This window comes from Trachurus trachurus (genome assembly GCF_905171665.1).
Source record: "Trachurus trachurus genome assembly, chromosome: 3".
In the NCBI taxonomy this organism is placed as follows: Eukaryota; Metazoa; Chordata; class Actinopteri; order Carangiformes; family Carangidae; genus Trachurus; species Trachurus trachurus.
Window position 1 is genome coordinate 36,438,820 of NC_139893.1, and position 144,179 is coordinate 36,582,998.

The window sequence follows — 144,179 nt, forward strand, 5'->3', positions numbered from 1 at the left end:
TTAATTAATTAATTAATTCACAACCCGACCGCGGTAAAAAAAAAAAGGAAACAGAAAGCCAGTGGCAACACTGGTTTTGAGACAGATCAGTCACTCTGCTGTGTGCTGTGACTGAGGTGGTAGTGGATGGAGTTTGTCATGAGGTCGGCGCCGGTGCGGTGGAATCTTTTCAAAGTAAAACCAAGTTTTATTCCCTGCATTTTATTCCTGAAAATATCGGCGACAATCGCCGAGTTTTGGCCGATTACCGATTAGTTTCAAACGGGCTATAATCGGCCGATTTAATTGGCTCGCCGATAAATCGGTCGGGCCCTACACTGTAAAAAACCCAATGAATGACATTTTGGGCTAACCAAAAATATATTGCTGAATCAATTTTTTGGTGTGGTATCAATTGACTGAACCTTTTAATCTATGTTGGACCGATCATTCTTTGGAAATTGTTGAAAGAACTAACATAATCAAATACTGTGAACACCCACAGTTAGCTGTTGGCTCAATTAAAAGACATAAATCCAGTCAAAGAAATGCTGGCTGTCAGGTGACATTTCATATGAGTGACTTGTTCAATCAATGACAAATGATTCATTGAGTGAATGAAGTAAAAACTTCCCCACAAGGCCAATGCAAATGTGCCATTCAAGGAGCACCATGTCCAGGACCAGACACGGTGAGTGAATTCACATCAAGTTACTAAATAATAAACTATACTTTGTTGGTAGTTATCCTAACTCATCATGGTTGACATGTTACTAGGTAACAACGTTACGTAAATAACGTTAAGGTGGACATAATACTTATGGCTTTGATAGTCTAGCTAGCTAGCTAGGGAAGCTAGCTAGCTAGACTATCAGACTGATTAACTAACATTAATGTTGACTAGAGGCTAGCCCCGGACGTTCCGTTTGTAACTTACATCCGCTAAACATGTATGCGCTCAGTCAGTCTGTCAGCTAGTTAATGTTGTAGCTAACGTTAGTATAGCCAGCTAGCGTTAACGTGCTAACGCTAGCTAGCATAACGTTGTTTCACTGCCCCACAGAGTCGGGCATAACGTTACGTGACTCCGCGGACATCCGCACGTACTCGAGGCGGTCCCAATGCGGCGCAAAGCTCAATTTTTACGACCGCGCTCCGTGTACTTGTTAACACATCTTCCAGGTAGAAAACCAGCATGTCACATTCATATAACGTGCTGGTTTTCTACCCGAAATCAACGTTAGTTGTAAACAACACGGCGATTCGTTGCATAGACTGCTCGGCGGCCGGCGGGAAATCTTCACGTCGAAGATTACAGTAATGTGATGTGACACTTGTGACTGTAAGCTCGACTATGAAACCTCAAACGTCCGCGGACAGTGCGCGCGGAGTCCACGCTGCTCACAGTACTCCCGAGTCTGTGACTCTGTGCAATGCAACACACACACCTACACCTACACACACACACACACACACACACACACACACACACGTGCAATGAATAGGAGAGATAACGTGCCTGCATTAGTTTCGCGGACGTGGGTGAAGCTACCCAACCTCCATCAGCTGGAGTGTTTTCCGCGGACGTAGGTGAAGACTCTGGTCGAGCAGGCAGGAGGAGGGAGAGGGGGGGAGAGACGGCAGCTTGAATGGGTGTAGGCAGAACTACTTAAAGCCCCACTAGATATATGGTGTATTCAAAACAAAAAAATAAAATAAAAAAGATTGTATGTTTTTCTGCAGAGTTTCCTCTCTGTTTGTGTTTTTGTTGTGGTTTGAGTGGCCACTCTGTTGGATACATGTGTTTGTTGTATGTGTTTTTCCTGTTTTATGATTTGTTCTTGGTTATTGAGTATTATGTGACATTATGTGTGTGTGTCCTCCTTGATATTGTTTATTGTATTCTATTTTTTGTATTATTGTATTGTATTGGATCCCCATTAGTCTACATAATGATGCAGACTATTCTTCCTGGGGTCCACATTAAATCAAACTCTTATTCCAACAATACAGTGTTTACACAAAAAATTACATAAAAATCCTTTATCCCAAATATATAAACAAGATTATAGAAATGCATATTAAGTAGTACAATGTAAATAAGTTAACATGATCAAGAGGAATAATATAGCTTTTTACATGATTATCACCCTGGTGTGTTTCTGTCCCTGCAGTGTCGGAGCCAAACCCACCTCGGCCTGAGGCCTTCCTCCAGACAGAGGGTAGGTCAACATGTGCACACACACACACACACACACACACACACACACACACACACACACACACACACACACAGTCTGCCAGCTATCATTTGTCATCCATCCTAATCAATTTCTTTCTATTTATTTTATTTTGCAGAATAAAGGCAAACGTCGATGCACTGCCGTCACTGCAAATTTGTCCATAGTAAGTAAGTAAGTAAGTAAAATTTTATTTATATAGCACTTCTCACAGAGAAGACTCACAAAGTGCTTCACAGATACATAAAAATACAAACATCATACCACTATTATACAAAATAAACAACAACAAGGCAGCAACATAATTGAAGAGACGTACAGCATTACAATACAATATCCCAATACAATACCCCCAGGCTTATTGAAATGCCTGCCTGAACAAATAAGTCTTTAACTGTTTTTTAAAAGTGTCAGCAGAAGAAGCTGCTCTTAACTCATAAGGGAGAGAGTTCCACCATTTTGGAGCAATTGACTGAAAAGCTCTATCACCTCTGGTTTTTAGTCTGCTGTGTGGAACCTGGAGTAGCAGGCTTCCAGCAGATCGCAGTGACCTCACAGGGTGATAAACAGAGAGGAGATCAGCTAGGTATGGGGGGGCTTGACTGTTGAGGGTTCTGTATGTAAGGGTGAGGATTTTGTATTGGATTCTGAAATTTACCGGGAGCCAGTGCAGGGTTGCTAAGACAGGAGTGATATGAGAAAATCTGTGGGTTCTGGACAGGAGTCGGGCGGCAGCGTTTTGAATTAATTGAAGGCGGTCTAGTGAGGCTTTATTGAGGCAGGTGAAGAGAGAGTTACAGTAATCTAAACGTGAGGAGATGAAAGCATGGATGATCATTTCCAGTTCTGAGTATGATACAATTGACCTGAGTTTTGAAATATTTCTAAGGTGGAAAAAGCAAGACCGGGTTATAGTTTTTATATGTTCATCAAAGATCATGGACTGGTCAAAAATAACACCAAGGTTTCTAGAGCTGGTGCGCACATTAGCAGAAAGGGCCCCTAAGCAAGTGACAGCTTTAGAGGCCAAGCCTTCGGGGCCAATAATCAAAGCCTCAGTTTTTGCATCGTTTAATTGCAAATAGCTACTGGCCATCCAGTCCTTGATCGCTGTCAAGCAGTCCTGCAGAGAATTTATTAATTCTGTCCTGTCAGGGTCAAAGGAAACATATAACTGAAGGTCATCTGCATACATATGGTATGAGATGCCATCAAATTGAGAAATGATCTCCCTAAGAGGAAGCATATATAAAGAAAATAAGATGGGCCCCAAAACTGAACCCTGGGGAACGCCGCAAGAAAAGGGGACCGACCCTGACTTATGCGGCCCAGCCACCACAGAGAACGCTCTGTCAGACAGATAGGACCTAAACCAATTTAGGGCAGTCCCTGATATTCCTACCCAATCTCTCAGCCTGTCCACGAGGATGCCATGATCCACCGTATCAAATGCTGCACTCAGATCTAGCAGAACCAGGATTGTGCATCTGTTGGAGTCAGAGGCCATCAAGATGTCATTTGAGACCCGGAGAAGAGCTGTTTCGGTGGAATGAAATTGACGATAACCGGACTGAAACTTGTCAAAAATGCTATGTTTGTTCAATGCAGTGACTAACTGATTGGCAACAACTTTTTCTAATACTTTTGAAATAAAAGGGAGCTTGGAAATGGGCCGGTAGTTACTGAGAACAGAGGGGTCGAGATTAGGTTTTTTAAGGAGAGGTTGAACGACTGCTTGTTTGAAGTGGGACGGGACAGAACCAGAAACCAGCGAGCAATTGATAATGGAGAGCAGAGATAGAGCAATAGTGCTAAAGACATTTTTCAACAGAGTTGTGGGCAAGATATCTAGTGGACCGGAAGTGGACTTCATTTTATGCACAACTTCTGTTAATTGGTGAATGGACACTGGAGAGAAATTATCAATGATGGGTTGCTGTTCAGGTGGATCAGGCAGGGAGGAGTTAGAGACAGGCTTTATATTGGCTTTTACACCGGTGACCTTGTTCACAAAAAACAATAAGAACTCACTACAGTCCTTGTCAGAGGACACAGGTAGAGCAGGCAGAGGTGCACCAGTAATATTATTTATGGTGTCAAAAATAACCCTTGGGTTTCTCTTATTTGAAGTGATAAGATTAGTAAAATAGGAGGCTCTAGCCTCCCTAACCACAGAATTGAGCTCCACTAAAATTTCTTTAAAATGAAGACGATGGACCTGAAGCTTAGTTGATTTCCACAAGCGCTCAGCTCTCCGGCATTTACGCCGGAGGCTGCGGATGTCCTCATTTAACCAAGGAGTGAGATTCGTGGCGGGAATGAGACGAGGCCTTAGAGGAGCAATCTCATCGAGAACGGCAGAGCAGAGTGAGTTAAAGGTTGAAACCTGAGAATCAACATCAATATCAATACTGACAATGGAAGGCTGTACCACACTCTCAAAAGCAGTTGAAAATTTCTCAGCAGAGAGGTTGTTTAGCATGCGGGACAGTTTCACACGCTTACTGGATGTACAATCAGAAATAACAGACAGGTTAAAAAGGATGCAGCTATGATCGGTGACTGGCAGCTCCTCAGAGCTGATGCACTCAATGTCCAGATCCAGAGTAAAAACTAGGTCGAGAGTGTTACCCATGACATGTGTCGGGCCGTAGACATGTTGAATGAAATTAAGAGATTCTGTAAGATTTATAAAGTTATTGACAAAGCTGTTGGTGGTGTCATTTATAGGTACATTAAAATCACCAAGCAATAAGATTCTACCAAATGTAGTGATGGACGCTAAAAACTCACTAAATTCAGACAGAAATTGACCGTTGACACCAGGAGGACGGTAAATTAAAATACAATAAAATGGGTTCAAGCGGCCGACTGTAACAATTAACAGTTCAAATGAGGTAGGCTTTGCACAGTTTACCCTCCGTAGACAGAAACTGTCTTTGTACAGCAGGGCTAGACCACCACCTCGGCCAGTGGTCCTTGGGGCACATATAAAAGCACAGTCAGGCGGGCATAACTCTTTCATGGATACATATTCCTCGCCTCTCTGCCAGGTCTCAGTGAAAAACATAAAATCCAGCTTTTTAGAGATGAAAAAATTATTCAGAATAAAAGATTTGTTGGTGATCGAGCGAGCATTCAGCAACGCCAACGTAAGTGGTTTAGGACCAGTATTGCAGATAGCTGGTGTGTGTAATAAAGGCTTCAGGTACCTACAAACGCGGATATTATGATTATGATATTTGTGAGCTCTGGTTTTAATTAGCACAGGTATGGGACTAGGCTCAGAGTCACACCCAGATTTGGCCAGGACATCAGAAATTTGCAGATCAGTGGGGATATCAGAAATTGAATCAATACATTGGTCAGTGGGAAACCAGTTGTCTGTGGGGAGTAGTGTTGGCTGCGGCCTGTAGGGGGAGTAGCTCTCGGAGCACCGGGAGACCGTGTCCTCTGAATACTCCGTAGAAGAAGAAGAGGCAGGTACGGCGGAGGGGGTGTCGGTTGTAAACAGTCATACATGTGCTTGGTAACTGGCGACAATATATTGAAAATTGGCCGCAAGCATGTGAGTGCCCAGTTTACTTGGATGGAGTCCATCGTGCCGGTAAAAGGAGTGGCGGTTCCAAAATAAGTTGAAATTGTCTATGAAATGAAAACCAAGACGGGTGCAGGCAGCCTGAAGCCAGGAATGGAGCTGGAGGAGCCGACTGAATCGCTCCGCGCTGCGTCCGAGTGTGGGAAGAGGGCCGCTGATAAAAACGGACTTTCCACAGTCTTTTAATGCAGCGAGCAGGCTGTTAAAGTCGCTCTTCAGCAACTCGGACTGACCCCGGGCCACATCGTTGGTTCCGACGTGCACAACAAGACGGTCGATGGAGTGTGGAAGAGTTTTTATCAAGTTCGGGAGTATTTCTGTGATTTTTGCGACCGTGGCTCCTGGGAAACAATGAGTGGTGGAATTAAAGAAGCGGATGTACTTTATTATGGAGTCACCCACTATGGCTGTAGTTGGGGGAAACAAGGGGCGAAGACGAGGCGAGCGCTGCTGCTCAGAGGGGAGTGACGTCACGGACTCAGCTGTGGCAGATGACCTGTCAGTCTTTTCCCAGCGAGGGAAACCACCGGAGCGTCTCGCCGCAATAGCAGCCTGCTTGACGATCTTACGCCGTGAGGTGGAGGTCGCAGACCTGCCTGGAGGTCTCGGAGCAGACCCACTATCCTTCTGGGCAGCAGGCAGCAGATCAAACATGGAACAGGCAGGATCAGACTGGGGCGGAGGAAACTCCTCGACGCTCAGGATATCATATTTGTTGTCTAATTTGATCTCGGATGGCGGCGAAAGTGTTGGACTAGACTTTTTATGACTTTTTCCGTGTACTATGGACCAGTGTTCTTGGCTGGGAGTGGAACTGCTTGCTCTAAACCTCGGTTTGGGGCTTAAGGTGAAAGTGACCTCAGCTGGCTTAGTTGCCCATTTTGGCCTGGCCCCCAGCGGCAACCACGGATCCTGATGGAGATGTGGAGTAGGAGCCGAAGGACCAAGCCTAGGTGCAGCAGTGATGGATGAGACATTCCGGAGCTCAGGGGGAGAGACCTGCTCAGCTGGAGCCAGGGCAGCTGGGCTGGAGTCAGCAGTGGTCGTGGGGCCGACAGGTGGTGCACTGAGCTCTGGATCCAGGGCAGCTGGGCTGGAGTCAGCGGTGGTCGTGGAGCCGACAGGTGGTGCACTGAGCTCTGGTACAGTGGAGTCCAAATCCACGGAGATTCCAGGAGGACCGGCGCCAATGGCGATCACGGAGTCGATGAGATCCTCTCCGTCCCTGATCCAGTACAGGTTGGAGATCCGCTTCTCCAGCTCCGCGATCTTCTGGGACTTGTTGAGGCAGCTGCTACAGTCATGTGGAGAGGTGAGTGGACCCATCGGGAACCGATGAGATAGTCTGGGAAAGAGGGAGAAAACAAACTCCGGCAGCAACGGTGTAGTGCGTGATGACGTGACGCTTGTGCGTGATGACGTAGAGTTTGTTTACACGGAAGCTAGTTGCTTGTAGCTTTTTAGCAGTTGGTCATAGGGCCAGTAAAAAAGAAACTTACACGCGGGGACTCCAGAGAGGAGTCCACTGCGTTGTGTAGTCACAGATGAGGTAGAGTTTGGACCTGCAGAAAGCGGCACTTACCGACACGGCTCTCAGAGAGAGCCGCTGGTCAAGCTGGGTTATGCAGTCACACCGGCGGCGTCTGGAAGACTCGCCGAGCAAACGTCAGGAAAACTCCTCTGTAGTTGCACTTTTCCATACAAAGCGTTCTCTGTGTTTCATCGGACGCGAATGGACGTCTCTTAATCCATTTAAAACAGCTCTTAGTTAGGGTACATTTAGGTCGAGACTTGCTGGAGCTGTGGATCTGTAGAGACAGGTCTACCTACAGTGCGAGGCAGGTGCGTCAGAGGGCCGAGAAGTCCTGCTAAGACATTATAGAGTCCATCATTGGCACAACGTAAGATTGTTGAACTGCATATATCTGGACTGTGTGTGCACTTTCACAACTAAAGGTGCGTTAAAGACGCACCTAACAAGGTCTCACTCACAGCCACAGAAAGAGGCTTTGCCTTTCAATTGTATTAGTTGTGAATTCCACAACATCTGTTCAGAGAAGGAATATTTCAGCCATCTCGCAGGGCATCTGAAGAAACACCAGACTGTTAAATGCCCATTTAAGAACTGTGCATTTGAGACAAATGTTCTGGCAACATTTAGATCACACAGAAGCCGTAATCATAAAAGACAGTCTTCTCAAGATTTGAAAGCTTCGGTTTTAGTTGCCAACGGTGTTGAGATCTCAGATGAACAGGAAAATCAGGAAGAACGTGAAGAACATGAAGAAGTTCACAGTGATAACGATGCCCCCAACAGCATTGATGATCCTGTAGATTTTGATTCATTGCAAGAGCACAAGGTTGCAGCATTGCTACTATGTATGCAAACAGTTCTCCATGTATCTCGAAGCTCCATTCAAGTCATTTTAGAAAATATTAATGATCTGCTTTCACTTTCAAGCTCTCATACAGCGAAAGGTGTTGAGGACATTTTGCAAAGAAACAATTGTGCTGTAAACGCAACTGTAATTGCAGAAGTATCTGACTTCATACAAACTTCAGATCCTTTTCTTGTTACAACTGGAAAAGGAGAACTTTCGACTGACTACAGAAGAAATGCTTACTTTAAAAAAAACTTTCCTGTAGTTGATCCTATAGAATACCTTTTCAGGAGACCAAGCAAAAACTCTTTTGTGTATGTTCCTATTTTGAAAGTTTTAAATACTTTATTGACTCAACCTGCTGTTTTGGAAAAGACTCTCGTAAATTTGCCAGAATCAGAAAGTGGATTGTACACTTCGTTTGCTGATGGAAGATACTACAAAGAAAACAAACTTTTTCAGGAACAAGAACTTAATTTGACACTTGGATTGTACATTGATGATTTTGAGACTGCCAACCCACTCGGTACATCTCGGAAAAAGAACAAGCTAACTGCTGTTTACTGGGTTTTACTCAATTGGCCAACACAGTTTCGCTCTACTTTGGATTCTATCCAGTTGGCCCTTTTGGGCAAAAGTGACGATGTCAAAGCATTTGGTTTTGATTTATTTTTTGGTCCCTTGCTCAGTGATCTAAAGGTTCTTGAGAGTGAAGGAGTTTTTGTTGAGCAACTAGGTGAAAACCTGAAAGGAACTGTTTTCATTGTTTCAGCAGATAATCTTGGCGCGCATGGTCTGGCAGGGTTTCAGGAGAGTTTTGTAGTTGACAAATTCTGTCGGACTTGCTTAGCCTCCAAGAGCGAGATTCAAACAACTGAGGTGCAGGAAGGACTCTTTCAGTTAAGGACACCAGACTTGCATGACTCATTCGTCCAGGAGCTCCAAGCTAACAATACGTTGACAAACGTTAATGGGGTTAAGAGAGTGTGCGTTTTAAAGGAACAGCTTTCTTTTTTCCACCCAGTGACTGGTTTCCCTCCGGACTTACTTCATGATTTTCTTGAAGGGATTGTCCCCTATGAACTTGCTCTCTGTTTTCACAAGCTTATTTCAGATAAGATTATCACATTTGATCATCGCAATGACACAATTGTGTCATTTCCATATGCCCACTCTGATAAAGTAAACCAACCTCAAAAAATCCCGAAAGCTTTTATTATTGAAAGAAAAAAAACAATTGGGGGTAACGGGCATGAGAATTGGGCATTATTGAGGCTCCTCCCGTTGATGATAGGTGCTGTAGTACCAGAAGAGGAAAAGGTTTGGCAGCTTTTACTGGAGTTAAAGGACATAGTTGAACTTGTCAGCTCAACCAAATTTTCAGAAGACTTATTGTACTATTTGGACTCCAAAATATCAGATCATAGAGAGTTGTTCAATGAAGTCTTTCCTGATGAAAAGCTTAAACCCAAGCACCACTTTATCGAACACTACGCTCACCTAATCCGTTGCTTTGGTCCTTTGGTAGACTTGTGGACTATGAGATTCGAATCTAAACACAGCTTTTTTAAAGGCGTTGTACGAGATAGCCACAACACCAAAAACCTCCTGAAAACATTGGCAAGCAGGCATCAACTAATGCAGGCTTATGTCATAGACTCCCCTAGTTTTTTTAAGCCAGAGCTTCAAGTCGGCAACCTCAAAACAGTCCGAACATCCCTCCTTCCACCAAACCAGAAGGAACCTATTGAGAGAAGATACGGACGTCGAAACACCTTGTCAATGGCAACAACAGTCTCTATCCATGGAACAAAATACACAAAGGGGATGATCGTTCCTATTGGATCCTGTTCTGGAATAACAGAGTTTAGCAAAATCAAAGACATTCTGATGTTGATGGAGAGGTTTCTTTCATCCTGGAAAAGATGGATTCATGGTATATCGAACACCTTCGTGCCTTTGAACTATTGGAACGCACCTATGCAGAAGTCAATGTGCACCTCCCTGAAGAACTGAATGATTATTACCCACTTGCAGCCTACAAAATTGGGGGAAAACTTTTTGTGTCTCTGAAGAGATTTATTCTCTGTTAGTGAGTATATTACGTGCATCATATACACACTAAGGGTGGGAATCATGGGATCTCACACTCACACAGGCACACACACATGGGATATCACACTCGCACATGCACGCATACACACATGGGATCACACAGGCACACGCACGCATACACACATGGGATCTCACACTCACACAGGTACACGCACGCATACACACATGGGATCACAGTAGTTGTTCAGCCTGATGTTGTTTGTTGGATGTTGGAATTTTCCTTTAAATAATTGAACTACATGTGCTTCTATTTTGTATTTTTTCTTCTAGAACTTCTTTCTTCGAGAACATGCTTCTTCGAGTGAAAGTCACACCAGGCCGCATTGAGAGACTGGAACTTCAAACTAAACCCTCATCACTGGAAGCACTAAAAGATATCATATGTAATGAGCTCCAGATATCTAGAGATTTTTCACTTCAATACGAAGACCCTTCCTTTGACAACCAACTGTGTAACCTCAGAAACATCGAACATCTCCCAGAGAAAAAAGCCACTCTCCAGGTGCTTTTTGACCCTGTGACAATTGAACTCCCAGTGCTGGATGATGGTTTTTCACAGCTTTTTGACTCGGCTTTTGACACAGCAAGTATGTCCTCGAGTAACACAGCAAGTATATCCTCAACTACCACAGCAAGCGTGTCATCGACTACCATAGCAGGTATGTCCTTGAGTACCGTTCAGCCGAATCAACGGTCAGGTCAGTGGCCAAGCACCATTACTATACCAACATTCTCCTACCAGCTCGAACTGAGTCTCCGAAAAGGTGCAGAAGAATATGCAAAAAGTAAAACACTTATGAAGGTTACTCGAGAAATGAAGATTGATATACTGGAAAAGATGGCAGAGTATGTTATCGCATTCAAGGCATACCCTAATGATGAGCAGTATGAGGAGCTTGCATCTTCCTTGGTCAAGAAGCATCCATGCATTGCTTCACCACCAGGCCCTGGAAGTGGAAAGCCATGGCACGGCTGGAAAGCAAGCCTGAAGGTGAAGATGGCAAATTATCGTCAGAAACTGAATGCTGCAGGCTGCTTGGAAGTCGAGATCAACAAAAGAAAAAAAGATGACCAAAAAGGAAGAACACTGAAGAAACCCAAGAAGGGTGAGATCAACTACCTTCCAGATCACCCAGGTGGATTTGATGATGATGCTCTGGAAAAGGAGAGAGCTTGGCTTGAAGAAGAACTACTTAAGAAGGATCCTAACATGACTGAGGTCAGCGCAAAAATGGACTTCACCTTCTCCCTTAGGAGAAAAGAAATTGTGTCTGGCCAGCCTCATGTATCAACGCTGTACGAGAGATGGCCAGCACTTTTCCTAGAAGAGCAGGTGAGCTTTTTTTTTTTATTACATAGTGCGAGTTAAATAGGGCGAGTCAATGATGAGAAATAATTCATATTTTCTCTCACACACACCACTATACTCATACACACACTACTATACTCTCTTAGACACACTATTATATTCATACACACATTACTATACTCTCATTCACACATTCACAAATGTGAATTATTTCCTAAATGGCCACTCATACTGTGTGTGTGTGTGTGTGTGTGTGTGTGTGTGTGTGTGTGTGTGTGTGTGTGTGTGTGTGTGTGTGTGTGTGTGTGTGTGTGTGTGTGTGTGTGATGTAGTTTGCACAAACGATTCATAACTAAATGTTATTTGTTCTTTTTATTTTTGTTATTTAATTTTGTAGGTGTATGCTGAATTCTTTCGCATCACCAAAGTGGAGCTTCATTCGACTTTCCACAGAGCGCTGGACAACAATGCGAAAATCCTGCTACAGTTATACCGCACCAAACAGCTGAATCAAGAGATGACAGTCCTGTTGGACCATCTTGACGACAAGGTATGTGAAATACACACACACACACATATACATACAGGTCCACACAGGTGATTACAGCTCCTCCATATCAGTGCTCAGTGAAAGATGATCATGTGTCTGTCTGATCAGCTCTGTCTTGACCTTAAAGCAGAAGTGAGTGATATATTTGTGTTAATATAAGTCTTAAATAGTTATATCTTCCGACAGCAATCACTTACATAGAGTGTTTGGACTGAAACACGGGTCTCTCAGTCCCTCTGCTCTGCTCTGAGCCGAAGAGAAAACATTTATCGTATCCTACAGTTTTTATCCAATGAGGAGAGAGAACGGCATGCAGGGCTGTGTGTGCAGCCAAGGAACGCCGTGAATGTGGTGACGTAGCGACGAGGACTGTTATGGTGCGTTCAAGGAAACTCGTATTTTTCCGACCGTGAAGTGGTACCAGTTCGATCTGGTACGAGTTCACCGGTCCGAAGTTACGAGTGGCCGTTATAGTGACTTTCACCGGTAAAACAGGTCAGAAAAACACGAGTGGGTTGCCTGGAACGCTACAAAGTCGTAAGTTGTGACTTGAAGCTGTAATTTACGATTTCAAAAGCCTGCCTGGAACGCAGCATTAGCGAAAACGACCGGATCACTCACTTCTGCTTTAAGGTCGTGGGTTTGATTCCCATGTTGACAGAGATGCAACTCCCGGGAGTAGTCCCCATGGATCAAAATTTCCCCAGAGGAAATTTTCTAGTTGTTCTATCTGTGTTCAATACAGAACACAGACATTGCCAGGCACCGCAGGTCTGTGGCAGTGCAAGGCCTGCAGTACTTCCTAAAAGAACCGACACCGATTGTGAAGACCTGTCAAGTAAATAAACATTTCAGGCATCAGGGGAAACATAATAGATATCTTGAAAGATTTAAACAAGTCCTGTATTTACTTCAATTTAGAGAGCGGATGTGGAGACTGCCACCGAAGGAATGCAGGTCGGCATACTGGAGGTGGTGCCAGTTCCTGGAGGCCCTGATTCCCCCGTGATGGCTGCAGTCGTGTTGGAGTGTGAGGTGGTCATTGACTACCTTGAAGACATCCCAACTGCTTTTGGTCTGCTTGTTGGCCTGCTTTACGTTCTCAACATTGAATACCCACCTGCTTGGAAGTATTCATTTGAAGTACTGCAAAAGATCTTCCTCTCTCTTGACTGTGAGAAATATTCTGCTCGAGTTAATGCACTGAGAGAGAAGCTGTCTCTGAAAATGGCATACTGATCCATGGATAGGATAGGCATAAATAATGATCCTGACTCACTTATATAGGTTAAGGCCTACATGTTCAGTCACAGTTAATTATATTACCTACATTCTTACAGTTCTTACCTTAGTGCAGTCAGTAATTTGCTGATAGCACCTTATGTTCTGTTCCATATTCTCTTTCAGGGGATTTGCACTTTGTTGCCTTTTGGTCTAGTATGTGTCTGAGTGTGCGCACGTGTGTGAACCCTATAGCAGTCAGTAATGAAATGAGTTCCAATACTGTATTAAGTGCCAATAATCAAATAACTATCAAATTTTAGTGAAATAAATGTTATTGGCAGCCACAAACTTTTATACTTAAAATTCTTGATGAATATATTGTTTTGTCCTATTGACAATACAGTTCTTGAGCTATTTTAGCACTTTGTTTTTATTGTTGATGAAGTTTTAAATTTGCAGCATTGTTGTTTAAGATGTTTTTTAAAAAACATTTGAATTTTTAATAAACTTTTGGTAAGAAAGCATTGTTGTTTTCATTCTGTTGATTCAGTATTTCTAGTTTTACATCCAATTAAGAATTTTATGTTGATTGCAAAATGAATAATTGTATAGAAACTAATTCCCTAGCTATTTTTCATTTGGATGCCCAATTAAGAATTTCAAATTGACTGCATGATAAGATAATGGATAAACTTTAATCGAGTGAATTCTTCTGATGGTTGGGATAATGGATAAACTTTAATTGAGTGAATTCTTTGATGGTTGGGATAATGGATAAACTTTAATTGAGTGAATTCTTTGATGGTTGGGATAATGGATAAACTTTAATTGAGTGAATTCTTTGATGGTTGGGATAATGGATAAACTTTAATTGAGTGAATTCTTCTGATGGTTGGGATAATGGATAAACTTTAATTGAGTGAATTCTATGATGGTTGGGATAATGGATAAACTTTGATTGAGTGAATTCTTCTGATGAAATAAATCAAATTGAGCCAACTAAGATTTTTTAATTGAGAGAATTACTTGAACAGACAAATTGAGTAAATTAACAATAGCTAGGGAATTAGTTACTGAAAGATTTTACATTGGAGCAGCTCTTTTTTTTTTACAGTGTATCTTTTTGTTACGAAGACAGTTGGTATCCATTTGCAACCGTTTTTAGGACATGCACTGCTACGCCGAGACCCCCTGTAACTCAGAGAAGCCACGGATAACTCTGAAACTTCTCCCAGCCCTTAGTCGACATGAGGGTGAGTAGATAATGAGTGCAATTTCAATTTTGGGTGAACTATCCCTTTAATTCTCTTGGTTGCAAATGGCCAACAAATAGCAGACAGTGACTTAAATCATTGGTCCTGCAATGTTTTAGCTTTATTATCTTCAAATCTCTCTGCAAAAACCTCCAGGAGCGGTGGGTTGTGCTTCTGTGTCGTTAACCATAGCAGCTTCAGAGAAGAGGTAGCCTATTTGTTAAGGAGTCAGTCAGACAGGGTTATTATTATTTTTTCATTTGCGACGGTTGGAGGAATGGTTTTGGAGGGGAAAAAAATCCTGTTCAGTGTTAAGAACACCACTTCAATTATATCAAACATGATATTGAGCCCATTCCTCTGGTGGTTTGAAGGAGACCCTGACAAACTGCACTTGAGTTTTGTTTCCTACCTGCTCACTGCTGACTCAATATGTCAACATCACTGACATGTCAACGCTGTGTTAGTACCAAAAACACAATTGGCAAATGAGTCACATTTACACAGAAAGGCTGACACAGTATGTGTCACAAATGCCAGCACTGCAACCACAGCATTAACAGAATACTATTTCAGTAAAACAAAAACAAAAATACTCTGCATGTATTTATTCTGTGTGAATGGTTCCTCGCCATCTCTATATATTTTACCTGTCTTCCTAACCCTAGGTGTCAGTGTGACAGAAACTGTCTATGTATGCAGACGCCCAGTCACAACCTGCCGTACTGCATGGCAAATTTCATAAGTGAGAGAGACCATCCAATAAGCACACCCACTTTGTATGGTGATTGGCCAAGTGAGGGGAGATGGGAGATTTGGAGATGCAAGATTTTAACTCATCTCTGCAGCGAACATTTTTCATTCTTCACAAAGGAACAATTTTCACAGAACCACTTCTGTCACCTGTGGTGTGGACAAGCAAAGCAGCACTATATGACTGCGTAACTATGCCCCCAGCCTCATCTGTACCATTCAACATATTTGCCACTGCAACTCAAATGTGACTTTGGCTGTTCAGAGGAGGTACACAATGGCTAAACTGCTTGCACACAGGGCAGACATTGATGGGACATGTTTTATTAATGCTGCAACACACATGTGGAATCCATTCCAATTGACAATGTTAAAGTGAGGACTGAGGCATAATGATCTTTAGCAGTACCTACAGTATGTTAGCTTACATCAGCCCTGTTGTTTAAAGGAGTCATCACTCGGAAATTTCATTTTTCCTTGTTAAAACATATTGGTGTTGGACCTCAGTGGAAACTTGCCTGAAAATCTGGAGTTTAAAAGTGTAGTGGCTGAGTTTTTTCGTTTGGGCTCTTTGTTTAAACCAGAGTAGCTCATGAGGCTGCACACCGCAAAATTACGAGATTTTGACTCTGCTCCTGTATTGACGTCACCACAGGAGCCTGCTTTCATAAACCCACCTCTCCTCCGCCACCCAAACTTTTGCGGTGCCGCCATTACTTGTTGTTTTATTTCCCACTTTTTAAAAAAATGTTTCTAATGAGTTTTAAGATTTGATTCAAAGCAATTAAAGGGGGACTGGATAAAAACCATGGTGATGACTCCTTTAAATCATATTGTATCTACAGATGGACGGTGGAGAAGTTTCATGCTTCAGAGTTCTTCTTTTCTTCTTTTTTTTCCCTACAAAAACACAGTGAAGAGTCCTTTGCAATGAAAGAATTCACTCTGCAGCATCAAATAAAAAACTCATATTTCGCCGCTCTACAGCACACTGTATGCCTGCAGCATTACGTCCCTGTCTCCTTTCATGTTTCTTCTTTTCTTTACCAACCTCACTTCATGTCATTCGCTGTTACTTATTGGCTCTTGCTTTCACCCTTACCATCCGCAATTTACCTGATTGGGTTCACCTTAGGGCTATTGAACAAAACCAAGATAGCTGAATTCACCCGGGACTTAGTTGCACGAAAGCGGACGCACCAGGGAGGCACATATGTTACCATGGAGATTCAGTCCTGACCAGGCTAACAGCCAACTTATACTGATGCTGTATTGGTTCAATCAGCTGTCAGTCTGATCAAAGATCAATGTGTTTTACAGTGTGCTTCTTCTTTTTTTTAAAGACGCTGTTCAGATCACATAAGTTGGATGAATGGGCCAGCCTACTTATATTATATTATTAATCAATTGTTGATGATGTTGCAAAGGTGGTTTCAATAAAATCTGTGAAAAAATATTAAGTGGTGGTAGGGTGCTCCATCACCGATTATAAAGACGTGTCACAGTAAAGTCACAGTTATATTTGACCTTTGTTCAGTCATGTTTACTCTATATGCATATCAATTAGCTAACTGTGATAATTATTAATAGACTTATTTCTTTTACATTATTTTTCTCTGCTTCACAACAACTATTTATTTGGGAACAATGATCAGTGACTCACTGATTTGTAATTATCACTGTTAGAAAGTAGCCTATGTTTTTTTATCTTACACATTAAGTTGATTGGCCCTTCACTATTCTCTATGACAGCGGCTGTATTTCCGAAACTAAACGATCACCCCCTCGTGAGCTTCCGGCAGGAGCAGCTGCTCCCTCACTGAAAAGTCTGCTGCAGCGTGTGTCTTTACCGCGTCTTCATCAATAATTAGTGGGCAATGCCATAGTCTGTTTCAGAAAGCTGTGGACACGCTCTTATCTGAATCACTTACACCTGGTTTGACAAATCTGCCCTCACTCATCCTGGATCAGCAAATGTGCAACGGCCTGAGCCAGGATTCACAGATGAGGCTTTGTCAAGCCTGGCTTTTTCAGTTATCCTGGATATCTTGGTTGAACTTGTGTGCAATAGAGAATGTGAAGTTACGTCACGCCGTGGGATGTTGGGCGCCATCTTTGGAGGATCGCGGATGTAAACACTTGCTAGTCCCCCTAAAAAAAGTTCCCCAAAGTCGCTTAAAAGTAATCATTGTGGGACAGTACTGCTGCGTAAAAAAATGCCACAGTAGTATATGCACTAATACCAAAAACGAGATAGTTCACGATGTCTGGATAAATCAGTGGAGGGAGTAAATCTGGGTCTTAATAAGTTGTAGTTTTTCTGTGTACCTTTGTTTCTCGTTAAATTTGAGTTTATCACGATACGTTCCTCCTTCGTTTCCCTTCCCCTTCTCCATTTCTTTTTTTAATTTTATTTTTGTCCGTCTTCCTCATCTCTTTTTCTTTCTCTTTTACTTCTTGCTCGTTTTCCTCCGTTTTCCCCACTCTGTTTACGTTTGCGTTCCTCCAAAGATGGCGCCGACGTCCCACAACGCCAAAGCGGCGTGACGTCAGCTTCACATTCTCTATAGACCCCTGGTCAGTCCAAAGTTATTTAAAGACTAGACACCCACTCATTAATTTTCTGTCACCTCAGGGTGCTATTTTCTATTCAGTATGTGTTTGTGTTCTTGTTCCGATTTTGTCCTCCTTCATGTTTTAAAATGATTTGATTTAAAAATAAACCTTTGGAAAGATAATTAAAGTTTCACACCTCTCTTTGCCATGTGTTGCAAAGAGTTCACCTGTAACTAATGTCATGAGGGTTACTTAAAGCAGAAGTAAGCGGAATGTTTGTGTTAATATAAGTCTTAAGTAGTTCTATCTTCCGACAGCAATCACATTTATAGAGTGTTTGGTCTGAAACACGGGTCTGTCAGTCACTCTGCTCTGCTGTTAGACGAGGAGAAAACTTTCCTTGTATCCTACAACCTTTATCCAATGAGGAGAGAGAACGGCATAAAGGGGCAGTCCTCTCTGTGTGTGCAGCCAAGGGATGCGCATGCATGTGGTGACGTAGGGACGAGGGCGGGGACTGCTAACTCCATCTGCTGACAGGAAGTTAGCCAAAACGACCGGATCGCTTACTTCTGCTTTAAAGGGGGGAAAAAAAGAAAACATCTGCAAACTATCACTGGTGTTGGCATTTGAAGAGCAGATGGGCTATAAACTGGTCTAAAATGTATGCAAGGTAAATTGTAGTTAGCACATACAACAAAAGCAGCTACTAGCTATTTGTCGGGAGAGTTGTAAATAGAAGCTCATGAAATATGGATGACATGGATTGTAGATGAGGAACAAGAAATTCCAGGTGCCATTAATTTGTTCTGACCAAACTATCAATAGTAATCACAGCACTTACATAAACAACTCCCCTCAGGAGTGACGATCCTATAATTTGGGGGCCTGAGGCAAAAAAGTCCATCAACACACACACATCCACCCACACATAGTAGAGGTTTGGAGCAGTGGCAGTGCAGAGTGTCTCTATGCAACGTTTGAGAGGGTTTAGTTGTCAACAGTTTTCCTATTATCTTAAATAGCTACAGGGAGACTTACAAGAGATAGCAACAAGCAGTAAGGTCATGTACATTGGCTTAATTCAGGTGTGAAGTTTCTGTACAACTTGACTGAAAACTTTAGATGGTTGTATTATTTAATCTTCTTTCTTTCTTTCTACATTGAGGATGTTTACACCCAGTACATAACTGTTTCATCTTGCCAGACATCGGAGTCATTAAAGGGCCCATATTATGCAAAATCCACTTTCTACAGGTTTTGTAGTGGTCCTATGTGTTCCCGTGGCCTTTCTATGACGCCTGGAGGTGAAAAAAGTATGTTCACTCCCTTAATTGATTTCTACACTTTTTTGAGATCGTGTCTCCAAACGGGCGAATTGGAAGTGCTGGCAGACTTGACGTCAGGATGCGCTGAACTCAGGTGACTCCACCTCCCGGTACTTCCTTATACTCCCCCTGGGCCAGTCTGGAAAAACGTGAGCTCCGCCCGCTGACACTTTTCCGGAACAGCGACAGTCGCGACCCCCCCACCCCCCAATCCACACACACACGCGCTCTCTCTCTCTCCCCCCCCCCCGTCCGTCATTTGACATGAAGCGGTCGGCCTACGGGAGGAGCAGTCGGTACCGCGGCCGCCAGATGATCCTTTTGAATCATTGACTGAAAAACAGCCGCCTGTCATTAAAAATGAAATCGCGGATCAGAGAATATTGGCATGATACCGCTTCTCATCAGCGCAGCGGTCCTCATCACGGAATGAGAGACATCTGAACGAGGAAGTCTCCTCTCCCGGCGCAAAACCACCTCAATATTCTCCGGTAACTTCTCACCAGTCCATACAACAGTGCACAGTTTGTGCTGCGCTCCTCAGTTTCACTTGTTTTTTTATTTGACAGTTTCACACAGAACTTTCTGATGGTAGTAGGAGTCTCTCCATGTTTCTCCTTCTGCCACAGTAAAAAAAAGTCTCAAAATTATTATTATTATTTTTTTTTTTTTCGGAAATCAATGCCCGACCCCTGTCCCAATGTCAACACTGGCACATGTACCTGTAGTGAAAACCACACCCTCTCCCCGTGACAGCTGTGGAGTGGACGTGGTTTACACATCTTATTTGCATTTAAAGGTGCAGACACAGAAATGGCTCGTTCGCAGGAGAGCTCTGGAGAGACACTTTTAGATTACTGAGATGTAGAGCTGCAGATTGATTTGGGGACAATACACTAGGAATACTATATGGTTGGACAACTTAGAACCATGTGAAATAGTTGAAAAACAGCATAATATGGGACCTTTAATGGAAATCATCTTGTTTATCTGTTCAGTAACATGTCATGCCATATGATTCTCCATCTGCCTGCCCACCTGCCCCACATACTTACAATATACAGTACTGTAAGTATATTGTAACCATTGTCCTGTTTGTTTATCATGCCCAGTGTCATCACTGTTCACACCTTTTGGTTTTGTGAGTTTGAACTCTGGAAGCCTTTTATCTACTTGCTGCAAATTATCTGACAAATTAAATTAGTTTTTACTGACTGCTGAAAATTGCAGATTTAGCTTTTACCGAATGCAGTTTCAATAGATTACCTCATGAAAGAGCACACATCTTAAAGTACAATGAAACCTTGTGTAGCTTTGATTAAATGTCAAATATCTTCTAAATGTAAGACATGGGGGCTAAAACGTGATCATTTTAAGGCTGTCTGCTTTTATTTGTGGACTGGGAATACTTTCACAGTGGTAATACAGAATCTAAACCTGCTTTATAGTGCCAGTATATCCCATATTATATAGGATGGTTACCCCTCACATATTGATGCATCCATTGAGCTACACCAATCACATCCTAGCCTGAATACATATACTTTTCTGACTGCACAGCTTTTGTTAGCATGGGCAATCAAGATAATTGAGTGAGCCGTTGAATAGCTAATAAATCAAATCTGCCATCAATTTCCATATTTTCCTCCTTGAATTTTATGTTTAATTCCTGGCACACCCATAAATGCATATTACTGTAACATGCAGAAGACAACAATGAAAAAAGAAAGCCAATGTATTGTTATGTCTTGTGAAGGTTTTTTTTTTTACCCTGGTGCATTTTCATATATAAAAGACTTTAGATTAATACAACCATCCATTATATTCAAGGTTTTGTTGCATAATAAGTTCCATAAACATTCAATATATCTACAGTTGACAAACACAGAGATTGGAAGGAGGGGCATTTTTCACACTTGCAAATGAATTCAAAAGCGTAACATCATTCTTCTGCTGATCTCATTAACACCTTCATAGACATTTACTCCCCAGATTTCAATCTGAGCACACAAAGTACAGCCTCCATAGGGGTTCATTAAGTTTATGAAGCCATCTTGTGTGTGCGCTGTTTCTCTGATCAGTTACTGAGGGTTTGTATAAATGTTGTCACAGCCACATCTTGTCTCTGTACTTGTGCACATTTCTACTACAATCCATCTTGACGCCTCTGTCACACTGACACGGCTGGATGTGCCTCGTTTTGAATTTTAATTTATCCTTTACCCTCTCTTTTACTCACAAATCTATAACAACTCCCTGAAAGACTCTTGGAGATCTTGGCACAGTATCCAATAACAGCCAATTCCAGTATCAAAAGGTAATCAATACGAGCAAAATGAGATGCCTGAAAGAGCTTGACATTACACAAGAGATACCTGGTGAGGTTTAATAACAAACTAAACATTAAATCGAAATGGCATTTCTATCTGCAATCTTGATATCACGGTTTACTGTATGGATATGGTACTAGAGTCACCATAAATTGCCGTGTAAGGCTTATTGGTGTGTCCTTCAAAGCTACAATACCTTAACAAATTGTCAGATACTAAGTTGCCATCTCACCACTTTTCGATCATTGTTTTGAAGTCCCGAAGTTTGGATTTTGGGGGGGGAAATGTGCTTGTGAGTGTGGCATGGTTACGCTCAGCAGGCACTAGAAGGTGAGAGAGATGACACTGTGGGTGCAAATCAAAACCAATTACAGCTTTGGGGTATTGCTTTTTAGGGGTTTCACAGGTGGCAGCAGCGAGTGGGGAAAATATGGCAGTAAAAAAAAGAAAAAAAAACAGGCTGGGTGGAGGGAGCGAGTGATGGCAGGGAAGGGGAGTTAGCTCCTGGAGGCGCCTGTGAAAATCAGTGGCCCCTTGGGAGACCAGCTGAGCTCAATTACCAGGAGAATACAGTTGCAAAGGGAAGCCGAAAGGATACAGCATCGATCTGTCACACACTGACAGCGGGGAAGAGAGAGCGCAGGCGAGAGAGGGAGGGGTGGGTGGCAGACTAGAAACAGAGTGAGAAAGAGAGATGAAATTGGAAAAAAAGGAGAGAGCCAGAATAAACAGTGAGGTAAAAGAGGGTGGGTGTGGGAGAGGAAAAACAAATTCTGCTGTTTAAAGGAGGAATAGCTATACTACGCATATATATGTTGTGAATGTGCAGACAAAGACAGTTTATGGATTATATTCTTTGAATTTGTTTTTTATTATGCTGCAAAAAAAAAAGAAAACCTTGAATGGTGTCATATACAAAGGTGCCACATCGCAACAGAAGGTTTCTATTGTTTGTTTGTTTTTACATTCATTTCGCAATTTTGCATTTGAAGAGTTAATTTGCAAAAGCAGATAACTCAGTTTTTTTTTAAAAATCAAAATGTTTTAAATTATTATTTACACCAGGTGATATCAGTAAAACCAAAGTTGAGTGGCTTTGACCAAGGAGATGAAACACAAAAAAACAGACCTAGCTCAAAAAAAAATAAAGCTTTACTGAAAACAACATATGCAAAGAATAATTCAAAAGCATCAGCTAATTTTTTTCAAAAAGGCATTTATCTGCTTTTGCATATGAACTCTTGAAATCCCTACTTTCATTTTGTTCTCTTTGATTTTTTCTTTACCCTTTCGGCTAACTCAGTTGATTGACCACTGAATTTTGTAACTGACACTTTCTTTGAAATCAATTCACTACTAACTCTGATTATTTTAACTACGCTAAATGTTCCTGTTTATTGGAAATGATACACTATTTCAGTTGATGTCAACAAAATTGTCCTACAGCAACAACATACTTCAAAGCAGAAGGCTTGTTGTATTTCCCTTTGTGTATCTTCTGTAAATGATTTATTAATGCATTAACACAACTAATTTTAATATGTACAGCCTATTTTCCTATTTATCCTTATTGTGCCATCTGGATATGGAGCAAACCAATTCGCTCCTGACTCACAAATCTCCACTTCTCATTAAAAAAAGGTGTAAGACATAGAACCAGTTTATGTGTTTATGATTGCAAAATCTGAACTGAAATAAAAATCAAAATTGGCAAAGATAAATGTGATGCGAGACGTGTAAACAAAAATATAAAACAGGGATTTTGATGGATTATGTAAAAGAGAAGCAACATCTGAGGAAATCTGCAAAAATACAAGACAAGAGCAGTGCAGAAAGAGGATACCACAGGCAACAGATCTGAAAACACGGATGAAGGGAAGAGTGGGGAGAGAAAGAAACAATGGAATAAACATCAATTACATGCAAGCCTGTTAGTCATGACTTTGCACCACTTGAATTCAAGCAGCACTGAGCAGAAACAAGCAGAGCCACAGTAATAGAATGATTACGTAACACATACAGTGAGCTTGGATCACAGGAGTTGTGATGACTGCACTGCTCTGGTGTAAACAAAACAGATATGCTGTCTGTGCTTATCAGTGGCAGTAGCTTTGTGAGGCTTCATGGAATAAAGCATAGCTGAGGCTGGGTGTCATTAGTTTTGCAGGCATTAAAGTTCTGGACAAATTGAATTTTGACCTGACGATTGAAAAAAAAAAAAGTCAGGGGATGTGTTATTAAAATACACCCTGAGGAGCATGTGATTGTAGAGACTAAATTTGATAGCAGTCCATCCAACAAGAAGGGTCTGTCTGCAGATGGCCAGAGAGGGCCATAATCAGTTATGAAGTGGTCCCTTGAGAAGTGGGTTACTACATGTGATTTTAACATTTAAATTGAGCATTTTGGTGCTCTGAAAGAAAAATAAAGGGGAAAAAAACCCACACAGGCCTGTTAACACCACTGCTTATCAAGGGAGGAGTGTAACAGTGTTCATGCTGGCCATCACAAACAGAAAGTTAAAGAAATCACAGAGAAATGTTGAACAGCAAATCAACTTCAGAAAGGCAAAGTGATCTGTTTAAATTTTTTATCTTACTTTATACATGGCTGTTATCACGTTAGCCCGTAGTGCTCCAGAGATCTTGTGATCTCGGGTCTTCAAGCTTCTCTGCAGGGCTCCGGAGACGAAGCGCAGATGCAACACGGTGTTTGATTTGTCAGTCGGAGCAAAACCGCAAGGGAGGCGGCACGGAGTGGAGACGGAGCACTGGTGTCCATGGAAGTAACGTAGCACAAAAGTTGCCTGTATCCATGGGAAAGATGACGTATTCAGGGACGGACTGGTCATAGGGCAATCTGTGCTAATGCCACAACGGCCGCGTAATGATGCGGCTGCGTGAAGACTTGACCTAGGTGACGCAGACGTGCTGATGTGGCTGCATTAAAAAAAAAAGGCTGGTCAGGGTTGTTTACGGCCGGCTAACTCTACACACAGTGATAAATGGGGGAAAGGGCAGTGCATACCTTACCTGGTAGGGCAGCTTACCCTGTGATCAAGAGCTATGGTCCAGTCTGGGTTCAAAATTCAAATCCTGCTTTGGTGTTTGGAGATCAATGCATTTTCTTTTCTCATCATCATTATGATCACTGGTATGTATGTACTGTATATATAGTATATGAATAGTTCATTTGCAAAAGTAGATAACAGTGTTTGTGTCATGTGTGGCCTCTCTCTGTCAAAAATGGCAGGGCCTCTTTTTGGTGCCTATCCATCACTGATGATGTTACCTTGATTGTGACTGGCCTAATGAAGTGTAACGCGTTCCACCAAAGATGCATTATTGTGGAGAAAATATCAGTCCTGTTGTTTCTGAGTCCAATCTCTGGGAAATTGTGGCAATGCTTAGTTTACATGACTGAATGGTGCGCATCAGAGGAACTGGGAATATCATGCGGGTATAAACCATATACCCATTTATACCCTGCACTTGGCCACTGGGCTATAGGTAGGACTAGGCCTGGTGAACAAAAAAAGTTTTTTCCCCAGCTTTCCAGTCTCCCCAGGGCACTGGCTTAGCCACGGGTGTGCCAGGGTGTGCCAGTGCCACCCACAGAGGAAGCTGGCACACCCAAACATTTGATGCATTTTTTGTTTTTGTTAAAGTCTATAGCTACTAACATGTTATCGATCAGTCAATAAATTTGTAAAAATTGCCGTCAGGTGATGCGTTGCGACACCTGCACCGGCTCGCGGAGAAACTGGACTAATGGAATAATTAACGAGTTCAAGGCCAAACCACGCCGTCTTGCCCTTTCAATTGAGAGCTGCGCAGTGCGCACAGGTAAACAGCCATGTCGTTGTCCTCTTCTGCTTTGCGATATAAAACCATCAGGCCAGGCTGTTACATAATCATATGTGGTGAATGATGAGCCCAGTAGTTGTGTTCAGATGGTTAAATAGCTTTGTTGATCATGCGATCAAAGTCATTTAAGCGCCGTTACGCACGCCGCACCTCTCTCGTCCAGTGCGCTCCTCTCCTCCCTCTCCAGTACCTGGCTGCTCTGCTCTGGGACCGGGGCTGAGAGACGTCACCGCTGCCTTCACTCCGTCCGTGATCCATCTGGTCAGCGCGTTTAGACCCGAGTGGCCTGAGTGTCCCATCTGAGCTCTGTGCCATAGCGCGCAGCTCCAGCTCAATGAATGGCAGCAGGTCTCCCAGTTACCTGCTCAGCTGCTGCTCAACACTGATCAGAGCAGCTCTCCCTCGTTTGCTGAGGTTTTATTATAAACTAAAATCTTCTTTTGTTCTTTGCCGCATAGGCCTATATCTCCCCATCTTCTCTTCACTTCATATCTTCTCTTCTTGTTATACCAACCACATTTTAACTTTCTCATAGATAATCTCCCACGTTTCTTCTGCTGCAGTTCCACAATATGTTTATTTGTCCCTCTCTCTATTAATGCATCGGATCAAATTTTTATTCTGCGTTTTTATCCATCCAGCTCTCTGTCCACACTCTCCATGGCGGAAACGATTACGCGCAAAACCCTCATTTAAATACTGCGGTTTGCACGTGTTGTCATTTAGCGTGTTACTCTTAGTAGATCACCATTGTGCGTGCGCTAACCAGACAAGCAAAAGTGTGTTTTTTTATGACTTTGTTATTGATTTATTTGAGCACGTCATATGTGTGAATGTTTAGACCTGTTGACTATAAGAGCAGTTACTAAGCAGTTTGTTTTTACTCAGCGTTACATATAGATTAGAAGATAAGTATGATCATACAGGCTTGCCATGATGCGACTGTTAAACCCAAGTTATTATGTGCAGTCTATGTCTGATGCTTGTTAAAGGCCTATGGCTTATTGAGAGCGAATAACACATGGTTTGTTATTACTGATGAGAACGCACACAACATATAATGTTGGAATTCTTTTGAATATTTATGGAGGTGTAACGCTCAGTTTGTTGAAAATAAATTTGGCATACCCAGTCTTTGCAGGTGCACACCCAATGTCTTTTTTCTGGCTACGCCACTGCCCCAGGGTAATTGTCCATGTATCTCTTGAACTATAAATCCTGCCAGTCTCCGTCCGTGCTGCACCTACGAGTCAGTTTATCTACGGGCAGATCTTTGGTTGTGTTGATGTCAGCTATGTTGTAGGGATGATACTGCATCTCTCCCCCACTAGCATAATTGCTGCCTTCAGCTCTAGACTCAAACATCATTGTTTTCACTGTTCAAGTCCCAGAGTGCAGCTAATGTATGTTTCTAAAAACCTACTCAATGGGACAACACAGAAGCTAACAGTTAGCATGGCTGCCCTACATGTACATGTAGGACAGCATGACATTATATAAGTGTCCTTGTTAAAAAGAGTATAGTCATATCATTGCCTTCGCTTTTGTGTCAAAGCTTTTGAATTTTTCTTGTGGCTTTGCACCAGTGTCGACCCATCTGGACCACTGCACGTCAGGGAAATCATTTAGATATTTAATCTGCACCATCAAATTCTGTACCAAATTTCACAGCAATCTGTAGAATATTTGTTTAGGGATTTCCCTAAAATCTAACAGAAGTTCAGAAGACCATATTAGCATGGCTAAAACTCTCAGTAAGCCAATAAGTAACCACATTCATATTCAAAGCCAAGATTTAATAAACCAAATCACCAGGAAGCTTACAAAGAAAAGAAAAAAAGAGAAAGAAAATGAATCAGTATCTTATGCAGATTTTATGAAAATATTATGAAGGTTTCCGCTCAGGCTGTGATACATTAGCAGGACTCTTGCTGATGAATCAGGATGTCATATGAGTTTGCTGTAGACCCCTAAGGCGCAAAGAGAGGATGCTCGCCAAGGATGATTTACAGCTGCCTGATTCACTGTGTAGCCTATCTGCTCAGTGGCCTCAGTGGGAGGCACATGACTTGTGTCCTGCATTTACCTGAGTATTTTTTATTTATTTATTTTTTTTTTTTTTTAATTTCTCGTCTGGAAGGATCCTTGCTAATATAAATGGCATCCAGGACAGGAGCTTGTTAGTGTTCAGAGTAATAAGGAACTGAATGGATCTCTCAACTAATTCAGCTGTTGTTTTGTTCATGAGCATTAGGCCAGGCCATGGATATTGTACAATGTGCAAAATAAATTAATTTTGCTATTTTACCATGAATGGAGGTGTTGCAGCCGCAGGTGTTGGATGCAATTATTAGATTGGATCAGTAGGGTACGTGAGTAATCATTTGTGGAAAACCAGTTTTTCATAGGATGATGGCACCCTGTCTCAGCAGGCTAAAGCAGCACATATTCAAATGTTGGCTAGTGTGTTTGAGGAGGAGACAGTCACACTTGTTTGATGACTGATTCCCTGCAGCATGTTTTTCTGGCTCTAATGAGGTTGTCTTTTATGTGGGAAACTGTCACAACCGTTGCTATTTTTCAAGGATTTTAACGTAAAAATGCAGGCCCTTAGTCAAAATATCAGCACTGAGACACAATATTAAACAGGACCTGAAATTGCACACACGCTGTCTGGAAATTTAGAAATAAAACGCAGAGGAAATTGGAAGAAATGTTGTAACAAGAGGTGTTAGGCAGTTGTTGGGGCCAGAAAACCCAAACTTGATTTGTTGCTACTGCTGTTTATACAGTACTGGACTTTGGTGAAGTCATGCAGAAACATGTTTATGTTGCTCTTTCAGTTTTATGCTGGATAAAATACAGTCCTGCTTTTTAAGAGAAAATATTGTTGCCTTATTGACAGACTGCAATGCCTAGAATTTCTTGAATTACTTGAGAACATTATATCAGACAAGGGGCTCTAATTGCACAGCACGGCGCAGAAAGAGGGTGGAGAGAAGGGTGAGTTACCACAGCTTCTGTAAGGCAAATCTATAGGCTACTTGTTGTAGTGTCAGATTTAACTAGAAAATGATCCTGAATCTAAATGTGTCTCAGCAGCTCAGTGACAGAGGTCATGGTCATGTAATGGAAACTGTCAGAGAGTTGACTTTATCCACAATGGCATAAAAGCTACAATTCCTGTCTGTAGAGTAGCTGAGGTGTATTGACAGAAAAGGGTGAAAAATGGAAAAATCCATGGAATGAATCCAAACAGACCATAGATAACCCTACTTGTTAACAAAGCTGTGCTAACTAAATAGAATCAATGCAACCTCAAATACCCCAGTGCCATAGCTATTAATACATTTCAATAATAATAATTGCCTTTCAACATATTTTAATGTGTCTCCTTACCATGCATCAAATAAAACTCATGGAAAAAATCTAGAAGTGTATTTTCAAAAGCTTTAGATGGAGAAGAAGTGGGCTCAGCCTCTGATGGTGAACGGCACAGCCAGCCTCCCCTGCTCATTACAAACTTTATTAGTTCATCAACAGAGTTCTTTTCTGCATAGCCAAAGCTAATTCTGTCTCTCTTTACTTTTTATCAGGAAAAATAGAGCTGAAGCCCTTCAAAATTGCTTTTTTGATTTGAGAACAGAAGTACCATCCACACAGGACAAGCTGTTCCCAAGTGTGTAAATGTATTAGCCTGCTGTTATATGGGAGGTTTTCAGAGCTTTGTGCTCTTCATCAGAACCTCCTGAGCTGAGTCAGATTACCTGGCCTCTCAGGGAAGGGATTTGGGCACTCCAGTAACAGGGTATTTATTTGTTTTCAGTGTGATGATGAGCCCTCAGCTGGAAATATTGTCCAGGCCTTCATTCAGTGATATGCCTTCAGGGCAACTTTGAATATGAAGACCTCACTTTTTGTTGTTGGGTCTGTATTCACCTCCTCCTTCGGGTTGGCAGTTGCTTGTTGTTTTTGTTCGGCTGACTTTTCAGGGTTTGTCGGGTGATCCTGATTGGGGATGAAAACAGGCAGGTTTAATTTAGAATTTACTCCTTTCAGTTGGTTTCACCCTGACAAGTTTGAGAAGATCTGGAGAAATCCAGCATGCTTGTTATGCTTTAACCCCTCTGCTGAAGCTACTCGGGGCCTGCCTTAAGGACATCAATTATCATTTTGATTTTGTTATAAATATTTATTTTATTCATAGCTGAATGCCAAAAAAATAGTGTTTAAATTGTGTGCTGCTGACAGCAACAGCTGGGCACCAATTATATGGGCAAATGGGGCTTTTAACTTAATTGCTCATTAAGGGCTAATCTCCTATAGCATATTAAAACTGCATTGTAGTTGTAAACCCTTTTTTTGTACATGGATAGGATATCTGTCAGAGATTGATGCACAATAATACAGAACTACACACCACTCAATACCAAATCTTGATTCACAAATTACAGGGCATCCGGTCATTAACCTTTAAAGCTGGAGTGCAGGACTTCTACATATAATTGAACATCCATTACATTCAAGCCAAATAAGTTCAGACATTTCCGATTAAGGATATTCAGTGCCAGGTAAATCTCACTGTATTATGCACTTTATCACTAGTGTCTGTGGGGACAATCCTATGGTATAACACCAGTAGTGAATAGCGATGTACTCAGTGTCAACCAGCAATTTTTCGAGAGCTGCAGAGGGGAGCAACCGCAGCAGGCTACAATAACCAGGAGCTACAGATGGGAAAACAAGAAACATCCAAAGAAGTTTTGGATGCTGCAGATAAAAGAGAAACATTCAGAGGAAATATCATTCTATGGAAGAAACATTTACCTTGTCTTTGCCTGTACAATGAATTATTACCTTCGAATAGTGGAACTTTCTCTGTATTCAGCAGAGCTGTAGGTTTGAGCGTGGACAGTGTAAAACAGCTGAAAACCAGGGGGCTGTTGCACAAAACCAAGATAGCGGATTAAGCCGGGATTTTACGGTCATCCTGGCTCAATTTAGCCAGAACCAGGTTGCACAAAAGTGGAGGCACATATGTTACCATGGAGATTTATAGTCTTTTCAGCCAGCCTGCTCCCAACCAGGCTAATGGCCAGGCTTAACTTGTTGTATTGTTTCAGTCAGCTGTCAGTCTGATCAAATGTGTTAAATGTGTTTTACAGTTATTTCAGGTTTTAATTTTTATTCATTCAATGAAGAAGCTACTGTTATTACTCAAATTATAATGTCATCATTTATAAAATATCTATTTTGTGATAGTTTTGCTGACTTTTGTACAAAGACTGCTGTTCAAATCGCTGTCAGATGTTTGATGAATACTTTATCAGAAATTTCTGATAACCTTGCAAAGGTGGTTTCAATAAAATTAATGATAAACGCAAAATACACAAATTCCATTGATTTGGCGTATTTCTTTTACATTATTTAACTCTGCATACAACTGTACAACCATTTATTTGGAAACGATGTTAAGTGACTCACTGAATTGTAATTATTACCTTAGAAAGTGTATGTTTTTTAACAACTTACACATTTAGTTGATATGGCTCTTGAATCTCAGTTTTTTTCTCAGTGGCTCATTCCGAAATTAAACGATCACCTGCCACGTGTGTCTTTTCCGCTTCTTCAACAGTAAATCAGCCGTGGACGCACTTTTATCTTAATCACATACACCTGGTTTGACAAATCTGCCCTCAGTCATCCTGAGCCAGGATTCACCGATATCCTGGATATCTCAATTCCACTTCTATGCAATAGCCCCCAGATCATGGTCTCTGTCAGCCTACAAGAGTAATCTGAGGGTCAAAGCAGGTCCAAATATGGTAGTTGAATAGCATCTTTTAAACTGCTGTACGAAACTGTAATCAGCACAATTACATCCATTAATGGAACAACTTTACAGACTATAATATAACTCAATCCTTTGCTAATGATCGAGCCAGCGCTACATGGGAGGAGATGCAGTATTATCTGGAGCTGATCCAGGTTTAAACAGACTGTGTCATTAACAATCATAATACTTTTACCCAAGTCTGCCAAGTGTGATGCTGTGAGTGCACATGTTCACCGGAGCCTGTGCTCCCCCTGCCTAGAGTGTGCGTGTGCATTGTCATGTGCCCAGTGATTAGTCGCTGAGTGTGTTTGTGTGTGTCATGCTGCTGTGCGCCTGGCAGAGATCAGGTGATGCTTTGTGGGTGGAGGGCAAAACAGAAAATGTTAGGTGCACTCAAACGCCGAGTGTCACATTGAAAAATAAGTCCAAATTTGACTTGAGAATATAAACCTGATTGATCTAGTAACAGATCATTTTTATTTATTTACATTTTTTCTGGTGTTTTCTATGTGTATTTTCTATGCCCTTTATATCATTGTGAGTATGTTCTTGATCATCATCCACTGTATCATAAAGTAACTCATCTCAGGCATCAAACACTTGAAGAAAGTGAAAAATATAATGGAAAACAGCATACATCATGTTTTACAACACAAGAGATGGTGAAATTGAGTCTCCCATCGCATAGTATTTTACACTTAACAGCTCCACACTGCTAACGAGGGAATACAGCATTAAAGCAGATATCAGCTTCGCGGAAGTTTCGGCTAATGCTGCGTTCAAGGCAGGCTTTTGAAACCGTAAGTTACAGCTTCAAGTCACAACTACGACTTGGTAGCGTTCCAGGTAACCCGTAGCTCGTGTTTTTACCATCCTGTTGTCTGTGAAAGTTCCCTATAACGGCCACTCGTAACTTCCGACCCGTGAACTCGTACCAGATCGAACTGGTATGACTTCACAGGAAGGAAAAACACAAAGTACGAGTTTCTTTGAACGCACCATGAGTTAGCAGCCCCCGCCCTTGTCAGGCATCAATTGGTCCTCGTGCTACGTCACCACATTCACGCGCATCCCTTGGCTGCACACACAGCCCTTCATGCCGTTCTCTCTCCTCATTGGATAACACTTGTATCCCACAAGGAAAATTTTCTCCTCGGGTTACAGCAGAGCAGAGTGACGGAGAGACTCGTGTTTAGGCTGAAATACTTCATGTAAGTGATTGCTGACGGAAAATAGGACTATTTAGGACTTATATTAACAAAAACATTCCACTGATATCTGCTTTAACATCAGTGTGTTTTCAGTCATTTGGTTGGATACCATTAACCTCTGCACAGACATTCAGGATGAATCATATTTACCACTTTCCCCGCAGCACCACCATGAAGTTAAGAGTTTCAGTTTATTGCAAAGTGTCAGGGCAACTATCACAATAGAGATAATAGTAAATCTTAATGACTTTGATGTGCCCAATACTTTAATTCTGGATTCTATTATTTCACTTTTTTCAATATTTAGCTAATGGCATGAGTGGCACTAAATGTCATGGTCCACATACAATGTATCCTAATGTCTTTAAGTGCAATTATGACATCCATCCATCCAGCCATCCCAGCCTCATTAAAGTATAATACAGACTTTGTACTGCATCACTGACAGTAACGCTCCCTTTGCTTCCATCAGTATTACTACTAATAGTGACTATGGGTATTCTTAGCTATCAGTGGGGTCGACACATTAACTTGAAAGTGAGAGAAGATACTGTACTTTATATTTTCAGGTTTTTTGTCATTTAATTACTCCAAATGGACAATTTGAAAAGATGTAATGATTTATTTTCACATGTACAAATATTGTATAAAAAAAATGGAACTGGATTAATTTGATATTGATGCAGTTAACATCTCTTTTTCATAATTGTTGTTTCGCTTCCCTTATCTCCCTCCTACTCTGCCAACCAGTGCCACAGAGACACAGATGCACAAACTGCACTTTCACACAGCAACACAAATACGATCTGTATCAGCTACTGTTTAAGATTATGTTTTCAAAAGAGAAAAGTAGGTGCAATAAAATAACCATTTTCATCTCTGCATGTGATAGCACAAGCCCTCTAGCCTCCCTGCCTGTTTATCCCCCCCTATTCCACCCCACCCCATTTAGCTCCTTCTGGACCCATTTCACATGGCAGTAATTACAAAAACAGAATGCTTTTGGAGCCTCTAAGCTTCTGGACAGGGGCAGATAAGAGAAGGTTTCTGGACTGCATAATGGTCAGGATTAACCTCCCTTACACCCTGATTTTCCCTAAAAGCAAATTGACAGGAACAGTGGCTTCCATTAAACAGCACTTCACAAAAACCATTCACTATCTGCACAGTAAATCACACAGATTTGGGCTTTTTTGAAAACATAAATGACATTATGTCAGATTCCTGAATAAGATTAAAAGTCACTTGGAAAAAAAAGAAGCTGGCACAGTCAGTGGAGGTGATAATTAACAGTCATCATGTCAGACATGAAATATTTGTTAGTTGATTGATGGCAAAGTTATCGACACATCTTTTTAAAAAAATCAATAAGTTATACGTTTGTGAAATGAATTTTATTTTTTTCAAATATTTGCAAACTTCAAATCACTGAAATATACAAACTGTTATTTTTGAATAAATATCTGAAAATCATAGGGATATCAGTAGTAGGCTATAACAAACAATGAATAAAGTAAGCAGCATAGTAAAATATAAATACCAATGTCACAAAATAACCTGCAATATTTGAAAAAAAAAAAGTTGTTTCCAGACCTTACAGTCGCAGACTATATACATTGCATGTGAAATGCCCAAACCTTCGATATATCCTGTATAACTGTCAGTGGCAAAGAAGTCCACACATTTTGCTGGTAGCCTCTCCTGACTGTTTACCTCTGACAATAGTGGAGGAGATCAAAAATAAATAATAAATTAATAAAATAGGTAAATAAAAGAAACACATCTGACTCTGTGGAAACCACTGAAGAGGTAAAGATGAGAGTTAAATCAATGAGATTAATGTCCATTTACGCAGACAGGTTATTGCTGATGATACTGATGAGACATTTGTCCCTTTTCCCCAGGCTTTGTTTTCAAGTGAATTTCGCTGTGGAATTGGACGGTCTGTATTTTCAGGAGGGACTTTGTCTGTGACCTTGATCACTGACCCAGAGTCTGTTTCTAGAGACAAAGGACATGATTTACAGACAACCAACATGAGTGCACACACCCTGTCTCTTCCACACACACACACACACATAGACACACACACACACACACACACACACACACACACACACACACAGAGAGACTGCCCTCCCTGTCTGCTTAGCCATGTGGTCGATATTCACCGGTGCATGTCATTGTGTCTGGGGAAGGGAGACAAAGGTTAATGATGGGGTAAAGGGCAAAAACCTCCCTCCCCTGCAGCTTGTGCCCATTTCCACTGGAGAGGGGAACAGGCAGCACACCACTGAGGCCTAAATGGGTAATAATGGATGTACAGAGAGTGTTTGTGTGGATTCCCCCCAACTGTCTGTCCTAAACTCTTGGGTTATGTATTTTCATTAGGTAAACAGTGTCTGTGTTGTTTGACTTAATTGCCCTGAATTAAACTGGGACCACACAACACAATGTAATACATGTTTGTATTGTTCTTTTTAAACAGTGAGGCAGATGACTTGTTGATGAATATAATTTGCTTAAGTCAATCTTTGTGGTCCCACTAGTGTTAAGGGGTAAATCTGCTTTATTATGACTTGGATTTTGTTTCGGTTGTGTTCCCCATCAGACCATTCTTTGATAACTGTGTACTTACTAGATTAATTTCTGAAGCTACACACTGTTTGAAGTAGGTTAGTAGCTTACATTGTTGCTTATTTCACATAAAAACTCTTAATGCAATAAAGAAATGTGCCTATTATTTTGTGCTTGTCTGATATTTTCTGCTGGAAAACACAGATAATTAACTACCAGGTTCTGATTTTGAGGTTGCACTGCAGTCTTTAAAAAGTCCTTAGAGTATAACATGCTCTCCTTGTACAATTACTGCAATTAAGTTGTATTGCTGTGTAACTTATACTGCGTAACTTACACTTTGAAAGTTACACTTTTGCAGCTTTTGTCAATTTCACACAATTCCCGTGGTTACTGATGTGCAGAGAAGTTTTTGAGTTGCTAGTCTTTTTTTTTAACAGTAAGGAGCAGACAGGTAATAGATAGGTATAAAGAAACACCTTTCTGTGATATCTCTGTTCAACGATAATGACTCCGGGCTACAGTGAAAGCAGACTCCAGTTAGATGTGTTTAATCCTCTTTAACTGCATCCTGCTTCCCTCGCCAAAGAGAAACTAGCAGCAGTAAAACCATTTTTCTACTCCACAGCCCATCAACAAAAACTTACATTTGGCTCACGGCTTTGTGCAGTTTACTCATGGAGAGAAAATAACACATCGATGGCTGGTCACAAAAAGCAGGGTGGAATGGCCACCTAATGCCAGTATGTTTTTCAATCCAAGTAGTGGAAAGCCTGATAAATATTCGTAGCTTTGCCTCCATTTACTAACTAATTTTTCAAATTGGCTGGTGTTTGCCAGGCCATCCCTGCACTAGGAGTCCTGTGGTGAAAATAATGACAGCACCTTCTAAACTGTCATGTGGCCAACTGTGAGACAGATCTGTACACCAATAAACAGTTTTTTCTTCATTTGATTCACCTAGACTTTGGCTTTTGTGAAAGTCATACAGGTAATTCACTCCATGAAGGAGTTGCTGATCTCTGGTGTGTTATCAGGTGGTGTTGAATTGGGTTGATGCAAACACTGAGCCTGATTCATTGTTTTCGCAATGAGTCACCATACTGCTTCATCTAGAGTGGCTTAATTTCAGTGAAAAAATTGGTTAATTTATTTATTTAATTTCCGCACATTGCTAATAAAAGGGCTGTGGGAAGAGGAAAGTTCAATCTGCCATATGACAGTGATACCTGTCAGGGCTAGAGGATCTTGAGATCTTGAATCTTCACATGAGACAACTTCCTGGGATCCCTGTGGTTCCACCAAGGGGGCAGTTGTCGGTCTGAGAAGTGAGGCTCACTTCCGCGTTCAAAAAACTGCAATCCCCTCGGCTTCCTCTGGGGGCTGGTGTCAGAAAGCAGCATTCTCCATAGACCCCCATGTTAAAATAGCCGACTTTACATCCTCAATAAACATGATCAAAGCCTGGTGTCAGAACGTTTTTTGGTCTCAATCGATAGTTTCTACCCCCGCACACACTCTGAGGGGGGTGAATTTTTTTTTTAACTGTACCGTTTTACTGTGATTAGGTTAAAACTCTGGCCAATTAGGACACGGAAACGTTGAGTGACAGGTCCGGAGCGGTCTGGAGACAGGCTGCCTCGAGGCCAGTGGGCGGGTTCTCGGCCGGCCAATCCAACATGGCGTTGTTCAGGCCGCCATATTTGAGTCACAAAAACGACTCCCCAAAACCAATGGGTGACGTCACGGATGCTACGTCCATTCTTTTTACAGTCTATGGGTTCCACACAATGTGGGAAATTAATGGTTTTGTAGATCATTATATTACAGAGAGTGATGTTCTCTGATCATTAATGTTATATCATACAATACCTCGTGTATTAGCTAATGTGGTATGATTCATTTGCTTTGCCTTTTAAAAGTACAATATCCTCTTCTTCAGAGTAGTTGACACCTTTTATGAGTGGTTGCAGTATATTACAAAAGATTTCACTTACAGAAAAGCACTCAACATTAATTAACTTCAGATCCATATCAAACGATTTCAGTAATTAACAAAGTTACCGCTTCTGTGCCAAATGCACATCTCTATTTAAAATGCAGACATATCATTCCTCCTGCGGTGTGATCATTACAGGTAAGTAATAAACTCACCCACTGGGATATCAGTTGTTGCTGATGTTTCTGCAAAGCCCAGGGTACGTCCACTGACAACATTATCAGTAAGCCCTTTGAGTAACACTTTATTTGACACCATCTCTATAACGCATTATAACCATACTTATAATGAGTTATAATGCAGTTATAGCACTGTATAACTGTAGTTAAAAACACTCATAATTGATCATAATGCTTTCTAACAATAATCATAACACACTATAAAGCATTTTATCATGACTTATAAGGTCAGGTATTATAATACGTTATAATTGTTAGTAACTTGCTGACAACGCCCACATCGATAATGCATTATAAATATAGTTATAATGTGTTATAATTGGCTTAAAAGTGTATAACTATCATTATAAACACTCATAAATAAATAAAAAAAATCATAATGCTTTATAACAATAAGCATAATGGCTTATAAGGTCAAGTATTATAATAAAGTTATAATGTTATAAAGCATTATGATAATTTATGAATATTTACAATGATAGTTATATACGTTTATAAGCAAATTGTAACACATTATAACTATATTTATTATGCATTATCTATGTGGGAATTGTCATTGAGTTACTAACAAGTATTACGTATTGTAATACCTGACCTTATAAGTCATGATAAAATGCTTTATATTATGGTTATTAAAGCATTATGATCATTTATGAGTGTTTATAACTATAGTTATACAGTGTTATAACTGCATTATAACTCATAAGTATAGTTATAATGGGTTATAGAGATAGGCGTCAAATAAAGTGTTACCAGACTTTGAAGCTGTAGTGTGTGGAACAGGGATGAGGAAAAACTATATTTTATAATTTTGGAGAAAAATATGTGTCCAGTTTCTGTACTTCCGTAATATCTGTGGATCCATCTCAGTGTGGAAATGAAGGGCCTTAACGTTCAGATATTCTGTGTGCTGTGTCCATGTTCCCTAATGTCTGTCTGAAATCTGTTTCTCCTTCCTTCTTTTTTTGTGCTTGAAACATCAGCTATCCTGGAATATCGCTCTCACCCTCTTCTGGGTATTGCTGACTAGTTCCAAATGTTTTGGAGCTCCATCCTCCTCTGGGAGTCTTGGCCTCTTCGTTGTCACCCTGACTTTGTTTCCTCCTCCAACACATGCCACTGATGTGCCTGGTTTTGCATCTTTGTGGTGGAGAGAAGGTTGTGTGGCTGAAGTCCTATCTATTGTCTATATACAGTACTGTAATGTTGTCATCCCAATTATTCATACTATAAATATACCCTGTTCTATTCTGCACACACATCTATTTGAATGTCTATCTCTCTTGGAGGAGTCACCCCCCTCTGTGTCTCTTTAAAGGTTTATTGTGGAGTTTCAAGGGTCTAAGGACAGAGGGTGTACAGATTAGCAAGCCCCCTTGAGGCAAATTTGTGATATTGGTCTATGTAAACAAAATTTGACTTGACAAACCTTCATAGTATTTTTCATTAAGGCCGGGGCTTTTGTTGCTTCCTATTACATGGCGTGAGATTTGTCTGGACAGCGTGAGCATGTGAGACAGAGCCTGAAAGCATTAGAGTTGGCAGCCCTGGATTCAAAACAACATTTGATCACACAGCTGGTCTGTGAGCCACCAACTGAAACCTGCAAATTGCTCCAGTCATATCACTATAATAACAGCGTTTTGAAGTCGGAATAAGCCACAAGTTGCATTGAAGCAGTATAGAGAATATTTGTTCCAGTCCAGTCTTCAGTATCCAAACATACAGATGCACATGTATGCTTACAATTATAGGCAATTATATTTTCTCAGAATAATGGATGTGGATTTTCCAAGAATGCCTGGAGCCTGGCAAGACTGCTCCTGTCGTCTTGACAACTGTAAATTGCACTGGACCAGCGGCTAAGGCACATACTGTACTATAACATAACATAATATAAGATAATATTGGTCATAGCTTGGTTAAGTTGAGACACTAACACTGGCCTTTTTGGTCCGGTCTTGAACAGTCTTTATTGTCATGGTTTAGGCCTACAATATAAACAGCTAGATTCACATGGAAATCAAATGCAGCTCTCATGTGTCATACTTTGTCCTTGTGTTTTGTTGACCCATCCATCACAACTTCCTTGCACAGGCTTCATCACTTTTTAAAAATATGTTTGTTTTTTTTGCTTTTCAGGCCTTTCTTATAGATACAGATACTGAGTGAGAGAGAGGCAGGAAATCAGCAGAGAGAGGGGGATGACATGCAGCAAAGGGCCACAAGTCAGATTCAAACTTAGATGTTGCCTTCACTGAAATGTAACCATGGGTCATAATGCACTGCTGATGGCCTATGGACATGTCCTTTTATATGACAGTCTCAGAAAAGACTATAGGCAAATTAATTTTGACATAGAAACAGGGAGCTCGGCCACCCAGCCAGGGATTTGACTGCATCACTCAGTCAGCCAGTCAGTCTGCAAAAAGACATTCATATTCATAACAGTCCAGTCTAAATGGGACAAAAAATTATGTATGCAGAAGTATTTATCACACCAATACCTCAGACTGTGCACACTCATGAAAATACACACAGACGATGAGGAGACATACACGAGACAATCACTGGCTTCTCCACTGTTCATCTCTTCGGTATATCAATATTTCCACACTGATTTGTTTTTTTGAGTAAACAACTTTTAAACTCCCAGAGAATTATCTTGGCTTTGATCACAATCGCACATTTTCAGATTTCAGATTTACCTCTGGCAAAGGAGTTTATGCTTCTAACCATTTAATTAGTCTCCGTCTGTCAATATGATATCTCCAAAACTCTTGACTGTATTTCAGTGTGATTTGGCAGAAATACTGTAAATGCCTTGGAATAAGACATGGCTAATTAAAGTTTGGTTGTAATCTAGGATTTCTGTCATTAGATGAGAAATATATATGACTGAAACATGATTCCAACCCTGAACCTTTTCAGTAGAATAAATCGATTTAAATCAAAAGTAGGAGATGGAAATGTTGTCTTCAAGTGTAACAGTGTTTGTTCGGCATGGGCCTATGTTTCTGCTCCAGTGCTTTTTAGTTTGATTTGTCTCTCTATAGCCTTCCGCATGTACCTTTGGGTGTTTTTCCCAGCTTTAGCTCAGCAGTGCTGCTGGGATCAAACAGTATAAATGATTCAGAATTTCCTATAGCTCTCAACCCCAAACCATGCCTGTTATCCCCACAACACCCCTTGCACAAAAGACAGCAACATAAACACACACTAGCGCACTCTCAAGCTTGAACACAGCACCATACACACACATACACAGCGTCTCAAAATAACGGCATTCACAATTTAAGAAGGTATCAGAGGAGCTTGCAGGCTTGTGTCAAGAAATGAAACACCGGTATAAATTTATTTGGGTGTTGTTTTTCCCTCTGACTGAGCATCACTATCATTAATGCCACATGGAGACAAATCCATATAGCTTCACAAGGCTTCCATGCTTTGTCACCATTGGTCAGCTACTGTATGACTCAATGATCACTGTTTGGGCTGGGATTTTTGCAAACTGTTGATCCAATTCTTTGTTGCTGTGCTGAGGATGAATCGTGAGGCAAGACATTTCAAAAATGATCCCACAGTAAAAATCACAGGTTGGTCATTGTCAGGTCAATTGTGTTAGACAACATCACAGTTAATCATCACTATGGGTCCAATTGGATGGTTTAACTCTTACGTTAACCAAAGAGTACCATTTCTTTAGCTGTATTCCAATAAGAATTTTCAACATCTGTTTTCTAATGAACCTTTCTCTCTGATCCATGACGCATAAAGACGAAACCACGCTGTGCACATCCTCCCTTGTGAAATAAATCCATTGATTTTTGTCCTTTGTGTCATATACCCACACGGCGTTGACAGCAAATGGAATGGCCGGCTACGGAGATTATGACATTCTTCAGGGTGCTTTTATGTGTCAGCCTGCAATTTGTACCCTCAGTTATTTTCTGTTTTTAACCAGGGAAGGGTTGGAAATTTCATACCACCATTGCTATCATAGGCGCACACGAGCCTGCGTAAAGTCTGGGGTTTATTAAGCCTATTGTTCAATGTCACCCATTCTGACTGCTGTTCATTGCACATGAGAAGTTGTGTAAGAACAGTAACCAAGGGACCTTTTTGAAAAATAATTTGTCTGCTGTGTCCTTGTGATACTTAAGACTCTGTACGTGTGTTTGTGCGTGTATGTGTGTATGTGACACTGAGAAAAAGAATAAGGAAGCATTAGGGACGTTTGTTGACAGAACGATGTGCTGAGAGAAATTAAAAATCAATGCGTCGCGCTATCATCCGTGCTTTTCTTTCTCTTTCATCACGGGCAGCGGTGACCATTGACCTCCATAGACTGTTCATCACGGGGACGCCAGGGGAAGAAAAAGTCCCAAGAATCATTGCATCGACCTTGATTTCTTTCCCTTTTTTTCTTTCATTAAATGATTGATGAAACTGGCCATTAACTGAGAAATCATTAATCATCAGCCATTATCTGTACTGAAACCAAACCATAAAAAATATACGCAACAGTCTCATGCTCTCAAGTTTGAACCAGGCAGATTTAAACACCTGTTCTTGGTCATTTCAGGATGCCCGTTTCAAGGACAGTTTACACAAAGGGGATTATAACTCTCTTATGTAATACAGAATAGGATTTAGTTTTTGTCTGTTTCCCTTAGTGGAACAGTGGAAACTGGATGGTGATGCAGTCATGTGGGGGCAGAAGGGGCTGCACAACAAACTGACAAACATCAGATCTGATAGGCTAAGTCTTTATGAAATTGTTATCAGCTCACTCTTTCCAGAACTGAAACATCGCAAGTCTTCATTTGAACCCCTGTGTCTGGTCACTGGACAAATGCAAGTCCAGTGTCTCTAAAATGTGGTCACCGCACTGAACTGGAAGATGCAGCAGGACTATTGATCATCATATTTGAATAAGACCTCCAAGCTTTCAGCTGTTTCTCATCAAAACACTGGAACATTTTCCACCCTCACATCTCCCTCTCAATATGTGCCATTTGGAAGCCCAGCTATTCATTTATTTTTGCGCTGTCTGTCCTTGTGTAAACAGCCATCTCCATGCAATTTTGTTTTTATCTGCTGCCTTTGCTGCTTTCAATTGCTGTCACCATTCATGTGTGTTTTTACTGTAGATACTGTATCCGAAAAATGTGTGCATGCTTGTAATGTCAAATAGGTTAAAATTTGAAAGTAAACTCACAAACTGGGGCAATAACAGTCGTTACAGAGAAGGTAGCACCCCTGATACCTCCATGAAAACAACCATAAAGGATCTTTGTTTCATCCAGATTGTTTTGTGACTTCTAAATATGTCGGGAAGCAAAATATTGTACAACCTGCTTAAAGGAAGTATAAATGAATTTTTTGAATGAATTTTTTTATTTCCTTGTCATGCCACCACTGTGGCCCATCGCATATGGGATTACAAGACACATTTAATGACAAATACAAGAAAAAAAAGACTAGACGGTCCTTCCTGTTGGTGTTACCTACCACACAGGTGTGACATAAATAAACAATTTAAGATTACTTTCAGTATTCAACTATATATCGCGCTTTGTCACATTGCCCAAGCCTTATCAAGAAATAAAGAGAATGCAAATATATTACTGAAAAAGATGTTTTAGCTTCTCAGCATCGTCTAACCACACACATTAGTAAGTAAAATAACCTGCACTACACCATTAAAAGTACAATTAATAGGCTACACGATGACTGTAGAAAGTTGTCTTTACAGGACATTTGGAAAATCTTGTTAAACTTACTGAAATGTCTTAATATTGATATCAGTGCTTTTTGGCACAAATATCTACTGAAGTGATTAGATTCTGGGGGTCAAGGTCAGTGTGACGATACAAACCTTTCTTTTCATCACTTGAATACATTTCTCACAAGGCCACCAACTGCAGCATTTATTCTAATCTAATCAGTTTTTTTTTCCCATTATCATTATTTATTAGTGATTTTTGTTATTTATTTGATTCAATTTATTATTTTTAATGTATTTCTATTGCCCTGTGCTGTTACTTTGCTTAAAGAAATATAGTAGGAAAAAAAATAAGACAAATAAAAATGCCATTCGCAGCTTGAATAGTTTTCTCATAGTTTCTCATAAATGGAAGAAAAAGGTTTGGTAGTGTGTTTGTGGATGATAAAAAGCCTCCATGTTAATACCATGGCACCGGTGAATAATAATTCTAATCAGCCCACAGAAGATGTTCTTATTTTTCTCAGTTATTGAGGTTGTTGAATGTGTTGATGTGGGAGAGTATTTACATGCTGAAGGCAGGACATAAATGGCTGCTAATAGATGGAAAGCTTTCAAAAGTGGAAGATTTCAGGATCCCTTTGGTTTGAGTACATCTGAAAAGGATGCCTCCATTCTGTGAACGCTGCCTCTCACACTGTGACGCCGGATATGAGCTTTGGAAAATATGAAAAGCCTCTCAAAAATATATAAATAAAGCCTTCCCAAAACTGTTCTGACCCTGACCTTTTTTCAACCTTCCTTCACTGCTCCTTCAAGTGTAAAAAATAAATAAATGGTTGTCATTCTCCTGGGAGGGCAAGATCTGTCCTAAAAAAAGATAGCAATCAGATGCAGCAGTTCTGAGGGGGAGAAAAGGTGACAAGAAATACATTTTACAACTATGCCACATGTCTGCCAAGTTAGATATTTTCCTGATAATTGATTTTATCAGTCTGTCCCCCTGAATCCAAAGAGATGCCTTTGTCGCCTCACATTTTTCTGACTCAAACCTCATAAAAAATGTACCTCTGACAACTTCATGATATATCTCTTGAAGAAGTGATGAGCAGGCTTTACTCAGCAACATTCTAGTGTGGATGTGTGTGTGTGTGTGTGTGTGTGTGTGTGTGTGTGTGTGTGTGTGTGTGTGTGTGTGTGTGTGTGTGTGTGTGTGTGTGTGTGTGTGTGTGTGTGTGTGTGTGTGTGTGTGTGTGTGTGTGTGTGTGTGTGTGTGTGTAAGGATAACTTATTGCTTCACACCATACTGTATTGAAATACAGCCCACTTTTGGTCATCTGAGCCTTTGGAAAAGAAAGAGAGAAAAGAGCTTCCTTTAACACTGACAGAAGGTAACAGATGGAGGAAGTAACAGCAGCAAGTGCAGAAAGCTCCTGCAGGATTTGAGTAATAGATGAAAAGGTCTGATGAATGGAGCTTTAATGCTGCCTCTGTTGTGATCTTTTGTCACCACCCAGTGGAGCACTGTGATTTACATCCACAGTCACTGTCTGGACTTCACCAACAGTGTCATGCAAAAAGCCACTCAAGCATCTTTGTCTGTGTCCATATACAACTCATTAGCTGCTGTTTATCACTGTCCGGCTGTCTGCATTTGACTCTGCCCTTTAATCTATTTTCAAACAATGACTTTTTAACAGACACACACGCAAATCATTATATTCTGAAGTGGCTGGTACATCACACAGTCATCCGCATAGAGAAAGTATCCGGAAAACCCCATTAAAAATTAGGCCTGAGCTTGAATACAGCACCTGCAGCATTAATTGCAGTGGGACACACACTGAGCATTGTATATGGTCCACTTTATCTTAAATCATTTTGGTGCATGTGCTGGGAGGATATGAATAATGTACACACGTTTCTATTCCCTTTGGCTTCAAATATGAAAAAGCATTTTACATTTTTCATTTCTTTTTAAAAATTTTAAGATATTTATTTATGTATTTTATCCATTTATTGCAGTGGCACAGCAATGACAGCCATGACAGGCTGCACCTCAGTAAACCCTGCCTCACAACAGAATGTCACTTCATTGTGGTAGAGATTGCATGATGTCTACTAATGCATCTTAATGGAACTGGGTAAGTTTTAACTTTAGAAAACAATGAGAAACACAAATATATTTTAGGACACGTGCTTCACTCATCATCACATCAATTTTGCCACTGAATTAAATGTTTTAATACATAATTTGACTCTCGAGTTGCTCGTGTAGTGTACTGTACTGCAGTCATGCTGTATTTTACGTCTATTACTTTCCCAAAAGCAGCACTAATAGTGTAAATCAAACTGCATCCTCCGTGTGCAGCCCAACAATTACAACACTGGCTCAACATTCCCATCTAGTGGACATAATCTAACATGGTTAATATGCAGCATGTCTGCAGAAACCTGAAAAAACCTAAACCTATTTTTTCAGTAGATATTTATGTTCAGACTTACACCATCATGTCTCAGAAAAGCCACCGTACTTTAATAACAAATACACAATGTTCTGAATTGTAGAATCACATCAATGTAGCAAATACTCTCAGTGATGTATCAGACACGGCGGCAACCCAGTACAACTGTGCCATCAAGTTAACATCACAGTGCCTTTGATGTTCACTTTTTGTACTGTGTGTTCATTAAATTAAAGCCATATCACTGGGCTACTTCATACAGAGACAAGCTTTGAATATTCATTTTATATATCTAAATGGGAAGTACAAAGATCTAAATTATACAGTAAAGCTGATTTTCCACATCTTCACCAGAAACGGATGGGACTAGTGTTTTCACATCCCTATATGTTGTATTCTCACTTAATACCTATCTTTATTTATATTTTCTCTTTGTATTTTTTAATCATAACTAAGGTGTGGAAAATCATTAAAAAGCACTGGAGCCAACAAAGAAAATTTTCAATTGCAACTATTTTAGTGTTGAACTCACGGAGGTGAAATCATCCAAGTATCATGGGCAGATAAACATGTTAATTTGAGCTGCAGAGTTCAGCCAACGTAGTCAGAGACAGAGAAGGGTATAATCTTGTTAGGCTTTCTTGACTTTGTTGGGTTAAACATAATTTAGAAAAACCACCAACAAATCAGACTGAGACACAGAGCTAATTACTCTCAATGAGATAGGTCAAAGCTGTGCTTTTACTTAAATATTATGATGTTCTCTTTATATGCCCATCATGATTAAATAAATATCACATTTATTTTAGTCCAAAATAAAACTCTATAACATTTAAGGAGCTTGACTTTTAATCAGTTTTGAAGCACAGATGAGATCATCGGTTGATTAAAATTGACTTTGCTATCGCAGATGTATCGAATTTTAGAAAGTGTATTGAGCCCATTGAGGACACTGGGGAAATGTATTATCAAAATAAACCAAAAAAAAAAACTAGTTAAACTAAATTAAGGGAATGCTGTGTGAATATGTTATGCAATCTTACATCATACAATTGTAAGTGAAGAAAACATGTTGTCTTATTGTATTTTTTTAATTTATTTTTTTGGCAACTCCAACACATGAGCAGAAAAGCCCATGGTGCCTTTCACTTAATCCCCTTAACCTTCTCTAAACCTGGCCACGAGGGAAGGTGCTAATTTTAGATCCCAAGGCTGGCCTTGTATCTATTTAAGTCTACAGTCAACAGGTATGTAGTTCTGCTTCGTTGCTCCATTTCTAACATGTTATTAAATGTAAGAATCATATTTTCTCCGTCACCACAATGGAAGACAACTTTGAATTCCTTCCATTGAAACATCTACTTAATGCATGAACAGAAATGTAAAAGCCACTACGAAGTAAAGTTGACAAAAATATAATGAACTAATTAAAATACAGTTTTGAGAAATTGTTGCAGTTCATTGCATTCTTAGAGGATATACAAAGTTCTCCACTAATTTTGACCAAATATGTTTTGTGTGACATCAGAAGACATATGACACTGAATATATAGCATTATTAAAGTTACTAACAGTAAATATCATGCAATATCACAGTCTTCAAAGACAACATTCACAGACAAACTTTAAGCATTGAGGAGATTAACTTGCACATAAGGATCTAGGATTAAAGAGAAGACCCATGCTTATACTGCATAAACAGGAGAGATTCCTGACCTCAGCAGAACTATCAAAGCTTCTGTTAGGTCAAGTCTGCCAGGACAGTTACATGAGTGACCATGCACATTAACTCAATTGCCATTATCACTGTATCAGTACAGAAACCCACTTATGATCTACTGTATAGGCATGATTCTCTTTTGTGCAGGCTACATGTTCTTTTACCAAGGTTAAGAACAGAAACCCCATCAAAAGATGGTATAGTGTTTTTTTTCCTCACAGTAATGGAATAAAAGTTAGAACTAACCTTTTCCAAACCTTCACTGTATGCTGTTTATTAATGCATTTGTATTAGCAAGCACTTTATTAGGTGATTGAGGCTCCTTTTTGGGTTTAAATTTACTGTCTATTTTATGCCATGTGTGTGTATGTGTGTTGAGGAAAAAGTTATTGTAAGGTAGATAAGTATCCTGAATTATACTTGTACCCCCTTGCCACAGTGTCTGCTGTACTTTGGAAGCAACCTGAATATATTCTGTAGATACATTACATGGTACAGAAATCATTGATAGTGGTAGGGCTCCTCTTGATAATCTTAGAAATGTGTAATCACCTCACAGGGATTTCGGTGTGGCTCACACAGTTAATACAGTGCCCACTTACTACTAATGAGCATACATCAGCATTAAAGGAATTATTTCTTGCCTATATTCATCTAACAAAGTGTGATGGGATGCAAATACCCCACCACTCAGAGACACAGCTGCTCCATGCAAGAAAATGATGCAGTCTTATCTCCTTGTATGGAGATGCTGCACCGGACAATTTTCCAAATATGGATATTAGTAATAGTCAGATTCACATCATCATCCACGCCTCTTCGCATACATTTTTGAATTCCTACAGGACAATTAATTAAAATTATGCAGCAATAAATAGCTACTCTTGAAAACTTGTAGGTTAATTCAGACACACTCAGGGATCCTAACTCAGTCTTTACCTTCTCAAGGATTTGTCTCCATAGCCTATCTGCAGACTAGAGCCAATGCAATCTAATTAAAAGAGATATAACATTTGCAAAGTAGCATGTCTTGATCGTCTTAGTCTCTTAGCATCTTCTTTCTGTGCAGAAAAACAACACTGAGACTGATTAAGGACAGCAGCAGACATGGACAGCGGCCATTTGGCAGATAAATGTGTGGGCATGAGATCATGTATCTGTATAAGAGTTCTAAAAATGCACTACCCTGAGCTATTTAAAGGGATAGTTGGGGTTATTTAATGTAGGGGTTATGTAAGGCAGTGGTGCATAGTCAGTATGTTACCTGCAGAGAAATGTGCCACTGTGCACATAGGGACATCACAAAACAAGTAGATACTTTTAAAGACATCACTTAAACAAACAAATATTGGTTTCTTTCCTCACGTACATTAGCCTATGTCCATTCTTACATTCTGACACTAATGTGTATTGAGCAGCAGCACATGTTTTGAAACTAGTGGGAACCAAACATCACTACTTATCGAAAGTCAACACACCTTAACACAGTGTCAAGATGCATGAGTACACAAAAGTTTCTGTTCTGGAGGTTTGTTTGTTGCAGTTTGTAAACAAAACATGGGCCCCTCCTCTCGGCCTCAACTGTGCAGCCTCCTGCCCCTGACAGCAGCAGTCAGGACTGCAAAGAAATGGAAATACAGTCCGAGAGAAGTGCTGGAGCTGTGGGCCGATACCCGGCTGTCACCGACAACGGGAGCCTCGAGTGTTATGCTGTTACAAGAGGGCCGTTATGGTGAGCTGGGAAGCGAGTGCTAGCTGCCAGCGCTAGCGGAAGTTAGTGGCGAGCTAGCAGGTGTTAGCGGTGGCAGATGGCATCCGCCACTAGCACTCACTAGCATCCAGGGCAGCTAGCAGGGCTAGCAGCCCTCCTACCCGTTTTCCCACTAAAATTAGCGGGTCGACGCGGGTTTTTTAAACGCGGGTCGACCCGCTAACAATCGGCATTTGGCCTCTTTCCCATTGACCAAAATGAGCCGAGTCTGCCCCCCCAGCTGGGGGATCAGACAGAGCATAAACCAGTCGCCCCGCTCTCATCCGCGGTGCAAGAAACTAGTGTCATGCCACAGCCGCCCGCCGCAGAGTGTGAGTCCGCCAAGGCAGACGAGGCGTCTGGCTGACCTGGAGCACCAGGACCGCGGAGGACAGCCAGTCTGCCGCGGCCGTATGGCGGACGTCCGCGGCACAACACGTCAGTTAAACAGACTGTTGCTTCTGTTCTTTTTTTCAATCGTTTTTGGTCAGTGTTGTTTCTTTTGATCCCAGTCTCGAATGAGTGCAGAGCTTTGTTTTGGTACGTGATATGAGACGCCACCGGCGCGATGACGTGGCGTCACGTAACGTTTAGCGTCATCACGTAATTTAGCGGGTTGACGCGGGTCTGGCGTTCCCACTGCAAGCCGATCGGAGCTGAGCCATTTAAAGCCGATTTTAACCCGCGTCGCTTGCCGAGTCGTTTGACCCGCGTCGACGCGGGTTGACGCGGCTCGATGCGCCTTTCCCACTGCCACCAAAAGCCGATTGTTAGCGGGTTTAAACTGGTTTTTTGACCAGTGGGAAAGGGGTAATAGATATACTGACTAGATGCCGTGTTCCCAGGCAGCTCTATTGAGCATACGTCAACGCGGCCGCCATCTTGGTACGGGGAAGCCATGTCTACTTACTGTACTGCATTAGTCAACAGAGGCAGAAGTCTATTAATCGCCATAACTCAACTCAACTCAAGCTGTTTATAAATGTCAGACATATATTTATGATACAACAACATTTTTTTGGGAAAAAAAATTATAATTATTTTAGAAAAATAACTAAAATATAGGTGGGGGGAGGGGGGTCTGCAGACACAGTCACCACCACACAGGACTAAAAAGCCCATAGGTGATGATTAAGCCAGATATCATTTGTATATAAGTCTACCATTTTCTTTTGAGCAAAAACCTCCAAACTCTACCTTTAAACAAGGTGACAAAACCAGATCGAGTTTCAGTACCTCCAGCTTACCTGGTGTGTCCTGGGCGTGGCTGAGGTGGGTGTGGCAAAGGGTTGACAATACCTGAGCTCATCAGCAGAGACAGTTTCATTTGCTTCAGTTCAATTCAGTTTAGTTTATCGTCATTAAACACAAACAAAATGTGTTACTCAAATCCAACAACCTACAGTATATAAATATATAATTCAAATAACCTAAAAGAATACATAGAAATAGTTGAATTCACTTGTAGTGTTGCAGCGGCTTTATCAACCATGCCCCCCAGACATGTGGCTTGTCAGCGTCCATCACAAATTAAATCACAATTAAGTTTGCCCTTCATCAGTGAAAACAACACAAACAAACATTCAGTAATTCAGAGCACCATTTAACAGAAATAGACATTAAGCAAAGATTAATTAGTTGACATTTGGTTTTGGTGTTGTTCTGTTTCTGCAACATACACAGCTCTTAGCTCATGCACTTTTTTACTGATATACTGCTGATCTAACAGATTACACATGTTAATTCAACTTCTACTCCTAGCAGCTCGTTCTATGATATAAATCATTTGTATCTTCATTTGACACACAAATAAAATAATTGAAAAGAGCAAAGGGACCTTTAGTTTCAGTAATATTACTTGACGATCTTGTGCATTTCAATAAGCAGAGGTAATATACTATATCCCACACTTTAGAAGTGCACATACCTTTAATGTGCTATCGGAATAACACCTCCCACTCTTATTTGTTTGGCCTAGACCCACATTTAGCTGCAAATCTAATTAACATAGAGAGGAAACCCCACCAACGTATAATACCAGAGTAATCCTGAGGCCCCGCTAATCACTGTCTGACACTGCCCCACACGCAAACTGGCTTTGGGATTCCGCAGGATTATAAAAAAAACACCTGAGAGTTTGAGATGCCCATTTGAACTCTGGCCACTCCATCGTGGAGTCTATATACTCAAAGGCTACAGGACTATGGACTGCTGAATCACAAGCCGGCCATGGGACAGGCGCAGCAAACAGAGAACAGTGAGGAGATTGATGTCAAAGCTCTTCAGGACATGTACAAAAAGTTTGTCATGGAGTGCCCAAGTGGACTACTCTTCCTGCACGAGTTCAAGCGTTTCTTTGGCGTGGATCAGACGGGAGAAGCGTCAGAATATGCAGAAAACATGTTTCGAGCTTTTGACACAAACGGGGTGAGAGAGAAGAAGGTTTAACAGGCGGGCTTTACCTTTAAGCGTGAAAAATGTGATTCATTTGTTCTCAGTCGAGGTGTGTTTTCTTTTTCAGGACAACACCATTGATTTCCTTGAGTTTGTGGCAGCACTGAATCTTGTTTTCCGGGGAAACCTGGAGCATAAACTGCGCTGGTCATTCAAGGTGTATGACAAAGACAACAATGGCTATGTGGACAGAGCTGAACTACGGTCGATTATTGATGTAAGTCAACTTTTCAACATACGATGGGGGTTTTGGAGTCAGCAGAGGTTTTAGAAAGTAGAATCCTTTACACACTCACTCACTGTTTGATATTTAGGCTATTGCATCTTCATCTAAGACACAGTCTAATGTTCAGCTCTGCAGAACAGGTTGGTAATTTTGTCATGTACTGTACCTCTCCCTCTTGTTCTCGATATTCACTCTCACCCACAACATACCAAGAGGATTTAACTTTTTGCACTTCACAGTACGTATACGTACAGGTGCACAAACACCTTTGTATGTTTTCAATTTTGAATAAATGTATCATAATCTGGTATTGAAGAAGATGGAGATGAATATGGGAATATTATGATATTTCATTGTGAGGCACCATATTGGAACACTTTTCAACAGATGGAGATAATCTTATCTTGTTGGGTCGATGTAGCTACACTTTTACATAACCCATCTAATGGCTATATGGCCGTGGAGGTTATCAGTCATCCAGGTCATCTTAGTCGTTAAGAGCTGAAGAAGGCAACTGGACTTCTGTAGATTTGGACACCTCCAACACCTCCAAGGTGTTTGTACCCCATACCTGGGTTTCCCACACTGATCTTTAGAACTGAATAAGCATCCATCAAAAATAAAAATAGGTCCAGTTGCCTTTAACTTCAGCATTTAATCACTATCTAGTACACATCTGACAGCAAATATGCAAATATACAAATATGAACTCTGGATGAGTAGCCATCTCAGCTTTAAGTCTGAACTAAAATGTTTTGTTTCTTTGATCCTGTGCTGGAGTCCATATCCTCTGCATGAGGAATTATAATATATTAATACATGAATCTCTTTTTGCTGATTAGAGATTTTTTAACACAATGGAAATAATTGTGATCACAGTTCTTTGAAATTATACAGTATTGACATTTTAATCAAGCAAAACAATACAGACTAAATAATAAACATTTATAATTAGACAGTACAGTACGTGAACGCTAAAGTTGGTCATGTAAGTCCTAACCATTTATCTTATTACATCACTGCTCTAAATACATTTCAATATTGACCAGGCCCTGAGGTCATTACGCAACAACGTAGCAGTTTATGCTAAAATGTGCTTGTCTGTTGAACATGAAAAACATAATTTTCCTTTCTCTTTTCTGTCCAGAGCATCTATCGGATAAAGAAAGGTGCAAAGACAGACATGAGTGACTCACAGCTGACAGTAGATGAGGTTGTGGATCGACTATTACAGGCGGTCGACAGTGATGGAGATGGTAAGCATTTAGTCGCATCATGTCACACTCACTATGCAGATCATGATCTTTGATCTGATCTTTGATTCTTTTTTTATTCCACAGGTCATATTAATATGGAGGAGTTCATTAGAGGGGCACAGCAGGACCCCTGGGTGCTCAACATGCTCAAGTTGGACATGAACCCTGCTGGATGGGTGCTGGAGCAGAGGAGAAAAAGTGCACACTTCTGAAAAAGTCAAAGCACAGAGGCCTTTCCAATGTGGACAAATGGAGAATAATCCACACTAATTACTAATCTTTCCTTTGTAGACACATTATTCTATTTTTTTCACAGTTAAAACTATCAACTTCAATTTTTATAATGATAAAAAGTGCATATTCTAACACAGTCACAGTGACAACATGTAAATAGCGAATGTTTGCTTTCCTAATGTTGCGTATATGTGTTTGTTTGTTTTTTACTGTTTTTATCTTTTGCTTCAAGCATACAATGATATTATCCTGATATATTCATATCCTTATTATGAATGCATCAAAGCCTGCGTTGTAAAATTAAATTGTATGTCTTTACTAATATTAAAGGGAAGGATGCTTTCTTTTAATAAAAAAGAAAGTTTTTGTTGTGTCTGTTTCCCAACTTTACCATAATTTGCTCTGTCTTTTTCTATACTGAATCAGATAGCTGTTAATGCTGAGCTCTTCATCAGAACAGTTTCACATCGGGTTTCTATCCACAACCACAGCAGGATACGGACGCCACCTACTTACTGTCAGTGGTATGGCTGGCTTTTATCCCTCAGTCACACCCATAAACCCTCAGGATTTACTAAGTGAGCTTATCCGGTTTACCTGTACATGTTTACATAAGCATCACCATGTTTGTTATACAAAAGATTCTGTTTTAAGATTTACTGAATTCATATCAATGCAACCTGCAGCCCTGCCATCAAGTCACAGCTTGAATCAAAATGGTCATAGTCTACAGTATGATTCCTGGTATCATCTCTTTATATGAATCAGGTGCTAAAGCACTGTATGCCCATCTGAATCAGTTAAACACAGTTAAAGGGATAGTTCAACATTTTGGAAAATTTGCCTATTGCCATAATCCCTATAGTTTAGAGTAGGTTTGTTATCTTTAATTGTCAATGCAAGCTATTCTTAGAACAGCAGAGCCAAACCGCGAGCTGCTCAGAGCTACAGTACGCTATTGAGGTTCACGGGATTTCTTGGTTTCGCTCATCAAACTCATCAAATACACAATCCAACAACTCCAGAACGCTCTCTTGGACAAGTTGTGACCTGCACATTCACCACGTTATGAGATACTAATGGAACGTCACGAGATGGAGTTGTTTTCGAGGTAAATTCATGCAAAACCGCTGATGCACGTGCTCATCAGGGGCAGTTTTTCGGCAAGCAGTCTCTGCACTTGCCTCAAAAACAACTGTCTCATAATGTTCCGTTATTATCTCATAGCGCAGTGAATGTGCAGGTCACAACTTGTCCACCAGAGCGTTTTGGAGTTGTTGGATTGTGTATTTGATGAGTTTGACGAGAGAAACTAAGAAATCCTATTAGCCTCCGTAGTGTAGCTCTGAGCAGCTCATGGCTCGGCTCCGCTGTTCCAAAAATAGCTTGCACCAACAATTAATGGTAATGAACCTACTCCTAAAACTATAGGCATTATGGCAATGGGCCAATTTGCCAAAAATGTTGAACTATCCCTTTAAGGAACATTTGTTACGTACAAACATAATTACAAAGATAGAAAGGTGCAACAATTAATTCAATGGGCATTCCTCACAAAAGACATATCACAAAAGGAAATGTTCAAACAAAAGAGAAAGAAAGGGACAAAGAGGTACCAAACAACCTAAATACACCCTGACCCATATGATTTACTGTGGGGGGAAAATGACAATCAATGCATACATATACTGTAAAATCTACAAATGCAGAAATTGGATTCATGGTAGGTGTACAGGATATAATACAGAACGCCCACACACAGGAAAAGGAACTTGTGTGTTTGTTATCATCTGTCGTGTTTGTTTGTTTGTTTGTTTGTTTGTTATCATCTGTCGTGTTTGTTTGTTTGTTTGTTTGTTTGTCAACATGATCGTACAAAAAGCACTGGACCAATTTGTGGCACACTTGGCTACAGGATGGGACACTGGCCAGGGAAGAAGCTATTACATTTTGGTGCAGATCCAGATACTAATCTGACCTCAGTAGGTATGTGCTCCACTGAGTTCCACTCTAGTTGCAGGAAGTAATAGTGGAAAATGTAGCAGTGACCCTGGGTCAAGAAGGGTTCAAGATGGGATCAAGAATGAGGATTACTGCTTTAAACTCATCTTGCTGAAGCCTTGGACTAAAAATAAGACTGTTGGTAGGGGTCAAGGATCACATGAATCAGTTATTACACTCAGTCCCACAGCCCTGAGCCTCCAGCACAGCTCTTCAACAGCAGTCATGAAGTGGGCGCTGAACTATTCATCGCAGGCAGTCTTGTGGATATTACCCTTCAAAAGAGGCCGCATCTATTTCTCATCATAATAGGAGTTTCATCATTTTACTGCCGTGTTAGAATCTGGATACAGCATGGGTCAAAGTCAGCAAATACAGTTACAGGAGGAAGAACTGGAGTTAAACAGCATCCAGGACCTCTACAAGTCATTCATCATGGAGTGCCCCAGTGGATCTTTGTATCTGCACGAGTTCAAGAGGATGTTTGGAGTACAGAACGGTCCTACACCTGAGTCACAGTACATGGACAACATCTTTCGAGCATTTGACATGAATCAAGTGCGTAATACATTTTGCAGTAGATTGCCCTTTGGATGAAAGTTCAAGCAATATGTGTAGCGATAGTTTGATATTGATACTTGTGGGCTTTTTTTGTGTGTATTTTTATGTTTCCACAAAACACGTTTGGAATTAAATACTAACTTTTCCCTGTTTTCAGGACAACACAATGGATTTTATAGAATATGTGGCCGCGCTTCATCTTGTTCTGCGAGGAAAACTTGAGGATAAGCTGCGGTGGTCTTTCAAGGTCTTTGACAGTGATGACAATGGTCGCCTAGACAGAGATGAACTCCAGAAGATTGTGAAGGTACAGTAAGAAGGATGGTATTGCGAATTTCTTTATTAAAACAAGTGTTAGCATGTAGGTGCAACTTCAGATTTTAAGTGTTGTCAGAAGACAATTACTTTTCAGTGTAGACACTAGATCATAAACAAGGATTACATAACATTTAGCATGGTATCGAATGTTTGACTTTGATAATGAATGTCTGAACTATATTGGCACAGTAACCAAAGATACTTAAAATAGTTCAATCTGGACCAAAGATTAGTGAATCTTTGGTCCAGATTGAAGAACCATTAGTCCAACATCGCCATCATTAGATCAATGTTGCTAGCAGTCAAAACATCACAATTTCTTCTCAACATTATCAGGATGATAAACAGTCTGATTCCTGAATTGTTCTTTCAGATAATCTACAAAATAAAGGGAGGCTGTGTTTCCTGTGAAGCAGGAACAGAGAGACTTACTGTTCAGCAGGTGTGCGATCGCATCTTTCAAGAGGTTGACATAAACAGTGACGGTAAGTCGACTTCATACTTAAAACCAAAACATTCTCAAAAAAGCTAATAAATCAATTCAATCAAGCTTTAATTTAGTTTAGCCATTGATAATTCACCTGAAGCTATTTGCTGTTTGTTCTGCAGGTCAGATCACACTGGAGGAGTTCGTAGATGGGGCTCAGAGGAGTGTGTGGTTGCAGGACTTCCTTCGCCTCGATGTCAATCCCTCCGGCTGGGTCCAGAGATACTTGTGTGACAGGAAACTCATGAGCCACAATAATTCCTGACAGTGTGGGAAGGAAATGAGAACGAACTTGACTGAGAACTTCTGGGAAAAAAACAGAAGTACCACAGCCAGCAGCATGTCAGAAGTCTCCTCTTGCCTTCATTGTGGTATTCATTTGACTGTTACCTTTGTTTCACCTGAAACACTGTTACTGTACTGCACACATGGAGCATTTTGATACCTTGAGGACAACAAGCTTCAGATGATGCATTAAGAATACAAATGAATCTGTGGCCTCTTATTACTCGGACACCTCGCCCCCGCATACGGCGATGCAACACGAGTGAGAAAAAGTCATTACAATGTGTACTTTTCAATCAGCCTGTCCTGACATGCGATGTGGCCCAACCCTGAAAACATTGCTCGCTCTCGCATTGTCGTCTCTATCTGGACAACAATTTCGCGATGGTGTCCTGCCCTTAAACACTTCTTATTGGTTGAAAAGTACACGCTGCTTCCTGTTGACAAACTAGTTAGCAGAGAGAGGAGAATATGAGAGAAATAATATTTAAAAAAAACTCCAAGATGTGAAAAACGGCAACCAGGAAATGTTAGGAATCTAAAAATAGCGCCAGAAGTTTGTTTACGTCCCTCGATAATTCGATTGGTTTGGACTCTGAAACAAAATCATCACCTTCGCGTGAGATTTTGTCGCCATTTCGCTTGCTCGCTATATGTCAGGGTGCGGTGTGAAGCATTTGTTTATTTTATGAACCATTATTAAATATATGTACATTTAAATTATCTAGGCCTCTATGCAAGCAGTGTGATATATTTTGAACACTTATGTTTTCTTTGCCATGCAGCGATTTTATATCAGCTTCATATGACCACAAAACGTACATAACAACCTTAAATGGGGCTGTGTGACACAATGGATTGTTCTTTCGTTGTAACTGTGTGGTTTTCGGTCGATTTCAATTGACTATTGTGAGTCTTGTTGATATGAACCTGTGGCAGCCCAACACAGTGTTTGCTGTACATGAGCTTTTTGCATCTGGATTTTGTATTGGCAACATACAATGTATTTATTTTTCAGTTTCAGTAACTCACATGGGATTCTTGCAGCCTAGCATATTTAAACATTGGGTCATTTGGCTTTTCTTATGTAAGACTTCAACAATAATTGTCTTCTTGAGTCTTGCCTTCAGCACATAGAATAGATCATTGCCATTCTGTCTGTCAGGCTAAGGGTTGTTATTCCTAACAACAAAAATTTCGGAGAAATGGTCACAAAATTGTATGATAATTGTAATAAGTGTATTCATTGGTAAAAGCACAATAAAGAGTATCTTACCAAAAATCTATGAAGAAGTGGAGCGAGCCACACAAGTTAGTTCCCCAACATGGCAAGTTATTCAATACAGAGTTTGTTTAATTTAAATTGTTTGTTTAAATTTTGCTGATTTCAAATCTATATCAGCGAAATAGTTGGATACAGAAGGGAGAAAGGCATGATACTTAACCTCCCCTCTCCCTCCCCACTCTCTTCATGTGAAGCAGTGGCTTTGTAGGGTGCCACAAATGGGGAGAGGAGAACTTAAAGATAACTAGTGTAATGTTGTTTTGATGCATGCATATTAATGTTTAAAATATCAGGCATAATCATGGGGACACATTAATTTTTTGACCATGAATCTGCTGCGTGGACACAAAACTAATTATGGTAATCAATAACAGGGAGCAAAAATAGCCGTTTAGTGTTTCTCATTAAAAGGGAACTGGCAACCAGATGTGCTGAATTAACAAGAATCACAGTTTTTCCTCCTTTCCACTGACACTATGAAACCGAAGCTGTAGTCTGGAATCTGGCACATCTTATTTTTCACAAGATATATCCATAAACATCATATTATGAAGATGTCTGACTTCGAGTGTTCACCTTTAATCGCTGATGAAACCACACACGTTTTATATGTTACAGAGGATGGTGCTTGTATTTAATGAATCATAAAATGTGCTACGATAACAGCCATCAAGAATTCACAACATCCTGAAAAGTCACTCTTTTACTTTTACATTCAGTTCATTATCGGCTCAACAAAGTGTCATTCAGAGCTGGCATTGGTTTATTTACTGGTGAAGACAATATATATTGACAGTGACAGAAATTATGAATTATAAGTGAGAATTTAATTAGGGCTCTCACACTCTCAGCAGTGTTGATTGGCCTTAGCTGCAGAAAAAATGCATGGCATCCAAAACTTAAATAAAATAAAAAAAAAAGGTGAAAAGTTGGAAGAGGTGAAGATCAATGGCTTACAATATCAGTGTCAACATTACTCCCAGATGTTCTGCATTACTGAACATCATCAATGTGTTTCTTTGTAAAGTATCTATCGCCCTCTGCTGGTTCCTCTCTGACATAACTCTGTAATGTTCACTGTCCTTGTTTACGAACATAACACCAAACTGTCTCTCCAGTGTGAGTGTTGTGTGAGTGTGTGAGGACAGATGTAAGAGCTTTGATAGATTCATAAACCACGGTCAGGTCACTGCCACTGTAGATCTGCAAGAGAATCACACCTGCTCCATTCAGAGCAGCTACACACAGGCTACAGGCTGCTTCAGCTCCGCTGTCGAAGGGACAGATACATCATGCCATCACACTGTATAATAACAGCTGAAAAACTCTGGTCATAACTTACAGTCTCTACGCACCTTATTTTTCTACACACAGTTACACACATTGCACATTTTCTTTTCATTCTTTATATTCTTATACTATATGTTGTTATCGTCAATGTGTGTCTGTGTAATGCTGCTGCTGCACTGTAATTTCCCAGATTGGGATCAATAAAGTATATCTATCTATCTATCTATCTATCTATCTATCTATCTATCTATCTATCTATCTATCTATCTATCTATCTATCTATCTATCTATCTGATCAATTTACAGGGACAGATGTGTCTGATAAGTCCAGTCTGATAGTGACTGCTGATATCCATCCAGCAACTACACATCTCTGTTTTTTTTTCTTTCCCAGCCCGTGTTTTTCAGTTAGTTGCCAACCCTCTCCACTGTGCTTTGGGAGCTCCTGCTGCCTTCAAGGTCTCCTTGTAAACGCCAACTTCTAGAGAAGTAATAGTGAGTTTTCACAGGTCTGACATTTTATTAGGAGCAATTCAGTATTTCGTCTTAAACAGAAATTGAAATCATCATTTGTCACTATCAACAAGCAGTCAGTGCTAATATGCAAAATGCAACAGACCAGACCAGATAACTCAATCTGAAATAAAGCATCACTGGTAGGAAAAACAACAGAGGATCTTTTTTCTTTCTTTTTAGTTTGACTCATATTTGTCTTTGCCATTATTCTTGTCAGTTCTAACATTTCTAAAAGCTAGTTCAGAAACTGTTAAGATAAAGTGATGTTAAAAATACTGGCGCTCTGTTGAGGTTTTAAACAAATCCAACATTGAAGCTTTCACAGCATGCCCATGAGGTGGGAATATTTTCCCATAACCTAACTGAGAAAAGGAAAATCCCAATTGTCACTGACTAAGTTTCCTAAAATGAATTAGACAGTGACATACTGCATTTGATATCAAACAAAACTCTTGATTCAGCTGAAATAGATAGGGGATGGCTACGTGGCACATTCAGGGGCTTACAAAGATAGCCTGGCCATGTTTCCCGATCAGAAAGTGCATGGTAAAGTAAATAAAATCTTGATTTGCATAGTTAAATTCGCACAGCTCTTGGGAGATTCAGCCCATGGTACTGTTCAGTAGAATTTATTGTGAATGTTTAATTAATTGCATTAAGAGGTGTGGGGATCAATATGAAATGTTGCACTAGACTTCAAAGAATGTTTCTGTGTAATGCAGTTTTTTTAAAATAAATATGTTGGTAACATTTAATTCAGTTTGGTACCATTTAACCTCATGCTGTGCAGGATAGACTAACTCCTATAACTTATTAATTTTTAACTGTGTGGGATATTCCTTGGGTCTGAGTATTTTTATGATTATAAATATTAGAGATTCTGTGAAGATCTAAGCTCTTATACAAAACATATAATTATAGACAGTGCATAAAAGGTTATTTAACATCATAAAAATACTTAAGGCAAACACTTTTATCCAGAGCAACAAAAGACTTGATTCTGCTATAGCCTACTGTAAACGTCTCCAATAAAACAGTAGGTAATAGTGAGCCAAAGCAAACAATTAGAATTGGGTTAGATATAATATACCTTCTTATAGCTTCAAATCATGATAAGAACAAAAACAAACACAGTGTCTGCCACTATATACATTTATTTAGATTAAGGCTATGCAGGGCCGTTGTATAGGGGAGAAAGGTGATGATAATTCTAGGGGCCCAGCGCCCAGTAGGGCCCATAAAAAACCCCAGTAGTCTAATCTTTGTATGACTGATTTATTCTGCATAAGACCCTGACTAATACTCATAGTAATGCTGCATTAGCATCAAAACAAAGTAGGCTAAATAAAAAATTATAATACATACGTAGTCTAAGAAAAAAAAGTGGAAAAGTCAGGGGTTAAGGGCCCACATTAGTATTCTTTCAGGGGGCCAAGAATTCCTAGCAACGGCCCTGAGGCTATGTTATTCTTCAGTAGAAAACATTGTGTAAAAAACAAAAAACAAAAAAAAACATAACTATTAGGCTAGATCAATCAGTAAGCGACCCTGTACATGGGTAATAAATAAATAAAATGAAATAAAAAAGAAAATACATTTTCCAAGTTGTCCAACTAATTTCATACAGTCATTTCTGCACAGAACAATTTAGTTTCCATTTTTCCCACAGTCCTCAAAGGCAGCACACTATCGCAGCATCGGCGGACTTCTCAGGTGTCTCTGCCGGGCGGCTGCAGCGGAGCCAATGGAGGAATGACAACCTGGAGGCATGGCGGATAGAGAGAAGAGGAAAGCCAGCCCGCCTCCTGGCCGTAACATCCAGGTGAAGTCTCCGGCCAGCGTCAGGTAAGAAGACCTCCGGCGAAGGGAGCCAGGGGAGGGGGCGGGGGTCCGAGCTGTGCTGGGCTGGAGGCTGGTGTGAAGGAGCGGTGAGCCTCTCCGCTCCTCTGCAGCTGAAGGCGCTCATGTTGGCGGGTGGCGTGCAGCCGCTGCAGCTGCGTTTGGCTCCGCTCAGCGTTGCGGATACAAGTCGCGATGTGTTGTTGAGTGGCATGTTTGGTGTTTGGGTGTGTCTGCTGCCGGAGGACCGAGGCGAGCTGCATCTTCCAGAACCATGTTTGAATGTGTCGCATACTTTTTTTTTTTTTTTTTTGATAATCTGCTCTCTACCAAAAATGCACGTATAGCCTCCTGTGGAGCAGCTGTATGAGTTCTAGCTTCAAGTTGATGAGTTTTATTATGGTTGGCTGTTTTGTCTGTTCAGCACCATGATGGGAGAGTTTCCCTCCACCAAGAGCTGCTTATCCTTCACAAACAGCCTGTTCTGTTTTTATTGTTGTGATACTGTTGCAGTCAGCAACCTGCTGTGATCTCACTGTGGTTGTTATTGTACTTTACAGTAGATTAATCTCCATTCACTTATTATCTCTCCAGGACTCATTAGTGAGTTTACATCAGTGTTGGATCAACTCTTGAAGTTGAGCAGAAATCTTTCTTATAATATTCTTATATTTAAACCTGGAGATTGGTAAAATGGTAAACAAAAGAAACAAAGAGATACCCGAAGCTGTTGTTTTACAGTGGGCCTGTTATAAAATAGAAACTGCATATGATAAATACATGTGGTGTATAATTTAGTGGTTGCACATATTGTGGCCTCAAAATTAATTTATTCTCAGTTTAGGATAATTTATTCAGTAATATCAACTATTGAACCCATCTCTCTTTCTTGGGCCATTCAGACAGGAAAAAGAATCACTTAGGGACCTTGAGATGAGAATATTATTGTGTAGAATTAATCAGTAATCAGCCACGTAATAACATAATTGAATTTCGTAGCATAGATAATGTAGAGTTTGTCAGATCGGTCAGATAATTCAGCAGTTCAAATCAAATTATCATGCTTTTATCTACACACACACTTATCCTTGTCTTACAACATTAGTAGGGACCAATCATTTAGATAATGCATTTCTATTCCCCTCAACCAACGACCACTGAATCCCTAACTACAACATAAACCTAATTCTAAACTGAACCTTGAAGCCAAGTCTTAACCCTCGAACAGCCATTCAAACCTGTGCCAGCATTTTGGTCACTACCAAGCTGTCAGACCCCACAAGCACAGCAGATCCTGGCTCACAGACCTCAGGAATATAGGCCACACACACACATACACAAACACAAACACATACACATACACATACACATACACTGAGAGACCCTTATAATGGTGCCTGAGGATGGCTGCAGTGGCATTACTGAGGGGATGGAGCCCTGTGATCAATGTTCCCAAGTGAGACAGTAACACACACACACACACACACACCCTCAGGCTCACTCTTTTCCTTTATCACTGGCTGAGCTGCAAACAGGCGGATCCACAACCATCTTTCTTCTGATTTTCATTACAGTGGCATCAGAGTCGCTGCGCCAGTGTTTGATTTAACTGACAGAAAAATATATAAATAAACTTTGAAAAACATGCCCCACAAGCACAAAACTGAAACCGCCTGTGTGTGTGTGTGTGTGTTAGTGTTTGTGTGTTTGTGTTGGAGGGGGGTTGGGGAATAGTTGAAATAGCAAGATGAAGTAAAGATGCATATTTGATCCAAATGTAAAGTGTTGTATCATCACCGAAACTTAAGACACAAAACAAAAAGCTGTAGAACTATTTACATTTAATCATCAATCATTAATGTTAATGTCAAATCTTTGCCCAAAACCTTTATCGATTTATATCAATTAACAAACAAAACACTGCAGTTAGTGCCTTCAAAATAAGAGTTTAGGCAGAAAGATGACATGGCAGAAAAAAGGACAATGTTGCAGAATCAAAAACATCTGAGATTTTTTTTATTTTTTTTTATCAGGGCATAGAGGGACACTTCAGAAAATAATAATTTATAATAACTCAGTCATGAGACTGCAGACTTTGTATTGATATTTCAGTTCAGAGTGGTAGTGGGCTAGCGAAAGGAAGCCAGATAATCCATAACCTCGGGTTTGGCGGAATCCCAGAGCAGCCATATGTCGTCATGTTTTTCTCTGTCACCCTCTCTGCCTGTGGTCAAATCCTCCGTCTCTCTCCAACCTGCTGCTGCTACAGCACAGACAGCTGATCTGCCGCCGCCTGCGAAGCCCTTTGTGTGGAGATATTCACTGAGTAAGAGCAGCTCGCCGTCATATCTAGATCCAGTCCTCCGTCTCTGCAGCATTTTAAATGTGACCTAATTTTGTGCCGTCTAAAATTTTCATGACTGAGAGTTGTCAAATTCTTTTTTTCATTTTACGCTCAGCATGTTTCAGCGTAGTGTGGATAGAGTGGATGAGAGCTTTTTTTATTTACACATTTTATATTTTATGCAACAAAACAAAACAAAACCGAAGTTAATATTTCAGTGACATAGTTTTGTCTGCATAAGAAACAATGTTGAAAACTGTAATATAGTAGCTTCATATTGCAGTGCCAGCAAACATTCAGTGCACAGCTCTAAAAAGAAGAGACTGACAGATTTCTTATCAGCTCATGACAAATATAAAATAAACAGAAATACTCACAATACACAATTATACAATTTATAATTTTGAATTCAAGATGTCGGCAGTTGTTCAGAATTAGGGGTCAGACTATTATTATGATTCAGGACTGACCTGCTGCATGCTTCTTTGTACAAATGGTAGTTTATTTGCTTGTAAGCTCACGGGAGCTGAGCTGGACACATGGAAGCTGATTGTATATTTCATGCAACATATTTACAGTAGGTGAACTGTACCTTTAAATGCTCCCACATTGCATTGATCGTTTGTGGCACAAGAGGGCGTAACAGCAGATTCTTTCAGATTAGCATTGCGTTTATGTCTGTGGCTGTGTGTGTACTGATGTTTAGATACTATGTTTAGCCATTCTGAAGTGCATTCTGGGAGAAAATGGGACCTTATGAATGAGCTCATGATGGTATTGGCAAGATCAAACCAGGGGTTAATCCCTCTCGTACCCATGCACATTTATCTTTTAAATGAGAAGTATATCTGATGCCCTAAATTAATACAAATAAACAAATGAATAACTCAATAAGGTGATGTTATTGTTGTGACCTGATTGCTCCATAGCTCACCATCTGACTGCATAGCGGGTCCAGGTAATAGAGCGGTGGCTGCTTTGTTGTGACTTCACAAAGAAGTCCTGACAGATTGTAGGCTCAGATCCCAAACACAGGTAGGTTGTATGCATTTCTCTGTGGACTGAGGCTTTGATACTCGCACAGTATTAATATAGAATTTAGACTCGCTTTATCAGCCAAAAAATGCATGGAATTATACTTTTATACAAAATGGGACCTTTAACCAAAACCACAAACTTTTCCTAACCAATTTGATTGGCTCTACAGTCAGTCCTGAGCTCTGTTTACCATGATTTATGATTATGTTTGGAAAATAAATGGAAGGAAATAAAGCAGGCGCAATAAGCACATGTTTTAAAATGTACAGATTACTGAATAATCAGCACTAAAGCACAGAGAACCCTCTTTTTTCTCTTTTATCTTAGCACTGCAGCTTCCAAACTGCCGTGACTCTGCTGCTGACAAGATCTGCTCAGGCAGATGGATTCACAGGGTGTGGGATGTGTAAGGGATGTGAAAGAGAGAGGGGGTGGGGGCTGGGGGGTTAAGGAGATTTTGAAGTGTCAGTTTCTCTGATCTACTGCATCCATTGACTTTGATGTTTTTTTTTGAAAGAAAAAAAATGATTTCAGGGTTTTTCAACAGGATTAGTGTGTAGTTTCTCAGCCGACTCTCATCCTCACAGAGAGAGAGAGGAGGAAGAGAAAGGAAGAGAATTGAGCTGATTTGAATATCACCCACAGAAGAAGCTGACAGCAGAGAGGACAGTAATTGCTCTGGTTGCCCCCACCCCCCCATGCTGATAATATACCACTGTCACTCAACTGTGCTGACAAGGCACGTTCCACCTGATGGCACCTCCCTCTGCCGACACAACGAGCTCTCCCTTACTCTGAGAGGCTGTGTAAAACACAATAATATCGGCAGAAATGGATCATGGCTGAATTATAATGATTAGAAATTCCAATTTTTCCATACATGGCTTTGCACTGGCTTAACCCAACACACAAGTGAGCATTGATGTGCAGATGGGGGGGGGGTTATCGCTTTCTTCTCAGACAGTAGAAAGCACAGCAAGTGGGGAACCAAGGATGATGAGTATTTTTAATAGAAAAGATTTGTTATATTAAGGATGCTGTAAAATGAAATTTGAATTATTCTCACATTTAATGACAGGAAAAAAAATTATACTTATTTTATGCCTATATATATATAAAAAAAAACTTAAGACAGCAGACAAGAAGGGAAAAAAATACAAAAGAGATAGACAGGTGTCAACAATAAATAAAATATTCACATATTTACATAAAGACTTAGACACTAATGGTTCCACAGTCTCGAAGTGAACCTGACCACGCTCATGGCAGAGTTCACTAGTGTTGCAATTATGTCAATAGCTGAGTCAGATATGTCCAGTCATTGTTGGACATATTGTATTTGAGGAAATAGCATCTAAGCTTTATAACCTTCAACGCAGGTCAAAGAGCAATACAGCTAAAAGCCGGTAAGCCTGACAGTAGGAATAATGCTAGGCTTTTAATATGAGACATCTGTGCAGGATGTGTTGTGTTCACAGTTGGTAAATGCCAATCGCAGAAACAGTAGAAGTAGATAGTAGATGGTATAGGAAACAGCTGGAATGAATCAATGAGTGTGACCATATGTTTCTGTTCAGAGCAGCGATGTGATGACCACTGACTGGACATGGACATGTTGCTATGCAGTCAGTGAGGTGGAAATGTACATTATGCTAACTTCATCAAGACGAGTGTGCTTTTCAGCAGGAGTTGGACACAAAGATATAAACATGGTTCTTCACTTGTTTATTTGATTTGAATGTTGAAGGTATTTCAATAATCAACAGACATGATTTACAGAGAAACAAATATCTTTCAAATAATGGTTCCACAACTTTTAGAATGAAGTTTAAGGTCCCATGAGATGAAGCATATTGCCCTGATGCTCGTGGCCGATAAGGGTTAATTTGTGGCTTCTGATGAGCTGTACAGTACACACTACAACACAAAGACCACTGAAACTGAATGAAACATGAATATTTCATATTTCTCCTAAGGTGTAAAACAATTCTGTACTTGTGTTCTATTTTATTTTTCTTCTTACCTGTTCCTTGATTTATAGTATTTTCATTCTTCTACATTGTGATGTCACGTGTGTGCAGCCTCTCTCATGGGCCTGTGTGTGTGTGTGTGTGTGTGTGTGTGTGTGTGTGTGTGTGTGTGTGTGTGTGTGTGTGTGTGTGTGTGTGTGTGTGTGTGTGTGTGTGTGTGTGTGTGTGTGTGTGTGTGTGTGTGTGTGTGTGTGTGTGTGTGTGTGTGTGTGTGTGGGCTCCATAGGTTCTGGCCAGTTGCCAAGGCCATGCTGTGCTGTATGTCCATATGGCTGCATGCTGCTGGTTCAGAGAGCAGAAAAACAAGGACTTGGTATCTCTGACCTTCATACATAAACAGCTGAAGTTTGGTACAACTTCTATTATTACCTGTCCACCTGCGTTAAATTGAAACGGATGCTTCTGTAAAGCTGAAGAAGAAATGTTCCTTCTCTCATTTGTAAGTACTGGTCAGTAGGGGTCAGAAGAATTTAGCAAGATGATGGCATGTAATAAATCAGCATGGTATGAAGATGATCTAGCTTACCCAGAAGCAGTTAATGGTACATGCACACATTTTTTTTATTGCGCCTAATGAATGAAAGTCCAGTATCCTTTTCTTGTTTTTTTGTTGTTGTTGTTGTTGTTTTTAGTACTGGTTTGATCTTCTCCACCTGCTGAGGACGTATCTGCCCCCTTAAGCTGCTACAGTAAATGATTCACTCTGTACCAGCTAGTTACCAACTTAGTGTGTCTTCCATATGGTGGAGGTTGGAGGGCAGCACATAGTGGGATTATCAGAGCTTGTTTGCTCAAAACTGCTGCTGCTGCTGCTTCTGGAAACAAGGTTAATGAGAGTGCAGTTTCAGGCTTGAAAATCCAAAGATATACTGAAAAGATGCTGAAACGCTCCATTGTGCCGTTCTGATGAGTTTACATTTACATTTACTCATTTGCTAGATTCTTTTTCCACAGTGGCTTCCAAGTGAGGAGCAAAGCTTCAGTGTTGAAGGAGATCTTGGTGTAGATACTACAGGACATTATACAGAAGTGTGACTAATTATTATTTTGTACCATAAATACTAATGCTAAATCATTTACTTTATGTAGGGCAAATTATGTACACACAGTTGACATGAGCATTTAGCCTTTTACCTCTTTTGTCAGAGTAAATGGAGATCGTTGAATGCAGTGTCTTAGAAGGAGCCTTTGCCTTTATGATTGAGTTCATGCAATGGATTAATTCCCAGAGGTTGCTCTAAAGACAAGTATATAGGGTTATTATTGCAGTGGTCAGTTAGGTGATATGTGCCATTCAGGAGTTTCATACGATCGGAGACTCGCAAGGAGGTCGAGTTGACTCCAATGACTATTTCTACAACACATACTGTAGTCTTTCAACCTTTCTTTTTTTATGCATACAAATCTTAATTAGTGCAGCTTTAATACTCTGTTTAAATCCCAGTGGCTGTGTTCATGTCGTTAGCGTATCATCTCCCCCAGCTACATTAGCAGAGGTGAACTGCTGCTAACTGTGAACTTGCATCATGTTTATCTATGAAATCATGAAACCTTTTGGGGGTTTAAATTAGCACTATGCTCTTATACACATGTGTTACTGCCTACTACACAGTGCACTTCAGCCAATGAGGTAAAGGAGGATGTTTTTAAAGTCAGCGTGGTTAATGGATGGAACAATTCACTGCACACGTGTTGGAGTGTGCACCATTCAACACACATGTTGATTTTGGGAGGAAAGCTTAACCATCTTTCTGATCATGCAAAGACAAACACAGGAAGTACCCCTCTCATTTATTACAATATGAACATCAGCTTTTACACCTGTTTAGGCCAGAGTTATAACATAATAATCAGGATAATTTGTTGTCTTATAAACAAACTTTCTTGTCATTGGGTTTTGTTTTATTCACTGCCATGCTTCTTGTCTTGCTAGACCTTCAGAAACGTAACACTCTCTTAACTTATAGAGAATGGAGCAAAGATTGCAAAAATATGTTGCAGTTAACTGGAATTTTCCTTTAAGAGGATGAATGGAGGGAGAATATGAGAAGGGAAAATGAAGATCAATGGGCCTCATGAATAATTGAGCACACTGATGTTTTGCAGAGAGAGAGAAAGGAGTGTCCTCTTGTTCTGATGTTTCTCCTGCTTGGGGCTTGCCGTGGCGTTGGATGTTCTGCTAACACCAGCAGTTCCCTTCAGTAGGCGTATAGTAAATCTGATGCACATAGGACAGAGTAAACATCAGACGGAGGGAGAAAGAGAGAGAGAAAGGAGTAGATTATATAACACTATACTCCTCTCTCTGGCAGCTTCAGCTCCTCTGCTTTAAATAATTCCCCCCCTCTATCTCTCTTCCCTCCGGATGAGCGGTAACAGCAGCAGCAGCAGCAGCAACAGCAGCTCTGAATCGGACGCCTCTCTCATCGACCCCGACGAGCTGCACCCCTCCTCCCTCCTTCGGCTCTCTTCCTGCTTGCTCCTCCTCCCTCTCTCCCTCCCTCCCTCCCTCCATCCTTCACTTTCTAACCCCCTTGCTCCTTCTCTTCCTCCTCCTCCTCCTCCTCCTCCTCCTCCTCTTCCTATCCTCTCCTCTCGGCTGTGGATGCCCTCCTCACTTACAGTATGGACTCGGGAGGGGAAGGAGAAGAGGGTTGGATGGAGGACCAGTGGGAGAAATGGTAGGGCATCTCTCTCATTTTCCTCTTCTTTTACTGGCATGCAGCAACACGGCTGTGTGTGACCTTGTGGGAGTGTAACAGCTAACATGCCGTTTTCCTTCGCTATATGTCGTCTGCTCGCGTCTCCAAGCTCAGGACAGGCATGTCCTTGAAGAGGAGTGAATGCATATGGCTGTGTGTATGTTTGTGTCTTATAGAGGAGAAGTAGAGCGTGCAGCAGAGGTTGCAGGTTTATGTTGACAAAAAATAGGACCACTTTATGTCGGTTTGTGTATGTTTATACGCACTGTATGGATTTTGGAGTTTGTTTTCATACAGTGGATGATAGAGGGAGTTTTTTTTCTCTCTCTCTCACTCTCTTTTAAAAAATCTGGCTGTGAATCGGATGGGACGGTCCTCATCTTGATCCTTGTCCTGCTCCTGTCCTTGCAGGAGGGCAAAGCTGATGAATGACAGACAGCGTGTAGCCTTGTAATCTCTCAGCAGGAGCATAAACGTGTGAATTATTATAGGGAGAGATGGGGCAAAATCACCCAGGAGAGGGTATACCGGCATCCGCTGGGACGACTAAAGGCTGGGCTTGACATGCATGGAGATTGAGGGGATTGAGTCATAACAGCACAACATAGATGCTAGTCCTATGGTACATGGTTGTCCTGCTCCTGCTGATGCATTAGCAAACATTGCCATTGATAGATAATATATATGTTTGGATGGAGGTCAGATTCAGTTTCGCATTTTTGTATTTTTTGTCCTCGTTGTTTTTTTTACTAGAGGTGATTCTTGCTCTATAATTAGCAGCGTCTTTGCATTTTCTCCACAGTTTCCATAACTGGATTAATTGTTGTTTATCATCACCACGCCATAAATCTTTACCACAGTAAACTACAAAAAATATGCCTTGAATCTGCAGGGTGACCACTTCCCAGGATAAACTATTTTCCTGTTAAAACAATCTGTGACATGTAGATATGTAATCTTTGACCTCAGCTTCTATTTGTGAGCAAAACACGCAGTTGGTATTTGCAAATGAAGCTGTACTCACATACAGTGCTGTGGGTATCAGGGTCATAGCTGGTTCCAGATAAAGACTAATGAGCTGGCCGGGCCCATCATGGCCTGAGCGCGAGGTCATGCTGTCCTTCATTAACACAAGCAGAGTGGCAGACTGAAGAGGCACAAACACTCCAGTGCGCTGCCCTGTCACCCTCCCACTGTCGGAATAACGTAGCTGTTTATCCCAAATCCTTAGTGGAACAAACTGAAACATCGATCCTGCAGTGCTGTCGCCCTTTGATATCTTTTTTTTTTTTTTTTTTTTTTTTACTGTGGACACAATGTCACGTAATGTTTTTGAAACCAGGACTTTTTTTTTGGTTATCATTTTCTTGAATCTAGACTGGATCTGGATTTTGGAAGAAGATTCTACCCCCATTTTATACAGGAAGTAGGGGCTAACGTCATTAGCTGATCACAGAGCCCTATAAAAAAAAAAAAGCACATTAACTGGCATTAATACTGGAACAGTGGTAGAAGGATCATACATCCTGAGAATGGGATCAAAATCTGTGAATAGAACATGAAATATTAAAACAGCCCCTGGAGGGATGAACTAGTGGCTTTAGGCACATTAGACGTAAAATTAACTAACGAGACTCTGACATCCCGTGGAAATGAACTGATATTTCACCGGATGTTGGTGGTGTTCCCAGTTGACTTAGATTTCCAGCTGGTGTCTCTCACAGAGCCACAGTATTTCTTAATGTGCATCTGCAGAGCCTTCAGTCAGATTGAGCTGTGATTTTTTGCGTAATTTACACACATGCATAGAGTGTAAACCTTTGCCAAAACCTTTAGAGAGCTATAAGCTGCAGTATCAGAGGTATTCGTGTTTTTAACAGAGAGAAAACAGGACACCTTGAAGCCACTGTGTATTTCCTGTGCAACAGCAGCTGACGACAGTAACACGGAGCATCTGTCCTGTCATCATATGTGGCTTGTTTGATGTTTTATCCGCTGAGGCAAGAAGAACCTGTTCATGGTTCTGTTTTGCTGATACATGTTTAAGATTTTGTTAAAGTCAGCGCTGACAACGCCCAGATGTGATCAGGTCAACTACAAGTGAGATTGTATGGTTATTTGTAACCTTGGTTCTGACTGAAGAGACTATCTCTCCACTCCGTTACATATTCCATATGTTGGGGTCATATCCCGTGCATATGGAATATGTAACAGAGTGGAGAGATAGTCTTGAGATGATAGAGATCAGCCGATCCACGACCGATATCGATTGCATTTTGACATGCGTTGTATAGGCAGCGTGCGTTATATTCATCTCACACACTCTGTAAAAGTACCAACGTGATGTTTTGTTTTGACGGCCCGCCTGTCTGGCTTGGACGCACATAGCAAGGTGGGAGGTGGAACTACACTGCACAGCACACACACTGCCTCTCTCAGCCACAGACACCAGAGCATTAACCACAGGTCATCAGTCTGAAGGTGATTTGTGACTATAGAAGCACAAATCCCAATCTACCAATTACATATTTAATTGAAACTCACCTGATCAGTTTGGCCATCCCTAATTTTTTTCCAGCCTTCTAATCTGACCTATAGGAGTGTCTCCTGAAATGGCACCCATGGCATTTGTTGAGTAGAAACAGCAACAACTGCTGGTATGGGAATGGAACATCACTCTCTTGTCATGTTACTATGTTTTTTTTTTTGTTGTTGTTTTTTTTTGACCCATCCATCCACCATAACCTCCTCCTGACATGGACTTAGTTGCTCTTTATACTACGTCATTGCACTTTTTCCTTGGCATCCACATCCAGCCAACCATTTGCCTGTTTACTCTATTTAGCAGAGCAAAATAATAGTATATAGTAATAGCATAAAATATAGTATCAATGCATTTTGTTGCAGACAGATTTCACAATTCTTGCCATCTTTTCCACTATCCATAACTTCCAGAGTCCAACCCTGAACATCAGAGTATTGATATGGCCCTAAACAATTCCCTTCAGGTTCCAGGACGGTCCTCAGGGTGCTGTGGAGACACAGTGTCACAGTGATGATGTTGGTGTCAGCCTGTTGTTACTACAGTCAGTGATTTGCTGCATCTCACTTTCAGTGATGATGACACAGTAGCTGTATCATGGGCATCTCTGACCTGGACAGCTGAGCCAGTCTGCTGCGTCAGCCTGCATCGATCACTAGGGGGGTTGTGAGTGTGTGAGGGAGATGTTATGGGAAAACAAACCCAGAGAATACTAATGAGGGTATTTAGGGTTTGACATTTTCTTGGTTATTGTTGTCAGTGTTTCTTTAAGATTTATTTTTTCTGCATATGAATGTGCTTTGATTATAGGTTTATTCAAAAGTGTGAGAGATTTGGGTCAGAGTGCCTGCAGTGAAGCTTTGTTTAATGTCACCCCCTTCTCTTCATTTCCACATTTCCTGTCTTTATCTTTACTGTGTAACTAGGAGAGGGAAAATGTATTAAAGCTCATTGTAGAAGTGAGTGTGAAGGTTATCTTCACACTTTGGACGGTGCCATACCTGAGGCTGTTTGTTTCCCTGAGACTCTGAGCGGTGGTGTGGACACTCCTGAACACAGGTGTGATCCACCAAAGCATCTCTCTACCACCAGAAAGTGCTGATCAGGTGTTCTCCTCCAGTGAGCTATGCTGCTCTCCAAAGATTATTTTCATTATGGATTAGTCGGCTGATTACTGTCACTTTGGCTTGATTCAAGGTTTGGTCTGTTAAATGTCAAGTGACATCTTCCAGGATCTTCAGTTTAGCATTAGAATAATGGGGGAAAATAACAACAAATATTCATTTACAAAACTAGAAACAGTGGAATTCTTCAAAACATATCTTGAATATTAAGAAAAGGATTCACTGATTATCAGTGCTGTTGTGGCCTAATTGTTGCAGCTGTAAGTTCACTAGGGATTCATCCATAGCTTTAATAGATTTACATATCTGAAAACTGTTATAGCTCGCCCTGCCGACAAATTTCGAAAAGCATTGATACTCAAAGTGGGGTCAAGCGACCCCCATGGGTCCTTGAGGGGTTTCCAGGGGTGACATTAGACATTCTCTCTAATGACATAATTATACAGTGTGACTGCACAGGTCATGGGTTTCAAACTCTAATGGATGCAACAGGAAAAAAGCTCACCAGAAGTGTCCCTGATGTGAGGACATTTGGGAACCATGTTTACACTCTTGACAATTTAATGTTGGAAGCGACAACTGGCTGGATGGCCCTTAAACACTGACAGTGGTGTGTGCTGCCTGAATTTGCCACTTGATGACAGATAATGATGCTGTCAGAAGTAAAATTTGTCTGCTTTTGTTCGAATTTTAAAAAAAATCATCTAAAGGAATAATCCTCTAATCATTTATGTCAATCAGTTAAACAAAAAGAAAAAGATAGTGACAGGAGGTTTTCTCACTGCAGCTCTGATGTGACTGTGACTGTGTGGCCTGTTTGATAATGACGCATGCTCCACATTGTGCGCGCTTCCATGTTACCCTGTGATGTCTGAGCTTTGATGTGTGACAATGTAATTTGCTCTGTGCTCCACACTCTGTTGGTTTTCTCTTGTGTCTACGTCCCCCCTTACCCACAATGCACTGCAGCAAAGGGGTCACCCTGTCCTGTCCAGGTGGTTTATCTCCCAGCACTTAATTTTCTCTCCCCTCCCCTTCCTTCATTATTGTCCCCATGACTCGCCCCATCCTCTAACTGCCCACTGCCTCAATTTGCACTTTGCTCAGGATTGATCTACAGTCATGACACCCTGTCCTCTAAGCTCCCATCCTATTTCTGTCCTTGGAAGTCCACCATTTAATTCATAGTCAAAGTAACATTACATATAGTTCTGATCCATGCATGTTGTTTGCAGTTTCTCTTCTCCTCCTCCCCCTCCTTCCTGTAACTGATGCAACAAGGGGACACTTGAGAGCAAATTGATTTTGTGCCTTGCATCTGTCTGTGATAAAATACGTTTGTAGAGAAGTGATAAGCTTACAGTTTTTGTTATTGTAAAGCAGAAAAAGGTTCAGATGACACCTTAAGCAACATGTTGTCAGTGCTGCTCATGTTTGATGGGACATACTGACTCTTTACTCATAGACACAACACCAATTGCAATGCTTAAAGCATTATATCATGCACCAAGCTATATTCTGTATGTTACAGGATTAATCAGCTTGTTGCTTCTTGTTTTGGTTTTACTGCTGCTGAGTTGTATTTTGATTTTGTGTATAATTTATTTTGACCATAATGTGCACAGTAGGCTATAGTAAGACACAAGGGGAGATTGCTGTAAGACTGCAAGAGAAGCTCTGCTTCCCCTTTTAATGTCAAAAAATAAATGTTGAGTTTCATTGACTAAAAATGCATTAGAACACGTTCAGATTTTAGATGAGTTTGTTCAGAATCAGCTACTGCAGGTTGACTGACACGATCTTCTTCTTGTCCATGGACTTCATTGGATAAATGTGTTGTCCCTCCTATGGATGCTCAGCGTCTCTGGGAGTGAATGGAGCAGTGGGCTGGACTTCTGCATGTGATTGGAGGATCTGACTAAAGGCTGAATCACCTTTTGATCTGAGCTATTGAAACATACACAGGCAGCGGAGCATTTTCGAGTTGAGTCCCCTTGCGGATTTTGCAATTGAAGTCGAGAGACGAGCTGCAGTTCATTTCTTGGTTGTTGCTTCGTCTAGCTTATTCCCATTGTACATAATACACAAACACATTTATAGCATTTCCTTGTTGCGGTTTAACATGATTCTCACATTTCCTTGTTCTAGTTGAATACAGTTTTGTTAGATCTTACATTCATTCAACCGTAGGCTATAGGTCGTGGTGGTGGTAGTGGGGGTCATGAATAAATCGGAGGCCGAAAATTAGCTTCCCCTCTTTGAAAGACCAGCAGCCACTGTTAAACACATAGGCTAGCCTACAAATTTCAGTGTCAGTGGGCAATTGTTTGCTAACATGTTAGCCACCGTAGTCAACACAACCATTGCAGCGCTCAATGAGCTATTTGTAAGTTTTGCTATTGCTGCATAGCAAGCATTATCAAAAGCTATTATTTGGACTTATCTGTCCAGAAGAATTATTGTGAGATCAGCCTTAATCTTCATTCCTTTACTCACAAGAACTGTCTCCAATAAGACTTCATCTAATGAAGTTAGCGTGCTAACCAGCTAGCCTGGCTCATTTCCATCACCTTCTGTTAATGCAGCTTCAAATTTGCCCTTAGGACGGAGTGAATACAGTATTGTTTGTAAACAAAAACTAGGTGGGACTGATCCCAAATAAACAACAGTTAAACTACCAGTGCAACTAGTGCAAAACTCTGCCTCAATGATGTAGCCTATATTAAACGTGAGTCAAACAGTGAAACACTAGGGGCACTGAGGAATAAACTGCCAAACCTGTGGATAGTATCATTGTCTGTCTTGTTTAGGAAATTAACTGAGAAATGAATTAATCAAAAAAGAAAATAGCACAAGCCTTATCCCAACTTTCCAAAGTCAGCTTTGAGTTAATTAAAGTAGCAAGGGCACAGGGAAATGTTTCAACCTTGCCAGTAAACCGTTGCATCACTTTGCATTTGGATTTCGTTTCAGAGAGTCAGCCCTGGATGAAAGATAAAATCAAATCAATCAATCAAAGCTAAACTGTTACTGATACTGCAGTTTCACCAGAGGGAGGATTTGCCTAATGATGGTAGGCAACTGTATTCCATTGGGTGATTACTTAATGTCACTTTCTCCTTCTGTCCCCTCCTCCATGTTGTCAGGCATACATTTATTCCCATCTGAGATCCATTACTCAGTCTCTACCAAAAGATTTCTGGATTCATTCACTCTGTCTTCATCTTCCTCCATTTCTCTCTCTCTCTTCCTCTCCATCCATCGGCCTCTTTTCTCCCGCCTCCTTCAGGGCCTCATTATAGAGGTAAACAGATGCTTCTTCCCAGGCTATTTAACTCCAGTGCCCATTCTCCGACACGTGACGGCTAAAGTCGGTCGCAGCTGTGCAGGAGGAGACAGCTGTACTGTCGATGTAGCCAGAAATGACATTAGCATCATGCAGCAACAGGGGGATCGCAGCTCTCCAGGTTCACCAGGTCTCCCTGACAGCTCGTTGCCATGCTCCTTGTGATCGCTGTCATCCTCTCTTTCCTCCCTCTAATAACATTTTCCTGCTCTGTCTCTGTCTGTTACGCCCAGGAGGCTGCTGGGTAAGGAGATAAGAGGCGGACATAATTACAGATGGGGGAAAACAGAAGCATTGTTTACTGGGAGCTAATTGAATCCTGCTAGAGACAGCAGGACAGTACACTTCCCTATGACAATGGAGTGATGTGCTATGTTGCTGCATGGAGGAGGCTCTTCTTAGCAAAATAGATATGTTTCATTTGGATATTTGGATACAAACCGATTCAAAGGATGAGCATTTGTTTTTACCACAGAGTCATTTGTAGTTGTATGTAGCAGTGGGCAATCTGGCAATCTGGCAATCTGGCAAAATATCATATGGCAATGTTTGGAGTTAAACCACAATCGGCATTCAGTTTTTGCTTTGAATTTATTGTGAAAGTCCTGATAGGAAGTTGTATTACTCTTTTGTCACTTTGAAAATCACCCACAGTGCTGTCTTGGTTACAAATTGTGTCACAACCAGTCACACTTGTTGCTTAGTTCAGATGGAGTTTTCACATGGATTTTTTTTTATTTGAAAGTTATTGCTGCCCAGCTCCTATTCCACTGTGATGAAGAACCTGAACATAATGCAACAAAGAACCACATTATGCCATATGTTATAATCAGTACATTCCTAAACCCTCTTGCTAACCCATACTGCAGAGCTGAAGAAGCAACATTGTGTTTCTTTATTTATTCAATGAATTATATTCTGAATGAACATTATAGCCTCTGCAGGGAGCCAATGAGGCTTTTTGTCCTGTTGAATTATAGATTTAATATCTTCTCATACTGTTGTTTGTGACTGTTTCTGTTCCTGTAACAGGGCACAGATGAATATGTTAATCTGTGTTTCTCTGTATCTCTGCGTATCTCTGGGAACATAACTCAAGAGACTTTTCGCTTCTGTCATCAAGTTAGGATTAGTTCAGTCTGCTCCCAGGGCTCACAGTGAGCTCACAGCCTCAGCTGCCGTCTGTGACGATTCCCTCCCCTTCCACTCCACTAACACTGTCTCCCCATCAGTGATGGTGTGTAGCTTTATCCGTGCTGTTAATGCTTCACCAGCAGCCAAAAGGACAGTCTCAACCTCCCCCCACCAGTCACTGACCATCAATGTGACACTGGTTCCTGCAGCCGGTGGCTATTTTCTCATCTCCTGTGCTTCAAGAGAGTCTTAACTTTCTTGGAAATGCCAGAATGTGTGCAATTGCATTTAAAGATTTGATATGAATATGATTTTTCTATCACTTACAGTATGTTATTATATTATTAGACAAATCCCCTCATTTTACAGAGACTTACGCAGATGCAAAATAATAATTCTGTACGTTAGCACACCTAATGTAAGTAAATCTAGCCTACTTCAGATGCACCTGGATTTAAAATATGTTGCTTGGCAACATTTCTTAAGCATGGTGTTTCCTTATATTTTGGAAAATTAAGTACAAAGTTAGTTCATCAAGTACCACTCAAGCTCTGTGTTTTCCTTTTTCTCAGCAGATTGATGTTCTTCTATTTCCAGTGGTGTTTTCATGTCTGTTTTGCTCAGGTTGTTAGTGAATCATGGCTCAGATTTTTGTCTGATGCAGATTTAAGATGCTGTTTTTGGACAGAATCTGTGTTTGTGATCTGTTATTAAGGTCAAATACAGTCTTTATTTTAAATGACACCAATGAACAATATCAAATGCACTCTTTTATACAAGCTGTTTCATGTTGACAGTTATGACCAGAGCTCATGACCCGTGTTCATGTGGGTCACTGGGCTTGGGTTTTTGGTCAGTCCCCCCCCCCTCCCTCTTTGGACAGATAAATTCGGTCAGCAAGAGATTTTTAGATGTTCTCTGGCTGCGGATGAGTGCTGAAGGATTAACATTGATTTTTTTTCTTCACCCCCTTCTTCCCTTTCTAACCCTAATCCTCCCCTTCAACCAGGTTGACCCATGACATCAGCCTGGATGAGTTTGAAGATGACGACCTGTCGGAGATTACAGAGATCACAGATGAGTGCGGGATGAGTCTCAACTGTAATGGGCCAGATATTAAGGTAAGCTGCCTGCACGGGGAGATGAGTCTCACCAGAGTACATGAGCTAAGTTTATCAGCAGAAAACTGAGTCTTCCTCCTTTTTAAACTGTCTCGTAACTCAACCTGATGTATCTCTGTGAGGATTAATTCAGTCAACAGTTGTTCTTTTATGGAGTTAGTGATTCATCTCCCACTGCTTCTTCCCCAGCTGCAAGGTAACAAAGAAAATCATTTTAATCCGGCAGCTTCATAAAATTACCTGTGGGCCGCCAAACTAGCGTTGTTCAGAGTTCAGCAAGAGGCTAATTTCACACTAGTACAATGTCTGCATGCTCTACTTTCTTTTTCAACTGGTGTTACTGATGTCATCTTGGCTATTCTTCATAATACTTCATACTCTTAGATCTAATATGTCACATCCTTAAGAGTGGAGGGCATACTCACATGTGCTGTTAGGGCTTTAAAAAAGGAGGTATACAAAAATGTCCATTTATTCATTCTACATGGGATTCATACATTTATAACTGCTGTTATGCATCATGATTTTAACATTCTATTATTATCTCATAGCGTGGTGAATGTGCAGGTCACAACTTGTCCACCAGAGCGTTTTGGAGTTGTTGGATTGTGTATTTGATGAGTTTGATGAGGGAAATTCCAATAGCCTCCGTAGCGTAGCTCTAAACAGCTCGCGGCTCTGCTCGGCCGTTCTAAAATTAGCTTGCACCGACAATTAAAGGTAACGAAGCTACCCCTAAAACTATAGGGATTATGGCAATGGGCCAATTTGCCAAAATGTTGAACTATCCCTTTAACAATTTTTGCCATCCTTCGGTGACGCTGTGTCCACACCCGAGCTCAGCGAGGAGTTGGACTCTCCTCTCAGTGGCGTTTTGTCCTGAACAGCTGCTGCATTCAGCTTCCTGCCAGTAGGGGAAAGAGGCCAGAGGCAGAGAGGCCTGAACAGACGCTCTGTATTAAAAAAAAAAAAAAAAGCAAGAACTTCAGTCTGATTGCATGTGATTGCCCTGCTTCATCCTGGATATCTAAATAATCCACTCTGAGCTGTTTACTGTTTGTTCGAGCCCTCCAAAACTTTGCGGCGGAAACACCATGTTCCCATGAGCACCCTGGTTTTCTCAAGTTTTATTGGCATAGAAATGAGTAGGTCATTAATATGAATATAAATGAGAGCAAGTATGAGATGCAACTACGAGAGAGAGAGCGAGATTTGATGATGAGGTACAGAGGGAGAACTAAGCAGAGGTAAATTTATCATTCTGTCAGATCTCTCCGGCAGCAGTACCATTATCACCTCCTCCTGCATCCAGCTTCACTACCGTAACCAAGGCAACAGGACGGTAGAGGGGATCTTTTCAGTGTCACTTGTGGGGGAAGATGAGAGATTTGTGTGAATCGTATTTGATTTTTTTAGTGACCTGACAGATAAAAAAAAATGCTGTGATATTAGGGAGTGGTGCGAATATTTTTAGGGTAAAAAGCAAGTTCTCTCTCTTTGCTTCTTCCAGGGAGTTAATTATGGCCCAGATTATTGGATGTGAAGTCTCTGCTGGAGGTGTGTGTGTGTGTGTGTGTGTATCCGTATATGTGTGGACACTGATGACTCATCCTGTTGTAGGGGACTCGGAGAGATCAGAATCCAAAATGGTGCTCAAACAAATCAGACAAATTACAGAGACACAGACAATCGGCTACCGTACACAAGATTTGGACAAAAGGTATAAAACGAAATTGCTGCACTAACAGAAAAAAACAGGATTCATAAATGTATTTACTTTGTCTTTTACTATCAGCAGTAAAAGACAAAGATTAAGCAGCAGTAGGTGATGCACTCTGCTTTAGTGGTGTGTTGATTGGTAAGGAAGAAGCACAACACCAGGATTTCACCAGTAGCCACAAGAGGAGTTGAAGTTTTAACTAATTAATTTTCAGTCAAAGCTAAAATGATGAAAGTCTTCAATAGCTCAGATCTGCCCGGATGAGTGAAAAGTTAAATATTCAGTATAACCCTGTAGAAAAGACTTTTAATACATGCTATGATGATTTTTTCATTATAGTGATCATCGTTTTAAGTGTATTGAATTATTCTAAAGACCAGAGGTGCCAGGCCGTCAACTTGCACGAGACTTTACAGCTTTGTGTACAAACATGTTGGCTTTCTTGAAGTAGACAAACCTCTCGGTGTATGTTTGAATAGCCATCTGACGTTGTCTGTGATGTAAACAGCCTAAATAGTGTAAGATCGATCCGCTCCCATTATACGCTGCTGTGACAACACAGGGACAGACAGAACTACTGCATAACATTAAAAAGACATTAAAAGACATTAAAAAGAAAATCTTCAGATTCATTCTTTTAGACCTAAAATATTAGGAAACTAACTAGATTTGCCCAGAATTGTCCTTTAATGTTGCTCACATCAGTTAATTCTATTAATACTTTCGCATTGTGTGTGTTCATCAACTATCCCATTAAAAATAAAAACACCACTTCCTGGTGATAGGAATACTAAGCACCAAGACGGTGCCTCAGTCTGCAACCATACAAGTAGGTTTTTGTTCATGTAAATTGTTCATTCTGAAACTTTTTCTACATTTAAAGAGGAACTATGCAGGATTTTTAATTAACTATGCTACATGTTTACCTTAATTAAATAGCTTTGGAGTAATTGTGATGGTTAATTAAATTACTTGGAACTTGTTACGAGGGAGAATGGAGGCTCTCTGCCTTCCACATAACGTCTCTTGGCCGAAAACCAACCTTGGAAGGTCAGAGCTTCTGATGCAGTGTTCCAAATTGCAGATGGCCAGGAGGAGGGTCAGCAAAACAGCTGAAATGCGACCACACTTGCATAGTTTGCCTTTAAGATAAAAAAAAAACAGAATCGTTTGGTTTTTCTTCAATTTAGTTTAAAAACTCCAGCGTAGAAACGGAGATCTGTTCCAAATGGTGACGCAAACACTCGTCTACTGACTGGGCTCTGACCAGTCACAGCTAACAGAATGTAAAATGTATAGTGACCAAAAGGTGAACACATCAACCCAATCACATTGCTCAGTATGGCTCAAGAAAGAGAGACTCTTCACTTCACTCTTGTTATCATCCATCAGTCGTCGTTGTCATCATCAGGGTAAAAGTTTGAAATAATCATGGTATTGATTGATTGAAGTCATGTTGCCACTGCCAGCCCTACGGTATGTTAACCTACTTTAGAAATTAGGCTGCTATTCTAGTGATTGACTAGGCTGTAGGCACTGACTTGGCAGCACCGCACATCAGCCAGTAGAGAAGTCATACTCCCCTCTGGGATTATGTAGAATCAGCAGGTGGATGATGGAAACTCTTAGCTGGGTCTCTGGGAACATCCTCAATATCATGAAGGTGATTAGAGGTGTGTGTGCGGCCTGCAAGATAAATAATGGAGTCATAATTATCTAGTAACCCGCTTGCTTTAGGCATAGGTACTCTAACAGCTGGGGAAAGCAGAACTTACAGAGACCACTGAGAGAGTTAGAGATGCCCTGCTAAGTAATGAGGGTACAAGGTGAGACAATGGATTTTCCTTGTTAACTTTTAAATGAGACTTGATCGAGCATCTGTAAACAACAGGAGACAATGCTGACCTAAATTTTGCTTGGATCTTCAATTCCCCCCAAAAAATCTAGATGTTATTTCTTACCTTCCTTGGCTTATCCTGTCATTACAGAATAGATAGTTTTTTGATAATGCATATGTATGGTTGTCACCTCAGATGTGCTCAAAATGAGCTCTTTTTGATGTGACAAGGAACGACAGGAAACATCCTCATATTCATTTGCTAGTCTGTAACATGTGTCATGTATCTGGGGGGTTTTTAACCTTTGGTGTTGTGCTTGATCAGCATGTACATGTATACTTTCTTCTCTGAAACTGCTTGACATTAAGCTGAAGCAAATACCATAATACTCACATTCTAATACACTCTAGATGGAGGATCTTGAGGAAAAGACAGAAGCCACAAGAAATTACATCACAGTGGTTAATTTTTAATTGCTGCTATTATCATTCATTCACATTAAAATGAGGTGTGCAAAGACGGTGATAAACCTTCTGTTGGCTCAGAGCTCTGCACCAAATGATAAACAAACAGTTTATCACTAGTTAACTAGTTGTTGAAGTAATTGGAACATGTAGCCTACAGTTAAAAAAAATCAATCCAGAGCTAAAAGGACTGATGTCTATCAGGTGGACACAAACAACTCCAATCGTGGGATGGGATGCTAACACATTAGCTCTAACAACAGGTTAGTTCTGTGGCTCTGTAAGGTTATGTTTGTATGATATGTCTTGTATATTCAAGATTCATAAAAACATACCTATAGATGGACTGTGAATGAATCAGCTTGGTCCAATGCACTGGTATTCTTACAGTATATCAGTTGTCATCACAGATCTTACAGATGGAGCTTTACTGTATGTCTCTGCTCTCTATTTCCATGTGGCCAGTGTTCGACACAGGCCCGGCCTGTTTAAAAATGTATAAGGAGGTGGTGCAGCTGTAGAACGTCGGGAGAGGAAGGGGCTATGCACTGTGGAGCCTTCACAGTATGTACACACAGAGCGATGACCACATCAGTGAGCTCATTATCCCAGGGGGGGCTTCGGGATGCATCTTGTCTCATCAATAATGGACAGTCACAGGGAAGCAGCATCACACATCCCAGACAGGCGTGGTGTCTGTCCCAGCAGGAGAGGGAGGGGACGGGGCATAGCGACTGTGTGTGTGTGTGTGTGTGTGTGTGTGTGTGTGTGTGTGTGTGTGTGTGTGTGTGTGTGTGTGTGTGTGTGTGTGTGTGTGTGTGTGTGTGTATAGGGGTTTAAAGGGAGGGGTCAGAGAGCATGTCTCAACCGGTGCACACCTATTTGAGAATGCCAATACAGATCAAACAGCTGCAATCACATTAGCATTAAGATTAATGTAAGTTATGTTCTACAATATTTGACACTGAATATAAACACTACAGTAATGCAATGTTTAGATTTTCACCTCTATTACTGAAACAGGGTTAAAGTTTATTTTCCTCAAAAATAATGTGTTTTCTCCCAGGCTCACAAACCAAAACCATATTTATAGATGGACAACATTTAGATTCAGCAGCGGTCTTCTTTCTAGATTCTTGTTTTGTTTGCCCTTCAGGCGCATCTGTTTCCTCAGCAATGAAGACTGAGGAGGACTCATCTTTTATAGCTGCTGCCTCCCAGAAAATGAAAATCCCTGTGCCCAAGGGAGCTCTGACAAAGACCAGGGAACTGCCAGGTTTAAATGTTGTTTAAGTACAGGAATGTAACTATAGAACCCTAACCTGCATTTCAAACAGAGGTGCTTCTAAATTTAGTTTGTAGCTATAAAAAGTTCTGGTACTGTAGGTGGTAGTTTCCTACAGGAAGTGTTACATTTAGCAGTTTTAGTGTTTTCATTCATGTGAGAGCCCGTCAGCAGGATTCATTCACATGCGCACATTGTTGTTTGTGGTGTCACTATTAAGACATTATATTTTTTATTGTTTAAGACTTCCTGAAAACCGTATTTACAAATCCCAGTTTCACAAAATGAGGCAGGATGATAAAAACAGGAATTCCTTAACCCTTCAAACAAAGCTGTTGCTTAATAGTCTGTTTTTAGTCAGCAGTGGACATGCGGTAGAGATATATTCATATACATACAATACCTATGCTGGGTTTATAAACACGCCAACTGAGAAACATTTTTTGGACGAAAACCCTAACCCTTAAAACAAAGAGAGAAAAATATGACTTCCATCTGAATTAGTGTGTGAATCGCTGTTACGTCATGAAGCATTAACGTTGTGTAGAGCAGCTCAAATCCAGAATGAGACATAAAGAAGATTTGGTGTTCCTCGGAGACATGAAACGACAAAATGCATTATCGCAACCACTGTGTGTGTGTGTGTGTTGAAGAGACGAGAGTGCTTCCATGCATGTGTGCAGGAGTAAATGGATTTGATTAGCAGTCATTTGTTGTGGGTGGATGGTTGGGGAAAAAAAAAACTCATGTGTCAGGTTGAGGTCAGATAGAACAAGCAATTACATTTAAGTGACTGCTGAAATGGACCACAATACAACGTCCACACAGATGTACAAAGATAAGATACAAGGCGTGTTACTCCGTCTAGGCTGCCCTCTGTTGTCAGTGTGTCGGACAGAGGAAATCAGCATAACAAATATGTTACTGTCTTTGTTTACATCGCTCTACTTTAAACTCACAATGCCCTAAAGTGGTAGTAGTTGTAGACATCAAACACATCACATGACATCACATATACTGTAGGCCATCACTCAGTCCTGTGACTTATAATTCACCATAAACACATCAGCCTTATAATCTCCACTATACCAACTGTATTATTTCCCTAAATGTATACAGTATGTCTTGTAAAGAATGTAATAATTTTCTTAATAATAATAATATAATTCTGGAACTTTGAGAAACTTAAGCCAAAAAATATGGATATGGATTTATTACATTTGATAAATCTTAAATTCTAACGTCTATGGCTTATGATTTCAATGGCTTTATGAATTCAAAGTGAATTGTTCATGTAAAACCTTTACTGTATGTATTATATATTTCTGATGTAGGCCCACTTCATTTAGCTTTAGTAACATTGCATTAAAACCTTTGTGTCAATACGGAGGATTGATTATCTTATTCCAAACACTTAAGTAACAACAGATTTCATTAATGCAGAGAGGAAGGGAGAGTGAGATATATGGTGAAATGGTGAAAGAGAGAGATTGAAACAGCGAGAGAGAGAGAGAGTCCAGCAAAACACTTACAAGAGGAGAAAGAGGTCTATTTCCATGGCAACAGTGTTTCTCTCACCTATTGCACGTGTCAGAGCTGAAAATAAATGCAGTGTCGGTGCATACTACACACAGCAACACGCATATGCATACACACACACACATGCACTGCCCCCATGGATACTGCTCACGTCATCTCATGCACACATGGTAACAGCAGAGAGAAACCTGCTTCATCAACACAAACAGAGAGATGAGAGGCTCTGCTCCTGTTTAGGGAATCACATGTCATTAACAGTATGTTTACTGATACTCAGCCGTTTGCAATATTCATGCACTGCTCATACACGTAAATGCCATGTTTACTGGTAATAATCAGCAGTACGATCAGTGTCATTATCCATGTTTTCTTCTGGATGCATCAATAGAAGCTGCACATTTGTTTTGGGGGGCCACTTTGAAGCTGTAACACATTTCAAAAACAAAATAGGCTATATCCAAAATGATCATGCCATGTTATATGTTGGCAAACAATTAAACAGTGCTATCTGCTGCTGACTAGAAACATGGCTGAGGAGACTGCTTGTCAGCTTGGAAGCCCATAAAATGAGCTGAATCAAGTGGAATAGAGCTGAAGGGAACTGCAGTTATAAGAAAAAAGGCTCAGATCCTGTCATAAGCATTAGTAGCTTTGATTCAGACATTCCATCGTCTATTGAACGAATCCAACGTCCTGTTTGCAAAAAATCTACCCCACATCTCAGCTTTATGTCTTCTGACGTGGTGTTGGTGTGTTTGACCTGTTGTCTCAGTGATTCCCCTGCACTGGACTGCTCTGATTGGACCATAGAGAGGAGCATCACAGCATCTTCAGGGCAGCGGCATTTTCCTCAGCCTCCTCATCGTCACTGAGCCCCTTGTCTCCTAGCAACAACAGCCAGAGCTCTCTTAAAGGGGCCAGTTGTAATTTAAGGTCATAAATCCTGACAGGAAGAATAGAAACCTAGCTGCATTACAGAGTGTAGAACTTTAGCAAGCAGAAAGATAAATTGAGGAAGGCAAAGGAAGAGAAAAATGAGAGTGGGAGAGTTGTTGTCTCGACAGAGACAGGCAGTGGTCTGATGTGGCTGAGCTGAAAATACAGGAGGAGGAGGAATAGATGACAGGAGCATTTCCTTTGGGGTTTTATAGGAACTTTATAGGATGAACAGATGAACGGGCAGACAGACAAAAGATGGATGGATGGATACATAGATAGATGGATGGGTGGATTTTCTACTCTTTTATTCCACAAGGTCTTTAAAGAAAAAAACAAACTCTATAGTTTGTCTTCAGCTTTCATTATTTAAATGTGGAGGCATTTTAAGTGGTGCACAATGTATTTGCCTATGACTGATGATCATTATTAACTTTAAAGGTAAATACAACCTGATTGTGATATTTATGGATGTTACCAGATAACAAAGGAGTCCTGAATGCATCATTAACACAGTGCAGAATTTCTCGTCAACATTTAGAGAGACATCTGAAATGCGTAAAGTGTGAAAAAATGCGGACTTACAATGATAGGTTTCTGAATAAAAATTCAGCTTCACATACACTTTCCATTGTAATTTTAATTTAAATGTATCTGGCTTTTTAGCAAACCATTACAGCAACCCCTTTTTCAAATACACACAGGCCTGTTCCTCTCTTGAGGTGGGGGTAGAAATCAGTTTATCTGTGATCGGTGTCTTGCTGCATACAAATGTGCTTGAAGGCAACACGTAGCCGATGGAATTGGATTAACCTCTATTCCATTCACCCACTGCGAGTTAGCTTTCTGTTTCCAGCTGCACACACACATTAATACAAATTCTGCTCCAATTACAAAGGCAAATGCTTACAATAATCTTCATAATACAGTCATTCACTAAACTACTACTTTGCATGTTTACATAAACATGCATGCAAATGATTGTTAGGTAGGATATACATGTTGTTCATGTTGGTTGAAATGCTGAAGAAGTTACGATTACCTCAGTGATCTTCTCTGCTGAAACAGTCCAGACTGTGGTGAATGTGGTTTTCATGGTGGCAGAGTGTTTACACAACTCTTGCTTTGTTGTCCTCCCGTTTCTGGGTCAGCTCTGAAACAGCTCTTAAAGGAGCGTATTGGTTTTCTGACTGACAAATCGATAACCGATCATCACTGACTCAGGACTGCTGTGTTCTGCTTTCCAGTATCTTTGCTAATTGATCTGTGGGTGGGTGCTTCATTCATTCACTCATTCATTATGACGTTTCATCTTACTTTCTACGTAAGGCAAGAGAGTTTTGGTGCGTGAATAGATATAATGACATATTTTAGGGGGATTGTTTGATAATTATGCCATTAGTTCAGTACATTATCAACCATTGCTTGATTTTTATGTAAAATTGCTGAAATTATTCAAAAATGATCCATCTGAAACGGAAAGCCTCTTAAAATGTCACATGACACAAAATTCACACTGATGAGTTTCAGGTTTATGAGCTTTTTAGGTCAAAGTGACTCTCACCTGATGTAGAATTTGATCCAGTTTTACTTACCTAGGTATTAAGGTTCTTATTAGGGCAGCAGATTAAGTCTTTCATGTTGTGCATGTGCACATTTTTGTGGTCATACTGAGCTGTTTGTGTGTTCGTTATGTATTTGTTTATAGATGTGCAGCAAAGAGCAAGTCTGAAGACAGTAATGGGCTTAACAGTGACTCTTCTGTCAAAGTCTACATCAGCTGACAGGAGGAATTATCATGTCCTCTGTGTGTGTGTGTGTGTGTGTGTGTGTGTGTGTGTGTGTGTGTGTGTGTGTGTGTGTGTGTGTGTGTGTGTGTGTGTGTGTGTGTGTGTGTGTGTGTGTGTGTGTGTGTGTGTGTGTGTGTGTGTGTGTGTGTGTGTGTGTGTGTGTGTGTAGGGATAGTGATGGTAAGTAAAGCAGACTGTTCTGGCCCAGTTTCCTCACACTTACTGTCTCTCAGATGACGCTCATGCTGGTCATTTGCTTTGATTTCTGCAGTAATGTACGAGACAGTGGAAGTGAATCTCAACACAAAATGAAAAGGTTGCTCTGATTTGTTTGTGGGGAGAGAAATGGGTTGGACAGCCACTCAGCTTTCAAGTACAATGTTTAATCACCTTTAATTTGACTCTACAGGACTTTACAATCAGAACAGCACCGTCTCAGAGCAGATAGATTTAGTTCATTATAATTGTCATTTTGACAACAAGAGAAAATGTTTTACAGTTAAGAGATATATCAGCTGTATTACAATTACAATTATAATTTGTATTTTTTATTATTCATTGTAGCAAATATGATAATGAAGTATTTGGTCACAACTTTCTGCTTATTTTTGTTGGGTATGGGTTTTTGTAATGTTCTGATCTTTCTCTTTGCTGGATAAATCTCCTACAGTAGATGTCCTATAGAAGCTGCAGGGAATACGGGGCTGCTAATCGGAAGTATGAAACAACAGGTGTTTCTTATGCAATAACAAGTTCATGACCCAATCATCATCTACATCTCAACTCATCCAAGTTCAAAAAGGTCTAGCTAATTGATGGCTAATAATGACAGTCTTTCTGTGTCAAATTAAATAAAACAACAACACAACAAGAATATGAGTAGCCTACACACACAACTATGTTTGTGACAACGCTAACATGCAGCAATTAGCAGATGTAGCTGTTGACCTTAGCAGGCTAACATTTACTAATTAGAACTTAAAGTAACAGCAGATGCTGATGGAGATTTCAATGTTGACCTTGTGGTGTTTCTAGAGGAAATATCAGGTTCAATGTTTTTACAATCCATCCATCAAGTGCAGCAACAACGGCTACTGCATCATTTATATCAACATGACAAACATTTACCGCTTAGCTGCCGACAAACCTGCTGCAGCTGCTTCCATGTTTGCTGAATATGACATCAGTGGACATCACTCCTGACTACCTGGTCATGGGAAAAATAATCAAATCCAGAATTTGAGACTAAGTTCGTGTGATTTTTAGGTGGATGAGATTAAACAACATAGACAAAAATGATATTTAAGGCTGTGAGAGTGAATGCTGTTCAACAGAGACTTTTCATTGTCATTCATCATCACCATAGGTAGATGTGGAGAAGCTGAAGCTGGGGATACTTGCTGTGCTTTAAGCTGCTCAGTGTTGGCAGTGAGAGTGTTACAGTCTGAGCACAGAGCAGCTTCTAATTGGCCGGCTCAGTCTCCTCATACCGTCCACATGCATACTCTCTCACTCTCTCACTCTCTCTCTCTCCCTCTCCTTCGCTGCTTCAACTGACGGCACCTTTCCTCCAATCCCTGCAGGGCCATGTGAGACGAGGAACCAATAGCATGTCGGGGAGGGCCGAGCTGGGTGCCGTCGGCCAGCTTCAGGCGGAGATGCTGCATTTGGACCTTATAGACGGTGCTGACGGTTACCGCGGTGACAAAGAGTCCTTGAAGGCATCCGCCATCGCACCCCCGCCAGCCACCAAGGACCCTGCAGCACCTGTTACCATGGATACCTATCGACCCAAGAGACCCACGACCCTTAACCTCTTCCCAATTGTGCCACGCACACAGGTAAACTCTCAATTAATTTCACACACACACACAAACAAACACAGAGACACACACACACACACACATTATTGATCACGAAGCAGGATGGGTGGAGTAATGTTTCTGTGTAGGGAGGAGGAACCCACACAGGCACAATCACACACAAATGTTATAGTCATGTAAAAATGGAGATATGAATGGACAACCTGTGTGACATCACCACTAGATTCATTACAATTCTGCTTCTGACAGAATCTGTTTACTGGACTGGACAATGGCCTCAATTGTCTGGACACAGAGATTTTTTTTTTTCCTTGGTGCCCGTCTCTGTTTGTGTTTGAATGCTGCTGGAGCTCGTGACTGTGTCAGTGTGTGTGTGTGTGTGTGTGTGTGTGTGTGTGTGTGTGTGTGTGTGTGTGTGTGTGTGTGTGTGTGTGTGTGTGTGTGTGTGTGTGTGTGTGTGTGTGTGTGTAATTCTTGGACTTCCAGCTATGTTAGGTCCATCTTCAGCTCCAGATGGAGGATGTGTTGCCTTCAATGAGTTGTTTGAAGGCTATTTTTAAGCTTAATGGCAGAATTGGGTTTAGGTTGAGATTAGGAGCAACAGCAGGTGCAGTATTACTGTAGCATGGGTCCTCGCAAGTACAGACACGCAGACATGATTGTGTGTGTGTTTGGGTGAGGCTGTGTGTGTGACAGTGGAGGTGTGTGTTGGTCAGTGTCGTGTTGATTTCACAGTCGTACAGCAAGCTGTGGTCCGTGTTTCGCATTTCCAGTAAATGGACGCTACATTCGGTGTGTGTGTGTGTGTGTCTGTGCATGTTTGCATGTGTGTTAAACACAGACCAGGTAAAAGTGCCAAATCCTCCAAATTAAAGAAGATTAATCTTTTGTACCGACCTCTATAACGGACACGTTTTCTGATTAAACGCCCCATCAACAGCAATATGACATCATCAGTCTGTACCTCCCAATGCTGTGACGAATGACTGTCGCAAAACACATCTGTTGTAATAAGTGACAACTCTATGGTTAGGGTTGGGTGAGGTTTAGGCATGAGAATGACTTTCCTAGTCCCACCATAATTATCAAAGGCTTTGTCGTTTGATTGTAAACATACGTGGTTTGAGCGACTTGCAGAAATCACTGATGACACTGATCACGACAGGAGTGTCGCACCTTAGATCTGTTATAAAAATGACTCAACAGACTAACTGCCATGACTGTTACAGTGAAGTTCAACATAGCAAAGAACACATGAGCAGCAAACACATGTGACCTACTGTATATCTATCATATTAGCATTCCCCTGAAGTTGTGTGTCCACTGGCAAGATCAGTATACACTCCCAGCCTTAGTTAGGCCTCTGTTAGTGCCTCACATGAAATATCTGGCTGTTTAGCTGCTGGATGGATGCCAGGCTAATGACAGAGGTGATAGGACGCTATTTAAGAAATACTAAAACTATGAGTTACAATGGTTATACAGTAAATTATTCCAGGATCAGCAATATACATGTTCATTTGTGCAAATTACTCTTTCATAACTGCCAAACTCCACAGACATGTGAATGCCTGAATGCTGATATATTGTTATGCAATCTATAGAGTAATGTGTATGTTAGTGAGTTTGCCCATGGCTGTAACACACATGCACACATGCGTGTGGCTGCACACACGCACACACACATTGCATGCTGTCAACATGATCAACCAAGCGGTGCTATATTTGTCGGCGCTTTGTTCTTTGCCCAGTTTCCATGAGATGGAAACAAACCTACTGTACTAGCTGTGCCTTTGTTCGTGTGTGTGTGAGAGAGAGAGAGAGAGAGAGAGAGAGAGAGAGAGAGAGAGAGAGAGAGAGAGAGAGAGAGAGCTGTCAGAACTGAAAAGCAGAAAGGAAATAATTGCTTTGAAACACTTTTCTTCTTGGGAAGTCTGCCCATCTCATGGGACCCTGTTCACTCACTTCATCCAGCAACTAGAAGGCAAAAAGAGATTAAAAAAACAAAACAAAGTCTGATTTAAAATATTTCAATGTTAAATGGATGAAGTGTTTCTAAAAAAAATGTCCTCTGAGTGAACCCTAAAGACACAAAGCAACAGATGACACCCCCCTCTAACATAAACATCCATCCGCCACTGCTCCTAATGTTGACCATTTACTGCAGTCTGCAGCTAATGGTTTAAAATCCAGGGTATGGATTTGTGTTTGTACAGTGAGGATGTAGCTGTTTGCTATGACCAGCTGTAGAACTTTACCTTGAACTCTTTCAGTCAGACTGAAAAGCTCACGGTAGCTGAACTTCAGGAATTTTAATGGGCAAAGTGTAAAGAATGGAGTCAACTGGAAGATGTCGCTTCAGTTTGAAATGAGGGCAGATACATAAGATGATACACACCACATTTCTAATGCTATTTAAGTAAACTATGATAATATTGTGTGCACTTGGCACAAAAAAGTGGTTTCAAATTCTCAGTAATTTATAGTAGGCTATATTTTAAACCATAACTCCACATACGTAGTAGTGTGTTGGAACCACAATGCAGGGATAGTCCATGTTAATCAAATAAAGCACTAAACAGATTAAGCTATCTCCAGGAGATGCAGTGTTGTAGTTTGCACTTGAACCAGCTGTCTTCCAACCAGACACATCGGCACAATGCCTTTTGACGTCACGATTGCTTGGCTCTGCTGTAGATGACACACATTTACACAAAGGACAGTATGTTTGTGACTTCAAGGAAACATGAGTGGGGGAGGCAAAAGATTTACACTTTACAAGCTGTGGCTGCAATGCATTCTGGTCTATTTCTCACTCCTGTGGGTGTATAAATTACGTTTACTCCTCTGTCTTGGTTTTCTCACATAAGAAAATGAAGTGATTTATTTTTATTTACCCACTCTGTGCAGTAGCCCTTTGCTTGGTTGTCAGCACATCATCAGACTCACTTCATAACAATGGCAAAGTGTAAAGTGTGCAAGGTGTGTTTTCTGCACAACAACAACAACTGAGACACTACTACAGCTTCAACAGAGCTGGCAGTGACAACAGAGGTTCATTCAGGCGGTGCAGGCAAAACTCAAATGAGATGAGATACATGAGTGCTGATGATCTCCAGGCAGCTTCCCTCAGCCTGTGAGGAGCACGGGAGACAGAGAGAGACAGCACACTGTTTCCAGGTCAGTGGATCAGTAATAAATGCAAAATATACAGTTATCTCTGCACCATTTGGCAGCAAGTAGTGACAGATTTCTGTGGTTGAACAAGAGCAGCTCTGATTTGGAGGAGAGAAACATTTTGAAAAGCAATATTTTAAAACCCAATCCAACCAGCAATATTTTAAAACCCAATCCAACCAGCAATATTTTAAAACCCAATCCAACCAGCAGTGCAATTTATTTTTATATATAAATATAATATATTTAACTGTATATTTTGCATATTTTAAGACAAATACTGAAGTGTGATTTTGGCTGCAGAAATAGGGCACAGTTTTCTTCCAGATTGTCTTGTGCACAATAATTCAACAGACGGACGGACGGACAGACATCTCAGGGAGGATTCCTCCGTCTTAATCTGAGTCAGACTCTAATCTCTCATCTGGCATCCACAAGCTCCATTGAAAGCTGAGACCCCTGACAGTGAAGGCATTTTAGCAGTGTTGTAAACACTCTCCCAGGTTAACCAATAAACCCAATAAGGCTGGTCTTAGACAGATGGTGAGGTTACTATCCAAATCCATCCATCCATCTATCTATCTATCTATCTATCTATCTATCTATCTATCTATCTATCTATCTATCTATCTATCTATCTATCTATCTATCTATCTATCTATCTATCTATCTATCTATCTATTGATTGATTTATTCGTCCATTCCACAAAACATTAACATACACAAACAAGTCAACATTTCATAATCAATATGGGCGAAAGGGCAAAGGCAGAAGCAAAGCTTATTAATGCCTACCCTATTTACAGGAAGAAAAATTACAATAACAAAACAAAACTAAATTTGTAGGAAAATTACACTCGAAGAGATTAAGTAGAGTGAACAGTATCAAAACAAAACAAACAGAACCTCCATTTAGTAATAATAATTTTCTTACTTTATGTTAGTGTTAAATATTTATTCAATACGTTGATTTTAAACATTCTTTTAAATTGGGTAATAGTTGTACATGATTCTATCTATCTATCTATCTATCTATCTATCTATCTATCTATCTATCTATCTATCTATCTATCTATCTATCTATCTATCTATCTATCTATCTATCTATCTATCTATCTATCTATCTATCTCTGTTATGTAAGTATGTGTATGTGTGAAGCATTGCAGTGATGTGTGTGTGTGTGTGTGTGTGTGTTGCCTGCAGCCAAACTCAGATGTCTGCTTGACAAATTCATGTCAGAGTGACTTCCATGTGAAGCTTAGTCATTGATACAAACACTCACTCATTGTATCTGAGTCACCACTCTGGGCGACGATATTTTTGTAAAACAAACCTTTTGCTCTAAGTGAGTGATGATGCCGTCTCCCACCTGCTGATTCACTTGTTGCCATGGCAACAGCTCTGTCTCCGCCTGGTAGGCTACCCGTACATGGGAAGTGAGTCATGCAGTGGGTGGGCAGAGGAGGAGGAGGACATGATTTTATTTTGGACGACACATTGTCGTCACAGGAGTTTCCAGTTCTGTTTCCATCTGTTAAAAATCTCCCTTCGCCGTCTCTGTGGCACCGACCGAGCCAAACTCTGAAAACTGGCATCAGATGTCCGTTTCGATTTTTAACCTTGTTTGCTTTGGATTTACAAACAAGTTGGGAACACAATATTAACATATTATGACATGTTTTGCTGATATGGAAAGCCATTGCTTATTGGTTCTTCTAGTAATGATGTGTAACTCATTCATGTGTGCTGAGTTGTGTCCAATATTCTCTGTCTTTTAGCTGCGTATATTCTTTAATAACAGATAAAAATTGAGCTGATACTCACTAAAATCTGAAGGGTGGTATCGGCAATTGTTGGAAAAAAAGGCTCTTTAAAATGCATTCCTTCGTTCAACATTTTGGCAAATTGGCCCATTGCCATAATCCCATAAATGCCATATATTGACCTTTGCAACGTAGCTCTGAGCAGCTTGCGGCTCTACTCCGCCGTTCTAAAAATAGCTTGCCCTGACAAATAAAGGTAGCAAACTGCTATGACTATAGGGATTATGGCAATGGGCCAGTTTGCCAAAATGTTGAACTATCCCTTTAACATAAGAAATTAAAGATTTTATGATTTAATAATATTAATATGATTCAATAAATAACTTTAGTGGTTATCAGAAAGTTTTAGCAATTCAAATAACTTAGAATTGATAGTTTATAACATGTTTTGTGGGAGAAATATTAACTCTTTGTTTAACTTTTTGCCTTTTACTGTGCAGTAGGTGACAATTGTTGTTCATACAAGACTATTTCAAATACAGTATAACTTCTCCTCGCTGGTTGAATCAAAAGCAACATTAAAAAATTAGAATTGTAACGATCTGAGGGGTGTAACTTCACACACAGGGCTGGACGCAAGTGTTTCTGGTCTGCTGCACCTCTGCCAGGGCGTCACTGGGTGTGGTCAGACATGTGCTCTGTTGCACCTGTATCTGCAGATGTCACTACTGACCACAGCCTGCAGTACTACATCACTGCCACTACTGATGGTAAACAAAACCAAGGTTTTCAACTGGTGCTGCTGAGATGCTCTTTCAATTAAGTCATTCAGTGATTCTGCCCTGATTTTACTCTTTTCATTAACCCCTCATTAGGTGTGTTTTTCTTAGAATCTTTTTTTTTTTTTTTGCAATTTTGCAATTTTGTGTTGATATAAATAAGGAGAGGAAGCTGAAACTGTTCTGTTCTGTAGTGCTGTTCAGTATATGTCAAATGAGACGAGCAGCGTGGAATGAAAGCTGCTTTGATTTGGGGGAACAGAGCTTTTGAAGTAGAATGCAGTAGAAGCTAAAAGGGCATTTGAGAGGTATCATGGTTTTCTCGAAAAAAGGGTCTATCCTATCTATTAACAACTCAAACACAACAGCCTAAAGAGACTCCCACTGACTCTGTGTGTGTGTGTGTGTGTGTGTGTGTGTGTGTGTGTGTGTGTGTGTGTGTGTGTGTGTGTGTGTGTGTGTGTGTGTGTGTGTGGCTAGCTGGGGTAAAATGTCTGGTTCCCTTTAAATGCACATCACGGAGCACAGACAAAAGAATCCCTGCTCATTCAACAGAATAAAAGCCTTGTGTGTGTGTGTGTGTGTGTGTGTGTGTGTGTGTGTGTGTGTGTGTGTGTGTGTGTGTGTGTGTGTGTGTGTGTGTGTGTGTGTGTGTGTGTGTGTGTGTGTGTGTGTGTGTGTGTGTGTGTGTGTGTGTGTGTGTGTGTGTGTGTGTAGAGAGAGAGAGAGAGAGACAAAAACTTGTTCATTGAGCGTCAGGATTGAGAACTCAGTGACCAAACCTCTCTCTCTCATCTCTGTTCCTCTGTGCTCTCCATCTGTTTTTTCTTTCTCACCACTTCCTCCCTCTGCACTTCCACAGGACACATTAAACAACAACTCCTTTGGGAAGAAATACAGCTGGCAGGAGAAAGTTTCAGGTTCGTCCTCGCCTCTTAAAACAGGTGAGTTTTCTTTCTTTCTTTCCCATCAACAAATCAAAGCTCAGATTTCAGTTGGACTAATCTGTTCCCTTGCACTCATGATGATGACACCCGGGATGTGCACAGACTCATCGTATTGCCAACATTGTTCATCCTTGTACTACAGAGTAGACAACAGCAGCTGAGCGTGTATGTGATTTGTATTGAGTTCAGCAGGTTGTGTTTTACTCTCCTGATCCTCTGGAGACAGTGTTAAGCCTTGGATTAGCTATCCTGGACTAAGTGTAACTAGTTGCTGTCACTAGTAGGGGCAGCAGTGTACATACTGTGTGTGTGTGTGTGTGTGTGTGTGTGTATTAGCCAGCTCATGGCTTAGGTAGCCGGGAGCTGTCGTAGCTCATTGCAGCAGCTCTTTTCACAGCACAGTGTCAGGTGACTAACCAAACTCGCAGCTGACAAACCCCTCGCTCCTGGCGTAAATCATACATATATGACTTAATGATTTTAAAACACAGCTTGGGGGGGAAAAATACCCTTCAAACATCAGGATGAAGTTGCCTTTTGTGTTTCATTCAAGCCCTGGAGGCCGAGTGCAGAATGGAAGCATTCACACATTTAATCCCAGTCAGTCACCCTAGTGCTGGCTTTGTGTCCACACCAAATAAATGGACATGAAGCCCAACACAGAAACTGAAATCAGTTCTTTTACTGTGTTGTGAGGTTAGTCTTCCTTTGGCAACAAACCATATGATTAGAATTCATCTTGGATCGTACTTGGTTACATGGTTGAACACAGTGCACAATATAAAGCTTCTCCGACTTGAGACTGCAAATTTGTTAATGAAGACGACCGGTGGCATTCATATGTAAACTAGCAAATGACATCACACAGACTCACAAACACTTAAGACTCATTTTGAAGAAGTTTGCTCTAAGGAGACACAATTCTGTTGAAGCTAAAGTGCTGATTCAAATGAGCTTTTTATGATTGTTGTAAAGCAGATTTCCATCATGATAATAATAACTTCATTTATATTGTGCCTTTTAAAAACAAACAGCTGCTGTACAACAGGAATAAAACATTATCAAAAGCAGATGTCTGTAATGAAATAACAAAAACGTAATAAAACCGCAAAGTGAGATAAAATCTGAAATAAAAGTTAAAATCAGCCATCCTTAACAAAATAGTCATACAACAATAATAACATAAAGGCCAATCCATAGAAGTCGAGTCTTTAGAAGAGATTTTAAAAGAAGCCACTGAGCTTGCCTGCATGAGATCGCCGGGCAGGGAGTTCCACATACAATGCAATGCTAAGTAACAATTTAAGAAAAGGTACAGACTTCATTCTTCCTGCTCTATAAACGCTACTGTGAACAAAGCATCCCAGCTCACCGGACGTTTGCTGTCCCGTCAGCGCTGCATCATCAGCCACTGTGAAAATATCATGCTGGGATTTTCTGGCGATGGATTATGACATAACGCATCAATCACCTTCTCTTGGCCGCACTGAATTTGATGAGTAATGGGGATTTAGCTGCATAATCCCGACATCCGTTACCTAACCATATCTACTTTTTCTCTCTTCTCTTGTTTCTGCTTTACTTTGTCCGTCTGTGCATTCGCTGCCATGTCCGCCACATGTGCGTTTGCTCTCCGGTCATGTCTGCGTCTCTGCGCCATGTATGTTTACTCCGTGTGTTTGTCTGCCCTCTGTGCCTGTTTGTGCGTGTGCGTGTGCTTTTGTGCGGCCGTGTGCGTGCTGTTGTCGGCCTCTGTCCTTCCTCTAGGTGAGCTCACGCCTCCACGTGAGCACAGCTGCCTGAGCGACGAGGACAAGGTGCACGGCGGGGGAGCGCAGACCAAAGACCGCGGGACCTCCACCGACGCCCCCTGCAGACACGGCCACGGCTCCGGACACTCGCACGGCTCGTCCACGGCGGCCGTGACGCGCTCCAAACTGCAGGAGAAGCCGCCGGCGCCGCCGCCGCCACCGCAGAACTACACGCCGGCTCCTCTGTATCCGGCCGGGAAGACGGATGGAGGCGGGCACCACCGGGAGAGGATCCGCTACCACACGGATGTTCGTCTAGAGCCCACGGAGGAGATCTACCTGACTCCTGTGCAGCGTTCCGCCGGCCCCCTAGAGCCCTCTAACTCGCAGGACCGGCCGTATCTCTCCCAGCAGACCGAGCAGGGCCGTATGTCCATCAGCTCCGACACCGAGGGCCCACCTCCTTACCAGCCCCTACCGGATCGGACAAACCCCTCCATCTATGAGGAGGACGAGGTCTACATCCCTCCTCCGTCGTATGCTTCTTGCGTAGAGTCTCTCATCACGCCGCCCGGCATGGCCGTCTCCGCTCGCTCCTCCCTCGCACTGGACCTCAGCCTGAAGGGGGCAGGGACGGGGGCCGGGGTCATGCTGCGAGCCGGGTCGTCGGTGGAGTACGTGGACGCCACCGACGAAAGCTACTGTGGAGAGGACGAGGATGTGGACAGGATAATAATGGACGCAAGGATGAGGAAGGGGGGAGGAAAGGGCGACGGCGGCGGCGGCGGCATCAGAGCCGCTCCGCCGAGGACTTCTATGAGTTCGGAGGCCAGCGGCCTGTCGTACGACTCGGTCAAATACACGCTGGTGGTGGACGAGCACGCTCAGCTGGAGCTGGTCAGTCTCCGGCAGTGTTACCAAGGCTACAGCGACGACAGCGACTCGGCCACCGTCTACGACAACTGCGTCTCCTCTCCCTACGAGTCGGCCATCGGGGAGGAGTACGAGGAGGAGGAGGACGAGGAGGATGAGGACGGGGCCCGGATAGGAGGAGTGAGGAGAGAGGCCACGGCCTGTCTGTCTGAAGACTCCACTCCAGAGGCAGACATGCACTTCTCCAAGAAGTTCCTCAATGTCTTCATGAACGGACGCTCGCGCTCCTCCAGTAAGTCCCTTACATGACATCACTGAGTATTTATCAGTTCCCTCTTGAGAGACAGTGAGCTCTAGAAATGTTTCAAAGACGTGTTTAGCTCTAGCAAGAAGGGTGTCCTTTAACTGGAAAGTCCAAACTGTCATATGGCACAGCCGTAGAATTGTGTGATATATTAATATTATCATTTGTTGACTTCTTTGAAATCATACAGGAGTAGAAAATGAATCATACATCATTTTATCATGTTTGCAACTTTGCAAAAAGGTAACAAATTTTGTTCATCAAATTCATTATTTTCCTCTCTTTTCTTTTCTTTTATAAAAACAAAACTGCAGAAAGCATTGTAGCTGTGAGCTTCATATTTTATGTGTAATCTTCAATGCTTTTACTCAGATGTGCAATCATAGTAAATATAAAATTGACAACAACAAAAAATAAAGCTATGATAATGGTAGCAATAGCCATATGTTATAATAAACATACAAAACACTCAAAACATGAATTACATCCTCAATTCATTTGAATTGTCTTTCTCATTATGATGTTTTTTTAATCAGGGAGTGAGGACTAGTCAGACCGATGCATTGCGAACTGATGAAGCCCCTTGGATAAGATGCAAAACGTCTTAGACAAATACAAGTCCAGTTGTTTGATTCAATTTGTTGGCCAGAGATAACGATGTCCTGGATGAATGAGAATATCCATAGACATTTATCAGGGATATTTCAGATAAGGGAACTTATGCTTATTCATATGTTTATTTTGCATGTATGATGTTTCTTGTTTGTGTAGCCATAATAATCAACAGAAAAGACAGAAAGAGGGAGAGAAAGAATAATGAAATGGGCTCTTTTTTTGTTCTGTGACTACAGTGACACACTGTATAAACATGCAAACTGATACACTCCCTCTGGTTTGTATATGGGGCAGCCTCATTATGTTGCCCTTTTGGCCATTTTCTAGACTAGACTAGACTAGACAGAGAGATCTGCCATTGCACCCTCCTGCCCCACCCTGCCTCCGAGACCTGATTTTATTTCATTTTGAGAATACTCTATGTATTAATCCAAAACTTTAAATTCTAGCAGACAAGCGCATCAGCACAGCAAGCTGTTATTCTGTGTAATTCCCTTTTAAACATACAGCATCACGGCAGTGAATGCTGTCTAGCCAAATTGGCAGCTTGGTGGAAAAGGCTTAAAGTGATGTGGCTGATAAAGCACAGCCACAGAGATATGCCAGAGCTGGAATACTCTCGTACAGCACAGATCATTATCCACATGACTGCTTTAACTCTGCAGTGTGACCTTCTATAGGTCAACAGCACTGTGTGACATCTAACTTGAAGATTTCTTTCTGGCTCTCACAGTTTTCCAGGTAGTACTGAGCAGTGACAATACAGGTTATTTGAATTCTTATTTCATCATATCAGTGATCCAAAGATGAGCACCAGTTTGTTTCACTATGTGATTTACATTCAAGTACTAATTAAAGCCATATCTCCCAGCTCAGCTTGTGCGTCTTGTAAATGGAAGCTGCTTTTTTCTTATCGTTATCAGTGAACTGACAGAAGCACGTTCAGGGCAGAAACCCAGCTGGACATCTAAAATGGCCTGCTGGGCGGAGGGCTACTGAGCCAAAAGCAGTTTCAAAGATTAGCCCCCAGTACCTCTCTTTTCTGCTATCCTGACCAATCACATTCACAGAGAGGATCTGAGCCTTTTTTTAAAGCATTAAAATAATGACCGACCTTAGGAAAAACCTAAAAATACTGAATAAAGAAAGAAGCAGTGTTTTTCAGCTGAATCTGCATGTCGAGGCATAATGTCAATATTGTCCCATTTTGCGGGACAAGGCCGATGATTGTCTCCTTCAGAGTTCTATACCCAATCAGTATTCCAAAAAAAAGACACATACTGCTGTATTTTTGACAAAGCAGCAGCTCAAGGTGCATTCTCTGTCCCCAATCCTGGCACTTACCTTATGCATAATGCAATTCAACCACCAGAGAGATGTAGATTTCCCTCCACTGCTTTCCACCAAAGTGACGTCACTTCATCAGATTGCATGCAGCTCCACTAGAGCCACAAAAAACTATCCAACTCAAAGTTTAGATATAACTTAAAGACTTAAGAGGTGTTTATTCAGGGGAAAAAAAGGTTTTTACAATATGCAAGCTGCTGTCAGTGTGTCTCCAAGACTAGTTGAAGAAAGGAGGTAGGATGACTAAATGCTGGACAGATTTTACAATACTGAAAAGTTTTAAAGAATTATTTTTCCTTTCCTTTGCCTTGATGATTGTTGGGAAAACTGCAGAAACATTTGACTCATCAGAGTACTGTCAGCCTATTTGCAAGCCCATAAGAGCCTTGCAGTTATGGGGTTAAAAATGCACCAAATGCGTTCAAAATGGAAAATCTTCAACAGCTATATGTGAATCCCAAATGAATCAGTGAATTGCATTAAAATCTTTGAGATTTGAGAGATGTGAAGAGTTTTCTGCAGTTTGGATGTAGAGAAAGATATTGTTGGGGTCTATGAGCTCAGAGCGCAAGCTTCTGTCAGTTTGCAACCTCTGGTTTACACTGGAGAAGAGTCACCCATCCAAGTGACCTTAGGAAAACAATGGGAAACATCGACAGTCATACACTGACCCACATTTCGGGTGGTACAGTATGTGTGTGTAAAGGACTAATGAGCAGAGGGGAGGAATGAGCGAATACGTGTGTGATCATTTCCTCTAGTAGTCCTGCTGGACTCCTGGACCCAGTCCATGTTTTACAGTCTCATTAGGAACAGCACAGCAGTTTATCTGAGTAGTGCAGGAGGGGTAACTGATGTCTCAGGGGAATGTGGGCAGAAAATACACAATGCTCATCTGTTTCACGCCTACTTATAGCGTGATTCATAGATCCTAATGTGTGCTTCAAAGTAAACACAATGAGCCCTAATTGGGTTTAATATTTGTCTATGATGGACTTTTGTTGCAATTTCACAGCAATGTAATTCATCTTTTTGCTGGTCTGTTATAGGGGCTCACACATCCTTAATTTCATTTTTTTCTCCCCTTTGTTATTCAAGGTGCAGAGTCGTTTGGCTTATTCTCATGTGTCATAAATGGTGAAGAAAAGGACCAGAGTCACAGAGCCGTCTACAGGTCAGGACTACAACATCATGTCATCATCATCATACTGCATATGAACTAAAAACACCTGTGTGATATGCCATTACTTTTATTGAATGTGATTATTTTTCCGTCCGGGATAAGAGCGACGTCACAAGTGGACGGGGGCATGAACTCAGCCCGTCGCAATTTGCATTAAACATCTTTTTTTTCAATGAAGAGATGCATGCACCAGATTTAGCAGGAAGCTACTTCCCATCTGTATCTGGAGTCATAAGAGCTGGTCTGAATGTTTCTTGCCCCCCTTAATTGCCATGTTGCCTGTCAGCCACAGTAAACTAGTACTAGTAACCTTCCCTTCCTGTTCTTGTGTAGACATGGAGCAGCTTTCATATTCAAATAAGACTTCAAAGCCTGGCATCTACTGTGTTGTCTGTCTGCAATCTGTGATTTTTACACAGATTAGCACTTATTTTGTTTGTTTGTTTGTTTTTTATCTATGATGGCTCTGCTTTAAAGAAATTTCATATGTAAATGTGGTAAAGAAAAGTTTCATATCAGTGTTTTTTTGCACACAAAAAAAAAGGGGGGATTCCTAGATTTTAACCAACTGGCAATAATAAAGTTACATGGATTTCCCATAAGTTTTTTTGGAAGCTGTTGGAACAGAGAACACTCTGCATGTTTTCTCAGTAACAGCCTCAGTCCAGTGATAGCTTTTGTTGAAGACTCCAGGCTGTTTTACAAACAGTTTGTCGTTAAAGGAGGGGACTAAAAGAACAGATCATGTGATGATCCAGGACATCATCCATGCATAGCTGAAAGAATTGGGGTGTATCATGTTAAACTCTACATTCTGCAACAAGTATCGAGTCAGATCAAAGTCAAGAATGCTACTGTTTAACCTGAAAACCTGTTCAACTTAGATTCACAAATAATTTATCAATTATGACCAACAGAGGCAACTTTGTTGCATGCTACAGTACAAAGGTTTCACTGGCATCTCTGCTACCAACAATCATTTTCAATATTATGGTGAAAATTTAAGTGTAAACTAGAATGAAAAGGAAAAGAAAGATGGGGAATATTTTGCCATAAAACCATTGGAAGCTGTCTTTGTCAATCAAAGCTAAATAAAGTTGTGCGTCTGGCTCTGAAATATGAATACCCTGCTTCTTCACACTTTTCATACAGGGGGTTAATGTTTGCTACTGAAAACACATATTACAGGTGATGATGGAAAACCAGAGACATGTTTGTGGTGACGTGGCACAGTGGTGCTGTGGTATCCACTGTCGCCTCACAACCAGAGTCTGCATGCTCTTCCTTTCTCTCAAAGGACAGTACATAACATGACCACATGTGTCTCAACAGGTTTGTCCCTCGACATGACGATGAGTTGGAGCTGGAGGTGGACGATCCGTTACTGGTGGAGGTTCAGGCGGAGGATTACTGGTACGAGGGCTACAACATGCGAACTGGTGCCCGTGGGATTTTCCCGGCTTACTACGCTATAGAAGTGACCAAAGACTCTGAGAGCTATAAAGAAGGTACTGACACTGGGTTGATGCTGAAATACCTTCTCTGAGTTATTACTTAAGATAAGATAAGATAATCCTTTATTTGTCCCACAATGGGGAAATTTACAATATATTTTCTATTGATACAAATTGTATATGAATCTGTAAGTCAGTGCTTTTTTTTCTGTGCAGCTTAATATTGTGAACAGTGGAAAGGATACATGATAGTCTCTGTAGTGTGTAGAGCTAAAGATTCACCTCAGTTGAGATTGAATCTGTTCCTAGATTTTCTCAGTATGTTAAGTTCAAACATCTAATTTCAATAGATGTGAAATAAATATTTAGTTTGTGTTCAAGTGTAGTTGAATGCTGACAAAAATTATCACAGACATGACATCTCATTTATCCGACAACTTTGATAGAAATTCAAATATCATGGTTCAGCATTAATAATAAAAAAAAGAAACAATGTGATTAAAAAAAAAAAATCACTCCAAGATCAATGACAGTTCCTCTTAGTTATGTCATACCTGTGTAGCTGAAAGTGATCTAAATTTAGAAGCTATTTATATTCAGAGTAATGTTTTTAGCAAAAGAAAATGACAGAACGAGTGCAGAGCAGGATATTTTGGCAGCTTCGCCTGCGAGGGATCATGTAGGGACAGAGCTGTGACGTCTCTCTCTGTCTTATCTTCTGTTGCTGTTTTGTTGGGTGCAGTTTTACCATTATTCCATCATTTTGTTTATTTCCTGTGTAGTGAAGAGCAGTGAGTGGATGGACAGATACCGGCTTAAGTTCCTGGGCTCAGTCCAAGTGCCCTACCACAAAGGAAACGATGTTCTGTGCGCCGCAATGCAGAAGGTACAAGGCCCATGTTGGTGTTGTTGTGTGTTTGAACTCAAGATTCCTGTTAAGTTCTCAAAGTCCGAAGCGTTCCAAAGTCACACCGACACTATTTCCAACACTGTCAAGTGTCAACATAGTTTAAATTTCAGTAATAGTTTCAAATTAACATCTGGGTCACATAATGTATTCATTAAGTGTATTTTACACATTTTCTTTGTACGTTTATAGATCTTGTATACATTTTTGTTTTCTAGATTGCCACTAACAGAAGAATGACAGTCAAATACAACCCTCCCTCCTCCTGTATCCTGGAGATCGGTGTGAAAGGCATCAAGCTTGCTGTTCAGGAGGATTATTATGCTTGTGACAGAGTAAGACACTTCCTTTGTTTGTCTAATAATAAAAGTAAATTCAAATGCGTTTTTTCTTTTTTTTACATACTGAAGTTCATTTTACAGTAACGCCTTAATCCCATTGAACGATTGAGACATGTTGCCCCCATGTGGTAGCTAATGGACATTGCAGACATACAAGTCTGCAGTTGAAAGTGTTCTCTAGTTTGAGCACTTCAGAGATTGGTAACACTTTACAATAAGGGTCCCTTAATTAACGTTAGTTAGTACATTATTAAGCATTAATATATAAACATGTGTTGATTAATGCTGAGTAATGCATACATAATGATAACTAATTACATTATTCAACATTAATTTTACTTAATAATTTTTAACTAACTTTGAGTAGTAAACATTAATTAACTGCTTACTAATAGGATTATGAAACACATTAATTAATGTGCCCTAAGAAATACATAATAATGATTGTTAATATATCTGTAACAGGGCCGGCTCTACGCAGGGGCAAGAGGGGGCAGCGCCCCCTCTAATAAATGTCTTGCCCCCTCAAATCCAAATTTTAGAAGTTGAGAAAGCACATTTTAATATACTCAAAAAATGTGTATATTACAAGTTGACAAAATTATCTGCAGTAGCACAAAAATCTGCCGAAAAAGGGACACTGTTCTTTTCTAAAATGTTCTGTTCTTTTTTTTAATTAGTATTCTTAAGACTACCTTTCAGTTTTGTAAATCTTGACCATAGTAGCCCCCCCCCCCCCTTTTTTTTTTCAGAGTACACCAGAATACTTCACTCACATTTTAAAATCACAAACATTTTCTGGGGGGAGATGCCCCCAGACCCCCCTACAGGGGTTTAGTTACTCACCTTTTTCACCCCCTCTGGGTTTGCAGTGCATCTTCAGGTATATGCACCCCTAACCTCCCATATAATGTGGCTCTTTGCATTACGACAGTAACAAATTTGGGCTCTAAGACCCTGGTTGGCCCCCCGGCCCCGAGTTGGACAGGTCTGAAGGTAGAGGCCTGACAAAGTGCAGTCCGCTTCTCCAGGTTGGGGTTGGACAACAACAGTCAGTCAATTGGGTTGACAGTCAACAACCCAGTTCAATGAAGTTACTATAAGCACGGAGAAAAAAAAGTGCTGGAGCATGATGTGTTCACATGATGCCCCCTTCACATTTCTGACTGCCCCCTCATATATGCCAGCCTAGAACCGGCCCTGATCTGTAAACAGTTAATTAATGCTTAATAATGTACTAATGTTAATTAAGGGACCCTTATTGTAAAGTGGTACTCAGAGATTTTTTTATTGTCTATTCTCTTTATTTTATCTTCTGTTATGACATGCAGTAGAGATGAATTGAAAATGTTGTCCCTCTCTCACCTAAACAGATCATCTATGTAGGCTACATCAGTGTAATGTTAAATTAATTTAAATTAATTTTAAAGTCCAGGGGCAGGGGGCAGAGGGGGGAGGTGGTGGACAGAGCTCAGCATCCTGAAAGCCTGGGGGAAGAAGCTGTTTGACAGTCTTGTGGAGCGGGCCTAGAGGCTTTGGTGCCTTTTCCCTGAAGGCAGGAGGATGAAGAAGGAGTGTGAGGCATCACCAGCGATGTTGATAGCGCTGCGGGTTAGGCAGATGTGGAAAATGTCTGTGAGGGGAGGGCAGAGGGGCACCGATTACCTCCATACCACACATCGCTAAAGCCAGGGCTCTCTCAATGGTGCCCCGGTAGAAAGAGCACATGACCGGGGGGTGGAACTTGTGCTCTCTTTAGTTTACTGAAGAAGCAGAGGCGTGTTTGAGCCTTCTTGGTCAGGGATGTGGTGTTGTTGGTCCAGGAGAGGTCCTCAGAGATGTGCACCCCCAGGAACTTGGTGCTGCTCACCTTCTCCACAGCAGTACCGCCAAAGGCCAGTGGGCGATGCTGTGGATGGATTTTCCTTAAGTCAACAACGATCTCTTTAGTTTTCCCCACAATAAGGAGGAGATTGTTGTCTTTACAACACTGGGCTTGTTGGTTCACCGTTCACCTCATTCCTGTTGTGAGGTGATGAGTGTGCAAACTTGAAGATCTGGTTGGTTCTGTGGGGTGGTACACACTGTACTGTCTTTCAGCAGGCTGTCAACCACACACCATATAGGTCACCTTTGTCACAGCTTATCTTATATACGTAACTGCATTGTGCCACAGACAGGCCCTGCCTTTGAATCATACTCTACAAATGGAAGGAAACATGCATATTTGGTATAGACTGTTTTCTGTGTCCTTCTTACAGAGCAATGAATGCAGTCACTTCTTCCAGTTAAAGAACGTCTCCTTCTGTGGCTATCACCCAAAAAACAGCAAGTAAGTCACAAAGCACTGCCTTCAATCAGTCCAAAACAAAAAATTACTCTTGACAGTTTCTGTTTCACTAAGTATTAATTAATTAATGTATGTATTTATTTATTTAAGAAAGGACATTGTGTATAATAACATGAACATTAAAAAAATGCAGATATAAATGCACCAGTTAGTATTGTTGACAAGACCCCCCCCCCCCCCAAAAAAAAAAAACACTGTTGTGTAGGCTTGGGCGGTATTACGGTAATACCGCATACTGCAGGTGTTTAAAAATAGCAACGGTATCAATTTCAATACCGTCATGAAAAAATGCAATGCACTTATATAGGAGATAAGGATTAAATATTAAATAAAAGTAATTTAATGTCTAAAATTGATTATATGTCCAGTAGCACTTATGTGTGGTTGAATTTTCAGTTAGTTTAATATGTTTTAGCCTACTTTTAAACACCCCCCCCCCCCCCCCCCCCCCCCCCTCCACTGTCCGCTCCCCCGTCGGACAGGTTCCGCATAGTCACTCTCACTCACACACACATCACAGCCAGATCGCTCTGCACACAGTTTATTAACTTGATTAGTTTCAACAAGTCGGTCAGGTTTTACTGTTATGCCCGTTTATCACCAATAAACACAGTAGATGAGGGCGAGTGACTGAGCTACGGCGGGTGTGGTCACTGTGGTGGGGGGCAGCGGCGTGGAGCGGTGCGGGACTCTGACTGCAGCGGGGACTATCATGTCTCTGCTCCGTGACACTGTGAGACAGACCGCCGGTGAGCCTGTGGGACGGGTCCCGCTAATCGTTGAAAACAGCAGTGATACGTCTCCAAACCAGAAACGTCTGGAACAACATCGGAAAAAGTCGCTCTTGACAAGAAAAAAAAAAAAAAAAAGGGACCGAACCTGCCGTGTCATATAAAAAAAAAAATTAAAAAAAAAAAGAAACTGACAGCGAGTGCGTGTCATGACTTCCTGTATCTCGCCCTTCAAAATAAAAGCCCTATACCCTTTCATATACAGTTCGGTCATATTGATTTTGACCCATTGGTCAGAGATAAAGAGGATGTTAATGTGTCGCTAATGTGTTACATTGTGTCCAGCTGTCGTCACAGCAATACAAGCACACCTATTGGTATGTGATGTATTTTTAAAAGTTGATGAATATAATTGTTTACGTTTATTTAGAATAAGTTTAATTGGTGCTGATTAAACTCCTAAGTGAATGCTGCTCTGGATCGATCAGACCTATTTTACAGACCTACAGACCTATTAACAGTGGCCAAACAACAGAACCATTTTATTATATTAGACTATATTTCCATTTTTGCTGAGCATAAGGTTTGTTCTAAATTAAATAAAAGCCTGTCCCATACAGACGAGTGTCTCTCTAAACGGGTCCGCTCGGCACACACACACACACACACACACACTGTCAAAACATGGATGAATGAAACCAACTTTGTATCGGCCACGTCTTGTAGCCTATTTCTATCGAGGAAAAGTTATTTCAGGATATCCTATGTTGTAACCCCCAGCCCGAAAGTGACACAGGCTCTTGTCCGTTCATTCACGAGAAATCATCCAGCAACACTCAATCCAAGGTGGGGAGTGAGAAATCTGTGCCACTACTGTGCAGTAGTTCGCTCATTTTAAAAACACAGCCGGGTGTGTTTGGAGCTGACGAGACTGAGGACCGAAAAAAGAGAGCGAGACGTATAATAGCTGCCGTCGTTACATTTGTCTCATTGAAAAACTATACTGTATTATTATTGTAGGCTATTGCATTCCCCATTCGTTTTCACTGCTCCGTGCTGCTGTATGGAGGCGCTCCTGCTCACAGATGCCACCTGGCGGTTGTTTGGGCACATTGCAGCTTCTGGTGAAAACACAATTACTCCTCTACAAAAAATCCGCGTGAATCTCGCGTGAAATCGTCCAAATGAAACTAGTAGCCTACCCACTGTACCCTGTGAATTCTTTCATTGTATTATCTGATCTGTTTTCTCTGTCCTCTCTGTAGGTATTTTGGCTTCATTACAAAACACCCAGCAGATCAGAGGTTTGCCTGCCATGTCTTTGTGTCCGAAAACTCCACTAAACCTCTTGCAGAGTCAGTGGGGTGAGTTGGACTCTCTGTGTATTCATTCCAACACATTCATTCTTTGCAAGGAGGAGGTTTGTGTGTTAACTTCAAATGTGTTGAACCAAAAATACTGAATATTTTGGGTCAGTGAGGTTTCAATAAGGGCACCGTTTTAATGTGATTATGTGATGTATTTTTAAAAGTTGATGAATATAATTGAATCTAAAGGTTTTGTAAGTCATTGGAGGCAAATATCACGAAAAAGGAAATAGCTATACTCTATAATGTTTTGCCAATGAATACGGAGGTCCCAAATCAACACTTCTAATTAGAACAAACAGGAATGTGAAGCAGGGTGTGAGTAAAGTGTTGAAGTGACACATTGCATGTTCTTGTTTTTCCAGGAAAGCCTTCCAGCTGTACTATAAAGAGTTTGTGGAGTTCTCGTGCCCTACAGAGGACATCTACTTGGAATAGCACTGCCCTGCCTTCACAGCACTGTACAGTACACTGTATCATAACATAATGTTGCATGAAGGACAGACATATCTAAATTAAAATAAATTAATTAAAACCTAACACATCTGACAAATGAGAAGAAGGATCCAGTATTGGTACAGTGGTAAAGCCGGTTGTGCACCGAAAGGAGATTGAAACGTGCCAAAGGCGATGTGTACTGAGAAAAGAATCTTATGCAAGTTGGAGTCAGTGATCACAGGCTGTCCATGGAAAGCACAAAGTATCACCACGGCCTTGGCAGCGCTAGTTCGCCTGTAGCATTGTCTCAGCAGGTGCAACTCTGAGAACGTAAAACAGCAGCTGAGATATGGACAAATGGGTTTGTTTGGATTTCAAATATTTACAGTCTAAGCAAGACGGACATGTGTAATTACTAAATTACATCCTCACACTGAAAAAGTACTCAAAGTCCATTTAGGAACAGTGAATTGTATCCCTTTTAGCACATCTAATATAAAGGTGATTCACATTGTTCAAATGTTACCCCGTAGCGCTGTTAGAAAACCAGCTGTACGTGATGTTCTGTGCATTTTTTCGGGTCTTTTCAGATATTTGTTCCTAATTTTGACATTTCATCAGCTCGTTCACAGCAGAAAATGTTGCATCCACCTTCAAGATGAATGGAAAACAGCAGGAGTATACTATACGGCTCTCTGCACATTCTCTATGTGAGTACACTGCAAGCTGGGTCTCGGAGCAGAGGCACACGTGTAAGAAGGATTTGCGTTTTAAGCAGCAAGTAAGCATCAAGGAATTCAAAAAAACTAAACAACAGTACCAAAGACCACATTTACAGTTAAGCTAAGCTAAGCGTAATTGGAGCTGAAATAACAAGTCAAACAATTGGGCAGGTGATCAACTGAGAGTTGGCAACTATGTTGATGACCAAATAATTGTTGAGGTCATTTTTTCTGGTTCTAGCTTCTCAAATATCACGTTTTGCCATAACTAAGACTTTTCATCACAAAGAACTCCCGAAATGCACTGAACATCATTTGTCTATGCTTTCAAAAAAAAAAAACTAAAGAAGAAAACGCAGTGTGAGGGTGTATGAGTGTGGATTTTTCCTTTCCGAATTTTTTGCGGCTTCTATGGTAATCTAGTCCTCTACGCTAAACAGATCCTTCCATCATTTGTCCAGTCCTAATTCCTAGTTTAATGCCAGAGACACTGCGATTTTCACTGTGTGTTCTAACACGGTATGAAATTGGTGCAAAGATGTTAAATAACAAGAGAAAAAAACAAAAAAAAACATCTGGGCTAGGCCCTGTGGTGATTGAAGATGTGGACCAACATACAGAATATCCTTCATGTGGTGTTCTAGAGACTTGCTACTTGTACGTGTAGTTTTCCGCATCAGAAATATAAAATGCTCCCAGTGTGGCAGTAGGAGATGATAAGGCTGATTCTCAGAAACAGTGGGTACAGGTGCTGACAAGGGAGCAAAAGTAAAACTCTGGTGTCTTCAGATCTTCACTAGTAGTGCCTCTTTCTCATCAGATCATTGTGACCTTCCTCAGTGAACATTATCACAACATTTTAAGGGATTGCCATGGAGTGTGTGTTGAGTTTAAGAGTTTGAATGCAGATTGAAATGTAGGAGTATGATTGATGTAAGTCATGGTTTTTTCCCCTCTGCAATACATGTGCTGTATTTGTGTTCCTGCTCCTCCTGCCGTATTTGTTTCAGAACATGCAAAAGGCACTGAAACTGTGCTAATGCAAAGCCTCCATGACTGTTACCAAGGAGTCAGAAGTTAAACAAACAAGACCAAGTATGTAGGAAATTCACCTGCTTTGGGACAATTTATATATAAATATCTAGTTACATTGTGTTAATATGCATTTAGTTCTTTTACAACACCCATGATATTCATGTGGACAGCACATAAGGAAATGATGCATGTCTAATTGGCCAGCTATCTTAGCTGCCAGCTAACATTTTCTATCTAGATAGTAGAGGAGCTGCAAACATGAGGCCTGGAGTCTGAAAAAGAGTATTTTCTCTTGTGATATTTGGGATCTGTAGTCATTCAATAGTGTGATGTGCATGGTGTGATTACCAGTCCTCACACATTTTGGACCAAATTCATCCAAAGTTATCATTCATTGTCATTTTGACATGTTCTCAACAAGGTCCCGCATGATCTGGAAAACTAAAGGATTCTGTATCCAACACTTGTACAGCACAGTTGTTCTGTAGTGGGGAAAAATGGGCTTCCTACATCATTTCTGACTAACACTGATTTGTAACAGGTTATTTTATGTGATCTGTAGCTTAAAAAAGATAAAATATCTGTATAAGAAAGATTAATTATGGAAGGGTGTGAAAATTGCCAGTTGGAGTCACCTCACAGTCCCCACTGTTTGTCCCTTTAAAAAGTAAAAAAGAACAAAAAAAAAACAGTTAAAAACAAAAATTGTCTGCTGTTGCTAATCAAAGCCATCGCATTTGCATCAATATATCAACAATGACTTTTTTATGAGTTCCCTTCTCAAGAGCCAATCAGGTGGACGAGAGAAAATGTACTGTATTTGGGGCTATACAAAGGGTGTACAGACATGCCATATATAAATAAATAATTTAATATCTGTAATTATAAATATTGCATTGTATTGATTCAACATGTAGTATGTGAAATTTCTCTTTCTTTTTGGAATTTTTTTTAGGTGTGAATTATTCTTTATTTAAAAATTTTAATGCAGATGTCACAGTGTCCTGTCATTATTTTTGGTTGGTATCAAAATACTGTATGAATGAGAGCACACAGTTAGCACTGTCGCCTAAGAAGGTTCATATCAGATGGGTTTCTTCACAGATACAGTTCATAACAGGAAAAACAAGCAACTTGTTTTGACTAGTCAGTTCCATTACTTTGTATAATCAAATAAGGAAAGATATCGATCTATTATTTATCACAAACAACATCCACATCTAGGCAACTGTTTTGCATTCAACTGTATTTTGCTTTCACACATGGAAGCCTGCTTCCATAATAAAGAAGGACAGGTAATGGCAGGTAATCAGTAACTGCAAGGCACACTTTTTGTCAGTAGTATTCATCCTCCAGATTTGGTTGATAAAGGTTTTCAGTTGACAGAAGGGAGAGGAAGGGCTTCTCACCATAATCTGCAACAGTACACAATCAGATATTTATCACACTGACTATTCAGTAAGTTCTGTGTTTGTCACATCATCTTGTTTAAAAAAGCACATTTTCAGGTGATTAGGGTTTATTAATCAAACTTTAAGAGACTGATATGTGGCCATCTTACCAGCAGTAAGGCTGACATGCTGTTTGAGAAGGCCAGGGTCGAATAGCAGCTCCAGCTCTGCTTCACTTTCTTCTGCTCTGATAGTAGAAGACAACACAGTATGACACACGGTATCAACACTGCAGAGGTAGCTGATATTAAAGGCACTGTTTCTATGGTTACAATGTTTACAGGGGCACTACTTTTTTTTTTTATTATTTGTTTAAGACGGGACAGTGCATATTGATGAACATTGCAAGATGAACATGCTTTTACACTGAGTACATGAGTACTCAGTGTAAATGCACTGGACTTAGCACTGCTGCTAAATTTCATATGTAGTCCCCAAACAATAAAACATTTGACATAAAAAGTCCATGAAAAAAAGAGTAGGCTACCGATAGATAAAAAAATGAGTAGATTTACATGATTGCAGGAGGATTGGACATGATTTGTTACAGTAAAAGCGCCCTACTGTATTACTACTATTATTTTCCTATAAATTATAATATAGTGCCTAGTGTTGATATCCATTGAGATATTTGTAATTTTTAAGCGCAAAAAATAATCTTAACATAGTTATAATGGAGCTCTACTAGCCTAACAACAATCAGGCTAAGTAAGTTACTGGTGAGGGCACCTACAGTACATAAGTTAAACAAGACCTACCTCCTCCCCACAGGTGCAGACAGGTGTCCACCAATTACAGTACAGATAAGAATGAGTGGGGCTAACATGACTGGTTGTGTCTGGCCGCATTGGTGAGACAGCTACTACTGTATCAAAACACAACAAGAGCATCAGCTTCTAGAATTATAGTTAATACATTTGATCAGAATCAGAATCATCCTTTTAAACGCCCAGTAATATTTGTCAAGGTTTATAGGCAAAATTATACTACCAATGAATATTTGTATAATATATAATCGCTATTAAATAATATCCGTTTGGTTTTCATAGCCTTATAATTCTTCTTATAGCAACGGTCTTGCTTAGAGAGTGTCGCCATCTTGCACCGCCATGTTTGTACAGAATGGAAAATCCAGCCAACCAGAGAGCACGTTTCAAGAGTTTCACATTCATAAATAAACAATAGAATTATTTATAATAGAATCGGAATGCTAGATGTCACTGTTTTCCCCTAATTTTACACATTGGATAAGATTTATTTGTCACACACAGTTACTGCAGTGAAATGTGATATTGTGCCTGCTTTCAGAAATAATAAGATGGACAGGCACAGTGTAAAACTAAAAATACAAGATATAGAGGTATAAAACATGAAAATGGCAAATATACAGTAGGGGAGAGTGGGGTAAGATGAGCCAGTGGGTAAGTTGACCCACGACTTTTGTCTAGGAAACTATTGGAAAAAATTAGCATGTGACCAAATATTAGGGAGGCAGGCATCATTTCATGGAGTCTGTGAAGGTTAGAACCATGTGAGTAAATTGGTTTAATATTTATGACCCAAAAATCATTTTTCACTCTCGCAAGTGAATTTTGTCGATCATAAATTGAGAATTGTGTTTGGACTAAAAGAGATTATTGTAAATGTGTTTTATACATGGGTTGTGGTATCTATGAGCTACAACATGAGGTAGTAAACTTAGCATGAAAGTGCACAATTTTAGCTGTGAGAGCAATAAACCCAAGCCAAGGTAGCTGTGGGGTAAGTTGATCCATTTGGCCAGGGGTAAGTTGAGCCACCTATCCTATACACTTAAGGGCGTTTTCACACCTGCAGTTGTTCCGATTCAGCAACTAAACCGATACAACTGTTGCGTTCTTTTTTCTGGGCCGTTTGTGTTCACATTGCATGATTCTAAAGCGGTACAGCGCTTTGCACTGTGGAACAGCGCCATAGCAACGGCCCTAACAACACCCCATCAGCTGATCAGCAACAATGGCAACAATGAACCGCGGGCTGACTTGCAGTAGTGAGGAGGTTCAATTTCGTATTAATATTTGGGCAGACGAGTATTTAGTTGAAGTTCAATTAAAAAAAATGCCCAAGCTGGTTTATGGCTGGGGCGAGACCTTGAAGTGTGCCTATAACGTGCTATAGCTACAAATGTAGTCTAATAGGCTACATTATTATTTATTATTATTATTATTATTATTAGCTAGTGACCAAGCTGCTGTCCGCTGTCTCAGTGCTGACACGTGAATGAATGACAGAGCGTGTCACTGCCCGTGAGAGAGAGAGAGACAGAGAGAGAGAGAGACAGGGAGAGGGGTGGTCAGGTTGTGTTGGTCAAGCTGTGTTTTCAGTTTCAGGTGTCATAGTTATGTCAGATGAATTGTCCTCTAACACAGCCATTCTCAACCTTGGGGTCCCTCCCGACCCCAGTTGATGTGGCTGGAGGGGACGAATGAACGACATGTTTCTTGGCATGCATTGCTGACCTGGGCATTGTTTCTTAATAAATTAGAAAAACTTTTCTTATCATTCCCCTTTTCCGTGCATGGTTGAAGGAGATTGGCTTGCATCCACGCTCCACTCGCTCCTGCGCCGACAGGTCCCCGCATGTCACATAAACCAGCCCGGGTGTGTGGACACCGCATCAACTCGCCACCCGCATCTATTTAAACTCTGTCGCTTTGTTTTGTTCTTTTGCCCTGATGAAAACCTCCAGGTCGGAATATTGGCCATGGAGACAAAACTACAGCAGCCAATTGTTTTTTTCAGTGCACGGATCAAGAACTAAAAAGGCAAAAAAAAAAAACCCACCGCGGACAGCGCTGCGCTTTATTCATCATGCGTTCACACCGGCGTGTGTGTGTTTGTGTGTTGGGGCGGGGGGTCGCGGACAGCAGTGCATGTGAAATTGGGGGTCACGACTCAAAAAGGTTGAGAACCACTGCTCTAACACACCCTACAGTTTGACTCTTTTTTTCTTCTAGTAAACGGGCACCGTAGCATGACTAGTTATAGGGGTTGTTTGCGGAGCTCTGCCCGGTGCTGATCGCCGCGGGTCAGCTTGGAAAGGCTGGTGGACTCATGGCTAGAGTTTGCGTCTTTCTTTTCTTTTGGCCACCGGCTTTCCTGTTTTGTGTACATTATGAAAAGGCCAAGACGACACGCTGATGTTTTTGGGGCAGTTGCCCGTGGTCCACCTCCTCCGGTTGCCAGGTAACCAGTCAATTTGTTCCGTGTCGGTTGCGTTCTCACTACAAACGAACCGCTCCAGGGCTCGGATGGAAACGAGCCGAGACCGCCTCTCCCAAGCGATCTCGGCCCGCTTGTTTTGTTCCGCATCGAGCGCGATTGCTGTGTTCACATGTGACCAAACGAACCGATATATGACGTAAACGCTCCCTGTTTCGGAACAAATGGTCAGGTGTGAAAGCGCCCTAGTGAATATATTTTGGCTGTATATGTCCAAATGATTAAATCAAGATTCTGTATGTTTGTGAATACAGTAAGTATGTTCCTGTAAACAGGAAAAGTTGTTTATAGTGTGCCAAACTTTACTTTCAAAGAAAAATCTCTGGGATTCTTCCCAAGATGCCACGTAATTGCAAAACTCCCCAAATCTCAGTGAGTTGGTGGCTCAGCAGGAAGTCCCTGCAGTTTGTGTTCACCTGTAACCTGGACAGATGAAATATTAAGTAAAGGGGGAGGTAGGAGATGGATGGAAGGAAAGAAGGGGGGGTTGATCAATTTACCCCACTCCTATGGTCAACTTACCCCAGTTGAGTCACAAGACCACTTTTTTTAAACATGCTATATTTTAAAAACAGTTATATTTACACTCATTCTGTTAATTTGTAGGGATGCAAAACATCCTGAAATATATGCAGATGTGTTAGTTAGGAACACAACTATAATTGTCTTGATGTAGTGATCCTGAATACAAAAAGTGGCTGAACTTACCCCACTCTCCCCTACGTGTTGCATACAAATCTACTATAATGTGTGCATAAAGTGAGAGAGTGCTGATGTGCAAATGTGATGATCCTGAGGTTACCTGAGGTCTGAGGGTTAGGTAATTTGGGTCATTTGTTCCTGCTGCAATCGTGTTATATAACACTTCTTAAAATGTTTTTTGTGTTCATCTTTCTTTCTTTTTTGTGTCATTGTTGTGTGAGCTACTGGACAAATTTGAATGTCCCTGCTAGGGATGAATGAAGTATTCTCTATTCTACTCTACTCTAACCTCAGGCAAACCCTGGAATAGTAAGGTCTATGTCAGTGTGCAGTGGTTTGTTTATTTCAAGTTGATGTCACATGTTCCTGGTGCCTAGCACCACCTGACTCTATAGGCTGTGCATGGATGTTTGATTGACTTCATAAAACTAGCTCTGTTCAGCTGTGTGAGCACCAACTGTGGTACTTAAGCTTTCAGGTGTGGCCAAAAACAAACATGAGAAACGGGTATTGTGTGACACCCAGACTGACCAGTTTTAGTGGGTAGTGGTTAGCAACAACACTGGGAGGGGGCACCACGATTCTCTGCTATAAGATAAAGGTGTTGCACTCCAAAACATTCCAGTCATTGTCAAGGATGGTAGGCTACACACTGGTAGTACTGGACTTTTTTATTTTTCATTACAAACGGGTTTGTGCATTTAGAGTTCAGCACAAAATCCAAGTAATATGTATCCTTTTCATTTTCAGTAGGACATTTATGGCTGTGAAAGCAACTACAACAAAGGTAAGTCATTAGTAATGTTTCCCAGATTAAATTTAAATCAATTCAAAATAAGTCGCAATCTATTTTAATTTCAAATGATTTATTATAATGCTATTCCAATTTTCTCCCTGCAACATATTTACTCGTGACAGTCACACCTTCTCATATTTTTGTTGATTTTAACTAATTTATACAATGATACAAACTAACAAAAATAACAAGGATGGGCAGCAACACAATCAGAGTGTACCATAAGATTCAGAGAATGAAAACATTTTTTATTCTAGATTTAAAGATATCAGTGGAGTTTTACTCAATTAAAAACTCACTAAATCCAGTGTTTAAAAATGTGTTGAAAAATAGTTTGTTTTCCTCACTTGCATATCATTACTTTGATTTAAGTGTGAGACCTTGGTCAATCAGCCTACTCTTTTCTGATAGATTCCATTTGAAAAAGATAAATGTCGTTGATTTTTGCAATTCTATTCAATATAGTGACATCTTAAAAATACTGTAAGATAATTTGAGTTGATACCACTTTTGAACCACCCATGTGTGTCTTTCATCCTCTCTTAAAGTGCAACTTCTATTCAAAGTTATACAAAAGTAATTTTTACTAGACAGGGTGGGTGAAGACTGGACCTTGGCCCTACCCTTCGTGGCATGATGAGATGGCTGCAGCATAAACCTTAATAATTGCATGAGACAGCCACCTATCAACCAAAAGTGCATGCACATTTCTGTGAGCTATCACGTGCAGGCGATTGGAGGAGAGTTGTACCCATAGAGTCCAGTAGAGGGTTAAGCCTGTGTGAGATATAACGTATCTCTCTCAGAGATGTTCATCTAAAAACTAAAAATATCAGGGGTCTCTGACCGTCCCTGAACACTCGCTTCCTCTCACACTTTTTTTTGTTTGTTTTTTGACACTCACACATCTAACTCTCTGCATCACATACACACCACAAAATTACATGTGCGCAACAGACTGGTCCAGTAAATTGTGCCTTTATTCAGATGTCCCTTCCTTGTCTAGTTACCTATATCATCGTGAAGGGGACTCACGTCAATGGGGCTTTATATTTTTGCGTTTATCAATGATTTTACTGAAATCACCTTTGCAACGTCTTCAACAATTTATTAATAATATAATCAATAATAAACCATGTGTCAAGTATCCTACTCCTCAAACTTCTGACAGCAATGTGAACAGTCTTCATACGGCAGTCAGCAAAGCTATCGCGAAACAGGTTTTATAAATGATGAGGCTTCTTCACTGAATGGCGGTGGATCTGTGGTGTTTTAAAGGGACAGTAGGCTATGTAGCTTATTTGGCTTTTTATTAGCACAAATCAAATAATGCTTTCATAAATGTATTTACCAAAGTCTAATCACAACCGCATACAAATGAAAGCTGTCTCGTAGGTTAGAATGAGTTGTTCACAAATTCATAGGTGGCCAGTGCACCCACCGGAGGCTGCCATGTTGCATTGCCATCTTTGAATAGGGTACGTGAAAGCGGACATACTTCGTTCAAACGCACTATTGAGAAAGAAAGAAACGATAGTAATTGGTCAAAGATATTGTTAGCAGTTAGCGTTAGTTTGCGAACGTGTTTGTCCTCGGCGGCCACCGTCACTTTGCCGACGGGAGGGGTGAGCGAGTGAGCGCTGTAATCTAGAATCTGAACACTGGATGTCAGGATTTAGCGTCAATAGCCTACATAGTGAGGCTTTAATGCGCGGTAATAAAAATTAGACCCTGAAATAACTGTAAAACACATTGATTTCTGATGAGACTGACAGCTGACTGAACCAATAGGCTACAACATCAGGGTGAGTTAAGCCTATATAGCCTGGTCGGGAGCAGCACGAATGTGTCGGTTGGTGCTTGCGAACGTCTGTGCTCGCTACACAGTGAATAGGAGCCTCAGGGCTGAGTCATGAACTGAATTATGATCGGCTGGGAGTCAGACTATGCACCGTGCAGTCAGGTCTCCCCCCAAGCACTGAAAGATTTGGTGAAGTGGTTTGGTTTAGTTTTTAATGAACTGATTGTAGTGATTCAGTACTCTAAAAAGAACTGCCATTGCCATCACTAGTGGTAACTTGGTAAGTCAACACAGGGTTTCCCAGTCTAGGTAGCCTAATGTATGAGCGCGTTCACATGAAACGGGTGGAGTTTGCAGCATCTGACCAATCACAGACATGAACACGTCTGACAGCAGCTGGAGCAGCAGTGCGGAGTATTTCACTAACGAGGAGCAGAGAGTATTCCTGCAGCAACGTGAAGAGCTGAAACATTAAATCCAGGCAAAATTAGTCTCGCTCGCCAGACCTTCCTCCAGAGAAGAAGGAGAGTCTGGCTGGTCCGCCTATGATTCTGCGATCGGAGAAAAAAACGCTCCGGCCGTTTGGAATTCTTTCAACCAGTCACAATCGTTGTGATCGGTGCCGTAGCAATGGTGCGCTTGCAAAATATTGCCGGTTGGAAACTGGATTTCAGTCCGCGGTGTAACGGCGGTCGGCAACCGTTGACGGATATTTATTCTTTTATTCGGTTTAACGGCGGTCGGCAACCGCTGACGGATATTTCGTCTTCTGTTCAGTTCAAGACACGGATGTATAATAGATCCATGGTTCGGTTCCTGTTGTTGTTTGTTGATGTTTCCCTTTACCGGGCGGACTGTGAAAGCTGCAGCACGGAGGCGGGACTTCCGCCGGGTGCCGGGTGGCTCGTTCCGACCAATCAGAGGCTAATCGCAGCAACGCACTTCCGCCAGGCCAGACTAGGCAAAATAAACACAGTCGCCGCCGCAAAGTGCAGAATTAGCCTACTGACTGTGTAAATAACGTCATGGTATTAGAATTAAATAAAATCACTGCTCCATCACTATGGGATGGCTCTGACAGGAATCACATTTGTGTATTCCTCTAAACTGGCCTGTTGCTGTGTTTAGAAAGTTAGTTGCATATTGTAGGAAGGCTAAGTGTCAAAATAAAAAAAAATAAAAAACTTGGAGTGCGGATTGTGAGAGAATTAGTTGGAAGCGAGTGTTAGGGACCGTCAGAGAGACCCCTTTGGTTTACTGTAGATGGACATCTCTGGAAGAGATACGTTTTATATCTATGTTTGTTTAATCGCACATTTTTCGGTAGGCTAATTAATCGTGATTAATTTATGAATTAATTAATTGAATTTGTCAACTTAAGACGGAAGCTTATAACAAATATTTATAATGTACAATCATCAAATTTATGTAGAATAAACACAAAGAAAGTATATTTAATGGCTTTCTTTAAACGTTGAATACAGTTTATCTCCTGTGAGGTACAAATTTGGCACAAAAAAGGCACCTTGCTTATATCCTCTTAGCAGAAATAATAACAAAACCCAGGCCCTACATGTGTTGAAGTGCAGGTACAATATCAAAACTATCAACTATCGCTTCTGCACACATGCGCCAACATTTCCCCCCCCCCCCCCCTTTTTTTCTTACTACACTGGCGTGAACTGTACACTTGACAGAGCTGTGCGCGGTGGACGTGCATGAACAAACAAGCATGTCGCGCCGAATTTCCCTATGTAAATTAAACTGAGTAGACCAATCGGTTCATGGTAAAAAACATTAATTCATTGATGTAAATTGGGTGATTTGTGTACATATAGAGCCCAGAGACAGCGCTGCTCTTCCGTCAACATCTGAACAAACATATAACAAAAAATCAATGAGACCAACATTTCTCTCCTAAAAATAATGTAACCAGCCGGTGGTAAACCTCTAAAAATCTGCAGATAAATTCTAAACAGCTTGTTTTCTCCCTCGGGATGACGACGCAGGTTGACCAGCCGATCACCCCAGGAGACCGGCTGCTGCCTCTGAGACGACCTGCTGCTCCCGGGCGCTTCTCCCACATGTGAACTTCACTTCTACCAAAACGTCGGAGCTAACTTCCAAACAGGCGTCATTTGGATAAACTGGCCACATGTTGATTGAAACGGTTACTTTCTCACGTGAAAAAATATGAATATTTAATGAAGTGACGTCGCCTGGTTTGTCTGCACACGTGACCAAAGTAAACAAAACAACGTTAATTATTTCTAACATGTTAACACATTAACTTTGACAGAACTAAAAATGTATTAAACAGTTATGTCTGTGTGTAAATAATTTTATTTCTGTGTCACTTAAATGTTACTTTCTTGAAGGTGCCAGTTCATCCACAAGCCAACAGAGAACTTTAACTTTCTTCCAACTTTATTTGCTGGAAACCTGTTCACATTGTCACAGCTATGAGGTATGAGGTAGTCTCTTACTTTCAGTGATATGTCTCCAGTGATGGTCTCTCAGTGACAACATTTTCTGTATGAAAATTAATGAGTGGCTCAGACCAGACCACCCCTACTGTATACACTTTTCTCTTTGTGAGGTTGTTTTGTTTTATGCTGTCTTTCTGCAAAAACGATTTCCTCTTGTGGAACATGTAGATCTCAGATAAACTCAACAATTATGCACTGTGTGCACTTTACAACATTTACATTATTTATTTTCAGTTTAACTGAAGGATTTTTTTGTGTGTTTGTGTGATTTTGCATCATTCCAGTTTTCCCATTGCAAAGTCATGGCTCTGGCTTCTGTTGTTTTTCATTCCCTTGCCCTATTTATGGTAAGTACCAAAGGCCTAATTTCAGCCAATGTAATTCATTTGTAAGAATCACTTCGAAATGGTTTTACTCCAGTTTCTTTTAAACCAGGTATTTGACAAGCCCCAACCTTCAAGGCAAACTGCTGGAGTCCAGTGAAAGAAAACTGACGGACGATGATTTCAACATCACCCTAAACTTTGGGTAAGAGATCTAACCTTTTTGGCCATAGGTTCAGAAGTTAGGACATTTTATTCAAATGGTGTAATATTGTTTAGAAACCTTAATTTGTTAGTACATACATAACTTTTACTTTTAGGTAAGTCTAACTTACTTAACTTAGGGTTCTCAAAATTACACAAAAATACAATTACACCCATCCACAATTACATCCATCTGACATCCACATTCCATAGTTTTTGTTCTGCTGTTTTGCTTCTCTTTCCTCCTTTATCTGAGAAAGGTTTTAGGTTTTACTGAACCTACTACTCACAGTAGCATTGTATCGTTAGCGAACGTGTTGTTGTGTCGCTCACGGAAAGCCGTTTAGTCATAATGAAATAAATTAATAAATGCATAAATAAATATAGCCATGAAATGAGTCCCGAATTAAATAAATAGGATGATAAATAGATATAAATGAAATATAAATACATATATTTTTATTTTAAAAATAACATTTTTATTTTTTCAGGAGACTTTTATTTTCTAACGCCTCATTTATTTATTTCCGGCAACTTTTATTTCATAACGTCACATTTATTTATTTCTGGCGACTTTTATTTCATAACGTCACATTTATTTCACTGCTCTTTTATTTCATGCAGCAATATTCAAATGAGGGGGCGGGGTTATCTGGACCCTTTCAGAGTAAAACATCACATGCGGAAGTGCTGTTGTTGTGAATTGTTGACCGCTATTCAGCAACTTGATCAATAACTTGGGGAGGAGAATAGTGTTTTAAACATATTTCGTTTTTTCTAGTTTCTGTTGTTGTTACACATTGCCTCTCTGCCTTATGAGGTCATGTCGTTTGACGGCTAATGTTATGTGCTGTGTAGCTAACCAGCCGTGCCACAGCAACTGGGTAAAGAGCAGATGGCAGTATGTCTCGAACACAAAGTGGAGGGGCAGGAATATTGTGGAGCAGGCTAGCAGCATGCAACCTGCACAAAGAAAATATATAATGAACAGCAATGAAAATATTTAAGTCGTTACCGGGTTTACGTATAACCAGCGTAGAACAGCAGGAACGGGTGCCGCAGTGTCTGAATGATTATTAAACCATAGCCTACTAATGCAGCGGAGCTAATGCTGTTGTTTTTTATTGGTAAAATAAATAACTTAATAATACAATACAACCACATATTCATCAAGTCCGCGTTGAAAACTTCACTCGACTTTTATTTTGAGCTACTGAGGTGATGCTCATTAATCAGCTGTAAACAGAAACAGTCAGTCGGCTGCCCAGTCTCTTTGTCTGCCGGACACCAGAGCGCAGATTGAAGAGGGAGACGAACCGCTCCGGTGTGATACCTGTTGCAGCAGTATTTTGTCTGTGTGTATGTGTGTGTGTGTGTGTCACTGGGACCCGTTAGTGGGAGAGTGGGTCGGTGTGTCACATCCCTCCATCAGCTGCACCATGTCACCGCAGTGCTGGCGGTTATAAAGTCACGTTCACGGCAGTAGGCTCCGATTTCTCAAACACTTTATGTTTAATAAGCTGCAAGCGCATTTCATGAGATTGCTGTTTCCTAACTAAACGTGATCGTTGATATAGATCGGTGATAGCCTACATCCACCACCGAGGTGAAATTGGTTTTATATTCGACATTCGCTAGTTTTTTCTGTTTCTAACTAATAGCGTCATGAAAACTGCACCGATTTCATCCAGGTTGATATTATTTTGTAGAGACCAGTGAGCCACACATTTCACAGGTCTCATCAACTCACCAACCTCAGTGGCTGTGGCGAAAACTCAAAGGAACAGCGCTGAATGTCTTTCCGAGTACTGTGCGGCAGCCGGGGCGCTTAGGGACCGTCGTAAAATTGCAATGTCGGATTTTTCCCGTTTGAAAAAAAAAAAAAAAAAAAAAAACAGAAATACTGTCATTACCACAATGCTAAGAGTTTCACAGCATTTTATTATTCACTCATATTCAATAGCGCCACCATTTGGTCAGTTATTAACTCTTTGACTGCCAGCCATTCTCACAGCAGCTTCCTCCAGCTTGCCAGGCATTTTCCAGCTTTTTGACTGATTTCTGTAGACCCACCATATATTATGTACTGTTACTACATACACATTCAACCCATCAAAGGAAAGATGAGGGTCTCTACTTTCCAGCTAAAAAACCTGTTTGTTTCTATCTTGTTCCAGTCTTGTGAAATTGGCAGTTGAATATAGGTTACTTTAGCCCAAAATGCCATTTTGGCACCAAAATCTTGAGAAAAAGAGGTTTTTGTGTCGGGTGTCATTTTTAGGTGAACCAGTACAATTGGCTCCTTTATATTATCTGTACAGTTGTTCTCTTGTAAACAACAACTAAATCAACACTGACAAATGACTTTTGATGACAAAAGACAAAACATTTAGCTACTGACACACACTACTCCAGCCTCTTTTCTTTCTTTTCTTTGAATTACAACTTTTTCTTTCCTTTTTTTAGTGTGTGTGCGTACGTGACGTGTGCGTGTGCATGTACGTGTGTGTGTGTGTGTGCGTGCGTGTGTGACTGTGTGTGTGCGTGCGCGGATCAGTTTGACAGGTTTTTGTAGCCGAAACACGGCACTTTAGATCAGATCCAGCTTCCTCTGGTCAGCAGGCAGCGGTCTCACTCACTCTCTCTGTCTCACACACACATCTATGATCTACACACACACATCTACCAGAGCCTACAGCTCTGGCTGACGTGCCCCCTGAACCCACAGCCACAGACAGTACGCTGACGCTCACAACAGACACTCCCACCATCTTTACCTCTCGTCGTCACGTCGCCGGCGCCGTCCGCTCCTCATCCACACTAGATCGTGGGATTTTCAAGCTGCTATCCGAGTGATTTCTCGCAAAATCTGGCGACTTTCCAAACGCTCTTGACGACTAACGACGAGCGATCAACGGGGTTGTTGTTACTAACGTTTGTGCTTTGTATCACGGAGCTGCACGGAGCTTCGCCGAGCTGCCGAGCCGCCATGAGCCCCGCCGCCGCCCCCGAAGCTCTCATGCGGCCAGAGTGTCACGGAGCGGCGCCGCTGCAGTCAGACACCCGCTCCGCTCCGCGAGGGGGGAGAAATACGATATATATTTTTTATATGTCAATCCAAATGTGTTTTTCTGCACTTTATTTTGATGATACAAGTCTGATCTTCACAGAGGAGTAGGGCAAGACATTCAACATGGCGTTGCCATTAAAAAAACGCTAAGACGAGTTATCTCGTCTTTGGCAGACTATGCTTGGATTCGCTAAGACGAGATAACTCGTCTTTGGCAGTGAAAGAGTTAAGCATTTTACCTTTGGGCTGATAACATGAATATTTCTTGATTTTATTTTGAAATAGCTCTCTGGAATTACACCATTACAAACACCATTCCACTTCTCATTTGTTTCTAAGGCTGGTATTGGTCTTTCACAACCATTATCTCCCAGAAAATCACGTTAAAAAAAAATCCCCACACAATTAGTATCCATTGCCCTTATTTTATGAATATTTCTTGATTTTATTTTGAAATAGCTCTCTGGAATTTCAACTTACAAACACCATTCCACTTCTCATTTGTTTGTAAGGTTGGTATTTATCTTCCACAACCATTATCTCCCAGAAAATCATGTTTAAAAAAAAATCTCCACACAATTAGTATCCATTGACCTTATTTTATGAATATTTCTTGATTTTATTTTGAAATAGCTCTCTGGAATTTCAACTTACAAACACCATTCCACTTCTCATTTGTTTGTAAGGTTGGTATTGATCTTCCACAACCATTATCTCCCAGAAAATCATGTTAAAAGAAAATCCACAAACAATTAGTATTCAATGAACATTGTGTATGAATATTTCTTGATTTTATTTTGAAATAGTTCTCTGGAATTTCAACCTACAAACACCATTCTACTTCTCATTTGTTTCTAAGGTTGGTATTGATCTTTCACAACCATTATCTCCCAGAAAATCATGTAAGAAAAAATCCCCACACAATTAGTATCCATTGACCTTATTTTATGAATATTTCTTGATTTTATTTTGAAATAGCTCTCTGGAATTTCAACTTACAAACACCATTCTACTTCTCATTTGTTTGTAAGGTTGGTATTGATCTTTCACAACCTTTATCTCCCAGAAAATCATCTAAAAAAAAAACCCACACAATTAGTATCCATTGACCTTATTTTATGAATATTTCTTGATTTTATTTTGAAATAGCTCTCTGGAATTTCAAACTACAAACACCATTCTACTTCTCATTTGTTTCTAAGGTTGGTATTGATCTTTCACAACCATTATCTCCCAGAAAATCATGGGAGAATATCCTAGAAACAATTAGTATCCATTGAACATTGTCTATGATTTTATATATTTTATTTTGAAATACCTCCATCCATCCATCCATCCATCCATCCATCCATCCATCCATCCATCCATTTATTTTCTTCCGCTTCTTCCGGATCCGGGTCGCGGGGGCAGCAGTCGGAGCAGGGATCCCCAGACTTCCCTCTCCCCGGACACTTCTTCCAGCTCTTCTGGGGGGACCCCAAGGCGTTCCCAGGCCAGCCGAGTGACATAGTCACTCCAGCGTGTCCTGGGTCTTCCTCGGGGCCTCCTCCCGGTGGGACATGCCCGGAACACCTCACGAGGGAGGCGTCCAGGGGGCATCCTATACAGATGCCCGAGCCACCTCAGCTGGCTCCTCTCGATGTGGAGGAGCAGCGGCTCCTCCCGGGTGATGGAGCTCCTCACCCTATCTCTAAGGGAGCGCCCCGCCACCCTGCGGAGGAAACTCATTTCGGCCGCTTGTATCCGGGATCCAGTTCTTTCGGTCATGACCCAGAGTTCATGACCATAGGTGAGGGTGGGAACGTAGATCGACCGGTAAATCGAGAGCTTTGCCTTTCGGCTCAGCTCCTTCTTCACCACGATGGACCGATACAATGACCACATTACTGCGGCCACCGCACCGATCCGCCTGTCGATCTCGCACTCCATTCTCCCCTCACTCGTGAACAAGACCCCAAGATACTTAAACTCCTCCACCTGAGGCAGGAACTCTCCCCCGCCCTGGAGGGTGCAAGCCACCTTTTTCCGGTCGAGAACCATGGCCTCGGACTTAGAGGTGCTGATTCTAATCCCAGCTGCTTCACACTCGGCTGCAAACCGCCCCAGTGCATGCTGAAGGTCCTGGCTCGAGAGAGCCAACAAGACAACATCATCCGCAAAAAGCAGAGATGAAATCAAGTGGCTCCCGAACCCGACCCCCTCCGGCCCTTGGCTGCACCTAGAAATTCTGTCCATAAAAATAATGAACAGAACCGGTGACAAAGGGCAGCCCTGCCGGAGGCCAACACGCACCATACAGGGACCGTACAGTCCTCAGCAGAAGGTATAGAGCTGGTCCAGCGTTCCACAGCCAGGATGAAAACCGCATTGTTCTTCCTGAATCCAAGGCTCGACTATCGATCGAATTCTCCTCTCCAGTACCCTAGAATAGACTTTCCCCGGGAGGCTGAGGAGTGTGATCCCCCGATAGTATTTTGAAATAACTCTGTGGAATAAATAAAACCAAGAAATACGTATGTATGCTCGATGAATACTAATTGTTTCTGGGATACATTTTACATGATTTTCTGGGAGACAATGATTGTAAAAGATCAATACCAACCTAACAAACAGTTGAGAAGTAGGTGTTCCGGGCATGTCCCACCGGGAGCAGGCCCCGAGGAAGACCCAGGACACGCTGGAGTGACTATGTCACTCGGCTGGCCTGGGAACGCCTTGGGGTCCCCCCAGAAGAGCTGGAAGAAGTGTCCGGGGAGAGGGAAGTCTGGGGATCCCTGCTCCGACTGCTGCCCCCGCGACCCGGATCCGGAAGAAGCGGAAGAAAATAAATGGATGGATGGATGGATGGATGGATGGGTGGATGGATGGATGGATGGATGGATGGATGGATGGATGGATGGATGGATGGAGGTATTTCAAAATAAAATATATAAAATCATAGACAATGTTCAATGGATACTAATTGTTTCTAGGATATTCTCCCATGATTTTCTGGGAGATAATGGTTGTGAAAGATCAATACCAACCTTACAAACAAATGAGAAGTCGAATGGTGTTTGTAGGTTGAAATTCCAGAGAGCTATTTCAAAATAAAATCAAGAAATATTCATAAAGTAAGGTCAATGGATACTAATTGTTTGGGGATTTTTTCTTACATGATTTTCTGGGAGATAATGGTTGTGAAAGATCAATACCAACCTTACAAACAAATGAGAAGTAGAATGGTGTTTGTAAGTTGAAATTCCAGAGAGCTATTTCAAAATAAAATCAAGAAATATTCATAAAATAAGGTCAATGGATACTAATTGTGTGGGGATTTTTTTTAACATGATTTTCTGGGAGATAATGGTTGTGAAAGATCAATACCAACCTTACAAACAAATGAGAAGTAGAATGGTGTTTGTAGGTTGAAATTCCAGAGAGCTATTTCAAAATAAAATCAAGAAATATTCATAAAATAAGGTAAATGGATACTAATTGTTTGGGGATTTTCTTTAACATGATTTTCTGGGAGATAATGGTTGTGAAAGATCAATACCAACCTTACAAACAAATGAGAAGTGGAATGGTGTTTGTAAGTTGAAATTCCAGAGAGCTATTTCAAAATAAAATCAAGAAATATTCATAAAATGATGTCAATGGATAAATTGTTTTTGGATTTTTTTAAACATGATTTTCTGGGAGATAATGGTTGTGAAAGATCAATACCAACCTTACAAACAAATGAGAAGTGGAATGGTGTTTGTAAGTTGAAATTCCAGAGAGCTATTTCAAAATAAAATCAAGAAATATTCATGTTATCAGCCCAAAGGTAAAATGCTTAATAACTGACCAAATGGTGGCGCTATTGAATATGAGTGAATAATAAAATGCTGTGAAACTCTTAGCTTTGTGGTAATGACATTATTTCTGTGTTGTTGTTATTATTTTTATTTTTTCAAACGGGAAAAATCCGACATTGCAATTTTACGACGGTCCCTAAGCGCCCCGGCTGCCGCACAATACTCGGAAAGACATTCAGCGCTGTTCCTTTGAGTTTTCGCCACAGCCACTGAGGTTGGTGAGTTGATGAGACCTGTGAAATGTGTGGCTCACTGATCTCTACAAAATAATATCAACCTGGATGAAATCGGTGCAGTTTTCATGACGCTATTAAAGTTAGAAACAGAAAAAACTAGCGAATGTCGAATATAAAACCAACTTTACCGCGCCACATCCACCAGTGATGACGTTATCAATCACCCGAGCTCTGGAGCTGCTACGCACCGCTACCAGCGGCAACGATGACGGTTACTGCGGTCCGACAGCAATGGGACCGGTAATGACAAATTCACGTAAGCTACTGCTTCTCTGGGAAAGAGCAGAGCAGACACGTAAACATACTTGTTCTTCTCAACCAGAGTACCAGTACTAACACATAGCGAAGTGGATAGGGAAGTGGATTGTTCAACAATTCACAACAACAGCACTTCCGCACATTAGATCCAGCGCAAAATACTGTAAGGTGAATAGGCCGTCGTGTGATGTTTTACTCTCAAAGGGTCCAGATAACCCCACCCCCTCATTTGAATATTGCAGCATGAAATAAAAGAGCATTGGAATAAATGTGACGTTATGAAATGAAAGTCGCCAGAAATAAATAAATAAATGTGATGTTATGAAATAAAAGTCCCCGGAAATAAATAAATGTGACATTAGGGAATAAAAGTATCTGGAAATAAATAAATGAGGCATTAGAAAGTAGTCTCCTGAAAAAATATATGTATTTATATTTCATTTATATCTATTTATCATCCTATTTATTTAATTCGGGACTCATTTCATGGCTATATTTATTTATTTATGCATTTATTAATTTATTTCACTATGACTAAAACGGCTTTCCATATATTAGGTCTTTGACCATGAGACAGTCATTTACATACATACATTTGGCATTTTTTCTTTCAAACAATTCATCCACTTAACTATCCATTAATGAAATTAAATTGCACATTTTAGAATCCTCCTTAAACCGGGACCATTGACCTATAGAATATCATCATCTGTCTTTTCAGAGCAAGAAAAGACGTTCAGACGATCACATCTTGGAAAGCTCCCATCATCTGGGAGGGAGTGTTTAACCCCCATCTTCTCGACCAAATGCATGTCAAACACCATTCTTCTGTGGCCCTCACTGTGTTTGCTGTAGGAAGGTTAGTACATTGTGTTTATATTATTTTTCAATACCTGGGTGCAGAAGAAACCACCGGAACAAAAAGTACAGTTAGACCAGTTACAGACTGAACATACGGTAAATATATTAAAGACCAACTTGATATGTCACAATGTTTTTTTCCGACGGTAGAGGAAGAGGGATATTTGTTTTATTCTTCCTTTTTAATGCCCTGTTTCATAGTGTTCCAGAGAATCCCCTGAACCCTACGTCATCCCTCAGATTTTATGTGCCCATTCGAATGGGCACACACATTGTTTTCACTGTTGGTGAACACTTCCACTTCTGCGGCATCATGTGCAATGTTCGGAAATCCAAAGAAAATATTTTACTATTGATGAAGACTAAAAGCGATAAGATGGAATGGAAAAAAAACATAATGTTTTGTGGTATTTTCACATAATTATGATTTATAGGATCAGCATTGATTATCTTTTCTGTCTGTTTCTAAGGTACCTGGATGCATACCTCAAGACCTTCCTAACCTCTGCAGAACAACACTTTATGTTGAGTTTACCAGTGACTTATTACATATTTACAGATCTACCAAAGGAGGTACCACACATTGAGCTAGCTCCTCAGCGAAGCCTAAAGATTAAGCATGTGGAAAAGCACTCAAGGTGGCAGGACATCTCTATGATGCGCATGAAGACAATATCAGAAGTCATAGAATCAGAGATTCGTCACCACTTTGATTATGTCTTCTGCTTTGATGTGGATCAAGAGTTTAAAGGGAGATTTGGCCCAGAGGCTCTAGGCGATTCTGTGGCTTTGCTCCATGCCCACTTTTACAAACTTCCACAGCACAGATTCACCTATGAGAGAAACACAACATCAAAAGCCTACATGGAAACTGGAGATTTCTACTACCATGCTGCTATCTTTGGAGGATTCTGGGAAAATGTCAAGAAATTAGTTGATGCCTGCTATCAAAGCATCGTGGAGGACAAATTAAATAATGTGGAGGCTCTGTGGCATGATGAAAGTCATCTAAACAAGTACTTCTGGCTCCACAAACCAAGCAAGCTGCTCTCCCCTGAGTATTGCTGGGACCAGAACATTGGTGGAAACAAGGACATACACATCACCCGCCTGGTATGGGCACAGAAACATTATGACACACTCCGTACTCGGTAGAGTAGAGTAGAGTTATGTGGACCTACTGTGCTGCTCTCTTGGCCAGGACCCCCTTGCAAAAGAGATTCTGAATCTTAATGGGATTATTCCTGGTTAAATAAAGGTTAAATAAAAAAAAATAAAAAAAAATTGAGTGGCTCACAGAGGGTGAACTTGAATGAATTTGTGGGGAAAAAAAGTGTTTACTACAAGGACTGGTTATTGGCACAAAATCCACACAAGGTTTGCTTCACTTCCCTGGTCTCACATCTAAAAGCAGTGGAATTAAAGAGGAACTATACAAGTCTGGTCGCTTTCCTCTGGGCCATGTGCATTTGTTTACAACAAAGCTGATGAAAAATCAATCAATAGAGTGGTGGATAACGTTACACTTTTATATATGATGTAAAGAGTATATATTTGTGTAGTTTAATCTGTCATCAACAAGAGATTACGGGTTACGGGGCGCGTTTGTGTCACTGTGACGCAGTAAGTGACACGCACATGGGAGGCAGACATTTATTAAACCATCACAATTACTCCAAAGCTGTTTAATTAAGGCAAAAACATTTTTTTAGCATTGTTAAGCTATAGTTCCTCTTTAAATTCTAGTCATTTATTCTTAAACCTTTTACTGGGTCATATAACTAATCATTGAAGACTGGTGCCTGCGGAATCACCTCCAGATGAATGCGGAAAACTAAAGAGCTGGTGTTGGATTTCTGAAGGTGTAAAAACCCATATCCCTCATGGATGAATATGGACATTGATATGCTTGCATCTTATAAGTACTTTCGTGTTCATTTACGAACTGGACTTTATTGATAATAATACTGTAAAGGGTCAGAACAGACTATATCTGCTCAGAAGGGTGAGGTCGTTTGGAGTGGCACTCCTTAAAGACCATCTATGACACTGTTGTGGCATCAGTTATTTTTTATTGTTTGGTCTGCTGGAGCAGAAGCATCTCAGCATCTCAGACAGGAAGAGACTTAACAAATTGGACAAGAATTCCATCTCTGTCCTGGGGTGTCCACTGGACCTGGTGGAAATCATTGGAGAGAGGAGAATGATGAATGAATGATGAGAATGATTGTCATCACTGATGGACAATGGCTCCAACCCCATGAGGGACATTCTGGCTGGACTAGAGCGCCATGAATGTCCGGCTCCTTCACCCAAAATGGGTGAGCTGTTCTCAACACAAAAACATGATTGGGTTGGAAAGTATGTATATATTTTTCTTAATGTTATTAGTCATTAGTCTGTTGTCTGCTACTGCAACGTTGTACATACAAAAAAAGGATTATCTTATCTTATTTTATTGGGTGCTCCACTACAAATTTGCTCATTTGTTTCAGGTTATTTCAAATGAATAATATCCTAACTGACAATGTTTGGTTTGGTGAGAGAACAGTAGATGATGACTATGATGACTACTAACTAAGGCACCACATTGTCTGTGGACTGCCATCAAAACTGTCTTCTGTTTGCTGCACCGTAATGAGATAGAGGCAAGGCAAGGCAAGGCAATTTATTTGTATAGCCCGTTTTTACAAACAGTTTGTCTCAAAGGGCTTTACATGGCATCGTAACAACATCCTCTGTCCTTAGACCCTCACATCGACTGAGGATAGAAATGAATATAACATGTCAAGAACCAGTCTGACCATCTCACCCATGCGTGGCCCACCACACCCCTTAGCATGAACTACACAAAAGCAACCTGTGTCATTCAGCTGACCTCAGATCAGCTTGGGCCTGTCTGACTGAAGACGATGATGCATTATTCATAGACTGCCACCATCTGGCACATCAGCACACCCTGCTCCACCGTTCCAATCACCCTGTCAAAGATATACCAGAGCGGAGGGGGCAGTTTATCATCATAACTTGCTTGCTTGCATACACAGCAAATGGGTAGCCCTTTTGGTTGAAAGGCTATGTCAAACAGATTCCAACTTTTTTTTCTTCTTTGGAATGTCTACAGTTTATCTAAGTCTATTGACAAGCTTGTGCGTGTGTTGGGGGGCATTAAAGTCTGTTATACCCTATTAAATTCAGCCATTGGAAACCAGGTCAAGACAACGTTCAGACTGCAGCACAGCTTCACAGTTTGAAGAGTGAATACCAGAAAAATAACAATATTGTGCAGTTCCCCCTTACACCACTCGAGGGAGCTAATGTCACGTCTACCTCAAGTGGGCAACACCAAACTTTGTGAGTTTAGGATTATGAAGTTGGCATATTCAACTGATTGTTGTGAATTAAGGATTTGTGTTTCTCCTTTGGGAATTCACTTGTATGACAATATCATGTATTCCTCTACCTCTGTCTATCATTTGTTCTTTATTTCCATCACTTGAAGTACTCATGCTATGATTTATTCCGTCATGATTCTGACACTCAATAAAAGAGAGAGATCGATTTGTATTTTAAAGAGACTTTTTGTTGCATATTTTAAGACATTTTGACTTTTAGAAAACAGGAAAAAAAAACAATAAAGTGCATTGTGGAGATATACCAAATACTAGATGAGACACGGTAGGCACAAATTGACCATCCAGGAAACACCACACAGTGGAGCTCAAAGCACACAATAATAGGGACAAGGCCCATTAAGTGCTTTCAAGACAAAAGAAGATGCAACTACTGAGATATGATATAACAGAGGAAAAATAGCAATATGCCCTATTGAGAAATGTATATGGTTTGGTTTCAACACATTCAGCTATGCCAATCACTGTTTAGCCACATCAATGCACCTGCTGTCTTCAAAAACCATTACCAAAAGAAATAGGGTCTTTGAGTAATAATGAGCCTGTGGTCATGTGGACAAAACACCAACATTAAAACCTGAGATTGTTCATGAGTTCAGAGCCATACAACCATACACATGTTTAACTCTTTCGCGGTCTTCTGGTTAGAAGAGTATTTATGTTGAGGGTTTTGGCCTTTGTCAGGGCATTGTCAATTTGACACAAGAGGATTGGAGATCCAGGCAGGCTATGTGGCCAAAAATCGACAAGGCGAGAAAGGAAGGCAAGGTGGCAGGCTTTAGAGGCCCATTTGGTTTTATCGAAGGCAAGCGTATGGGATAGACTTCAGCTGTGGGCTGAAATTTATGTTTGGAATGAACAGTGGAACACTTCTGAAAAGGGGACTTCTACCTCAAGTTGTTTTTACTCCACCTCCCTAAAATTGTACAAATGTGACAATTCTCTACCTCAAATTTAAATCTTTTCTTTATGAATTCATTAGAGGGATATATGTTATTTATTGTTTTGAAGTGAATTTCTTTATATTTAGGGGGAATTGGAAATTTTAAGAATTTAGTTCTAATGGTTGATATATCATGTTTATTATAGTCTTGAAGAATAAGTGTTTACCCTGGTTCTACCTGGGTAAATATTGTTTACAAAGTATTGTCTCAGAAATTTATTATTACACTTTTCATTCACAAGGTCTACACCATCAATTTTAAGCTTGGGCAATCTTGGTGTTGTGATGTTCAGTAAATTGTTCTTCACTAAATGAATGAGGGCACTTGGGATATTCTGTGTTACTTTCTTGTAATTTTCAATGGAGCAGTCAATATTATATTTACTCTTAAATTCCTCCAGTGCAAGTATATTTCCACAACCATCTATTAAATGTACAATTGACCATATTTGTTTTTCCATCCAGTCTTCCATAAAAATAGATTTCCTTCTACACAATAAAACTCTGTTATTCCATAATGGAACATTATGAGGGGTAAAGTTGTGTTTGAATATCATTTTACACTGTAACAGTACCTGTTGTTGCTATCCCTAGCGCCGTCTAGCCATGGTGTAGCCTAACTCCGGTTTGCCTGCATCAATTTTAGTCACGTTCTCTGCTCCCCCAACCCTGGGTGACCATCAGGACGACAATTTAGGGGTAAAAAAAAATGGGCAGAATTCTCCTTTAATCGCTGTTTGTCTCTGTACGTTTGTCTTTCTGATCTTCCATCACGGACTGATCTCTCACAGCTACAGCTGCGGGTCCGACTGCCCGTCACTTCTCTGTCCCTCCCTCCTCTCTCTGCCTGGCCCGCTCTAACTCCGTCTGACTGATCTGTAATCACGTTCGTCTCTGGGCTAAAAGAGGGGTCTTTATGACTTGTGTCATAGTCAGACATGCTTACGTTAACTACGTTGACGCTTACGTTAACTATCCGAGCAGTAAACAGCGTGAAACAAGTCGATTTAAAGTCGCCTCAACAAAGACGTAAGTTTAGTCTTAATAACTTCCAACATGTAACATGTAATACAAATGTTGAAACTACAGCACTTATTTTATGGGTGTGGAGCGGTTCAGAATGTATGGAGGGATCTTCACAATCTGCTTTCCTCCAAATCTATAGAAATAGATTTCTTCTCTTATCAAGATATTCAAATGGGTGTAATTCTCAAAAATAAAAAAACTGAGTTTTTGGTTAATAATTTATTTATAGCAACAAAATACTACATACATAAATGTCGGTTTGCTAAGTCCTCCCCCTCATGGTCGGCTCTTAAAAATGAGCTCTCTCTGTTTCAAAGATGTCTGAAAAAAATAGATAATGCCCAAGCTAAGAAACTGTATACACTTATGGAAATGCTTTAATTGTGATGAACCCCTTGTATCTTTTTATTTGTATTTTATTTTATTTTTTATTTTTTCCTTTTGATAACTTCTTTTATTTATTTCATGTTTTAATTTTTATACTCTCTGGCTCTGGTACTCAGCCTTTATAGAAAATATTTTGATTTCCTATGTAATGCAGGAGGTGTGATTTTTCTTTCACTGTGATTTGATTTGCACATATAGACAGAAATGAGTATGTCATTGTATTTGTTCTTCATGTTTACATGTTTAATAAAGAAAGTAAAAAAAAAAAAAAAAAAAACAACAACAACAGATCTCTTCCGACTTCCTGTAATAACAACGGAAATGACGTGTTCGGTCAGAAGCTTGCAGAGCTCAACCAATCAGAGGCGGAGTAAGGCGGGTCTTGGCTGGTCATAGTAGGAAAAAAAATATCGCGTCCGGGGACCGCTGCTTCGGCACCGCTCCAAATATGGCAAGTAGAATCCAACATGGCGCGGTTCAAACCCCCGTAGCAGAGCGATAGATGCCCGTAGTAGCGGCAAGACCATAGACATATGGCAAGACTCCCCCAAACCAATGGGTGACGTCACGGGTGCTACGTCCATTCTTTTTACAGTCTATTGATAGCTTTCACTGACGTCACGTCCCAGGGCCCTGGCGGTCAAAAAGCAACATTCCAAAGTGGCCCCGCAATGGACTTTCTATGGACAAACAACAGAGTAATGACTTAAATCATCTGTCAGCGGCCGAGAAAGAAAGATATAAAAACAACTTTGAAGTTTTGGGCACTTGTGACCCATATTCAACACCAGCTGCTGTATACGAGCTGTTTAAAATGACCAGTTCCCTGCCGAAGCTCCAGTTGGGCGATGTTTACATTTACCTGGTGGAGAATCCATCATCCTCCACCGCTTGCAACCAATATTTCCGGTGTTATGGCCCAACTGGTTTCTGATTAAAAGCCCCATTTTGTAGTTTTTTGATCTTAAAATAATGTTTCTGAACTCATTGAAGTGGTAGAAATGTACCTGTAACTTTCCTGTGCGGGAACACCGTCCTGGTACCGCAGCTCCGCTGAGCTCCACAGCTGAGCTCCAGCCCACTGAGCCCAGGCTCCCTGCTCCTCTCACCCACAAACCAGAGCCCTTAGCTGGGCTGCACGGTGACCAGCTGCCCCCCCCTCCCCCCGGAGCTTTGCTACGCACCGCTACCGACGGCAACGATGACGGCGGTCCGACCGACAGCAGCGGGACCGGCGGCGGCGGCGGCGATGGTAACCCGGCGGGACCGCCGCCACCGGACACCGGCAACAGCACCGCCCGCGGTGGCAGCGACACGGTAACGAGGGTCGGGACCGACCGCGGCGCGGCGAGGACGATGACCGGTGTTGTTTAGCGTATTTTCAGAGTGTTTTCCATTAGTTCGTAACTTTAACATGACAGGCTTTGTCATACTGTGCAGTGTTGTGCAGACTAGTGAGAGAAGTGTGGCGCTGACTGACTGTAGATTGGCGGAACAGGTTCACTCACAGACGCATATTGGCTGCAGTAACATGTGAACTGCGGCTTTATTTGTGAATTTGTGACAAATCTGCGGACGGAAGTGCAGCACAGCTGTTGTTCGGTTCGGTAACCAGTTAAATCAGACACCAGTTGGGCCATAACACCGGTATTTTTGAAGCAGCAGGGAGCAGTGTGTGTTTTTCTGCCTTGTCCTAATCCGCGGACAGCGGGGAAGTGGATTGTTTTGACCGCCAGGGGGGCGTTCCATACGGGCCGTGACGTCACATGAAAGCTATCAATGGGAGCAACGCGGGTCTCGTTGGAGGAGACAACAGATACCACGTCGTCCTGTGGTTGAAGAAGTGTTTGTTGAAGTCGCGGTTTCTAGGATGATATCTGTGTAGGCTACGTACCTAGAGTCGCGGTTGAGGAAACAATAGTCATTTGCCGGGAACAACCGAGAGTTTGAGTAAGATGTCTGAGGTCGAGGATCCGAGAGGATTCGTTACCGAGAGACTCACCGCCGTCTCCCAGGAAACCTTAGCGGCCGCGGACAGAGTCGTAGCCGGGAACGAGGCGGAGGCTCCGGGCTTCAGACAGGAGATCGAGCAGCAGAGGAACATGGTGGATGTTCGCCTGCAGCCTCGGGTCGTCCTCCACAAAATCGGTTGGTGATTCAGTTTTAAACCCATGAACCTCAAAATCCTGGTTTGTAGAGAAAGTTGACATGTTGTAGCATACTAACTTACATTTAACTTTTATAGTTTCACTTTTTTTTGTGGGCATCAACAATTTTATCGGAAGTTATTAAGACTAAACTTACGTCTTTGTTGAGGCGACTTTAAATCGACTTGTTTCACGCTGTTTACTGCTCGGATAGTTAACGTAAGCGTCAACGTAGTTAACGTAAGCATGTCTGACTATGACACAAGTCATAAAGACCCCTCTTTTAGCCCAGAGACGAAGGGAGACCTTTATGAACGTGATTACAGATCAGTCAGACGGAGTTAGAGCGGGCCAGGCAGAGAGAGGAGGGAGGGACAGAGAAGTGACGGGCAGTCGGACCCGCAGCTGTAGCTGTGAGAGATCAGTCCGTGATGGAAGATCAGAAAGACAAACGTACAGAGACAAACAGCGATTAAAGGAGAATTCTGCCCATTTTTTTTTACCCCTTAAATTGTCGTCCTGATGGTCACCCAGGGTTGGGGGAGCAGAGAACGTGACTAAAATTGATGCAGGCAAACCGGAGTTAGGCTACACCATGGCTAGACGGCGCTAGGGATAGCAACAACACAAACCTATGGGGGCAATTCTTTCAACCACAACAAACACTCAAAAAACAATCAAATATCTTATGGCACATGACTGGAATCCTTGACACACCACTGAACTCATATAGTGTACACAGGGATGCAGCGCGCCGAAAAGCGAAACTCGCTTTTTTCATGACCAATTAGGTGACTTGTGTGAATCGTTCAGATCCGAAGAGTTTTTTTTTTTTTTTTTGGGGGGGGGGGGTCTCAGCTGGGGTCAGTAAAATGTTTTTCTAACAGGCTGACAGTGACAATCACGTTTTTTTAAAAACCATTTTTAATATAGAAACCATGGTTGGGGTTGAACTACTGGAAATTGACTTTTCCGTGATATTGTAATGATGTGTAATGTATTTATTTGTTAATGTTAATCAGATAGCCTAACTCTGAATCATCCTGGAAAGACATTACTATCCGATTGCAGAGTGCCTGCTCTCCACGCCACAGAAACAAACACCTTTTCCTTGTTGTGATGATTTCTTTACAAAAATAAACGGTGGAGCAGTGCAGTGGTAATATCCAAAATATCTCTGACCGTTTATTTTTGTAAAGAAATCATCACAACAAGGAAAAAGACACGGAAGCGCCGAGAAGCTGGGTCATTTTCATTTCGGTGTCCAAATCCTCCGCGGCCAGGTCGAGAAACACGAGAGAATCTGGTCAATTTTAAAAACAAAACACCGCGATTGACAATGAGGCCAATGTGTATATGGCTGCGTTCCGATCCACAGTTTACTTGGACAGAGCCCCCTACTCCCTGCACAGGGAATCTGCCGTAGGAAACTTCATTTAACCGATATCACACCAATCGGAACACCCTGCAACGTCACAGCTGTTTCCGGTCGAGTTTAAAAATAAAGTTTTTAAGTTTCAAAATGTTTCACGCCACTATCACCGTTTAGACAGATCTGAAATGATTGAAGAAACATTACTATTTCTGTGTGCACAAGCAAAGCAGTTTTGTGTTGCAATGCGTGGTATTTATTCAGTTTCGGGGCATCAGGGTGTAGAAAGCATCAGTGGCTCAGCTGACAGGAAAGCTAACGGCTGTCGCTAAGCTAACGGCGGTAGCTAAGCTAACACCAGGACTTCAGCTGTTAAAACCCTCCCGTTGTGGGACACGACATGAAACTACTCTTGTTAGCTCAATCATGTTGTAACTAAGATATTCGCCGGAAAAAATATTTTTTCATGGACCGTTTATTGAGCCACTGAGCTATTAAAGTTAGACAGGTAACCATTAGCCCTGCCAATTTACGTAACGCACGTAAACGGACCGCAATGGCTGATGGGTAATATCGGTTGTCAACATCCGGTGAACTGGGCGAAGTGAGGAACCGTTGTTCACTCCCTCCCTGCACAGTTCACAGTTCCCTTCAAACTGCTCCCTGCGGTTTGGAACCACACTGAACATGGCGGAACACCCTGTGCAGTCCACTGCGCAGGGAACTAGGGGGCGATCGGAACGCACCCTACTTGTAGCCTATTTGTGTTTATTAATCTAAACAGATCACGAGAGATGAACACACACACACAGAGCTGAGGGGCAGAAGCGTTTGTCGACCCCTCCCCCGTCGGACGGTCTGATGGGGAGCGGATAGCAATTTGAATACGATTTAGCGCATATTTATTACTGTCACCAAACGACCTGCCCTTCTTTTTTTTTTTTTTTATTGGTGATAAAGTGATAGACAAGGTGACGTGAGGGACAAAAAACGTTATAAGCACATATAACCACATAGACAAACATACGAACGACCTGCCCTTCTGCCGTGTGTGTGTATGTGTGCGTGTGTGCACTAGCGTGTGAGAGAGAGTCGCGGCCGCCACAGACTCATTTATTAATGGTAAACGCTGGATGCGCTGGTTGATAAGTTTCATTTATACTGAGGAGGAACTATGAAGAACTCAGCTGTGATTGAAAAGCACCTAAACCGAGTCGAGAGGGTGGTTGACATATAAGCCGAAAAAAAGATTTTTTTAAAAACTTCAAATATTATCCCTGAAAATGACTTTTTTGTGTTGTCGTGACTCTTAACTTTACACATATATATGTGTTCTTGAAGATTTTGCATCAAAATTAGCATTTTTTCATCAATTTGCTGTATCAGTGCCTCAAATTGTCATACGGTGTGACATGAAAGCTATGTTATATAAAATGAAAATGGGGTACTTTTTTCTTTTCTTACTGACTGCATCATACATTTTAATCATGACTGATTTGATATTTAACATTTCCTTGTGAAAATGTATTATATTTTGGATTATTTTTCAAAATTATCATACAAAGGATGACATCGCTCCAAGATATTTTAGAATAATTCTGTTAAACCTTGTAATAACTCTAACACAATGCTTGAGACTCTTGGTAGTTCTATTTTCCTTGTGGTCTATGGATATTTTCACAATTTATCACTAACAAAGCTGTTTTCTTGTCACAATTGTGAGCGTCACACCACATGACATGAGTGTCACACCACATGACAAACTGCACCAAAAATGCAAAAAAGTGTATTTTATGTATTTGACATTCAAACAAAAACAATTGAGGACATATCTTGTAATAAAAAACTGATTTTGGGCACAAGTTACACGGGAATTCCAATTGCTGAACTAAAGTTCACATTACATTACATTGTGTACTCAGCATGAATTAGCATTTAAAATCTACTTATGAGTTAATGTGAATATTTTATGATGAAATGTTAACATTTCTACATTAGGACAAAAAATTACCAACACAGTTTTGAAAAAAACATCAAACATTTAACATTATTTGCCAGTCGGGGGTGCTCAGTGGTCAAGTCGTTAGACAATATGTCCCATGTTGGCATACGACTGAAGCCCTGATTGCCACTTCGACTCCTGACAGAGACGATCCTTTCCACATGTCATTTCACCAGTCTCCTTCAATTTATTTTTAAATAGGATCTGTTAATATGCACAGCATGGCAAATGGTAAAATATGGTTACATGAAATATAAAATTGGAATGTGAAATATTATTTGTATAGATAAAAAAATCTAACATCAAACTTCTTAAATTTGTGTGTTTTGTATATTTATTTATATTAATATTAATGCAAAATAAAGTGAATGTCATATGGTGTGACAGATATGTCATATGGTGTGACTAAGAAAAACCGTCACACCGTTATGACAAAGTGTCACACCACATGACATTCTGCTCAGTTAAGTTAATATATTAGCCAACTAAAAACAGCTAGCCTATAGTTATCATGTTATTCACCACATGGCAGCAATACTTTTTAAGCATTCATAAGTAATATTTGTGAAAAATAATTATTTTTCATGCAAATAATGTCACACCAAAAGACACAAAACATTGACCACTATTGATGATGTCAGATATAGCCTATTGCTTTTTAAATAAAAATCTAAAAGGCAGAACTCACCTCTTGACCTGGCATACCACTCCAGAGATGTTACTGTAACTTCCTGGTTGAGTGTGGTCCTCTTTATCATTAAGATGTCCAAATTATTGCCCATTCAAAATATACAAAATAGTGTCACACCGTATGACGCCCATTTGGCAAGTTCTGAAACTTCAATGAAACAGAAGAACTTGTGCCCAAAAGAGGAGCCGTGTCTGTTGTTTGGAAATTCTTCGGCTTTAAAAAATCCGACGTCGAACAAACAACAATATTCTGCAAATGCTGTCGGGCTAAAGTTGTAGCCGCAGGAGGCAACACAAGCAATTTGCTTCATCACCTCAGCCACAAGCATGTCCTGGAATATCAAA

General features: G+C 40.9%; 5 protein-coding genes across 5 annotated transcripts in view; all 5 read left to right on the plus strand.

The window, feature by feature from the left end:
- Positions 1-51,176: 51,176 nt before the first annotated feature.
- LOC311004050 (guanylyl cyclase-activating protein 2-like) lies at positions 51,177-53,095 on the plus strand (the record flags this gene model as incomplete). Its single annotated transcript, XM_083995995.1, has 4 exons — positions 51,177-51,374; positions 51,469-51,618; positions 52,775-52,883; positions 52,968-53,095. The coding sequence occupies 4 exons, from the start codon at positions 51,177-51,179 to the stop codon at positions 53,093-53,095; spliced, it is 585 nt and encodes a 194-aa protein (XP_083852121.1).
- A 2,219-nt stretch (positions 53,096-55,314) lies between these two features.
- Positions 55,315-57,010, plus strand: LOC311004091 (guanylyl cyclase-activating protein 2-like). Its single transcript, XM_083996040.1, has 4 exons — positions 55,315-55,676; positions 55,837-55,986; positions 56,371-56,482; positions 56,607-57,010. The coding sequence occupies exons 1-4, from the start codon at positions 55,473-55,475 to the stop codon at positions 56,747-56,749; spliced, it is 609 nt and encodes a 202-aa protein (XP_083852166.1). The 5' UTR covers positions 55,315-55,472; the 3' UTR covers positions 56,750-57,010.
- Positions 57,011-61,628: 4,618 nt separating this feature from the next.
- mapk8ip1b (mitogen-activated protein kinase 8 interacting protein 1b) lies at positions 61,629-110,803 on the plus strand (the record flags this gene model as incomplete). The annotated part of the gene is made up of 12 exons (XM_083998335.1): positions 61,629-61,705; positions 78,969-79,080; positions 90,236-90,493; positions 97,058-97,139; positions 98,910-100,058; positions 103,131-103,206; positions 104,548-104,723; positions 105,452-105,555; positions 105,795-105,911; positions 108,179-108,249; positions 110,264-110,362; positions 110,731-110,803. The coding sequence occupies 12 exons, from the start codon at positions 61,629-61,631 to the stop codon at positions 110,801-110,803; spliced, it is 2,394 nt and encodes a 797-aa protein (XP_083854461.1).
- Positions 110,804-122,568: 11,765 nt separating this feature from the next.
- LOC311001771 (N-acetyllactosaminide alpha-1,3-galactosyltransferase-like) lies at positions 122,569-133,009 on the plus strand (the record flags this gene model as incomplete). The annotated part of the gene is made up of 4 exons (XM_083992923.1): positions 122,569-122,657; positions 123,496-123,588; positions 131,715-131,852; positions 132,325-133,009. The coding sequence occupies 4 exons, from the start codon at positions 122,569-122,571 to the stop codon at positions 133,007-133,009; spliced, it is 1,005 nt and encodes a 334-aa protein (XP_083849049.1).
- Positions 133,010-139,555: 6,546 nt separating this feature from the next.
- Positions 139,556-144,179, plus strand: part of LOC311001779 (uncharacterized protein) — a gene marked incomplete at its 3' end in the record, with an annotated part of 13,141 nt that continues 8,517 nt past the window's right edge. The window contains exon 1 of the mRNA XM_083992936.1: positions 139,556-139,771. Within this exon, the coding sequence (XP_083849062.1) occupies positions 139,579-139,771 (193 nt within the window). The 5' untranslated portion in view covers positions 139,556-139,578. The remainder of the gene's footprint in view (positions 139,772-144,179) is intronic.

Bases quoted from the DNA above. Each gene is read 5' to 3' on its own strand.
- LOC311004091 (XM_083996040.1), top strand. From the start codon at position 55,473: ATGGGTCAAAGTCAGCAAATACAGTTACAGGAGGAAGAACTGGAGTTA. The intron at 55,677-55,836 runs GTGCGTAATACA...CCCTGTTTTCAG, and splicing joins GAGCATTTGACATGAATCAA to GACAACACAATGGATTTTAT. The intron at 55,987-56,370 runs GTACAGTAAGAA...TTGTTCTTTCAG, and splicing joins AACTCCAGAAGATTGTGAAG to ATAATCTACAAAATAAAGGG.